Genomic DNA, 128,222 nt, shown 5'->3' with positions numbered 1-128,222 from the left:
TACTGCCCCTTGGAATGTTTACCACCCCTCCCACTTTTTTTTTTTTAAAGCCTCAGCAGACATGCGCATTGCCAGATCATCCGGGAATCTGAGGTGACGCTTCTGCTTCTCCAATCAACACAGGATCGGAGGGGGGGGGGGGAAACGTTATCCCACTATTCAGAATAGGGAAAAAATCTTTTTTTTCAATGTGGAGGATTTCCAGATATCATTGTCACTGCCAATTTCTAGGAAAGTAATTCCTGGCAGTTCCTTGGTTTGAATCGGCAACATTAATTCTGGAAACTTTCCCCCTTCCCCCTGCCTCTGAAGCAATGTTTGATTTCCCAACTCCAAACAGTTGGGCGCATGTTCAATGGACACCCCCCCTCCCAGAAATCACCATCTGATCACGCATGCTCCCAGAAAAGAGTGTGATAGTATTGGATGTCTGAACGCTCAACAACAGAATGAGTAGCATTCTTGGATGCTCGTCTGAACGACCCTGCATCGAATCAATATTCAGTGTTTCAAATCTGAGCGCTACACACCCGCTTTTAATGTGACATGTGACCACACCCCTGGAGGGGCTTTTCTCTCTTTCTCTGTTCAACCACCGCCACCAGCTGACCTTTGTAGGAATTGCCTCCTAGGAGAGTTCAAGACTCCCAGCTTCCCTTCCAATTCTGAGGCTTTGCCTCTGCATCTCCCACTACCCAGTGCCCAGAAATACCTCTGCATGGTGGTTTTGCTCTGCAAGCAGTTACCACAGCAGTCCATACCTCTGGGTTAAGGTGCCTCTATGCAATGCTTTGAACTAGCCTTCTCATTTCACCTTGGTGCAGTGCACATCTCACTTCACTGCAGCACTCCTCTCCTGGAAAGTTATCATTGAGCAGCTACAAGGCACTGTATTATTTGGAGCTAACACCTGCATTTGCCGCATAGGGGAATCTGTCTTTTGTGAGTGAGTGGACTATTTTCCAGCCATCATCTAGCAAAGAGTGGTCATTATTTGTGGAGCTGTCTATACGTGTCTACATTTTGGACCATTATTTAGGTGAAACTTCTTGTACACCATGTCCATTCAATGTAGAAGGGTTTGTTCTTTTTTTTCTTTTTCACAACATATCTCTTTTTTGCTATTCATGCAGAGCTGGAGGTTTGCTGAGGTTCATGCCCTGTCACCATGTACTTGTGTATGCACATGCAAGCAGGGCTTTTTTTGTAGCAGGAACTCTTTTGCATATTAGGCCACACATCCCTGATATATCCAATCCTCCTGGAGCTTACAGTAGGCCCTGTACTAAGAGCCCTGTAAACTCTTGAAAGATTGGCTACATCAGAGGTGCGTGGCCTAACATGCAAAGGAGTTCCTGCTACAAAAAAAAGCCCTGCATGCACACATGAAGTTTGTGAACTCCATACTGGATCCTGTCGATTTAGGGGATCCAAGCCTGGATAACACTTGAATTACAGGAAAACTCTCAGATTGCAGTTAAACAATTTAAAGCCATGATACAAATACACAGCAATCCAGCCAATCACCGATAAAAATTGAGGCACTCATTTTTTGGAGAGGGAAGGACGTTGGCAATGCTCTAGGAATCTTCATGACCTTTATGGCAAAACCGTAAAGAGGAAATGAAGTCCTAGAGTACAGATGATAAAAATTCTGGGTGTTGCCATTGCCCTTTTCATCATCATCATCCCCCTCCCACAAAAACCAGTAGGGGCCATTGAGTGGCTACTGGCAATTGCCCACTTCCCACTTAGGGTTGCCAAGGGATCCCCCAGTTTGGAGGCCCTCCCCTTGCTTCAGGATCATCAAAAGAGGAGGGGGAGGGAAATGTCTGCTGGGGACTCCATTATTCCCTATGAATTCCCATAGAGTATAATGGAGAATTGATCCATGTTTATTTGGGGCTCTGGGGAGGCTGTTTTTTGAGATAGATGCACCAAATTTTCAACATAGCAACCAGTGCCTGTCTCCAAAGTACACTCCAAGTTTTGAAAAGATTGGACAAGCGGGTCCAATTCTATGAGCCCCAAAATAAGGTGCCTCTATCCTTCATTATTTCCTATGGAGTGAAGGCATTTAAAAGGTGTGCGGTCCCTTTAAATGTGATGGCCAGAACTCCCTTCGGAGCTCAGTTATGCTTGTCACACCCTTGCTCCTGGCTACACCCCAATGTCTCCTGGCTCCACCCCCAAAGTCCTCAGATTTTTCTTCAATTGGACTTGGCAACCCTACTCCCACTCCCTTGGATGGAATCACAAGGGTGGGGAGAACCTATGTAGGCTCAGCATGGGAGAGCTGGCCAATTAAGAGGTGGCTGACTTGCCAGATCTGGCAGCTGGGGCTCCAGACATAGTCCTGGTACCCCCTAAGTGGGGGGGGGGTTGCAGCAGGCTCCTTTGCATATTAGGCTATACCGCCCTGATGTAGCCCTCTCCTAGAGTTTACAGTGGGCCCTGTACAAAGAGCCCTGTAAGTTCTTGGAGGATTGGTAACATCAAGGGTGTGTGGCCTAATATGCAAAGGAGTTCATGCTAGAAAAAAAGCCCTGCCCCTTGCAAGATGCATAGTTGAGTAATTTGATTGAGTAATTCAACCCTGAGTTCTATGGACCAACACTGGAGTAAAAAGGAGCAAGTAGGGCCAGTGTGGGGTGGTAGCAAGATTACTGGACTAGTACGTGGGAGTCCAAGGTTTCAATTTCCACTTGTGCCATGGAAGCTCGCTGGGTGACCTTGGGCCAGTCACACTCTCTCGGCATAACCTACTTCACAGGATTGTCATGAGAATAAAATGGAGGAGAGAATGAGGTAAAGCTGCCTTGAACCCCCATTGGGGAGAAGATCGGGGCACAAATGAAATCAATAACTAAATATGCAGCAAAAGCCTGGTTACCACATGCAGTGGAATAAGGCAGCCGTTTCCAAATGTTCAGACGAGGCGTACCACTTGTGCGTGTGTGCAAATTGCCTAGAAGGATCATCCGAGTTAAGTGCTGCACTTCACGCTCCTGCTATTTTCTAAGGAGGGGCGTGAATCAAAAGGAAAAGTGTTTCACTCAAGCATCTCTTTCCCGGATTAATTTTTTATGCTTTTGCAAACACCTTTGGTTCGTTAAACTTTTCTTCATCGTCCCCAGCACTCCAAGGCCCTTCTGCTCAGTACGGAGACTGATTGTGTTCTGACTGTTAGATCAAGGAAGGTCTGCAACAGGAGGGGAGGCGGCATGGCTGGTAATGGCCAATTGAGTCTGTAGCCAACCTAGGATTGCCAATCCCCGGTTGGGGGTAAGGGATTCCCTGGTCTGGAGGCCTTCTCCCCGCTTCAGGGTCATCAGGAAGTGAGGTGGGGGGAGGGAAATGTCTGCTGGGCACTCCATTAGACTCTATGGAGACAGATTCCCATAGGGTACAATGGAAAATTGATCCCTGGGTATCTGGGGGGGGGCTGTTTTTTTTAGGTAGATGTACCAAATTCTCAACATAGCATCCAGTGCCTCTCCTCAAAATACCCCCCAAGTTTCAAAAAGATTGGACTAGGGGGTCCAATTTTATGAGCCCTCAAAAGAAGGTGCCCCTATCCTTCGTTATTTCCAAATGGAGGGAAGGCATATAAAAGGCAATTGGTCCATTTAAATGTGATTGCCAGAGCAGAGTTCAGTCATGCTTGTCACACCCTTGCTCCTGGCTCCACCCCCAAAGTCCCCAGATATTTCTTGAGTCAGACCTGGCAACCCTAATCCAACCCAATGTTTTAAAGAGTTTGATCTAATTTTACCTTTTTTTCTATGCTCAGTATTTCCTTTCAATCCTAGGTGATGAATTTCTTTCTTCTCCTTCCTCATTCTATACAAAATCACATTTTGTACTTCAGTATTAAGTACAGAAGCTTATATAGGCTGGGCTTGGTACAGGTTGTTGCCTGAGACAGACAGTAATGCAGGATTGTTCTTTTCCACACACCCAATCCTCTGCTCTGCTGTCTTCAAAAAAACAGCACAGTGTGCGCCCTTCTCTCTGAAAGGAGGGCAGCATGCTTAATAGGTGCGATGCTACAGAAGGGGGCATGTTACGGTACACAGTGCTTCTCGCAGGCTGGTAATATGCTCTGCGCTGTTGCGCAGCACATATCAAGGTGCTATAAACACATCAAAATGTGACTGCATATATGTATGATTCACAGCAAGGAACACATTTGCTCCAGCTAACCCAAAGTCAACCAGTAAGCAAACAGGCTGTTGAAACAGCTAGTGGCCTGGCTTGCTGGAAGGAAGAAGACAGATGAATACCTCTTCACGGCTGAATACATAAATGGTGTGACGCAGAGTCAGTTCTCCCAGGGAACGGTTGCTTTGGTGGCAGCTCCCAGAAAGATTCTAGTGTCTTCAAATACACACCTCAGATGTACCACTGGTGCTCTTTTGCTCCTGGGTTTTGGAGGGATCTTTTTTTTTTGTGAGAGTCTGATTCTATGTTTCAGGCCCAAACAGGTAGAAGAAGAGCTGGTTTTTATACTTCTCTTTGCTCTAACCCAAGGAGTCTCAAAGCGGCCTACAGTTGCTTTCCCTTCCTCCCCCACAATGGTCATCTTGTGAGGTAGGTGGAGCTGGGAGGGTTCTGAGAGAACCATGACTGGCCTAAAGTCACCCAGCAGGCTTCATGTGGAGAAGTGTGTCCTAACACTGATACTGATTTGGCTCTCAGCAGTGATTCCTTTGCAAACTTTTTTTGCAGATAAAGTCTCAAAGTTCCTCCTGGCTGCTGGATTTGATAACAGTAGTGGGATGGGGGCTCTGCTTGCCCTGTCTAGTTGTTTTTTGGACTCTTTTGGCCTTCTCATCCTCGCAGATGTTGGCGCTGCCTGCTCCCTGGATCCTTATCCCTCGTGGTTGGTAAAATCATGCCAAGAAGTGGTAAATGGCCCCTTGAGACAGATATTAATTTGTCTCTCTCACAGGGCCATTTCCCCAGCTCTCTTAAGGAGATGATTGTTAGACCTTTGCTAAATAAACCCTTCAAGAAGGAGGAGGAGGAGGTGGTGGTGGATTTATACCCCGCCCATTACTCTGAATCTCAGATGCTCAGAGCAGCTTACAATTTCCTATACCTTCCTCCTGCACAACAGACACCCTGTGAGGTAGGTGGGACTGAGAAAGCTCTCATAGAAGCTGCCCTTTCAAGGACAGCTCTGCGAGAGCTATGGCTGACCCAAGACAGCACTGGTTGCTTTGGCTGATGATCTCAATTTACACAAAGGCATGCCAGCCCTGTTGATCCTTCTGGATCTATCTGTGGCCATTTGGTCCTGATCAACCACCTTGCCTTCTTGGGGGCAAGGAGAAGGAGGCAGATTGGGGATGCGGGGATGCTTTTGCTGCCTCTCCAGGAGGTGGAGAGGTGGGGAAAAAAGCAGCAGATTTGCCTCCCTTCCCATTTAAAGATGCTGGCCGGCGAAGTCTTCAAATTCCTCCCTTTTAAAGTGTGCTTGTGCCCTTGGGCAAAGTCTTTAAATGGGAGGGAGGCAGATCAGGGCTCTAGGGCTGCTGGTTTGCTCCTCCCTCGATGAGTGCCCAATTTGGTGCCCCCCCAGGTGGCGCCCTGGGCAAGCAACCCCATCTGCCCCCCACATCTAGCCCTGGAAAAGAGGTCTTCCCAACAAGATCTGAATTGTGGGGTCCCATAGGCTTTGATGCTCTCTTCAATGTATGCACCCCCTTGCTGAGATCGTCGGGAGGTTTGGAGTTGGGTGCCATCAATATGCTGATGACACTCAGCTCTTTCTCCTGGTGAAGAAGAAGATATTGGATTTATATCCCACCCTCCACTTTGAATCTCAGAGTCTCAGAGTGGCTCACAATCTCCTCTACCTTCCTCCCCCACAACAGACACCCTGTGAGTTGAATGGGGCTGAAAGAGCTCTCATAGAAGCTGCCCTTTCAAGGATGAGCTCTGCACGAGCTATGGCTGACTGACCCAAGGCCATTCTAGCAGCTGCAAGTGGAGGAGTAGGGAATCAAACCTGGTTTTCCCAGAGAAGAGTCCATGCTCTTAACCACTACACCAAACTGCAGCCAGCAGTAGGGACCTTGGCATTATCCCAGTATCTAGACACAGTAGCCCAATTAAGGGGGAGATGGCTGAAGTTGAATCCATCCAAGATGGAGCTCATATGGCTAGAAAGACAGAAATGCCAGCTGGACACTCAGTGGTGTCCAGCTGACAGGTGCAGATTTTGCAAAGAGCCTCAAGGTGTGGTCCACTATCGTTGGACAAAGAAGCATCCATGGTAGCACCGTCAGAATTTTTCACCTACACCACACCTTGCCACATTGCTCCATGCAATAGTCACCTCCAGATTGAACTACTGCAATTTCTCTGTGTAAGGCTATCCTTGAAAATGCTTTGGAAACTGTAGGGGATCCAGAATGTAGCTTGCCAGGCTGCTGACTGGAACATCACGGTCTTGATTTACATTAGCACACATGGAGCTGTTGGATACTTTCCAGAGACAGAATAATTGGAGGGAGACACTGTCCTCTTTGTGTGTTGGCTCAGAATTATACAGGCCTGACTTTCAAGTGAAGCCCACCCTCCTATCGAATTATTACAAACCTACCTGGCCTTTATGTGTTACCACCTCTGTCTGACTCTTGCCTTGAAAACTCTACAGAAATCAGCGTGGGTTGACAGCACTTTCCACCACCGTATAATAGTAGTTGACCAGTAACTTATTCTGATTCAGTAGAAGGCAGCTTCATATGTTTCACTTCTCAAATTCCTCCCTTGCCCTTGGGAAGAAAGAGTTGCGATCACACACACACACTAATGCACTTTCAATCCAATTTCAGTGTACTTTCTAACTGGGGGCGTTTTTGGCGGTTTACATTTGCGCCGCAAAAGCCACGGGACTTTGCGGCTCTTCCAGGTGCTCCGCAGCAATTAGTGCGAAAACCGTGCAGACGCTGCGCGGTGAAGAGGGACGTCGCTCCGGCTTAAGGTAAGTGCGAAAATGCCCTGGATTTTACTCAGACCGATTTCCCGCTAGTCTTACACCGCTCTCGCGCTCCTCTTCTCTGTAGGGGTTCCGTCGGATTTCACACTATCTGCCCTGGGGCTGCAACTAGCTTCGCCTTTCTTGCGTGGCAAACAGAAACTGGTTTTTAGAGGTTTCTGTTTGCCATGTGAAAAAGGCGAAGCTAATTGCAGCCCTGGTCAGATAGTGTGAAATCCAACGGAACTCCCACAGAGAAGAGGAGCGTGAGAGTGGTATAAGGCTAGTGAGAAATTGGTTTGTGTGAAGCGACAAAATCCAGTTGGAAAGTGGTCTGAAAGTGGATTGAAAGTGCATTATTTAGTGTGTGTGATCGCAGCTACTGTTTCTTTTTGCGTTCTTTTACTGTTCCAGATTCATTCATTCACCTATTTATTTATCCATTTCATTTCATTTATTGTCTAACTTTCTCCCTAATGGGGATCCAAGATAGCTTACAACCTTTCTCTTAGGACTTTTTCCCTTCTCCACATTCTGATCTCACCCGGAGAATATCTAAGTTAGTCCCAGAACTGGAACAGTACTCTAATTCTGGAAAACTCTTAAAAGCTGGGCCTTACCAAGCTCTACTTTCAATTCAGCTGTGTCACTTGCAAAGGCAATTTGCACCTGTTCCAGAAAACTTGACCCGTACGATGTGATATTTCTCCGACTGTGTGCTGTTTTCATGCTCCCAGAAGGATACATACACTTTAAAGCATTCGGGAGAGAACGAACGTCCTTGTGTTTTCCGTTTCTTAATTGCCCTAGCCTGATGTACATGTTGTGACGGAATCCTGTTGAATAAATATATCACTGTTGGCACTGCGAGTGTGCAAGAAGCAAGACTGTGGTTTGTTGCTATAAATAGAGGTGTTCTGCAACCTTGATAAAAGCATTCGGAAGTCTCTCTCTGGCATTCTCTCCCTCCCCTTTTGGAAGAAATGGGTGAGGGGGTGGCGGGGGGGGGAAGCTGTTCGGCAGTTATGGGGCAGAGGTGTCAGCAGCACCTTGGGGTCAGGCAATCCTGCCAGCAATCCTTCCAGGGGAGTGATGTATAGCCCACAAAGTGACTGCAAAGCAATTTCCAACTGTCCAGTTCTATTGACAGCAATAACTCTCCCAAGGGGGGATGAAATCATATTACCAGCAACAACAGTTCATTTCTTGCAAAGGGTCACATGAGCAAACAGTAACAGGATCCGTGCACATTTCTGTTTTTTTAAACCCCTAATTACACTGTTTTCTGCTCTTCGTTTCATGGTTCTGTTCCTAGGGTTGCCAATCCCCAGTTGGAATGGAAAAACCAGAGATTGCTATTAATCCCCAGTTGGAGGCAGGGGATCTGCCGGTTTGGAGGCCCTCCCCTTGCTTCAGGGTCATTGGAAAGCAGAGGAGAGGTAAATGTCTGCTGGGCACTCCGTTATACCCTATGGAGATCGATTCCTATAGGGTATTATGGAAAATTGATCCATGGGTATCTGGGACTTGGGTGTGTGTGTGTGTTTTTTTAGTTAGAGGCACCACATTTTCAGCATAGCATATGGTGCCTCTCCTCAAAATAGTCCCCAAGTTTCAAAAGGATTGGACCAGGGGGTCCAATTCTATGAGCCCCTAAAGAAGATGCCCCTATCCGCCATTATTTCCAAATGGAGGGAAGGCATTTAAAAGGCGTGCAGTCCCTTTAAATGTGATGGCCAGAACTCCCTTCAGAGTTCAATTGTGTTTGTGATACCCTTGATCCCAGCTCCACCCCCCAAAGTTCCCAGATATTTCTTGAATCAGACCTGGCAATCTTATTTTGTCGTGCATTTCTGGTACTTTGGCCACTCGATTTAGGCTGCGATCACAGACACTGAATAATGCACTTTCAATCCACTTTCAATGCATTTTACAACTGAATTTTACTATGTGACCTGGCAAAATCCAGATTGAAAGTGCACTGAAAGTGGATTGAAGCTGCGTTGTTTAGCATGCGTGATCACAGCAGCCTCTGTTTTGGTGGGCAGAAATGCCATCAAGTTGCAGTCAACTTATGGTGACCTTGTAGGGTTTTCAAGGCAAGAGATGTTCAGAGGTGGTTTGCTGTTGCCACCTTCTGTGTAGCAACTCTGGACTTCCTTGATCGTCTCCCACCCAAGTACAGAGCAGAGCCAAGCCTGATTAGCTTTGGAAAACTGATGAGATCGGGCTAGCCTGGGCCAGCCAGGCACTACCTTCTCCATTCCAATCAAGTTTGCTTGTTAAGGTAACACACCACACATTGTATTTTTAATATCTTTAAGTATCTACAAGCCACCTTGGTAGCCTTATGAGGGCAGAAAGGAGTGGTATACATTTAGAGCCAATAAGCAAATATTTCTTTAAAAAGGGAAGTATGAATGTGACAAATATGTGATTGCAAATAGATATATCAGAACAGGGCTTTTTTTGAGCAGGAATGCACAGTAACATAGTTGCGGCTGGCATCAGGGGTGTGGTCTAATATGCAAATGAGTTCCTGCTGGGCTTTTCCTACAAAAATAGCCCTGCTCCTCAGGAATGGGGATGTTTGAATTCCACTGGTTTGACTCACGTCCAGTTCGCCAACCACACAGAGGGAATCGAATGTTCGTTGGGCTCTGTCCCTAAACTAGAAGAAGAGTTGGAGTTTAGAGCCCACTTTTCTCTACCTTAAGGAGTCTCAAAACTGCTTCCAATCACTTTCCCTTCCCATCCCCCCACAACAGGCACCTGGTGAGTCAGGTGGGGCTGAGAGAGTTCTGAGAGAACTGTGACTGGCCCAAGGACTGGCCCAGCAGGCTGCATGCAGAGAAGTGGGGAATCAAACCTAGTTCTCCGGATTAGAGCCTGCCACTTAACCACTACACCCTGCTAGTTCGTAGCCTATCACTGGGTTGCTCCTCCATGTTCCTTGCTGATACAGTACAGTGCTATTGGCTGTTCACTTATGAGCATTCTTATGCAGCCAGGAGACTTTGGGGGGTGGAGCCAGGAGACTTTGGGGGTGGAGCCAGGAGCAAGAGTGTGACAAGCATTATTGATCTCCAAAAGGAATTCTGGCCATATCATTTAAAGGGACCGCACACCTTTTAAATGCCTTCCCGCCATTGGAAATAATGAAGGATAGGGGCACCTTCTTTTGGGGCTCATAGAATTGGACCCCCTGGTCCAAACCTTTTGAAACTTGGCGGGTGTTTTGAGGATATGCATTGAGAGCTATGCTGCAAATTTGGTGCCTCCATGCCCAACCACAGTCCTCCCAGAGCCCCAGATACCCATGGATCAATTCTCCATTATTCCCTATGAGAATCTGTCTCCATAGGGAATCATTGAGTGTCCAGCAGACATTCCCCCCCTCCCTGCTTTCTGGTAGGCTTCCCAATCCCCAGATCCCAGACAAGGATCTCCCGGGTTTACAGGCTTCCTCCTGCCCCCAGCCAACTGGCTGGCAGGGGGAAGCCCAGCCCCCACAGTCGCCACGTACCTCTAGAGCTCTAGCAGGTTTAGAAACCTGCAAACAGGTCCGTTTTTTAAAATGTGTGCCTTTAAAGTTGAGCAGGAAGCAGGAAACAGGAAGTGCTTCATGGGGAAGGGTCAGCAGCAGTTTCATCAGAGAACAGACCATTTGTTTGCTTTGCTTTCATTTTTACAGCAAGTAAAGTTGTGGAGGAACCAGACACAGTAAGTGTGTGTGTGTGAGAGAGAGATAGGGGGGGAGGGGCAGGGGATTCCCCAGTTTGGAGGCCCTCCCCCCGCTTTAAAAAGCTTTAGAAAGGGGGGGGGAATGTCTACTGGGCACTCTATTATTCCCTATGGAAAATGATTCCCATAGAGAATAATGGGGAATTGATCTGCGGGTATCTGGGGCTCTGGGGGGGGGGGATGTTCTTTGAGGTAGAGGCACCAGATTTGCAGCATAGCATCTGATGCCTTTCCTCAAACCACCCTCCAAGTTTCAAAAGGATTGGACCAGGGGGGGGCAATTCTATGAGCCCCCAAAGAAGGTGCCCCATCCTTCATTATTTCTAATGGAGGGAAGGCATTGAAATGGTGTGCAGTCCCTTTCAATGTGATGGCCAGAACTCTCTTTGGAGTTTAATTGTACTTTTTCCAACCTTGTTTTGTGGGCTTCCAGAGAGAGAGAGAGAGATGCCTGTAAACTGTAAATAATAAATGCACAAGGGGTGATTGACGACCTAGGAGCAATTATGCACTCATGCACATGTCCCTACCTGATCAGAAAAAGGGATGGAACTGACAGGAATGTTCACACTCCCCAACCAGCTTCAGTTTGCCACAGAGAAGTTCAGACATCCAGAAATGTGGGATGAATGTGCTATCATTCATAAGGACTGGACTGACTTTCCCCAGTGCTTAATAATTCTGCTTTGAAGGTGAGTCAAAATGAGGTGCCAACAACTGAGGAATGGGAGTCAGATGTCACTGTCTGATTGTTCACTTTATTTTGTGGTAAAACAATTTTTATTAGTAACATATGGTAATAAATCTATATTTATATCTTACATCTTTAAAAATTTCTTTTATCTACCCCATATATTACTTTCCACCCACCCCTCCCCCATTACTTGACCCCCGCCAGTGTTATTTACTTAAAAAAAAATATATTAAAGGTACCCTTAACTATTAAAACAAAATTTTATATTCTTCTTTTTAAAACTTAATTATTATCAAAAATTGTCCAATGTCCTTTTATTTTCCACTCTTTTTCTATATATGTTCTAAACTTTTCCCACTCCATCTTAAAAACTTCTAAATCATAGTCTCTTAATATTCTTGCTAATTTGTCCATTTCACTCCATGTCATAACTTTTATAATCCGCTGATTGTTCACTTTAAATCTGGAAGAGAACAGCAACAACTTCAGCTCAAAGAGCTTGTTTGATCACAGCCAAGATGCATGTGGAAAGATCCTCACGCTTTAGGACATACATTGTTGCTTCGATCCCACATGCTAAATAATGCAGTTTCCATCCACTTTCAATGCACTTTCTAACTGGATTTTGCCAGTTCACGCAGTAAAATCCAGTTGGAAAGTGCATTGAAAGTGGATTGAAACTGCACTATTTACCATGTGTGATCACAGCCTCTGTATGTGTGTGTGAAGTACAGTCAAGTCACAGTCGGCACATGGGGAATCCAGTAAAGCACTTTCAATGCAAGTGAGAAGCAGAGGAGATTTGCCTTTGCCTTCCTCAGTGAAGTCTTCCTTGGTGGTTTCCTTTCCAAGTACCAACCCTGCCTGGCTTCCAAGATCTGACAAGATACTGTCATACTATACCATACTGTCTTCCCTCCCAGAAGATATGCTAGATACTTAAGAAGACAATAACTGCCTTGCTGGATCAGACCAAGGTATCGCTTTACTCTGCTCTGGTAGGACTTCACCTGGAGTATTGTTTTCAGTTTTGGGCACCACATTTTATGAAGAATATAGACAAGTTAGAACATGTCCAGAAGAGGGCAACGAAAATGGTGAGGGGTCTGGAGACCAAGTCCTATGAAGAAAGAAGTTGAGCATGTTTAGCCTGGAGAGGAGGTGGCTGAGAGGTGATAGGATCACCATCTTCAAGTACTTGAAGGGCTGTCATATAGAGGATGGTGTGGAATTGTTTTCTGTGGCCCGAGAAGGTAGGACCAGAACTAATGCGCTGAAATTAAATCAAAAGAGTTTCTAGCTCAACGTTACAAAGAACTTCCTGACCATTAGAGCAGTTCCTCAGTGGAACAGACTTCCTCGGGAGATGGTGGGCTCTCCTTCCTTGGAGGTCTTTAAACAGAGGCTAGATGGCCACCTGACAGCAATGAAGATCTTGTGAATTTAGGGGGAGGTATTTGTGAGTTTCCTGCATTGTGCAGGGGGTTGGACTAGATGACCCTGGAGGTCCCTTCCAACTCTATATATATAATCAGTCCAGCATTCCCACAGGAGGCTTGGAAACCTTCTAGATGTGGCTCCTCCAGCCATGTGATATGAGCACTGCAGAAGGTCTTGCATACAGAACAGCTGCCACTTGGAAGCTTTTCGTGTGGCTTCCCATTAGCAGCCACCATACGAGAAATGTGATGGTCCTCCAAGAACCAGCAAACCAGAACCCACCATTTGCAATGCAATTAAATTGTATCTCTTGTTAGCTTGCTCAGCTGGTTTCTCCTGCCTCGGATACTTGTCTGATCCAGCAGGGCTCTTCCTGAGATTGTTTTTAATGTCTCCAGGGGAAATAAGTGCAGGGAGAGAAGAAGAAAGGAAATCCCACCAGGCCAGCAGAAACCTGTGTAGTGTCAAGACAAGTGCTTCTGATGAAAAAACCACATAGTGGCTACGATCACACACACTAAATAATGCACTTTCAATGCACTTCCCAATTGGATTTTGCCAGTTCACACAGGAAAATTCAGTTGGAAAGTGCATTAAAAGTGGATTGAAAATGCATTATTTAATGTGTCTGATCACAGCCAGTATTTGCTTTTGTTAGGACCAGCCAGACTGACACATTTGGCACGCAAATGTCCCCAGTTCAATCTCTGGCATCTCTGGATAAAAGCATTAGGTAGCAGGTGATGCAAAAGACCTCTGCATGAGACCCTGTGACGCTGCTGCCAGTCACAGTAGATGACGCTGACCTTTTTAGACCGATGGTCTGACTCAGCTTCATCTCTTCATGTGACAGCAGTGACGCACCCATTTTTGCAAACCGGACCTTTGTAGGCGTGCTGAGGCTTTGATATACCAAGTGATGCTGATGTTTTCAGCTGCATCCCAATAAAAAAACACTGTGACTTGGGGAATGGCTTCCCTAGAAGGAGGAAGCTGAAAGCATCATACTGCAAATTAACTAGCCTAAAGTGAGAATGAGTCTGGCAGTTCACAGAGGGATGGGACTGCTAAATCCAAATCCAAATACCTTTATTGGCATAGAAGTAAAAAGTACAGCATGGCAAAGTTGCACAGAGTTTCAGTTATAAAAGCTAGTCAAGCATCAAGAAGGGGAGCTAGTCTTTTGCTCCCTGATTGTTATGGCAGCCAAAAGGTACTTTGCAACTAGGCTAGTGGTATGGGAACATTGGTCAGATAACAGAAAGAAAACCAACTTTGCCTCAGGTAGTCCATAAAGGTTAGACAGGATAGGTTTGATTATACAGTTCCGCACTTCCTCACAGAAATCACAGTGAAGTAAGACTTGGGTGACCGTTTCAAGGTGCCTTCCATTACATGGGCAGAATCTTTCCTGGTAAGGGATGTTGGCAAACCTCTGACAGAGTAGTAGTAGAAGCGTCCCACTGGGCCACTCTGGTCAGACCAGTCTCAGTTGCAGTTCTAATGAAGACACTCACAAAGACAGCCAGTTCAACAAACTGTATTAGGGTCAGGCGGATATCAAAGTCAAGAAGCAGTCCAATAGTCATACACTTACAATCAATAAAGCCAGGCAGAGGTACAGATACACAGTCCAATAGAATAGTCAATACACAGTCCACAGTCATCAATTCCAATATCCATCCAGCAGTATGCCACGCTATATCCGTCCTTTCCTATCCCACACTGAACAGGTAGCAGGCTACTGCATTTCAAGTCGCCTTAGCCAATCCCATTCCTAATTGGTTAAAGGCTTACACCTGATGACTCTTTAGCACCTGTACTCAAGGATGACACAATCCCTTGGCAGTTCCGATTCATCTTAAAGTAATAGGACACTGACAACCTCCTAGACAGTACTGCTGAGGGTAAAACTTTAAGGGTGTTTTCCCACAGAGCTTACCTCGGAGCGACGTCCCTCTTCACCGCGCGGCGTCTGCGCGGACTTCCCACCAACTGCTCTGCATAACCAGGAAGAGCCGCGGCTTTTGCGTCGCTAACGTAAACTGGTTTTTAGTGGTTTACATCTGCGACGCAAAAGGTCTGGCACTTCCTGGTTATGCAGAGCAGTTGGTGGGAAATCCGCACAGACACTGCGCGGTGAAGAGGGACGTCGCTCCGAGGTAAGCTCTGTGGGAAAACGCCCTAAGTCTTCCTAACATAAAAGATTGGCGTAATTGGGGTGATGTAAGCTGGGAAAGGTAGGCAGCAGGCAGCCAATAATTTGGAAATATACCAAATGCTAAAGGGGAACACAGTTTATGTTCAGAGGAACAAAGGGACTGTTTCTCAATATCTAAAATCCTCTGTTTCAGAATTCTGAATGCCTGCATTTCACTTAGCATACAGAGGTTGTTCAAGGAGACACCTATGGAATGTATTTTCTTCTGGATCCAACTGTACCAATTAGAAACAAAGGAGTCTGCTAGCATCATATGAATATAAATAGCAGGATCTGTCCTAATGTGTAGACGTAGCCAAAACTTTATGGTTAGTAGCCATGCCTTGGTCTCGATCAAATGGGTTCCAGTTTCTAGACACATTGCAGCATAACTAGCACAGTTGGGGACCCCCAAAATATGGTGTAGGAATGCTGTCTGAATTTGCTCAAGTTGGAAATCGATGGCGCAAAACCAAATGTGGATCCCATATAATAACTGAGATACTGTTTTGGTGTTAAAAACATGAATGGCGGTTGGGACAAATTGGTTACCCTTCTTGTAAAAGAAGCTAACCACCACAGACAAGCTACCCTTTGCTGAAATGACTGCTTGCTTACGTTGAACTGTCCAGTTATGATTGTACTGGGAAAAGACCCCCAAGTATTCAAAAGATTTCACCTGTTCAATATTATTTCCCTTGAGGCACCAGTTTTGTGGTTTCCAGGACTTTGAGAATACTATAATTTTGGATTTTGCATAGCTTATAGACAGGAAATTTGTCTCGCAGTAGGAAGTAAAGGCGAGTAGCAAGCACTTAAGGCGAGCATGACAGTACAACTGCATCATCTGCATAATGCAATAAAGGGATAACATCATCTGCATAAAACAATAAAGGGATAACATATGGCCCCTAATCAATAGTATTTAGGGAGGGGACCAGATCATTCAGGAATAAATTGAACAGATAAGGGCTAGAACACAGCCCTGTTTGACTCCCTGTTTAGAAGTGATCTTTGTGGTTAACGCACTTAGGCCGTTATACCGCACTTGACAGCTAATAAGGGAATACATTTTATGGATAAGAAAAAGTAGGTGTTTATCCAGACCCATGATGTCCAGTTTATTTCAGAGAAGGTCCCTGGGAATAGTCAAATGCCTCTTTTAAATCAAGGAAGGCAACAAATAGCCTTCTCTCCCCGTACCACTGTATTTCTCTATCAGATGGTTAAGTGTAATGCAGTGGTCCAGTATAGACTTGCCAGAGCAAAATCCAATCTGTTCTCTACTTGGGAGATTTTGCTCTTGCATCCATGAAGCAAGTTTTCCCAAGAGGTGACTTGTGTATAATTTGCCTGCTATGTCAAGCAGACTAATTGGGCGGTAGTTCTCTGGTGCTTGCGGGTCACCCTTCTTGTAAATTGGGACCACTATGGAATTTGTCCATGATTCAGGCATGGTTCCTGTTTTATCGATGACTGTGACTGGTAATTAAATCTCCCAATCTATTGCATTTGCTCCAAGACTCCCTATTTAACGGGCACCTACCCTCTCTTCTACGACCTGCTCCTGGTGAATCCTAAGCTCTGTTTTGCCTAAGGCTTCTTAGGGGTGACTTCTAATTCCTCCCCCTCCCCCCCCCGACATGTATGTACACACATGGGCTCTAAATTTGTCATTATTGAGGCTTCAGCCAGTTCCCAGGACTTGTAAGAACTGAAGGAACGTCAACAGGAAGAGCACGTTCAACTCCCATGTACCTAAATTCATGTGCCCAGCCATGAATTTGCTAAGCATTGAACAATCTACCATTTCACACCTTAATTTGGAATGAATAAGCATCTTATATAGATCACCAAAGAAAAGGTTTTGTTTTCTTAATATTTGCTGGATAGAAAGAATAAGAAATCCTTTTTACTTTTTTTAAAAAGAAGATATTGGATTTATATCCCGCCCTATACTCTGAATCTCAGAGTCTCAGAGCGGTCACAATCTCCTTTACCTTCCCCGCACATATACACACAACAGACACCCTGTGAGGTAGATGGGACTGAGAGAGCACCTACAGTAGCTGCCCTTTCAAGGACAACTCCTATGAGAGCTATGGCTGACCCAAGATCATTCCAGCAGGTGTATCTGGAGGAGTGGGGAATCAAACCCGGTTCTCTCAGATAAGAGTCCACATGCTTAACCACTACACCAAACTGGCTCTCAAAAGAGAGATTGTGCATGATAAATCTATGTAGTATATAACTAGTGGGAAAGAGCCCATCTTGATATGCAGTACAGAGGGCTTAAGTTGTGACCCTTGGTGGGGGGAAAATAGGGGAATTACAAGGGTGCCCCTTTTGCATCCATGAAATGTTGGCAGATGTAATAGTGGTAGCTTCAACTACTTGGCTTCAGAAGTGGCATCATGGATCCCTCCGTGCCCATAAAAGTAGACAAGGGAATGATATTGCCCATGCTGCAAATAGCAGCTTGAAACTCCCGTAGGACAAAGTTGTCACCATTTTAATGTCTTCCCCAAGCAGCAATGTCAATTTTAAAAAGCAAAATTAAAAATTTCAATTAGGACAGGATTTGAAAAGGTGATTGTTAGCAGGGATAAAAGATGCATTCTACCCAATTATACATCAGATTACTGATGACAGACTGAGAAATTAAACATGTGGGAAATTATGGGCGCAAGGTGTAAGGAAAATAACAATCATTTTGTCAATTGGAGCTCAGAGAAAGCTGTGCTAACCGAAATAACCAGATGGTCTCTCACCCCAAGTAAATTTCAAAAGAGCCCAGTTCTGTCATTCAACCAGAGGCATTGTCTTTGAAGCAGGATCTTGCTCATTCAGAGCCATTCCTGTGAGCAAGCCATAGAAACAATTGTTTGGGACCTCCCATCCAGTAGGAAAACAATTTACTGAACAAAAAGGATGCTGGATTTAAGGCAGCTGGCCTGTTTACTCGTGCCCTGTAAAAAGCTGTGTAACTATATGGCCATCTCCTTTTGATACATCCAATGGTTGGCAGTGCGTAAAAATTATAAATACAAATCCTGTATCATTTATTTGAGTCATTGATACCCCAACTTTCTCTGCAAAGCAGTTTATATTGTTCTTACCATGGACTTTTCTGCATTCTCATTTTCCTCCCTTGTAAGTTCCTGTTTTAGGGGAGGGAGGTGCCTGTTCTTTGTGCTTGTGTCCAACATATCTCCCCGCAGATTTAAGCTGAAGGTTTTTTATGCCAGAGATAAACTGGTGCAATATCTAATCAACCACTAGAGGGAGCAAAATATGTACAGAACAGAAGTCCCACCCCTGAAGAAACAGGAACTTACAATCAAGGAAGAGAGAAGAAGAGAAGAGAAAAAAGAAGAGATTGGATTTATACCCCGCCCTTTACTCAGAGGGCGTTTTCGCACTCACCTTCAAGTGGCGCGACCACCCTCTTCACGCCGGAGGATCTGCAGGGATTTCGCATAAGAAGCGCCGGAGCAGCCAAAAGAGCCGGCGACTTCCGTCGCAAAAGCCGCTCAAACGTTTTCCTGCTTCTTGGCGGTTTCCGTTTGAGCGGCTTTTGCGCTGGGAGCTTCCGGCTTTTCTGGCCGCTCCGCAGCGTTTAGTGCGAAATCCACGCAGATCCTGCGCGGTGAAGAGGGGGGTCGCGCCGGCGGAAGGTGAGTGCGAAAACGACCCCAGTCTCAGAGCAGTTTACAATCTCCTTTCCCTTCCCCTCCCCACAACAGGCACCCTGTGAGGTAGGTGGAGCTGAGAGGACTCTGAGAGAAAACAGCTTTGAGAGAACTTGTGACTGACCCAAGGCCACCCAGCAGCTGCATGTAGAAAAGAGGGGAACTGCACCCGGTTCTCCCGGCTTAGAGTCCCTGCTCTTAATCATTACCCCAAACTATAAAATGAGAACAAAGAAAACCCCTATGATACAAACAAATTGGTATAAAATGTAAGTGATGCATTAACTTCTCCCCCTCCAACCATTTCCAAGAGTAGTAGTGTTAGCTGGTAAATCCTGCTTTCCATCCATTGAGAATTCTGAAGGAGCCACACAGAGTGGGGGATGGGGTCTGGGAGTGACTGGGAGGAAAGGGCTTTCATTGTTACCCTTTTTAATTGATTTATAATGCAGCAACAAGCATCTAAAACAGGAAATGTGATTTTTCCCCATTTTGTGAACAGTTTTTCACAAGGGCGGGGGGAGAGATTGACTCTGCAACTGTAAAGCGGTAAAGAGCAGGGCTTTTTCTCCTGGGGGAACATGCCAGAATGGAATTCCAGAACCTCTTTGTGGAAACAAAATCCTCAAAAAATGTCTAAAAGTTCATAAGAGGCACTGGGAGAGCATGACAGTCTTTGATCCAACAAAGTACTTTAAAACAAGGTTGCTTCAAGGTCATCGTTGAGCATTAGGCACCAAAGGAAAGGAAAGGTCCCCTGTGCAAGCACCAGTTGTTTCTGACTCTGGGGTGACGTTGTTTTCACAGGCCGTTTTCCCACTGAGCTTACTCCGGAGCGACGTCCCTCTTCACCGCGCAGCATCTGCGCTAGGGTGACCATAATGTCTGAAGGCCAGCCAGGGACACCTTGGGGGGGGGAAGGTAGGGGTGCGTGCGCCGCCGAAAACAGGAAGTGACGGCACTTCCGGTGACGTCACTTCCGGTGATGTCATGCCACCGCCGGAAACAGGAAGTGACACCACTTCCTGTGACATCATTTCCCCGCGTCACCTGCCGGAAACGGGAAGTGACATCACTTCCTCTGACATCACTTTCCCCAAATGACATCATTTCCCCCAAATGCCACTGCCGGAAACAGGAAGTGACTTCACAGCACTTCCTGTGACGTCCCCAAAAACCCCCCAAATATCACCGCCGGAAACAATTTTGTTCTCAAATCCTGTATATACTTCATCAGTATATGGGATAAGGCACTTTCTCAACTGTGCTGCATAATGCAGCCTATTTATTTTCTCCTGTTTGCTCTGTTGGCTCTATCTGCGCCACCTTCATCACTTTCGGGGTGTGGATCCCCCAGTGGGGTGGTCTCCTGACTCCCTCCGCCGGCTGTTTCTGATAGCCCTGCGCCCCCTCTTTCATTTGATATGTGTCCCGTGCAGGTGCCACCCTCCCGCCGGGAGATGCCGCAAAATGAGCCCCCTTGAGGCTTATGGCGGCAGGGCTCGGGGGAAGCGAGCTAGACTGCTGTTCTTTTGAGGGGTTATAGAGTGTTTCGAGCTCGTCCCTGTGGCATCGGTCCCATCATTGTGGGACCCAGGGGGCCGGCGCAGCAGCCCGCCGAAGCAGCCTGTCACTAATAACACAGGTCGAGATGCAGGACAGGAACCCGGAAGTGACCGACAGGCTGCTCCGCGGCCTTTCCGCGGCCTCCGCTGGTCGCTGGAGGCCCTCCAGAGTCTCTGGAGGGCCTCCAGCGACCAGCGGAGGCCGCGGAGAGGCCTTCGCTGGTCGGCGCTGGTCCCGGAAGGCCCTCCAGAGTCTCTGGAAGGCCTTCCGGGACCAGTGCCGGCTGCTCCGCGGCCTCTCCGCGGCCTCCGCTGGTCGCTGGAGGCCCTCCAGAGTCTCTGGAGGGCCTCCAGCGACCAGCGGAGGCCGCGGAGAGGCCTTCGCTGGTCGGCGCTGGTCCCGGAAGGCCCTCCAGAGTCTCTGGAAGGCCTTCCGGGACCAGCGCCGGCTGCTCCGCGGCCTCTCCGCGGCCTCTGCTGGTCGCTGGAGGCCCTCCAGAGTCTCTGGAGGGCTTCCAGCGACCAGCGGAGGCCGCGGAGAGGCCTCCGCCACTGCCGCCGGGCCCCGCGCGCGGGCGGGGAAGGCGGCGAGTAAGGGAGGGAGCGTCCCTGCGCGTGTGCAGGGGCCCTGCGCACGCGCAGGGACGCTCCCTCCCTCACTCGCCGCCTTCCCCGCCGGCGCCCGCGGCCCACCGCCTCCGGGGTTGGCTAAACCGGGACCTCTAAATGGTCCCGGTATAGCCAGCCCGGGAGGCGGGAATAGGGGGCCAGAACCGGGACATTCCCGGGCGCCCGGGACGTTCTGGCCACCCTAAATTCTGCGCGGATTCCCCACCAACTGCTGCGCACAACCAGGAAGAGCCGCAGCTTTTGCGTCGCAGATGTAAACTGGTTTTTAGCAGTTTCCATTTGCGACGCAAAAGGTTGGGAACTTCCTGGTTCCTCGGAGCAGCCTCGGAGCAGTTGGTGGGAAATCCACGCAGACGCTGCGCGGTGAAGAGGGACGTCGCTCCGAGGTAAGCTCAGTGGGAAAGCAGCCACAGTGTTTTCACGGCAGACTTTTTACGGGGTGGTTTGCCATTGCCTTCCCCAGTCATCTACACTTCCCCCACAGCAAGCTGAGTACTCATTTTACTGACCTCGGAAGGATGGAAGTCTGAGTCAACCCCAAGCTGGCTACCTAAAAATCCAGCTTCCACCGGGGATCGAACTCAGGTCGTTAGGACTGCAGTACTGCAGCTTTAACACTCTGCGCCACAGGGCTCTTCCTAGGCACCAAAAGCAGGATGCAAAAAAGATTGGAGGAAGTTGGTGACATGTCTAAAATTTGGAAACTGCTTTAAGGTAGAGGTAAGTCCATAGCGCATGAAAATAATATTTAAAAGAATCCTATGCGTTTCTCCTTCATTTCTCTCTTGAGAGTTCCAGCACCTCTTTTTCCAGGAAAAAAAAGCCCTGGAGAGTAAGCCTTCTGCATATGCTGAGAGGCACCTTCCTTCATTCCTGAGGCATACCCACAATGACATGCTTGGCTGGCTCCTTTTTTTGCTGTGCCTCAGTGTTGCTCAGCCAGTCAGGATGAGACTACAGTCATTCTAAACGGTATCTCTGCAATGTAGTGCAGAGCGTTTCTTGTAGGGTCTGTGTCAGGAGTTGGATTTGAAGCAGGGGCTTCCTTGATGATCAGCTGCTGATTCACACATTACAGAGAATGCAGGTTATAATGATGTCACATGGACAGTCACGAAGCTGCCTTCTACTGAATCAGACTCTTGGTCCATCAAGATCGGTATTGTCTACTCAGACTGGCAGCAGCTCTCCAGGGTTTGAGGCAGAGGTCTTTCCCATCACCTCCTACCTGATCCTTTTAACTGGAGAGGCCAGGGATTGAACCTAGGACCTTTTGCATGCCATGCAGATATGAACATATGAACATATGAAGCTGCCTTATACTGAATCAGACCCTTGGTCCATCAAAGTCAGTATTGTCTTCTCAGACTGGCAGCAGCTCTCCAGGGTCTCAAGCTGAGGTTTTTCACACCTATTTGCCTGGACCCTTTTTTGGAGATGCCAGGGATTGAACCTGGGACCTTCTGCTTCCCAAGCAGATGCTCTACCACTGAGCCACTGTCCCTCCCCAATTCTAAACGGTATTTTAGATACTCTGCCACTGAGCTGCAGCTCCACCAGGCTGTGGTTGGGGTTGCCACCTTGTGTCACGTGAAGTAGTACAGGGCCTTTTTTGTAGCAGGAGCTCCTTTGCATATTAGGCCACACCCCCCAGATGTAGCCAATCCTCCAGGAGCGTACAGGGCTCTTGGTACAGGGCCTATTCTAAGCTCCAGGAGGATTGGCTACATCAGGGTGGTGTGACCTAATATGCAAAGGAGTTCCTGCTACAAAAAAAAGCCCTGCAGCCAGATAGGAGAAGGGGGTTCTCCCCCGTACTTGTGCTGCCTGATTTTGATTGTGACAGTATTGTACATGGAGCTGAGGCTTCAGTCCCCACCCCCTCTTCCTTACCTGAAATGGTCCCAGATCCCTGCTTAGCCCATTGGGGCAGCCCCACACTTACATGTTATTAACTGATTTTATTTAGAAAATGTAATTATTACCTTCTAGTTAACGGCAAGCTCAAGGTGGCTTACGATTAATATGCCTTCCAGACCTCCACGACAATGGTTCTACCAGTTGCCAGGCAGGGTTCTTTCACCATTGTCATTTCCAAGTTCTGCCATTGGCCAGGCAGTGCCTGGGAGCCTTTGTCCACATGGATGGTGTTAACTGCACCTCTGGGCAAAGAACCTCCATAACTGTAATGCTGGAAACACCCCATGGTAGCAAAGGAACAAGTGAGACTGGTGGCAACTGAGTTTCCTTGGCTAGGATGAGGCTTGAACTGTTGACCCAGCTGTAGTGAAATGCCTTCTTCCAACTGCAAGACCATGGCTTTTTTGGGAGCAGGAACGCACAGGCATACAGTTCTAGCTGGCTTGGTGTTAGGGGTCTGGCCTAACATGCAAATGAGTTCATCCTGGGCTTTTTCTTTAAAAAAAAAAAGCCCTGTTCAAAACTATCCTTCTACTTCCATGATACTTTCTGCCACATTTTTATTGCATAAGATCTTTCTTTTTTTACCACTGATGTCATTCAGTTCCCTTTCTCCAATACACTAGCTGCTAGTACTAGAGAAAAAGCATGATACATAAGTTAGAAAAGAGTTTTTTGACCTTTTTGAGCTTGTAGGTAGCTTTGAAATTCTGACATAAGATGATGGGTGCAACTATGAAATGACAGCTGCCAGAGGTGGGGCCAAACACAGAAATGGCTGGCACAGGAGGCTATCCACGGCCCCAAGATCTTTTTCTAGCATTTCCCTAAAACTCTATGGCCATCACTGCATTGTTTCCCATCCCATCCCTGCCTCCTCTCTCTCCCACCAGTTGTAAGCTATGATCAGACCAGGAAAGACCCATACCCATCAGTCCTGGTCATCAGGCAGCACATACCATGGCTGTAGGATTGCAGCAAAAGGATGTGGCTCTGTATATGTCAAGGGTGGCCAAACCGTGGCTTGGGAGCCACATGTGGCTCTTTCATACATATTGTGTGGCTCTCGAAGCCCCCATTGGCTGGCTTGGAGAAGGCATTTGTCTCTTTACATTACTTCTCCAAGCCAAGCCAGCTGGCTGTTTGGAGAATACATTTAATGTTAAAAGTTGCTTCCTTTCCACCTCTCTCTCCCCCAATCTATTTTCCTTCCTTCCTTCTTTCCTTGCGGCTCTCAGGCATCTGGCATTTATTCTATGTGGCTCTTGCATTAAGCAAGTTTGGCCACCCCTGGTATATGCCTATGAATGTGTGTAAAAGAGTCCTGAAGCGCTGAAATAGGTGCAGTGATATCCTTCTGCAGCAGCAGCAGCAACAGTATAATCTGCCTTGCAGGTTTGCCTTGCACAGGGTCTCCTAGAGCCATTGGGCCCACTCTAACTCTGCCACCTGGATTTTCGTCTTCCATTATCCACCAAAGTTTCCATAGACCTTGGCATCCCACCCAAGACTTCTCGCCTGTGGCAGCACCTCTGCCTTCCCCACGTGCTGATGTCCTTCAGCCTGGGTTGCAAGAACACGTGGAATTGTTTTGTTGTGGCTTCTCTAATAGTATCCAGTCCCCTCTTCGGAGGGCTGATTTGATCAGACATGAGCTCAAAGCTCATTAATGGGTTGTCAATAGTAGTTAATGATGAACTTGGTGAGAAGGATCACAAGGCAGAGGGCCCATGGCGGGAGGGGAGCGGGGCTCAAATCTCTCCTCTTTCCACTGGAACACTTCAGTATGCACCGCCTTTCCCTGACTCTACCTCCAGCTTCCCGGCATCCTACAAGCAATTTTATGGCGCTCATGGATAGGAGGTAGGTGTCTCTTTGAGCTTCTAAGCAGGGGTCACTAAGGAAACTCTTAGCATAGATGCATGATACATTGAGGACAAATCGGTCTGCTAGGGTTAGAAAGGGTTGAGGTGGTGCTAGGGGCGGGTCAGGTTGCGTGCTCCAGGTTGGAAAACTCGTGAAAATTTGGGGGCAGAGCCTGGCAAGGAGAGGAACCTCAGTGCGGTACAATGTTATAGACTCCAAAGCAGCCATTTTCTCCAAGGGAACGAATCTTTGGTGTCTGGAGATGAGCTGTAATTCTGGGGGAATCCCCACCTGAAGAGTGCTTCTGTGCTGGCCCGTCTTACTTTGGTTAGGCACCTCCACAACAGTGTTCCCTCGAAGCTGAGTTCGTGTGAGCTAGCTCACAGTTTTTTAGCCTCCAGCTCACAGATTGTTGTCTTAGCTCAGGAAGGATGGCCCCAGAGCACACTAATTTATGCAGTAACTCACAACTTTAGTGCCAGTAGCTCACAAAGTAGAATTTTTGCTCACAAGACTCCACAGTTTAGAGGGAGCATTGCTCCACAATGCAGAAAAATCTTGCAGGGCTGATCTGTTAGGTGCTTTGATTTTGCCCTCAGCTTTTTTCAAAATAGATAGCCTATGCAGGGGGGTTTTTTGAGCAGGAGTGCACAGGAATGCAGTTCCGGCTAGCTTGGTGTCAAGGGGTGTGGGCTAATATGCAAACAAGTTCCTGCTGGGCTTTTTCTACAAAAAATCCCTGTGTGGAACAATGGTGATACCAGGGGGTGTGGTCTAATATGCAAATGAGTCCCTGCTGGGCTTTTTCTACAAAAAAACCCCTGAGCCTAGGTATCCCTGCCCCATGGTTGATCTGCAGCTGGGCTTTTGACACAAATTACTACTGCGTTGGAGGGGACTCAGGGCATTTCCTGCTATGCTTGTAACAGCTAAATGAGAAGCAGGAATGCAACAGTAGAAACTTCTCTTCCTTTGACCTGAAGGGATGATTTCTCCTGGGTGTGGAAACCCTTCCAAACAAGCAAAGGAACAAACAAAAGAGCTGGCAGTCCTGATGGGATTGTTTGTGCAATTGCTGTCCCCATAGCCTTTTTTAAAAAAGCACATCTGTTTGCATCGCGCTCTTTCTCAGGGCGGTTTGCATGCATGTCACCCTGTTTTGTCTTCTAAATATATCTCTGCAAGGTAACAGAGGCTTAGAGGCTGCCACTCTCTGTGCTTCTTGTGTGGGGTCAGAACATAGTCCTAGCCTTGTCTGCTTGGGGCTTCCCCAACCCGACTCACCTTTTCCTTAGACCCATGAAAGCTGCAGGGAATTGAGTTCCCACATGCCTTAAGGCAGGGGTGGCCAATGGTAGCTCTCCAGATGTTTTTTGCCTACAACTCCCATCAGCCCCAGCCATTAGCCATGCTGGCTGGGGCTGATGGGAGTTGTAGGGGGGGGAAACATCTGGAGAGCTACCGTTGGCCACCCCTGCCTTAAGGGGTCAATTCAGTTCAGGACCATGATGTGGAGAGGTGGAACTTCCCATGAAATAGCCACTAGAGGGACATTATTTCCCAGGGTGCTGCATATGCAATATTCAGTGCAGGTACAGCTCCTCCCCCACTTATTGGCTAGTTTGTCCCTTGTAGTTAGTTGTTTCTAGGGGCAGCCGCAGATAGGGACACTGAGATGTTCAAGTGGCCCAGAAGTAACCAGAGTTAAGTACCTCTATAGGGTTGCTATGTCCCCCCAGCCACTGGCAGGGGATGGGGGGTAGGGTTGCCAGATTCGGATTGGGAAACTCCTGGAGATTTGGGGATGGAGCCTGGGAAGGACAGGGACCTCCATGGGGTATAATGCCATAGAGTTCATCCTCCAATGAATCCATTATCTCCATCCTTCACCCCCCACCCAACATAGCAAATTAAGCTTACATACAAGTTCCTGCTTTAAAAGATGATGCACAAATCAACTCCACTGTTTCAAGCTGTATAAGTACATGATCATTGTAAAGCTTAAAGGCTGCTATGAATGTAAGGTTGTCAGGTCTGTGTTCGAAAATACCTGGAGGCTTTGGGGGTGGATCTGGGAGAGGGTGGGGTTTGGGGAGGGGAGGGGCCTCAGCATGGTACAATGCCATAGAGTACAGCACACCCTTCCAAGCAGCCATTTTCTCCAGGGGAGCTGATCTCTGCCAGCTGGAGACCAGTTGTAAAAGTGGGAGATCTCCAGGCCCCACCTGGAGGCAGGAAAAATAGGGTTCCCAGCCTCCTGTTGGGGGTGGGTTTTCCCCTAGTTTGGGGGCCTCCAACCTACTGGCACAGAGCTGGCAGGATGGGGATCCCTTCCCTCAGAAAGCTCCACTGACACCTAACCAATACCCCTTCGAAGCTGTGGAGTCTTGTGAGCAAAAATTGTACTTAATAAGCTACTGGCATTAAAGTTGTGAGCTACTGCATGAATTAGTTTGCTCTGGGGCCATTTTTCCTGAGCTAAAGCAAACTGTAAGCTAGCTCACACTAACTCAGCTTAGAGGGAACATTGCACCCGATGTGCCTGGTACGATGACATCACCCGGAAGTGATGCAGGATGCTCTAGCATTTGGGTAAAAACTCTTTGGCATGTGTGAGAGGCCTCCCCCACCCGCAGCCAGGTAAGACCTTGCAACCCTATGTCAATGACAGAGAAGCACATATATGTTTAGATTGTTATCTATTCAAGCGATGGTACATTTGAATTTAATAGGTTGGGCTGTGTCACACATTAGTACACACATTTAGTCTGGAGTCTGGATTGCCAAGCTCCAGGTGGGGCCTGGAGATCTCCTGGAATTCCAGTTACAATTGCTCTTCCAACAGCAGAGTTCAGTTTCCCTGAAGACAGCGGCTGGTTTCAAGGGTAGAGTTTATGGCATGATGTTCCCTCCTCTCCCCAAATCTTGCCCTTCCCAAGGTTCACTTCCAGATCTCCGGGACAGAAACTGGCAGGACAGAAACTGGCAACTGTACCTGGTGTCCCCACTACTGTAACTGTCAGACATGAGTGAAGGAGGCTTCTCAACTCCTATGACCTTAGCAGCAGTTGGCTGAGAATCTTGTGTTTAACCCAGAGGGTAGAAATGCGCATATCTGATGGAATGATACTTCTTTTTGTTGTTGCTCTTCCTTCTCTCAGTGTCCAGCGGATAGGGCTCTCTAAGCTCACATACCTACTCTTTTTTCTATATAAATATTACAGGGACAGATGATAGAGATAGAGGGGGAGTGTAGAAAAAGCCCAGCAGGAACTGATTTGCATATTAGGCCACACACTCCTGATGTAACCATTGTTTCACACAGGACTTTTTAATAGGAAAAACCCAGCAGGAACTCATTGCATATTAGGCCACACCCCCTGACACCAAGCTATCAGAATGGTGTTCCTGCTCAATAAACAGACAGACAGACAGACAGACAGACAGACAGACAGACAGACAGACAGACAGACAGACAGACAGACAGACAGACAGACAGACAGATAGATAGATAGATAGATAGATAGATAGATAGATAGATAGATAGATAGATAGATAGATAGATAGATAGATAGTATAAGCAGAAGGTCCCAGGTTCAACCCCTGGCATCTCCAAAAAAGGGTCCTGGCAAAAAGGTGTGAAAAACCTCAGCTTGAGACCCTGGAAAGCCGTTGCCAGTCTGAGTAGACAATACTGACTTTGATGGACCGAGGGTCTGATTCAGTATAAGGCAGCTTCATATGTTCATAGATAGATAAATAATGATGATGTTGATGACAATGGTATGAAGATAGATAGATAAAGATGATGATGATGATATTAGATTTATACCTGCCCTTCAATTGGAGTCTCAGAGCGGCTTACAATCTCCTCCCCTTCCTCTCTCCACAACAGTCACCCTGTGAGGTAGGTGGGGCTGAGAGAGCTCTTTCAAGAACTGCTCTTGAGAGAACAGCTCTGAGAGAACTTGTGACTGACCCAAATTCACACCAGCAAGTTCATGTGGAGGAGTGGGGAATCAAATCCAGCTCTCCCAGTTTAGCATCTCTGCTCTTAACCACTACACCAAACTGGCTTATTTGATCTTATCGGCTTCCTACTTGTAAATACGTTAATAATTTGTGGATTCATTACTTGGTGCCAGATAGCACATTTTTATAAAAGTCATTAAACCTTTATTATTTTAAAAAAAATTCCCATGTGGTGCCATTCAGATTGGGACTGTGATGTGTATGGAGAAGGCAGTTCAGACTTTCACATGTGCTTTTTTCACAGGAGTTGTTCATAGAATCATAGAGTTGGAAGGGACCTCCAGGGTCATCTAGTCCAACCCCCTGCACGATGCAGGAAATTCACAAATACCTCCCCCTAAATTCACAGGATCATCGTTGCTGTCAGATGGCCATCTAGCCTCTGTTGAAAAACCTCCAAGGAAGGAGAGCCCAGCACCTCCCGAGGAAGCCTGTTACAGCTTGTTCTTTGGCCTGTTTTGGAAACTCACATATTCTGGCTGGGAAAATGATGTAGGGGTAAAGGCTGAAGCCTCGTCTCCACAGTGCTGATCCAAATAGGGTTGCCAGGTCTCCTTTGGCCACCAGTGGGGGATGGTGGGATAGGGTTGCCAGATCCAGGTTGGGAAACTCCTGGAGATTTGAGGTGGAGCCTGTGGAGGACAGAGATGTCAGCAGGGTGCCATACAGCCCACCCTCCAAAGCATCCATTTTCTCCAGGGGAGATGACCTCTGTTGACTGGAGATGTGCTGTAATTCTAGGGAATCCCCAGGTCCCGCTGGAGTCTGGCATCCCTAGCACCAAATGTGTAGGAATTGTATTGGTTTGCTTCCTTCCTTCTTTCATTGATTGCTCCCCTTCCTGGTAGAGACTCAAGGCAGAGCGCAGTATTGTGGTTGCCAGGTCTGAGTTAGGAAATATCTGGGGGGTGATAGGGTTGCCAGATTCTAGGTGGGGCCTGGAGATCTCCTGCTTTTACAACTGATCTCCAGCTGGCAGAGTTCAGCTCCCCTGGAGAAAATGGCTGCTTTGAAAGGTGGACTCTACGGCATTGTACTATGCTGAGGCGCCTCCTCTTCCCGAACCCTGCCCTCTCCCATATCCACCCCCCAAAGTCTTCAAGTATTTTCCAGCACAGACCTGGTAACCCTAGGGCTGGAGCCTGAGGAGGATGGAATTTGGAAAGGGAATTCAGTGAGGTATAATGCCACAGAGTCCAAAGCAGTGAGGTATAATGCCACCTTCCAAAGCAGCCGTTTTCTCCAGGTGAACTATTCTCTGTTGCCTGGAAGTCAGGTGTAGTAGTGAGAGATCTCCAGTTTCCACCTGGAGGTTGGCAATCTTACAGTGTGACGTGGAGTGGAGACCCCGACCCCCAGGCCCAATTTATATACTCTGTAATGTGTAAATCACCACTTCCATGCTCAGAAATTTTTGCGAGCGCACACAGAGTATACATAATAATCTCCCCTCAGCTCCATAGATGATAGAAGAGATCTATTTTAGATGCGTCTTTCAATAGGCCGTGACACTCTTGCCAGAACAGACCTTCTCCTGATGCTTAAATTGCCTGACACTTTAATTAACTTCTATTACCAGATATTCAGCCTGTCCTCCTTGATTTGACGGCAGCATCTAAACTGCCATGGGAAGCTGGGCTTTTAAATCATTCTTCCAGCTCAGAAATGGTGGGAACTTTCAAAACAAAAAAGGAAAGAGAGGCCTATTTCAAGCACAATAGCATCAGAGGCAAAATTCTAGCAAACCTTTGGAGAACGAGTGGATATAGAGATGGCAGGGTAATTAGCTATGCTTGAAGATGAAATAAATGAGGAGAACAAAGGGGTAGCGGAAACTATTTCATTTCAGGTTTTACTCTTAAACAAAGATGGTAATTAGATATTGGGTTTTTTGGTGGGAGGGTGTGATGACACAAAAACAGTATTCCTTGTTAATCACGGTTGCAAAAGAGAATGGCCTCAAGAAATGTTGGTTTATTTGTTTTTTATTTGTTTGCAAGAAAAATCACAGTGTGGCTATTACCTGTCTCCACATTAATTAGAGGGCAAGAGGGCTGCTTGTTGTAGTGGGTGATTTCCCCATATTGCCACACGGAAGAAACAACAATGTGAAAGATTTTAGAACGTTCATTTTCAAAATGTGCATTTCCCCAACAGCTGAATGCCCATATTCGTATATGTAGAAAACCAGTGATCGATATATTTTTTTGGGGAGAGTGTAAAGCCTGGAAATTATGGAATGGCTGGAATGGACCTTTTGGTTTTTTAAAAAACAGCGTTACTGCAGAAAAGAGGGGGAGAACAGTATTTTATTTGGTGTTGTTAGGCCACCCATGGTTCCAACTCTATCCCTTCCACTTACCATAAGGGATCACAAGCACTGGTCTACCTTACAAGGTCAGAATAAAAGCTGGGCCTACTGTCTTTGGCTTGGTTCAGATAGGGATGCCAGCCTCCAGGTGGGACCTGGGGATCCCTGGGAATTACAGCTCATCTCCAGACTACCAAGATTAATTCCCCTGGAGAAAATGGCTGGTTTGGATAGGGTTGCCAGGTCTGTGCTAGAAAATACCTGGAGGCTTTGGGGGTGGATCTGGGAGAGGGCGGGGTTTGGGGAGGAGAGGGACCTCAGCATGGTACAATGCCATTGAGTCCACCCTTCCAAGCAGCCATATTCTCCAGGGGTAATGCAATAGCACAGGTACCTCTGAGACGTGACTTTAAAAAACAGTCTGGGGGAGTGTCATGTGGGTGTTCATTCTATTATTTTGCTGTATGGCCTTATTATAAACTGTGCATTAAATGTTTGTTTACACACATTTTCTGAGTGATAATTCAACCAGTGAGGTTTTGAAGGATATATTTTCTCCAGGGGAGCTGGTCTTTACCAGCTGGAGATCAGTTGTTAAAGCAGGAGATCTCCAGGTCCCACCTGGAGGCTGGCAACCCTAGCTTTGGAGGGCAGACTCTATGGCATTGTACCCCACTGAGGTCCCTGTCTTTTCCCGGCTCCGACCCTGGCCCTGACAACCCTACATAATGCAAATACATGCTTTATTTCAACTAGCTTGTGAGACCAGGATTTGGCTCACAGCTGATCACTTAGATGCTGATTTTCCTCAAGAAAATGCTGCTTTCATTGCTTTGGTTCTGGCCAGGGGTCACAGTAGCTAGAAAATACAGGATGGCTAGGTGGGGGTGGGGGGCTACTCTTAAGGCAAGATTCCTACATTGTCTATCAGGGGAAACAATAGTTATAGACCAGGACTGCTTCCACACTGCGGGTTTTCTTTGCTTCACATAAGAACATAAGAGAAGCCATGTTGGATCAGGCCTATGACCCATCCAGTCCAACACTCTGTGTCACACAGTGCCCCCCCCAAAAATTATGTAGATAGATAGATAGATAGATAGATAGATAGATAGATAGATAGATAGATAGATAGATAGATAGATAGATAGATAGATCGATATAGATATACACACACTGTGGCTAATAGCCACTGATGGACCTCTGCTCCATATTTTTATCTAGCCCCCTCTTGAAGCTGTCTATGCTGGTAGCCGCCACCACCTCCTGTGGCAGTGAATTCCACATGTTAATCACCCTTTGGGTGAAGAAGTACTTCCTTTTATCCGTTTTAACCTGACTGCTCAGCAATTTCATTGAATGCCTACGAGTTCTTGTATTGAGAGAAAGGGAGAAAAGTACGTCTTTCTCTACTTTCTCCATCCCATGCATTATCTTGTAAACCTGTTTCATGTCACCCCACAGTCAACATTTCTCCAAGCTAAAGAGCCCCAAGCGTTTCAACCTTTCTTCATAGGGAAAGTGTTCCAAACCTTTAAATATTCTAGTTGCCCTATTCTGGACTTTCTCCAATGCTATAATATCCTTTTTGAGGTGCGGTGACCAGAATAGCACACAGTATTCCAAATGAGACCGCACCATCGTTTTATGCAGGGGCATTATGATACTGGCTGATTTGTTTTCAATTCTCTTCCTAATAATTCCCAGCATGGCTTTGGCCTTTTTTATTGCAATCGCACACTGTCTTGACATTTTCAGTGAGTTATCTACCATGACCCCAAGATCTCTCACTTGGTCAGTCTCTGCCAGTTCACAAATACAACTTGTATTTGTAGCTGGGATTCTTGGCCCCAATGTGCATTACTTTGCACTTGGCCACATTGAACCTCATCTGCCACGTGGCGCCCACTCACCCAGCCTCAACAGATACCTTTGGAGTGCCTCACAATCCTCTCTGGTTCTCACCACCCTGAACAATTTAGTGTCATCTGCAAACTTGGCCACTTCACTGCTTACTCCCAACTCCAAATCATTAATGAACAAGTTAAAGAGCATGGGACCCAGTACTGAGCCCTGCGGCACCCCACTGCTTACCGTCTTCCACTGCGAAGATTGCCCATTTATACTCACTGTTTCCTATTAATTAGCCAGTTTTTGATCCACAAGAGGACTTGTCCTTTCACTCCACAACTCTCGAGCTTACTAAGAAGTCTTTGATGAGGAACTTTATCAAAAGTTTTTGGGAAGTCAAGGTAAACAACATCTATTGGGTCCCCTTTGTCCACATGTTTGTTCACCCCCTCAAAGAAATGTAACAGGTTAGTGAGGCAAGATCTTCTCTTACAGAACCCATGAGGAGTCCTCCTCAATAACTTGTGTTCATCAATGTGCCTACTCATTCTGTCTTTGATAATGCTTTCTACCAAGTTCCCGGTATTGAGGTCAGACTGACTGGCCTGTAATATCCCGGATCTCCTCTGGAACCCTTTTTAAAGATGGGGTGACATTTGCTGCCTTCCAGTCCTCAGGAACGGAGGCACATTTCAATAAAAGATTGCATATTTTTGTCAGGAGATCCACAAGTTGACCTTTGAGTTCTTTCAGAACTCTTGGATGTATGCCATCTGGACCGGGTGGCTTTTTAGTTTTTAATTCATCTACCAGTTGTAGGACCTCCTCTCTTTTCAACTCAATCTGACTCAGGTCTTTCAATACCCCTTCCAAAATTAGCGGTTCTGGAGCGGGCAAACAATTCTCATCTTCCACAGTGAAGACAGAGGCAAAAAATGCATTCAGCTTCTCAGCCATTTCTCTATCCTCCTTCAGTAATCCTTTGACGCCTTGGTCATCCAAGGGCCCCACTGCCTCCCTGGCTGGTTTCCTGCTTCTAATATATTTGAAGAAATTTTTATTGTTGGTCTTTATGTTTTTTGCAATATGCTCCTCATGGTCCCTTTTTGCCTGCCTGATCACAGTCTTGCATTTGTTTTGCCACAGCCTGTGTTTCCTTTTATTAATCTCACTCAGACTAGCTTTCCACCACTTAAAGGAATCCTTATCTTTTAGAGCTTCCGTAACTTTGTTTGTTAACCATGCAGGCCTTTTCTTATACCTGTTTGTGCCTTTCCTAACTTGTGGTATATATTTTATCTGGGCTTCTATGATTGTAGTTTTAAATAGCCTCCAAGCTTCCCCAAGGGTTTTGACTGCATTTACCTTTCCTTTCAGTTTCCTCTTCACATGCCTTGTCATCTCAGAGAGTTTACCCCTTCTAAAGTTAAAAGTGGTTGCCACGTTGACGCCCACTCACCCAGCCTCAACAGATCCCTTTGGAGTCTCTCACAATCCTCTCTGGTTCTCACCACCCTGGACAATTTAGTGTCATCCGCAAACTTGGCCACTTCACTGCTCACTCCCAACTCTAAATCATTTATGAACACGTTAAAGAGAATGGGACCCAGTACTGAGCCCTGTGGCACCCCACTGCTAACCGTCCTCCACTGAGAAGACTGCCCATTTATACTCACTCTCTGCTTCCTCTTAATTAGCCAGTTTTTGATCTACAAGAGGACCTTTCCTTTTACTCCATGGCTCTCGAGTTTTCTAAGGAGCCTTTGATGAGGAACTTTATCAAAAGCTTTCTGGAAGTCAAGGTAAACAACATCTATCGGGTCTCCTTTGTCCACATGTTTGTTCACCCCCTCAAAGAAATGCAAGAGGTTGGTGAGGCAAGATCTTCCCTTACAGAACTCATGCTGTCTTCCTCAATAACCCGGGTTCATCAATGTGCCTACTCATTCTGTCCTTGATAATGGTTTCTACCAACTTTCCCGGTATTGAAGTCAGACTGACTGGCCTGTAATTTCCCAGATCTCCCCTGGAACCCTTTTTAAAGATGGGAATGACATTTGCTACCTTCCAGTCCTCAGGAACGGAGGCAGATTTCAATGAAAGATTACATATTTTTGTCAGAAGATCCACAAGTTCAACTTTGAGTTCTTTCAGAACTCTTGGATGTATGCCATCCAGACCTGGTGACTTATTAGTTTTTAATTCATCTATCAGTTGTAGGACCTCCTCTCTTGTCACCTCAATCTGACTCAGATCTTTCAACACCCCTTCCAAAATTAGTCGTTCTGGAGCGGGCAAACACTTCTCGTCTTCCACAGTGAAGAAAGAAGCAAAAAATGCATTCAGCTTCTCAGCCATTTCCCTATCCTCCTTCAGTAATCCTTTTACCCCTTGGTCATCCAAGGGCCCCACTGCCTCCCTGGCTGGTTTCCTGCTTCTAATATATTTGAAGAAATTTTTATTGTTGGTCTTTATGTTTTTTGCAATATGATCCTCATAGTCCCTTTTTGCCTGCCCGATCACAGTCTTGCATTTGATTTGCAACAGCCTGTGTTCCCTTTTATTAATCTCACCAACCAAATTGCAGCTGTATTTTTTTTTGGAGGGGAGCATCTACACAACCATGTTGTAGTCATCATTTCCCTGTCCTAAGGATGCTTTTTCAACCTGTTTCTTTCTCAAATATTGTTGGGGAAAGTACAGTTCAAACATTTTATCAGATGGTCTGAACCGGGGAGGTGTGCATTATCCAAGGTGCCACCCACATCAATGTCATTTTTCATTTCTCAGCCCTGCACTGCAGTGATTTCCCATGCCTTTTTTCTTCCTTGCCAGCAAAGTTTTTTTCTGCCGAAAAAGAGTGTAATATCTACAGTGTTACAGTGTTATAAAGTTAAAATAACCAGATAAAACAATACACTGTTTCCTCTGAATGCTGAACTTTCATTTTTTAAAGTAAGTCTTTAGCTCTTTTTGTTGCAGAGATGCATCTTTCCCTTTATATCTCTGTAATGAAAAGGGCTGGGAAAGTACTTTTAAAAAACGAAAGTTGGGAATTCAGAGGAACGGCTACATTGTTACAACAGCTCATTATAATGTTACAATGGGTGGTCTCACACGGCAACTGTTTGCAAGTGGATTTTGCTGTTCTTACATTATTTAGTATGTGTGAATGCACCTGATATTATAACTGAGTGCAGGGTTGCCAGGTCCAATTCAAAAAAATATCTGGGGACTTTGGGAGTGGAGCCAGGAGACTTTGGGGCTGGAGCCGGGAGCAAAGTTATGACAAGCATAATTGAACTCCAAATGGAGTTCTGGCCATCACATTTAAAAAGCCAGTTTGGTGTAGTGGTTAAGTGCAGGGACTCTTATCTGGGAGAACTGGGTTTGATTCCCCACTTCTCCACTTGCACCTGCTGGAATGGCCTTGGGTCAGCAATAGCTATCACAGAGCTTGTCCTTGAAAAGGCAGCTTCTGAGAGAGCTCTCTCAGTCCCACCTACCTCACAGGATGTTTGTTGTGGGGGAGGAAGATAAAGAAGATTGTTAGCTCTCAGACTCTGAGTGGAGGGCGGAATATAAATCCATTTCTTCTTCTTCTTTTTCCCTCCATTGGAAATAATGAAGGATAAGGGCACCTTCTTTTGAGGCTCATAGAATTGGACCCCCTGGTCCAATCTTTTTGAAACCTGGAGGGTATTTTGAGGAGAGGCTTCAGATGCTATGCAGCAAATATGGTGCCTCTACCTAAAAAAAAAAAAAATAGCCCCCTCAGAGCCTCAAATACCTGTTAATCAATTCTCCATTATACCCTATGGGAATCGGTTTCCATAGGGAGCCATGAAGCACACTGCAGACATTCCCCCCCCCGCACTTTCTGATGACCTTGAAGTGGGGGGAGGGATCCAAACCAGGGGATCTCCTGCCCCAACCTGAGGATTGGAAACACTAATTGAGTGATAACTTTTTTAAAGCCCTCTGGTGTGTGTGTGTGGGGGGGGGGGAGGAATGGTTGCCATGGTAGGTTAAGGCAAGCAAAGTTAAAATTGCCTTGTGAGTTCTCCATTGCCATGTCTGTGCATTCACAGCAGCCAATAAGAGCTACATGGAGACCTGTATCTGTATTGAAACAGCAGTAGTTTGCAACTGGATTTTCCTGTTTGAAACCAGAAAATCCAGTTGTAAATGACTGCTATTGCGCATTGAGAGTACATTGTCCAACAGTGTGTGAAAACGGTTGAGATAATAGGAACTTCAGTCTCTTGTTTCAGATCCTGATTTGACAAACCCTAATTAATCACACTAACCACAATTATTTTAATTAAATCATGTTTTGGCGTGATGTCAGCACTGAGTATAATTCCCCCCCCCCCCCACATACCCTTCCAGTAGGAATAATGACTGTTTGCATTCCCCCTGCCAGTATGTTCATCCCAAGGTAGCAAATGTATAACAGCTGCTACAGAGAGGCCACTTTAATGCGCTCCATGTGGCAAAGGCCAGCTCCCATGAAATGAGCTTTGTTTCAGGGAGGTTTCTCAAGAGAACTCTTGGGAGAAATTGTGAAGAAAAGGTGCCCTTTGGATTTCTTCCCTCAGGAATCAAAGTGCCTTGAGGTAAATGCCTTGAGGTTACTTCTGGTATTCTGGATCAGGCTGTCAGGCAAGCTACTCCACCAAGTAACCAAGCAGGATGGCGCTTTTCAGTCATCTTCTAAGGAAGGGTACTCAGTCTGTGAGGAAAATAGATGCAGCTGCCACCCACGTTTAGAGGGCATGTACGGGGTGCTGAGCCTCTGTTTGCAAAAGAAGCAGAATGGGAGTTATCTGATGTGTCACCCCGTCTGAAAATAGAAGGGAAGGATGCTATGGAGTGGCAGCGATAGGGAGAGAAAGCGAGAGACCTGTGACAGGGAAAGCAGCAGAGATGACAACCCAGAGAGAGCAGTGCACCAAACCACAGCCCAACATGAGGGCCCTGCTGTGATTCATCACCTACTGTAACAGCCTCATACACACTCTCCTAGCCGAACTGCCTGCCACAACTGGGCCTTTAGTATAATATTATCATTCCCAGAGCGTCAAGAGACTCCATATGTGCCATGCTGGGGGCTACATGCAGTTCTTAATAAGGACACTAGCTCTCCTGTAATGGAGCCTCTCTAATGGCTTTGGATTTAGGCCCTAAGAGGGTATGTCCTGCTTGGCAGAATATAATGTCCCCTGGGCTCAGCGGCCCGCCTCGCCTCAGCAGGAGCCACTTAAGGTGGATGTGACCCAGTTAGGGAATGAAAGCCCTAGGCACAGTTTGACTAGATGCTGGCTGAGGGAAGCTGATTTGAAAGGAAAGCTTTCGAGACGAGAAACCCAGAGACGTGGAGACCAGGAAGTGCGGTGTCTGAAAAGTTGGCTGGGGCACGGGGAATGGGGGGGGGGGAGGAGGAAGCACGCAGCACGAGGAACTGAAATTTTAGAGAGAATGTGGCCCACAGGCGAGGAGAGAAGTTCAAGAAAGCAGAAACCAACAGGAACATTCTCTTGTTCTAAGTTAAATGATGTGGAACAAATACATCATTTGGTTTCCTCAGACAACATGGAAGGAAATAGGTTCACCTTAAATAAGCATGAAACCCTTAGATATGTATCTATCTATTTATTTAATCATTATATTTTTCTGGTAAAATGGCTGGCCTCTTTATTGATGATGAAAACAGCAAAGCTGGTGAATCCACACCTGCTGGTGGGAAAAACCTCTAAGCTCCAAAGTTTTCTTCAAGCAAGAAAGGACTGCTTCTAAGCATCAGAAAGGAGGAGAGGACACCCCCCCCCCCATGTACATCAGAGCTTGGGCAATAAGCATTGTTTTTTTCTATATCTGGGTTTTGCTTGGTCTCATTTTGGGAAGGTTTCTTCTTGTACTGAAGATTCCACCCCCCCCCCCCAGGAAAAATACTTGCTTTGCTCAAACATTTAATGCTTGAAACTTGTCATGAGGAATAGCTGTACAAAGTGGGCTTTCAGCTTGCAGAGGCGAGAACCATGAAACAAATTATTCCAGTTCCAGCAGAAAGGCAACGTTATCAAGAATTTGAAATGTCCCTTATACAGAGGCAGAAAAAATGACTAGGAAGAATTGTCATGGAAAATCTTCCCAGCCTTTGGGCACAGATTTAATCACTCCCAATATTCTTTTTAACCTCCAGACAGGTAGTGCTGCAATCTGTCTAATTAGAGAGCCAGGGATGCTGTTCACTCAACTAGACAGCTGCTTCCATCCTGACCAGTTTTATGATAGCCAAGTTGCTCCAGGCCTTTATGTCTTGCTTGGAATTATGACCGGCTATTTCTGGGACAATTTCTTTGCTTTGGGGTGGGTGGGTGCAGAGAAACATGCTTTGATCACTTTGATCTTGATATTATTAGGCTTTGGCCAGAGAGTATATAAACCAGGGGTGTCAAACATGCTGCGCGGGGGCCGCATCAGGCCCTCGGAGGTCTTCTATTAGGCCCCCAAGCAACTGGCTGTTATCTGCTTCCTTCTCCCTCTCTCTTGCTTCCTTCTGCATCACATCTTGCTTTGCAAGGCTTGCTCGATTGCGCAGGAGCTACAGAGCAAAACCTCTATTTTCTCCATTGACTGAGGCTCCTCCCTTGGGGAGGAAGTGGGAAGGGAGAGCTTGCTTTTCCAGTCTCTCTCAATTGCACAGCAGAGCTACTGAGGCAAGCCTCGCTTCCTTCTATTGACTAAGGCTCCTCTTCCTCCTGGTCTCTTGGGGAAGGGAGGAAGGAAAGAGACAGAGCTTCTTTTGCCCAAGTCCCTGCATCTCACGGGAGAGATACAAAGAAAGCACCTTTAAGACCAAAGAGTGGTAATGCTTTAAGCAGGTTTTATTTTAAGGGTTTTTTTAAGAAAAAAAATCTTTAATTGTGTTTGTCTGTGACCTTTATAAAGTTTATATCTCTGCTACCTAACCTTAAATAAGTACACACACAGCCTGGCCTGACATGGCTCGGCCCAACAAGGTCTCATTTATGTCAGATCCAGCCCTCAGAACAAATGAGTTCAACATCCCTGATATAAACTTTCTGAAGGGTGACTAAATTGTATCTATGGCTTGCTATTCTACACCTTGGCATGTTCGTAGGGCTGCCAAGACCCTGGGCCAGGTGGGTTTTCCCGCACCCTGGAGGTTCCCAACCCACCGGCCCACAGTGGGCCGGCAGGGGGAACCTCCCCCACGTTGCTGGCATAATGACATCACCCAGAAGTGACATAATCGCGCCGCCATGCACCGGCCACTCTAGGCATTTCTGGGAAAACTCTATGGTTTTCCTGGATGCTCTAGCAATTTGGGAGGGAAAACGATATGGTACAATAGAGGCCATGGGGGACTTGGCAAACCTAGCATGTTGTGAAGTGAGGGCCAAAGGCATAAACAGCTTTAAAAGGGGATTAGACAGTCATGGAGGAAAGTAGTGGCCACTGCCCATGAGGACTAAAGGAAACCTCCACTTTCAAAAGCACTAAACCTCTGACTCTCATAGAGGAAGATTGCCTCAGCCTCTATGCCCTAGGGCTGACCTTCCAGAGGAACTGGTTGCCCACTGTGTGGGACAGGATGCTGGACCAGATGGACTACTGGTCTGATCCAGCAGGGCTCTTCTTAGGTTCTTATATTCTTGGATCCCCCAAACTCTTGATGATGGCCCAGCCTATAGAACTGTTTATCTTCAGTTCCTTCCTGTCTCCAGGCATAACTATGAGGAAAGTAGGGACTAAGGAAAAAGAGGATATATGTAATGGAAAGCATATATTTTGATTAGATCTCCCATCATTGGATCTGTCTATATTTTTCTTAACATGAAAGCAGCGGCCAGGGTGCCCTTTGGTGGGGGTGGGTTGTGTTGGAAAATACCTGGAGACTTTGGGGATGGATCCGGGAGAGTGTGGGGTTTGGGGAGGGGAGGGGCCTCAGAAGGGTACAATGCCATAGAGTCCACCGTTCCAGGCAGCCATTTTCTTCAGGGGAGCTGATCTCTGCCATCTGGAGATCAGTTGTAAAAGCAGGAGATCTCCAGGCCCCACCTGGAGACTGACAGACCTGGGATGGGGTGGGGCGTCAGTGCTGTGCACTTTTTCCTGTTCCATTTCTTTGATAGATATTGTCTCCTAAAGTTGCTATTAGCTGTGGAGGAGGAAAGACATGGACCCATGTTGTACCAGACTTCTTTGTCTTCAAAGAATACAGCAACTTAGGAGGCAGGGATTTTTTCTCTCTGAGGAAATGGCATATGGGAAAAGGTTAAACTACATACATTTTAATGTATTTAAATCCTGATCTTTTCTCCCTTTGGGATTCAGAGTGGCTTAGGATGTCATTGTTCTTCCCTCCTGACAACAACACTCCAGTGACAGAGGTCAGACTGAGAGTTTGTGATGGCCCCAACTCACCCAGTGAACTTCTGAGGTAGAAATGGGGATTCCAACCTATGATCTTAGTGGGACACATGATCCTCTATTCCGTGCTGGATCTCAGCTGCCTTCTACCAACATCGCTGGCCTGATCTAATCCATACACCCTCAGCAGTTTGTTTCATGTTAAAAACATGTCAGGAGATGGGGTCATGGCCAATGTTCCCTCTAAGCTGCAGAGTCTTGTGAGCAAAAATTCTACTTTGTGAGCTACTAGCATTACAGTGGTGAGCTACTGAATAAATTATTGTGCTCTGGGGCCATTTTTCCTGAGCTAAGACAAAAATGTGTGAGCTGGAGGCTAAAAATCTGTGAGGTAGCTCATGCTAACTCAGCTTAGAGAGAACACTGGTCATGGCTCTCCTACAAGAAATGCTCCTTGTAGAGAAGACAGAAGCATATGTGTTACCCTAAATAGGCAGTCTCTTTATTATCAGGAAGAATTAGGTTAGCAAGTGGTGGTTATCTGGGACTCCACCAAGGCATACTAGGATTCTTCCCTTAGAGAACTCTCAAATAAACCAGGCAGATGTTCAACTGGAAAGTCTTTTTATTAAAAAGGAATCAAAATGAGCAAAACATGCACACAAGTTAGTTAAGAGGAGAATAAAGCAAGGAGCATGGGGATATATATATATATATATATATATATATATATATATATATATATATATATATATATATATATATATATATATATATATATGATATTTACTTACCTAGAAGCTCGAGGTTCATGGAGAAGGCTTGTGAAACAGTCAGCATTTCACAAAATGAAGATCGAAGGACCCACAGACAAGTGTGTGCATACACACAGGGCTCTGGATCAATGGGGAGGGACGGTGGCTCAGTGGTAGAGCATCTGCTTGGGAAGCAGAAGGTCCCAGGTTCAATCCCTGGCATCTCCAAAAAAGGGTCCAGGCAAATAGGTGTGAAAAACCTCAGCTTGAGACCCTGGAGAGCCGCTGCCAGTCTGAGAAGACAATACTGACTTTGATGGACCAAGGGTCTGATTCAGTATAAGGCAGCTTCATATGTTCAATGTGCTATATTTATAGGGAAATTGTTTTCTGGGACTGTGCTGAGTAACTACCTCCCCCGTAATCAAAGATTTGGGGGAGATTTTGATGGCTCTTCCTGAGTTGCCCTCTAGCCAGGGCTTTTCTTTGAGCAGGAACGCACAGGAACACAGTTGCAGCTGGTTTGGAGCCAGGGGTGTGGCCCAATATGCAAATGAGTTCCTGCCGGGCCTTTTCAACAATGGATCTCTCCCATTCCTTCTATCTGGAAATGGGAGGTTGTCGTTAAGGTGCCCATGATATCGCCATGTCCCATTTACTGGTGGCAGAGAACAGTCTCCTGGGGACAAAGCAGAGCACAACTCTGGCATGACAGAGCCGCATTCCACAGAATCAATGTCCCTCCCATCAAAATGGTTGGAGAGATCTGGTTTCCAAGGCCTCTGCCTCAACAGTAGCCCAGTATGCAGACCTCCAATGCTGTCCCTGAGGGTTTCTTTTCCTTTGTGTGAGCCTATTCTTGTCTGGCCAAATAGCTCTCTCACCTCTTTAATTTAAACTGTGCTGTTTGAGCAGTCAGAAGCTTTTACAGCCAGCATAAAATCCTCTGTTTTATAAGATTTGTTACATTTTGGGGACTAAATTGGAGTCCTATCCTTATGTTCAGTTAATGAACCACAGAAATAGGGTTGCCAATCCCCAGGTGGGCACCAAAACCTGCTGTGCACTGGTGTTTCCAGGCGCAGGTAGTACCTTGAAGGTTTCAAGGCACTACCTGCACCTGGAAACACCAGTGCACAGCAGGTTTTGGTACCTTCCTTTTCTTTTCTGGAATTTCAAGCATCCGGAGTGGATATCAATTTGTGTTTATGAGCTGTGGATTTTAAAAGTATTGAGAGTGACTGAAAGATTTTGAATTGTATCGATATAAATATGTGGAAGTTATAAATGCACTTAGGACAGCATAATTGCTTATAATGCTTATGTGCAGTGTTTCAGTTGTTGATAGTTATCTACACGCTGTAGTTTCCTGTTTGTATTGAATCCCCAGGTGGGGGCAGAGGATCTCCTGGTTTGGAGGCCCTCCCGCTGCTTCAGGGTTATCAGAAAGCGGGGGGAGGGAAGGAAAATGGCTGCTGGGAACTCTATTCTTCCCTATTGAGACATTTCCATAGGAAATAATGGAGAATTGATCCGTGGGTATCTGGGGCTGTGAGGGGGCTGTTTTTAAAGGTAGAGGCACCATGTTTTCAGTATAGCATCCAGTGCCTCTCCCCAAAATACCCCCCCAGTTTCAAAAAGATTGGACCAGGGGGTCCGATTCTATGAGCCCCAAAATAAGGTGCCCCTATTCTTCATTATTTTCTATGGAAGGAAGGCATTTTAAAAGGTGTGTGGTCCCTTTAAATGTGATGGCCAGAACTCCCTTGGAGTTCAATTATGCTTGTCACACCCTTGCTCCTGGCTCCACTCCCAATGTCTCATGGCTCCACCCCCAAAGTCCCCAGATATTTCTTGAATTGGACTTGGCAATGCTACACAGAAAGTAGTTGGATGAAAAGCTTTGTGTGATCTTATTTGTTAGGATAATGTTAGCTGGATTCAAATAAGTAGCAATATACCCACATAAATACAATTTCCCATCCCATCTCCATGCTCTCCCAAGTCATGAAGGCAGAACTGATTGAAATCAGCTCACCCTTAGCAGCCCGCGCTAAGCTTCCATGTCATGTGGGGATTCAAACCCTGTTCTCCAAGACACTGATCCAGTACTCTTAACCATTACAGCACTAAAGCCCAGGGATGCCTTGCATGGTGCTTCACTCAGAGGACTTTATCTACTGCTTTTTACCCAGGATTTCAATTAAAGGGGTTTATCTTTTAAAATTGTTTTACAGCCTACTTCTAGCCTGGGGACTGTTTTACAAGGATCCTTTTTAGGCTGCTAAATATTTTGTGCTTGTTTTTATACCATTATTTTAATCATTCTAATGGTGAGAACCAGCATAATATAGTGGCTAGAATGTCAGCCTAGGAAGTGGGAGACACAGTTTCAGATCTCTGCTCTGCCACGGAAACCTGCCAGGTGTCCTTGAACCAGTCACACACTCTCAGCCTAACCTGCCTAACAGGGTTGTTGTGAGGTTAAAATGAGAGAAGAGAACACTGTAAGCTGGGGAGAAAAGTGGGGGCAAAAACAAATTAATTGTTAACAAGTGGGGGCAGAAACAAATTGTTAAACAATTGTTAAACAAGTTGTTAATTTTAATTATATGTCTATTCTTTTAAAATAATTTTCTCATCTTTTCTATTGTATGCTGCCTTGAGTATATGCATTAACTAAATAAATAATAAAGAAGAAGGGGATTGGGTGCCTTTCCTGGAGGACATTAGGGGGTGCTGACTGGGCGAGACACAGTAGCTGTTCCCAAAGCACTTTTAAGCACATGGCTGTTGAGTAGACATCAGCTCCTGGCTCACCTACAGGTGATGATGTCACTTAATCACACCAGATTCTGCTACACACTCAATTGCTATGTAATTCATATTGTAATAGCAATTCTGGGTCGTTCTCTATCGATGACAGTGTGTACGTCTCCCTCTACTCCTGTTGCCTGATAAAGACAACAACCCCTCTTCAGCAACGTTCAATGGCAATTGCTACACATGAACTTCCACTGGTAGGTCCCACTCTTCCCTTTCCTATCATGGTAGAGAGTATTTCTGCTGCTTCTGTAGGATACAAATGAGTTCTGGATTCTCCCACAGGTGACTGCAGATGTAGCCATTTTCACACACTGTAAGCATGTTCAACAATGGCATGTGTTGGGGAAGAATGCATGATAGCACAATCTCATTGGTTGCACACAAAATTACCTAATACTGAATCAGACCATTGACCCCATCAAGGTCAATATTGTTTATTCCAACTGGCAGTGGCTTTCTCTCCAAGAATCCAGGGTGAAGCCTTTCACATTACCTACTGATTGGTCCTTTAAACTGCAGATGGCAGAGATTGATCTTGGGACCTTCTGCACACCAAGCTGAGACTCTTCCATTGAGCCACAGCCCCTCCTCATTCTGTGCTTGTTCTGTGTCATTGTGAACCTTTTTTCCCCTAGGATTACCATATGCCCAGAGACAATTGTACACATGTATACTTACAGGTGCAGAATGGTAAAGCTGCAGTACTGCAGTCCAAACTTTCTGCTCACGACTGGAGTTCGATCCCGGCAGAAGCTGGGTTCAGGTAGCTGGCTCAAGGTTGACGCAACCTTCCATCCTTCCGAGGTCGATATAATGAGTACCCAGTTTGCTGGGGGGAAAGTGCAGATGACTGGGGAAGGCAATGGCAAACCACCCCATAAAAAGTATGCCGTGAAAATGTTGAAATGCGATGTCACCCCAGAGTTGGAAATGACTGGTGCTTGCACAGTCATTATCTTTTTATACTTACAGGTTCTATGCACACCTTCCAATGAATGTCAACTGGGATGGAGTTTGACTCCATGATCTCACCCCTCCCACCACATGCATTCATCATAGAAGCCAAGGATGGATGAAAATGAGCTTTTGTGCTCATTTATGAGGTAGTGATTGGGAAAGCAATTACTGCATTCCAAATAGGTGACAAGGAAAAGGAAAGGTCCCCTGTGCAAGCACCAGTCATTTCTGACTCTGGGGTGATGTTGCTTTCACAACGTTTTCACGGCAGACTTTTTATGGGGTGGTTTGCCATTGCCTTCCCCAGTCTTTTACACTTCCCCCCCCAGCAAGCTGGGTACTCATTTTACCGACGTTGGAAGGATGGAAGGCTGAGTCAACCTTGGGCCAGCTACCTGAATCCAGCTTCTGACGGAATTGAACTCAGGTCGTGAGCAGAGAGTTCAGACCACAGTACTGCTGCTTTACCATTCTGTGCCACGGGGCAGGTGACAAGAGGAAGTCACTATCTCTTGAACGATTCCTGCAAAAGTACTCAGGAACTCATTTGCATGTTAGGCCACACCCCGAAGCCAAACCAGCCAGAACTGCGTTCCTGTGTGTTCCTGCTAAACAAGCAAAAAGCCTTCAGTGTCACCAATCTAACACTTTAACCAATATCCCACCCCAAAGTCATTTAGCCATGATTTAAATTACATCTAGCTCCTTTAAGCAGACTAAACTAGTCCCTGTCATAGTGTGAGTATGGCAGTTGTTAAGGTGAGATGCTCCAAGTGGCAGGCGTCTAATATTCTAAATAAACAAACAAAGCCCAGTCCAAACAATAGTTAAGAAGTTAACTAACTTAAGCAGGAGGCGCTACTGGATAAGACTAGTTGTCCATCTAGCATCCTTTGCCCACCCAGACGGAATAAAGAGACAGACACAGCATTTTGGGGGTAAAACAGGGCCGCTTTATTAAACATAATTGGACCGCCTAGGTTGCCAAGGGCAGACAGCAGAACTTGACGAGCAGAACTCCCCGACTCCTCCTTGTCCTGTACCGGGCGAGCAACCCTGCCCCCTGCACAAGCCAATACATTATGGCTGATGCCAGGCCGGCCAGGTCTGACTGGACCCACCACTGGGCAGCATCAATCTGTCAAGAGAGATCCGCCCATGGAAAGGCTCCGTTGTGGTCTGCCCTCACAGCATTGAGCCGTGAAGCCCATCTGCTGCTTGTGCAGATCACATGCACTCCAACTGGTGCAGCGCCTGGGGTGCTCACCGAATGAATTCTACAGCCCATTCCTCCTCCTGCCTAGCGACCAAATAAATAACCAGACCTAACTTAAACAACCCCTCTAACTATCAATCAGTACAAGGTGGCCGAAAACCACACCCATTACATGCCAATTCAATGAGAGTGAAAAAATTCCTACCTGGCCCCTAGTAAGGCGACTGGTATAACCTGTACTGCTGCAGCACTCCACCCACGAGCAGTTCCTGGATGCCTGGGCTCTTGCCTCTGCCTCCTGGTCCAGCCAGGTAGGCAAAGCATGGCCCCCGGTCTATAGCCGCTGCTGCGGCTCAGCCGTAAGGGACTGAATTGCCCACCCAGACGGAATAAAGAGACGGACACAGCATTTTTGGGATGAAACAGGGCCACTTTAGTAAACATAATTGGACCAACTAGGATGGCAAGGGCAGAGAGCAGAACAGGACAAGCCCTGGGGTCACTCCCCGACTTCTCCTTGTCCTGTACCGGGAGATCAACCCTGCCCCCAGCACAGGCCAATATGTTATGGTTAGTTCCAGGCCGGCCTGGGCTGACTGGACCCACCACTGGGTGGCATCAATCTGTCGAGAGAGATCGGCCCACAGAAAGGCTCCATTGTGGTCTGCCCTCACAGCATTCAGCTGTGAAGCCCATCTGCCGCTTGTGCAGACCACACACACTCCAACTGGTGCAGTGCCTGTACCATGATACAACCCATTCCTCCTCCTAACACCACCACTGCCAAGCCTCTGATTAGGCAGTAGCGCCCACCCGTCAGCCCAGAGCCGACCGCAACCCTAGCCGGAGGTCCTCCAAAAAGGCCCTGTTCCCCATCTCAGATAAGTGGACTCTGTTCGTCCTATACAGGTCCGCATTACCAGCCCGTATATCTGGATGGGGGAGAAAGATGTCCAGGCCCCCATTCATGGCTAGCCGCAAGGCCCGGTTGGCTTTTTTCCTGGCATGCTCTATCATAGCAGGGTACAATGCGAACCGCCGGACTCTGCGCGAGAGAATTGCAGACCACACCAGGAGGACACCAGGCCACCTGCGCATTACCACCCAGGTGAATGACCAATATGTGCAGTGGGGGCGCCCGCCTCCTGTGAAACAGGAGCGGCATAAGCCCAGGCCAACGCAGCCGTGGCGACCAAGCCGCTCCACCTCAGCCCACTTGCTGAGACCCAGTTGGGTACCAACTGGTGACCTCCTGGCCTGGTGGGCTGCCCAGAACATCATGCTGTGCCCGCAGATGAGGATCCGACGCCTCTCTTGATGAGCGACAGCACCTGGAAAGCAATAAACAGTTAGAACCAAAAACTGGAACTCGCCAACAAGGCAACTTGAACCCAGAAAAGCATTCTTCACTGCTCAGGGAAGTCCCAAAGGGCAAACATATGCCTTATAGGCCACGGAACGCCACCAGCCAACCCGTTGTATTACTGGAGGGGCATAGCCCATTGTCGCAACCATGGAGGCGGCCCTGATCCTAAACGAGTGAGTGCCGAACTTAACGTCCCCCAACCCCAGCTTGGACAATGCTCTTGTGGTTACAGTCCAAAACTGGTATTTCGTGAGGGGGGAACCATCAGAGTGACAGAATAAGGGGCCGTCCTCCTCCCCCCTCACTGCCAGATACTGGCGTAAGGCCTCAACAGGGCACAGATCCGAAAGGCTGCACGGACCAAGAGTGACGACCGTCCCCCTCTGCTTCTGGTCCGTCTTGGAGTGCCGAAAAGTCAGTCTGACCTGATCGGCCACAAATATGATGTTGCTGGAGCGCAGCGCATGGTCTGAATGGTCCTTGTGCAACTGCACTACCAGCTCGCTGATTCTAAATGCCCCCAAAAAGGCTGTCAGAGAGACCGCATGAAAAAGTGTGCTTTCATAGGTTGACAAACACACTTTGGGCCACACCTGGTGTAACCCATTGAGCACGGATGGGGACATGGGTTGTCTATCGTCAGTCCGAGGACCACATTCATGTGACCAACCCTCCAGCATCTTCTTTATCCTAAAGTCCCCAGTGGCCTCTCCTATACCTTGGGCTTTACTGATGAAGGCCAGTGCAGCTAACTGACCTCTGATGGACTTGACCCCTAACCCCCTGCCCTTCTGGTGTACGCAAAATTGCATCAAGTGGGCAACTGGAACAGGCCAAACAACCGCTAATCCCACTGCGCCCTGGAAATCCCGGAATTTAAGGGCCGCCCCATCATATACCTTTCTGGTGCTCGGGGTTAATGCTAAACAGATTGCCCTACCGGCTCCAGCCCTCCAAGCAGCCACAGGTCCTGGGGCATTCAAACAGGCGAGGGATTGGCTTCCGATGTAAGCTGGCGGAAACGCTCAATCTGTTGGCAAGACAGCATCTGACACCCCATTACACACTCCAGGTACATGCTTTGCCAAAAATAGCAAATTCAGACGGAGGCAGCGGAGTGTAAAAGATCAAACCAAGTTCATTACCAAGGGAGATTTTGATGACAGGGAGTTAATAACATGTACCACAGCCATGTTATCACACCAAAAATGTACAACATGGTTTGCAAGCAGGTCCCCCCACAGCCACACCACTACTACAATGGGAAAAAATTCCAAAAAAGTGAGGTCAAGGCAGAGACCGCTCGCCAGCCATTCCCTGGGCCATTGCTCCACGCACCAGTGTCCACGGAAATATACCCTGAAACCCGTAGACCCTGCCACATCTGAAGAGATTTGGTCTGCCTCAATTTTTAGGTCTTCCCTCCAAAAGGAAACGCCATTAAATGATTCCAGGAATTCCTCCAAGACTTCCAGGTCCCTATGCATGCTCATGGAAATCCGTATCCTATGGTGAGGGAGATGAAGGGGGTGGCATAGCATCACATAAATGTCACAAAAAGGCCCTCCCCGGGGCCACCACCTTGCAAGCAAAGTTGAGATGACCCACCAGCTGTTGCAGCTCGAGCAAGGATATCTTGCGTCACCCCTTAAGGGAGGCCAGCCTAGCTCAAAGGCCAGCAACCTTATCCACAGCCAGCCATGAAGCTTGCTGCATCGTGTCCAGCTCAATGCCCAAAAAAGTTAATACTGCTGTGGGACCTTTTGTCTTTTCGTGCGCCAACGGAACACCGAGCTCGTCGGCCAGACCCACAAATGCCCGAAGCAACCTGGCACATTGCCCAGAGCCCACTGGGTCCACAAAAAGAAAGTCATCAAGGTAATGAACCGTGTTCATTAACCCCGCCCTAACTTGTAGAGCACATTCCAAAAAGGAACTAAACCGCTCAAAGTCTGCGCATGAAATTGAGCACCCCATCGGTAAAGCTCTATCCATATAGAATTTCCCATCGAAGGTGAAACCAAGGAGCTCAAAATCCTTGGGATGCACCGGCAGAAGGCGAAATGCCGACTTAATGTCGCATTTTGCCATCTCGGCCCCCCAACCACAGCTCCGCACAACCTTCACTGCTTGGTCAAATGACGTATACTTGACCGAACACAGGTGGTCAGGAATGGCATCATTCACTGATCCACCCCTAGGGTAGGAGAGATGATGAATTAACCGATATTCCCCAGGTGCCTTTTTTGGCATCACTCCCAAAGGGGATACCCGGAGATTGGGCACCGGGGGGGGGGGAATTGAATGGGCTGAGGACGCATCCCTCCATGCACTCTTTGGCTATTTTCGCCCTCACAATATGCTCCATTCCTATAACTGAATGAAGATTGGATGCCATACAGGGTACCCTAGGTCCCCGACATGGGATACAGAAACCCGATGTGAACCCCACTAATAAGTAAACCCTGTCCGCCTGGCTGGCTTGCTCTATCACCGGTGCATCCTCATGGGCCTCTGGCTCCTCCTCTGTCCCCACACCTTCAACACCAGCCACCTCCTGCTGAGGATCCTGAGCAGGACCCACTTGCATCACACCACCCTGCAAAGCAGAAAGGCAGGCCAGTACTTCCTTTTCAAAGGTTAATTTAGAGGACCACCCCGTTGCCTTGGGCCACCCCTCCCAGGTGGATGGGGCCCCAGCAGCCCCCCTTAACTGCTCTAAGGCCTCCAACTGGTGAATGATGGCCTGCCGTAAATGGGCGTCATCATCCCGCTCCACTGGAGGACTGGCCGGCTGCCCTCTCTTCCTGGGAGGCTTAGCTGGTTGCTTCCCCTTGGGGGAGCCTTGGCCTTTCTTTGGTCCCATTACCATACCTGGCAACTGCCTATACAGATGCCCTACCCCCCAAAGCCCCAACAGGCGCCTCACTACACTGTCAGGCAAAAGGGGTGAAAAGGTGGAAAAAGAAAAGAAAAAAGGGCGGGCGGGGGGAGGGTCAACGATGTTAAGCCACAGGCAATCCTTATCTGCACCCCCAGCCAAATTGCGAGGGAAAAAAAGAGGAACCCTATACCTCCCCCACCCCCGGGGACACCCTCTACATGTGCCCTGGCCAGGGGCAAACAAAGTGCCCAAGGGCCGCCACAAAGGCCGTTAAGGCTGTCCACCCGGGCCACCCGCTAGCGTCCCTAAGATGGCCGCTGCACCCGCCGAGCCTTTGCTGCCGCAGTCCCGCGCCTCCTCTAGCCCACTGCAGATGCTCCGCCACCTCACTGTGCTCCCTCGCAGCTCAGGTCACTCCAGCTCGGCAACGTCACCCGGCTCCGAGCTGCGCTTCGCAGCGCAAACAAGCTCTCGGCCTAGGGAGGAAAGAGCCGCCAACGTGTGCCTTCCTCACCAAGAGCTCAGGATGAACTGCTAATATAACCCCGGCGCTCCGCCCATGAGCAGTTCCCGGATGCCTGAGCTCTTGCCTTTGCCTCCCGATCCGGCCGGGTAGGCAAAGCACGGCCCCCGGCCTATAGCTGCTGCCGTGGCTTGGCCGTAAGGGGCCGAATTCTCACATAGTGGTCAACTACTTCCTCTGGAGGGCCAACAACAGGGCAGAGAGGCTGAGGCCTTCCCCTTATGTTGCCTCCTGGCACTGGGATTCAGAGGCCTCTGAATGTGGAGGTTCCCTTCAGTCACCATGGCTAGAAGCCACAGACATACCTCTCCTCCATCAATCTATCTAATCCCCTTTCAAAGCTATCTGTTCCCGTGGTCATCACTACTTCCTCTGGATGTTCTCATGCTTTAAATGGAAACAGCCACAGTACAAACAAAAACCTTTAAAAAATCCTAAGTGGAGTAAGACCGTATTCTGTGTGTGTGTTGGGGGAGAGGGGGAGAGCAGAGGATTGTACCTCCTAGCTACAGACCTGCAAACACCGCACCAGTTTGCTTGTGTGGACTGCCGCATCCTGGAGTCAATAAGAATATTTTATTTGGACACTGAAATTGGTCGCATAGATCTGTGTAAACGGAGAGACCCTGGCAACTGCGGGCTCTGCACTCTCAGCAAAGCTGGCAGCCCTGTGCTTGACCATTCATCAGAATGTCTTCATTTAACCCCAATAAATGGAAATCTTATTTCAGCCTGGCCAGCCAAAGAAGAAACTTAGTGGCAGATTTACTGAGCCATTACCTTAGGCATAGATTTAGATGAAATTTACTGGCTTGCTGAATGGTTCCAGGGCTGCAGGCCTAGAGTTCCTGCTCTATATCATATGTGCCAGTTTCTTGGAGGAGATGCTTTAATCGGGATTTTCCTCATGTTGTATTGTGGTGTGTTAGCTGGTTTAATCTCATTTGGTGCTTATCAAGACTTCTTAGAGTGAACCTCCACAAGCCAAAAGGTCCAGACCTAGGTATTTCCCCAAATATGATTATGTTTCCCCAAGTATGATAATATTTTAACCTAATTAGGGTTTGGAGAATCTTTCGGGCTCAAGTGCCGTGTTCTACTGGAGAAAGTTTTTCTTCCAGACGTTTCGTTCTTGGCTGCTTCTGGAAGAAAACGTCTGGAAGAAAAACTTTTTCCAGTAGAACACGGCACTTGAGCCCGAAAGATTCTACAAACCATAATGATGTTACCAGCCGTGAAAACCTGAAATCTTTGATTTTAACCTAACCTTGGTTCCAACCGTGAAGAAATCTTTGACAGTCAAGTTATACCTCAGTCCCCATGGATGGGCCATTCTGGACTCTATGCCATTCCTTGTACTTGATTAATTAAAGACTAACCTATGTTATTTCTTTTTTAGAACAGTGTATCACAATATTTGGGTGTTTTTTTTTTTTTTTGTATTGACATACTCAAATGGGAGATATTGGCTGCTTGTCTTATTGCATATACCAACCCATCTTATGGCAAACTATATGGATGTTATAATTTCTTGAGTAAACATGCCCTCTATTTAAACTAACAAAGCCAGAATGTCACCTAGATTTATGGCACCCCTACAACAGCAGCCTGCTTTTTATCACCTAGTGTTTTTTCAGCCGTTTTGTCCTACACTAACAAACACAGATCCTATTTGTAATTCTTTTAATCTGCTAAAAACATTCCCATGATTCCACACTGCATACTTATATTAAGAACTGCTGCATCCATTCCCATATGTCTGATGAAGTCTGCTTAAGAGCATACGAAAGCTTACATTCTGAATAAAACTTAGTTGGTCTTAAAGGTTAACTTGTCTACTGCTTTGTTCTATTACTTTAAATCTTTCACTTAAAGTTTTCACTTTTTGCAAATTTAAATTTTATTTCTTCTTCTCCTTGGTGAATAGGGCAAGCCATCAATTCTACCTCATTCCTGACATCCAAGTTTAAAATATTTGACAGCTGTCAACATGTATCTCCCTCAGAAGACAGACAATACCTCTGTCAGATCACACATGACTGTGTGTAACAGAGGCTGGCTCTGGAATCTCTCCCAAATTCATCCTCAAATCTGGCTACCACTAAAAAAAAAAATGCTGGCCGCATATTCCCGCACATGGGAATAATGTCTGAATTTGTCTCCCTTGTATGCTAGTCTAGTTGTGCCTAGTTTTGGCATGCCAACATGGAGATGAAGACTAAATAATGTTGTACCTGTTGAACATCTGCTTGTCAGGCAGCTGTTAATAGCAGAATTCCTGACAAGGAGAAATAATGCCACTAGTCTAACCAAGTATTTTTAAATATATATATATGAATTAATTTCCTAAATAAAATTGATGGGGGGAAAACATTTCCACACACAGTCCTATACACACATTTTCCCTCCTGCATAAAAACATCAGCACTGGTGTGTGTATAACAGGAAACAGTTTAGGAGGGAAAAGTTACACACACCCTTCCTCAGGACCTCTGCCTGTTCAAATGAAACACCCCCATGAAGCTGTCTTAAAGATGGCCACTTTGGGTCTGAGGAGACAAGGCGAGGCATAAGCATTTTAAATAAATAAATAAAGCCCTCATTTTCTTATCCTGTCCTTCCTCTGAGAAGCTCATGGTGCCTTATACAGTTCTCCCTTTCACACCTTCCCTGTAAGGGGCACTAGACTGTGCTCCTTTTATATGCCATCTTTTGTAAGGATTGCCTTCATGTTTTAACAATTTAAATTTAAAATACATAAAATATTGTTTATGTACATGATGTTGCCTGCTCTGTTGTACCAAGGAGGGCAAGTTAAAAATCCAATAACTAAATAATTAAAGTTGGGAGCAGGGCTTTTTTTATAGTAGAAACTCCATTGCATATTAGGCTACATCCCCCTGATGTAGCCAATTAGGGTTGCCAGGTCCAACTCAAGAAATATCTGGGGACTTTGGAGGTGGAGCCAGGAGCAAGGTACTTGTGACAAGCACAATTGAACTCCAAAGGGAGTTTTGGCCATCACAAGGGAATCGCACATCTTTTAAATGGCTTCCCTCTATTGGAAATAATTAAGGAAATGAATCCTCAGAGAAGTAGTAATAGGAGACCGGTTTCGGCCACGCCTTCCTCAGTCACAAGTTGCACCGCACATCACTGCTCATCTCTCCTCCAGTTCTATAAATGATCATTCATTAGTGGGGACCCGGTCTTACTCAATTTACGGACAACGCCTCGCACTAAACTTCATTGCCGGTTACGGGCGTTGCCCGTAAATTGAGTAAGACCAGGTCTCCTATTACTCCTTCTCTGAGGATTCATTTCCAAGTTATAGAAGAGTAGTGGATTTTGGACTGTATGAGAGAGTTTTGTGCACTGGGGCTTTTTGTATTCCTTTATGTACTTGTGGTGTACTGTGTCTTTAAATGACAATTCCTTAAAAGAATCAATTGTGTGCTACTCAGATACATTGTATTTTTTGCCATATATTCACCGGGTATCCTCTGTGTTTACCCACCTGGGGATTGGCAAGCCTATAGCCAATCCTCCAAGAGCTTACAGTAGGCCCTGTAAGAAGAGCCCTGTAAGCTCTTAGAGGATTGGCTACATCAGGGGGTGGGGCCTAATATGCAAAGGAGTTCCTGCTACAGAAAAGCCCTGGTTGGGAGGTTAGGTTGTGAGAAGAGAGAGACTGGCTCAGAGTCACCTAGTGAACTTCATGACTGAAAGGGATTCAAACCTGGCCCTCCCAGAGCCTAGTTCAACACTCTCAGGTCTAACCACAACCCCATCTTGACTTTCTATTCTGGAACATGTCTCCTGCTACCTAGCCTCACCCACAGTCCCTCATAACAACCCAATTAAAATAACAATTTGTTTGATATTGAGCCTAGCTTGAGCAGTCTAGCTGTCCTGTTCGCTGGTGTCCAACTTCTCCTTCTCCTGTCACCTTTCAGGTACTAGCAAGGAAGTTGTTCAGCCTCATCCACCCTGCTCTTCAGGCGGTGCCCTTTTCTCCTCCTCAATGAGGTAACTGTAAACAAGCAAGTGGAAACGATGGACGGTACAACCATGGAGCAGAATGTGCCTACCACGGTGAAGGAACTGACCCTCAACGAGGCAGAGCCCATTTCTCCAGAAGGAGAGGGTGTTAAAAAGAAGACAAAGGAGCTTCCTGACAGAGGCACTTGGAAAGGCAAATTTGACTTCCTGCTCTCTTGCGTGGGGTATGCCATTGGCTTGGGTAATGTCTGGCGCTTCCCATATCTCTGTGGCAAGAATGGAGGAGGTAAGGTTGATAATGGACTTGCTGTTCCTTCACACTACAGTTCACACAGGAGTTGAACTCTGCTTTTAGGGTGCATATTCTCTTGGCAGACTCTTGTTGGGATATGCACCAGAAAAGCAAATAGGTATTTTTGGGATGCAGATTTCGTGGGAGGCATAATTATCAGTATTCCCAATTACTCAGGTCTCCAGTGCCGATGCAGTATTTGGAGATTCTGAAATGATTCAGGTCCATTTTTCTCTGCAGGAAATATTTCTAGGGGGCTGGAGAGACAGTTTCCCCCCCCCAGAAAATAACACCAAGATTGCAGTGGCCCTGGTGCTGCCTGTCCACTAAAGAGCCTTTCAGGTTTCAAGTGAATTGAACCCAAAGGTCCAGTTCTATGGACTCCTGAACAATTTGCCCCCGGCCATCCTCCCTCATTTCCTTTGGTGGGAGGGAATCCCATGCTTTCTTCAAAGAATAGTGCAAAGCATGCAAGAGCAAGTAACCACTGGCCCAAAGCCTCCCAATGGAAACATAACCAGCGAGCCCAACAGAACCAATGGCAAACCATAGAACCCTAGCAGAACCACTGACCAGTGTGGCAGACCTAACACATGCAGTGTCAAACCAGAGAACCTAAGCCAAGCCAACTGAAGCAAGAGGATGGAGTCCAGCCCAATGGAATCAATGTCAAACGGCAGAATATGGCAGCTCAAGCCCAAGAGAACCAACGGAAAACCAGAGAATCCTATTTGCATGTGAAAGCTGTCTCCCTCCCCCTCCCTCCTGTTGCCAGGGAAACATACAATACCCAAACAAACCCCTACAACAGCAACAACAAATACGCACATTCACCAAGCCTGATACTTTAAAATGCTGGGTCCTGATATTCCCAGGTATTCCTGAATATTTTTTGAGAATATTTTCAGACCAGATACATCCAAGTGCGCATCCTTAGCCTTGTGACCACAGTGCTTAGTAAACCTGTGGGGTTTTTTTAGCTGTGCAATTTTTAAAAGTACAATATTAACCATGATAATGGTTATTGTCACATTATTGTCACATTTGTCAATACATATGCTATTCTCAAAGCAACTTACACATTTTCAAAAATAGGCAAAAGCAGCCAAATGTTTAAAAACCAATGATCTGAAACCATAAGGCCATTAGAACAATGAAAGCCAATTAAAAGCAGCATAACAAAATGGAGACTCAGATCAGTCAATGGTCATGATGCTTGTAGGAAGAAATCAGTTTTCAGCAGCTTGGCAAATGATGCCAGAAATGACTGCAGTGTGATAACACTGATGTACTTTATGGGGCTCTTGAAAGGATAATGCCTTTGATTTTGAATATTCTGAAGAGTTAAATGCTTAAGATTCATTATTCCTTCGTTCTGACTGATTTCCCCTGGCAGGGAACTGCCGAAGGTGAATGCCACCATAGAAGGTGAATGCCACCATACCCACCCTGAGTCTCACAGTGCAGGAGAAAGTGGGCTAAAAGTCTAATCAAATAAGTAAATAAATAATAGGGAAAAAACCCACTGGGTGCCCTCATGGATCTCATCCCAGTAAATAGGGAGCCAGGTTGTATGACCAGACCTTAAAGTATGGAAAGGAGCACACAGAGCAGGGGTTTCTGTCTGATTTTCCTGCCCTAGACAAAATGGTGCCATGACTTGAATGGCCCGGCGGGGGGGGGGGGGGTAGTCTGATCTTGTCAAATCCCAGAAGCTAAGCAGGGTCAGCCCTGGTCCATTCTACACAGGATAGAGTAGAGATAGGTTTCTAATCTAGTCTAACTTGCTAGGATGGATAGAGATGCAGGAAGCATGTCCTGCTGCCATGGTGCCAAGGTGGAGAAGGCTAGCATAGTATGGAGAGAAGGTGTGAGACAGGAAGGAAGGAAGGATCACTAAGGCTGGGTTCAGACAAGCAGTTTAAGCCAACACAAGGATAGCTTGCAGATGGATTAAAAAATCAAGTCCAAACATGCACATCTGCTGTCCATCTGGCTCCCATACTCACTCTGGCGTTTCTGAGGCGGCTGAAAGAGCTACCACTTCCCAAATTCTTCTGCCACACGCCATCTGCCTTTCCAGGCGTCTAAACATGGGAACGCACAAGCCAGGCGGATTGGTGGTTTGAACCTGTCAATCTGCTCTAGGTGCTCACGGGTATTATTTTTTAAAGAACTGCCCAGAGCTCATGAGCGCATAAGCACTAAAATGTATGCGGGAAAAGAAACCGAAACCACGCCAAGGGGATGGTGTGCAACAACCATCTGACCGTGCCAAAGTGCCTCCTGTGCAGGAAATGGGCAACTAGTGCAGGAGCGGCTGATCAGAATTCGGCTGCTCTGTTTTGAACTGTTTGGATTTGAGACACCTCCCCGTGCGCCCAAAGCTGCTGGTCTGGGCCCAGCCTAAGAGTAGCATTCTACATATCAAACGGATAGCATCAGAGCAGTAGAAAGGAAGGGCAGATCAGGGTCTGGCCAGAGTTGCCTCTAAGCTGAGTTAGTGTGAGCTGGCTCACAGTTTTTTTAGCCTCCGGCTCACACATTTTTGTTTTAGCTCAGAAAATATGGCTCCAGAGCAAACTAATTTATGCAGTAGCTCACAGCTTTAATGCCAGTGGCTCACAGTGAAGAATTTTTGCTCACAAGATTCCACAGCTTAGAGAGAGCACTGGTCCTGGCCTATCTATCGCTCTGACTCTCTATAGCCCCCTTCTGAAGTCTGAGGCTAAGAGACACTGCAAAGTCCTTCACTTCCAACACATTATGCCACACTGGGCTAGCTTTTAATAGGCTTTCCCTCTGACAATCAAAACCAAGGCTTTTTTTTTAGCAGGAACGCACAGGAATGCAGTTAGAATCGTAGAATCATAGAGTTGGAAGGGACCTCTAATCCACTCCCCTGCCCAATGCAGGAAACTCACAAACACTTCCCCCTAGTTCCGGCTGGCTTGGTGTCAGGGAGTGTGGCCTAATATGCAAATTAGTTCCTGCTGGGCTTTTTCTACAAAAAAAAAAAAGCCCTGATCAAAACTATTGCGATCTTTTACACTTTTCAAGATGTAGTTTCCTCTTTTATTGAGACTATGAGATGACTCTGTGGGAACAGAGAGACAGTTTTATAACTTTTCAAGTCTGGGAGCCTGTTTTACATTCTGTTCGATAAGTAAGCAGCCGTCACCACTTTAATTAATAATCGTTATTGGAGTTAGCATTTGCATTAGTGGTTGCTGATTTAATTTTTTACATCAGTGCATTCACAGACCGGTTCTGTATTAGAGCCTTTGTTATGTTAAGCACTGTCAGCCCTCTGTCGGTGCTCAAAGAGCGGAGAGCACAGAACCAATTGGAAGGAATTCCAGGGTCGTAAAGCCAGACCTCCTCCACTGCGATTGGAATTATAAAATAAACAAAAAATAATTGTGTCAGACATTCCGCCACTTTCATCTAAAAGTCCCAGAGAAGGGTTCCTGACCTCAGGGCGTCCTGGCTTTTCATTCTTTCACTCTTAGAGCCATGGCAGAACTGCCACAGGGTATCTACATGAAGCCTTTGCTGTTCTCTTTTGTAGCAGATCTCCTTTAATGGTATGCTGGCAGGCAGAAATGTAACAGGTACAGATTTTCCTTTGTATAGAGATGTGTGAGGGAAAATGCATCTGTTGAACATCTGTCTGATCATATATCTGATTGGTTGGCTATCTCCATCACAGGCAATAGCACAAAAAAGGAGCTTGGTGGAAGAATGTCCTTCACAGGGCTTTTTTTTTTTAGCAGGAACTCCTTTGCATATTAGGCCACACACCCCTAATGTAGCCAATCCTCCTGGAGCTTACTGTAGGCCCTGTACTGAGAGCCCTCTAAGCTCTTGGAAGATTAGCTGCATCAGGGGTGTGTGGCCTAATATGCTAAGAAGTTCCTGCTACAAAAAAGCCCTGGCCTTGAGGAGAGAAGTTTTAATGGCTTACATTAACATGTACATTGTGTGTTTGTGTGTGAGAACAAAAAACAGGCACCTTTTTCTTTATTTGTTTATTTAAGACATTCCTATTCCTCCCCACCTTTCAGTTTGTAAATTGAATTTTCAAGGCAACTTTCCATAAAAATAATAAAATGCAACAAAATTTTAATACATTAACAACTACCAGGGGTGGCCAAACTTGCTTAATGTAAGAGCCACATAGAGTAAATGTCAGATATTTGAGAGACACAAGACATGAATGTCAGATGTTTGAGAGCAGGCAGGCAGGAAAGCAAATAGATGGGTGAGGGAGAGGTAGAACAAAAGCAACATTAACTTTAAATGCATTCTCCAAGCCACCGGCTGGCTTGGCTTGGAGAAGTGATTTAAAGAGACAAAGCCTTCTCCAGGCTGGCCGATAGGGTAGTGCGGGCTATGAGAGTTGCACAATACATGTGAAAGAACGACATGTGGCTCCCGAACCACAGTTTGGCTACCCCTGGCATACACTAATTCCACTAAAAGAGCAAAGCAAAATGTAGGTGAGTCCTTCAGTCAAAAACTCAGGCGAATAAAATGGACTGGTACCTAAATATCAATAAAGGAGGCAATAGTTAACATCTCTGGGAAGAACATTCCACAACCAAGGTGCTGCCACAGAAAAGGTCTTGTCTCTGGCAGTTATCCTAATTTCTGATGGCTGAGGCACTGTGAGAAAACCTTTGTTTTGCATACTGAAGGTCCCAAGTTCAACCCCTGGCATCTCCAGTTAAAGGATCAGGTAGAACACAATGTGACTGAGACCCAAGAGTGCTGCTACCAGTGTGAGGAGACGATATTGTTCATGATGGACTGATGGTCTGATTCAATGTAAGGCAGCTACATCATGTTCATGTGTGTGACCTCTGAAAATGATCTTAAAGATCAGGCAGGTTCATAAGGACAGGCCTCATTTTGGGCAGGAGCTCCCAGGAGCAGAGCTCCGGAACCTCAAAAGTTTATCGTTCTCTTTCTTTCTTAACTCCCCCCCCCCCCAAAAAAAAAATACTGACTTCTGGGCTCCATGGTTCAAACCCCTGTGAGAATTTTGCTGAACTCTAAGATTTGACAAACTTTCTAATATTTTTCCCCACAAAAAAATGGGGAAATAACCCAAACATATAATGCAGACCGATGAAAATCTTCCTTATGCCACTGTGGCCACATAGGAGAAAGTAATTTAAAAAGTATGATGGGAGTAAGGTTTTATTATGACAATTCTAATTCAAGAAGCATTTTAAGGTAAATTGTGAGCTGATCTAATTGAGTACACCTTCCGGTGATGTCAGGGGTGTGTGGCATATGCAAATGTGTTATACAAATGAGTTGTGCTAATGAGCTCTGGCACCTCTTTTTTCTCCAAAATGACCCCTGCATAAGGGAGCAAACGCGCCTTCTGTATGGAGGATGGATTCATGCATGACATGGAGACAATAATACAGATTACATAGACAATAATACAGATTACATAATTCATCCCTCCCATGGCTCCAGAACGCCACGTGAGGGGGAAATGACTTACCTCCCCAGCAGGGTAACTAGCAAACTGTTCTCTCCCCCTGGTAAGCTGTGTGACTTCCCCCCATCAACTGTACAAAAGGGGGAAGAAGAATTGCAGCTCTTTTGCTTCACTGGTGCATCTGAACTACATGAAACGCTTTTGAAAGAGACCGAAACGATGAGTCTGAGGAGACAGGCTCCAGGCTGCCGTTAATAACGGCACATTTGTCTTGCAGAAAGATTTTATTACATTTGCGGCTCTATGAAATACTCCCTAGAAATGAATTGACTCCATCGATAATTATCTAGTGAGCACGGCGTACCATTCCTATTAATACCAAAGACAGAAAACGGATCCAATTTTAAAAAGTTAACCCATGCTATGCTTGAAGGCCCAGATGATAAATAAAGAACCAAATCACTTTAATTTCTTTTTTTGTAAAAATCAGTCACTAGAATAACTCCTTGATCATCTCTGGCCATCCAATTTTTAATCAAATAAAAAGATAAGCTTCTTGGGAAGATGGGAAGGAGACCACTATTCATTCAGCCATCACAGCCAACTGAGATTAAAAGGAGTTTGGGCTTAAACAAAGTATATTTGTTGTAATCATACACTTCCCTTGTTCATCTCTCCTTCCTTGCCCATGGTGCTTGGTGCCAAACTTTCTGGTTTGATCTCACTCAGATTCACCATGAAGTCTGTGTTGGGTCTGGTTTAGGATGGCTGGACTGGTCAGGCAGCTGCCCTCACCTTCGCTTAGCAGAGTGCGCCTTCTGAGCTTCAGTGCAGCAGCCTGGCCTAGTCTAATGGTTGCCGCACTATCTCACAAACTGCAGAGAGCCTTGCTTTAATTTAAGAAACCAATGATGTTGGATTTATTGAAAGAAAAACATAACCAGGCCTTGAATTCAGCAGGAGCTCACAGGAGTGCAGCTCCTGAACTTTTCTGATGGTCCCCCCCTCCTCCTCCCCATCTACCTTGTCCATTAAGTAGTAGGTGAAGCTGCATAACAATCCCTGGATCAGGAGAACCGGCAGCTAGCCACCGGGGACTTTGCCACACCCCCAGCAGCCCTCATTAACCCCAGGAGAAACCCACACCACCCTTTCTCTACTTCTTAGGTGATTTTGGGTGGCTGGTTGTTTGCTGGCCTTTTGAGGGGGGGGGGGCGCGGCTAAGGAGAGCCACCGGTGAGTGAGGTCTTCTTGGGCTGGCTAGATCTCTAGCCAGCCCAAGCAGGCCTCACTTGCCTGAGGCTCTCTTTTCTTGCTTCAGGTTGCTTTTCACTAGTGGGGAGCGGCATATGCTAATGAGTTATGCTAATAAGCTCCACCACCTACTTTTTTACAAAATGACCCCTGCATATAACCATAGTGGAGAGAAAGAGTGTCTAAAACTATTCAAACTAACTGGGTGGTTTGGGATTATAGCAGGCCATCTGCTTAGTTCAGTTCAGGAGGAGAAACATGCTGTTCCTCCTGATGCTTGCAGGGAAGAAAGAAAAAGGAAGAGGAGGAGAACAAACAGGAAGGGAGTTCCCTGGGATTCCATTCTACTGGTTAGAGAGAGTAAGTGAAAGCGGAACCAGACAGGAAGGAGATTGATACTGTCCTAGCTCTCTCGCTTGCTCTATGGTGTTTGTAGTCGTGAAGGACTGAGCAAGAGACATCGGCAGTCTGTTCTTCTAATAGTCTGAACTACAGGAACTTTGATGAAATGCACTTTATCTACTGCTTACAAATACTGGAATTAAAACTGGAGTTTAACTGGAGTTAAAACTGGGATTCTAAAACTATTTAGAATCTCAGTTTGGGGGAGGGGGGAATCAACAATCTCCAGTTTGCTGGCTTTGAGAAGTATCTGCTTAGAGAAATCACAGCAAATTGATCAAGACAGCAAGGGTTAAATCAATCAGCATATGTCAGGAGGGCAGTGTGCAAACATGGCAACTATCTGTGCTCATGCCCAATGCTGGTTTAAATTTGGTTTGTCTGAGTGCTGCTATAGATTTCAGCAGAACAGAAAAAGGACAAGATTTGAGAGGAGGGAAATATAGGATATTTGGCCTGATATATTTTATGATTGGAACAATGTGTTAAATGATACATTAATGGTTTTAGAAGTTGGGCAAGCAGTGGATGCAAAGGCAGCGGGCAGGGCTTTGACCTACATTCCTCCCTCCTTCCGCACAGGTGCCTTCTTGATTCCCTATTTTCTTACACTGGTGTTTGCTGGGATTCCCCTTTTCTTGCTGGAGACTGCGCTTGGACAGTACACCTCTGTGGGTGGACTCGGTGTCTGGAAACTTGCACCTATGTTTAAAGGTAAAGTGAATTTGCTAAAAACACAGCCGTGGTAGGATTACCAGGTCTGACTCAGGAAATATCTGTGGACTTAGGTGATGGGGCCAGGGGCAAGGTTGTGACAAGCACAATTGAAGGTAGTTCTGGCCATCATATTTAAAAGGAGCTCCATCTCTCATGCTCCTTTTAAATCCCTTAACTGGAAATAATGGAGGATGGGGCACCATATCTTGGGGCTCAGAACTGGACCCCCTGGTCCAATCTTTTTGAAACTTGGGGGGAGGTTTGAAGGGAAGCACCAGATGCTATGGTAAAAATTTGGTGCCTCTATTTAAAAAAACAGCCCCCCCACAGAGTCCCACAGTCTCTATTATACCCTATAGGGACCAGTCTCTATAGGGTATAATGGAGTGTCCAGTGATAATTCCAAAATAGAGGGTGGGCCGCTAAACTACGGCATCCCTGCCTTCAAATGGGAATTGGCAACCCTAAAGTGGGCAGGTAGGTGGGCAGCAGCAGTTCATGTCCTTGTATTAGGGTTGCCAATTCCAGGTTGAGAAACACCTGGAGATTTTGGGGGTGGAGCCTGAAGAGCATGGGGTTTAGAAAGGGGAGGGTCTTCAATGGGCATAACACCATAGGCCCCACCTTCCAATGAGGCCATTTTCTCCAGGCAAACTGATCTCTGTCACCTGGAGATCAGTTGTAATCCCAGGAGATCCCTAGCTACCGCCTGGGAGTTGGCAACCCTTTCTGGGATGGGTTGCTGCTACTGCTAGACCCAGCATGGCTCTCAGCCACCTTCAGCTGCTGAAGGTAATGTTTTTAATCTTTTAAGTTTGGGGAGAATTTAAACCCCTTCATGCTTTTTAAAAAACATTTCAGATTTTTCTGCACACCTGAGGTGTCCCCCAAGTGTGCAGAGAGATCTGTTTAGCCTTTGTGTGGCCCCAATCTGCAAATTTAGATATCCACAGATTAACCGGTGGCTAATGGTATATAGCTGGGTTTAGAAGGGTGTAACTGTGTTTAGAATTGTTAGAAAAGGTATTAGGAAAGGGTTTTAGGAAGAGGGTGGGGCTAAGCACCTCATGTAGGAAATGGCTCCTTACTGTTCCTCTTTTCCAGTTTGGATAACTTTTATTAGATGTACATGGTGTGGGCAATAAATTGTACTCTAATTAAAGGCTAAATGTTTGTAAAATGGCATTTGAGAGGTCTGGGTCTAAAAAGGGGGTCTGGAAGCGGGGGGGTGGGTCTGGAAGCAGTCTAGAATTATAATGCAATACTCTCGAGCATACAGTTCAGTTTTACAAATTGACTTCATTTTAAGAACTCTAGTCTGTAATTTCAAATTTTTAGGGAGAAAATTTTTTTTCTAAATTTTACAACTAAAATATTAAGCCTCTTCTACAGAATATTAACTTGCCAGATGCACAGTTCAATTCCTTGCTTCTCTAAATCTATAGCATTTATAATTGGGAGTGCTGTATCGAGTTCAAATGAGGTGAACAGAAATGGAGGCTTTGGCAAACATTTGTGTTGGAATTTGTCAGTTCACTTCATCTGCAGAGCTGACCTTTTTCACCGCTTGTTGTCGGGTTTCAGTTCTGCAGGATTTCACAAGGGACCCACACATGGGTACCTGCTCCCTGTAACTCTTTTGGTGGCTGGACTTTGACTTGACTCTTCCCAACCAATGCAATGCCAGCCTTCCGGGTCTTTTCACCTGCTTCTGTGATACTGCCAGCAAGCCTGGAGAAAAATGGCATGTCCCTTTAAGAAAGGTGTCATGTGTCAAAGTGGGCAACTGAAGATTCTTGTGGCCTGATGGTAAATAACATGACCTGGAAAACAACAACCTCTGTTAAGCCTCTGTTAAAAGGACAGGGCAGTTCTCTCTCTCCTTGGGATAATTCTCCCTGTTTCTCTCTCCCTTGACATTTTGGTTCGGCACAGGTTTCTGTGATTCGGCCTGAACATCTTGTGTTTCTTGTCTTATAGGAGTGGGCCTGGCTGCCGCAGTTCTCGCCTTCTGGTTGAATATCTATTACATTGTCATTATCGCCTGGGCCTTGTATTATCTCTTCTACTCTTTCACAGTGGTGAGTGAAAGAAAATCACATCACTGAGATCCATTTACTGTAGCATGCTCATGCCACTTCAGTGAAATGAATGTTCTAATATTTGTGCTGATAACAGAGATAACAGAGCTAATGGAGATATAGTGTGGTCTAGCAGTTAGACCATCAACTGGGATCTAGGAGACCCAGCTTTGAATCCTCCCACTCAGCTATGGACGTTGGATTACTTTAGGATTGCCAGATCCCATTGTTGCTCCAGGAGGAGAATTCAGGGGCCATTCTGGGGGTAGGTGGGAACGTCATGCAACGTGCTGTTGTCACCAGGAAGTTATGTCATTGCATTGGTGACACTGGGGATGACACTCTGATTTTGGACAAAACGCTATGGTAAATTTGCCTCAAAACTGGAATATTCCCAAGCAAGATCCCCCAACAACCCTACTCACGAAGTTGCTGTTGAGGATAAAATGGAGAGAGGAGAATATTGTAATAATCCACGATTACAGTGCAGAATATGTAGTATAATGTGGAGTTTCAGATGGATTAATTAGAAGCATGCAGCTCTGTTTAGGAGGACACTATCAGTGAACTTCATGGATGATTGGGATTTGATTCCAGAACTCTCCAGTTCTGGTCCTATGAACATTGTATGAGTCTATATCACAGAGCTGGACAAAGTACAGAACAGGGCAACCAAGAAGAAGAAGAAGAAGATATTGGAATTATACCTAAGGCTCTTTTTCTAGCAGGAGCTCCTCTGCATATTAGGCCATGCCCCCCCGATGTAGCCAATTCTTCAAGAGCTTACAAGGCTCTTAGTACAGGGCCTACTGTAAGCTCTTGAAGATTGGCTATATCAGGGGGTCGTGGGTTAATACGCAAAGGAGCTCCTGCTAGAAAAAGAGCCCTGACCCCTCACATCACTCTGAATCTCAGAGTTTCAGAGCAGCCTACAATCTCCTTTATTTTCCTCCCCCACAACAGACACTCTGTGAGGTAGGTGGGGCTAAGAGAGCTCTCACAGAAGCTGCCCTTTCAATGACAGCTCTACAAGAGCTATGGCTGACCCAAGGTCACATCAGCAGGCACGTATGGAGGAGTGGGGAATCAAACCTGGTTCTCCCAGATAAGTGGCCGAGCGTTTAACCACTACACCAAACTGGCTCTCAAGATGAATAGGGAGTTGGAGCACCTTCCCTATAAGGAAAGGCTAAAGAGTGTGGGACTTTTCAGTTTAGAAAAGAGAAGAAGATCGTAGATTTATACCCTGCCCTTCTCTCTGAATCAGAGTCTCAGAGTGAATTACAATCTCTCTTCCCCCCAACAGACACCCTATGAGGTGGGTGGGACTGAGAGAGCTCTCACAGAAGCTGGCGTTTCAAGGACAACTCCCAGATAAGAGTCCGCACACCTAACCACTACACTTAACCATGACTAAGGGGGGCATGATAGAGTTTTATAAAATTTTGCACAAGAAAATTGACCAAGAGAACTTTTTATCCTTTTCTCAAAATACTAGAACTCAAGGGCATTGAATGATGCTGTCGGGTGGTAGATTCAGAACAGACAAAAGGAAATACCTTACACAGCGAATAAACAGAACAATGGCCACAGGCTTAAACAGTTTTAAAAGTAGGGTTGCCAAATCCCCAGCTTCCCGCAGCAGGGGACTCTCTCGCGTAGAGCGCGCGCAATGCGATGATGTCACCTGGAAGTGACATCATCAAAATGGCAGCGCCCATGCAGGGCCACTCTAGGCGTTTCTGGGAAAACTCTATGGTTTTATGATCCAGCCATTTGGGAGGTAAAACTATAGTACCCCATCATAGAGTTTTTACCTCCCAAATAGCTAGAGTGTCCAGGAAAACCATAGAGTTTTCCTGGAAATGCCTAGAGCAGCCCCGTATGGGCGCCACCATTTTTATGTCAGCCCCATATGGGCGCCACCATTTTTATGTCAGCGACGTTGGGAACCTTCCAGGTGGGAGAACCCCCACCCAGACCTGGGGCTTGGCAGGGTATTTAAAAGGGTATTAGATTCTTGGAGGATCATTGGCTACTAGCCATGGTGAGTAAAGGGAACCTCCACAATCCAGGGTCGTAAACCTCTGAATCCCAGTGCCAAGAGGCAATATCAGTGGGAGGCCTTGGCCTCTATGCCTTGTTGTTGGCCCTCCAGAGGCTACTGTTTAGCCACTGTGTGAGACAGGATGCTAGACCAAATAGACAGGTCTGATCTAGCAGGAATCTTTTTTATGTTCATATACTTTCCACATGTCTTAATTTGACCAAAGGTGCAACAAGTCAGAGTTACAGAACAGTGCTTTGGAATATAGATGCATTATTATCTATTTATCCCCAGACCACATTTATATATACTACATCCCAAGTAGTTTACAAAATTTAAAATAACTAACTACAAGAAAAACAAGCAACCAAGTGCAGCAATTGATACAAAATCACCATGAGGCACACACAACTTGCTGTGCTTTGTTTAAAGACCAGGTGTGGAATTCTAGCAGGAGCTCCTTTGCATATTAGACCACACCCCCTGGTGTAGCCAATCCTTCAAGAGCTTACCAAAAAGAGACTTCTAAGCTCTTGGAGGATTGAGTATATCAGGGGTGTGTGGCCTAATTTGCAAAGCAGCTCCTGCGAATTCTACCCCTGTTAAAGACACTTGAGGGATCAAAGGTGGAAAGAACTTTAGATGCCCTGGAATGGGGGTGGAGAAGGAGGAGGTGGCGATAGAGGCTTCCAAAATCTATTGTCTGAGCCCAGAACCAGCTTTGCACATTTCTTTCTTCCAGTAACCTAATGCACATCTATAATGAGATTTTGGGAATACGTGCAACTCAGTATTATTTATTCGATAATAAATTAACTAAATGACAGATGATGAATGAGTTGAAACCATGTAAGTAGTAGAGAAAGCAGCCCTGTGTTGCAGAGTGGTAAAACTGCAGTACTGCAGTCCTAAAGTCTCAGAATCATAGAATCATAGAGTTGGAAGGGACCTCCAGGGTCATCTAGTCCAACCCCTTGCACAATGCAGGAAACTCACAGACACCTCCCCCTAAATTCACAGGATCTTCATTGCTGTCAGATGACCATCTAGCCTCTGTTTAAAAACTTCCAAGGAAGGAGAACCCACCACCTCCCGAGGAAGCCTGTTCCAATGAGGAATCGCTGTAACAGTCAGGAAGTTCTTCCTAATGTTGAGCCGGAAACTCTTTTGATTTAATTTCAACCCATTGATTCTGGTCCTGCCTTCTGGGGCCACAGAAAATAATTACACACCATCCTCTATATGACAGCCCTTCAAGTACTTGAAGATGGTGATCATATCATCTCTCAGCCACCTTCTCTCCAGGCTAAACATCCCCAGCTCCTTCAACCTTTCCTCATAGGACTTGGTCTCCAGACCTCTCACCATCTTTGTCGCCCTCCTCTGAAAAAGATGAAGATATTGAATTTATATCCCGCCCTCCACTCTGAAGAATCTCAGAGCGGCTCACAATCTCCTTTACCTTCCTCTCCCACAACAGACACGCTGTGAGGTGGGTGGGGCTGGAGACCAAACACCAAACTGGCTCTCTCTGGACCCGTTCCAGCTTGTCTATATCCTTCTTAAAATGTGGTGCCCAAAACTGAACACAATACTCCAGGTGAAGTCTTACCAGAGCAGAGTAAAGTGATAACACCACATCACGTGATCTGGACATTCTACTTCTGTTGATACAGCTCAAAATTGCATTTGCCTTTTTAGCCACCGCATCACACTGTTGACTCATGTTCAGCGTATGATCCACTAAGATCCCTAGATCCTTTTCACACATACTACTGATAAAGATGTTGAACAAAACAGGTCCCAGAACAGATCCTTGAGGCACTCCACTTGTCACTCATCTCCAAGAGGATGAGGAACCATTCACAAGCACTCTTTGAGTGCAATCTGTCAACCAGTTACAGATCCACTTAATGGTAACAGGATCAAACCAGATTTTACGAACTTGTCAACAAGGATAGTATGTGGAACTTTTATCAAAAACCTTACTGAAATCAAGATAAACGATGTCTACAGCATTCCCCTGTTCCAGCGAGGTAGTCACTTTCTCAAAAAAAGAGATCAGGTTAGTCTGACATGACTTGTTCTTGAGAAACCCACACTGGCTCTTAGTAATCACATCCATTCTTTCTAAATGTTCCAACTGTTTGATGATTTGTTCTAAAACTTTTCCAGGTATAGACGTCAAGCTGATGGGTCGGTAGTTACCCGGATCCTCTTTTTTCCTTTCTTGAAGATGGGGACAACATTTACCCGCCTCTGGCACCTCTTCTGTTCTCCAAGAATTCTCAAAAATAATAGCCAGAGGCTCAGAAATTACATCTACAAGCTCTTTTAGAACCCTTGGATGCAATTCATCTGGCCCTGAGGACTTAGTTTCATTTAAAGAAACTAGATGTTTATGTACTACCCCTATGCTGATCCTAGGTTGGAACTTCATACCCTCTTTATATGTTCTGTTTTTGCCATGTTGAGCACTGTTTCCCTCAGAAGAAAAGACTGAGGAAAAGTAGGAATTGAGCAGTTCCTCCCTCTCTTCATTACCTGTTACAATTTCATTTTCTTGCCCTCGCAGTGGGCCTATCATGTCCTTGCTCTTTTTCTTACTCTGAACATGAAAAGAACCCTTTTTTGTTGTTTTTAGCATCTTTGGCCAGCCTAAGCTCATGCTGAACTTTAGCTTTCCTAACTTTTTCTCTACAAGCACTGGTGATTTGTTTATATTCATCCTTGGTTATAAGGCCCTCCTTCCAATTCCTAAAGGAGTCTTTTTTTTCTTTCTCAAGTCTTTAGAGAGCTGTTTATGGAGCCACTTTGGCTTCTTTAGGCTTTTTCCATTTTTTATTCTCATAGGAATCGTCTGTGATTGCGCTTTCAGTATTTCACTTTTAAGAAAGTCCCACCCCTCCTGAACCCCCTTCCTCCTAAGTATCTCTGACCATGGGGTTTTACCCAGCATAGTTCTAAGTTTATCAAAGTTTGCCTTTCTGAAGTTCAGCCTATAAGTCTGACTGTGCATAGCTTTTCCCTTCCCTAAGACTGTAAATTCCAAAATCACATGGTCACTACTGCCCAGGGTGCCCACTATTTCTACTTCTTCAATCCATTCTTCCTTGTTGGTGAGAATCAAATCCAAGATAGCAGATCCCCTTGTTTCCTTCTTCACTTTCTGGAAAAGGAAGTTGTCAGCAACATAAGTCAGGAATCTATTTGACTTTTCATTTTTAGCAGAGTTGGACTTCTAACAGATGTCTGGGTAATTGAAATCTTCCATGATCACTGTATCCCTTCTTTTGGAGAACTTTGCAATCTGCTGTAGAAGTATCTCATCCAAGTTCTCTGACTGACTTGGTGGTCTATAGCAGACCCCCACAATAATATCACTGTTATTTCTTACTCCTTTTATTTTTACCCAGAGACTCTCAACTGAGCTGCCATGCTCCAATTCACATATTTCCTCACAAGTATATACCTCCTTCACATATACTGCTACACCTCCACCCTTTCTCATTTGCCTGTCACTTTTAAATAAGTTGTACCCCTGAATCCTAATATTCCAGTTGTGAGTGTCATCCCACCAAGTTTCAGTAAAGCCTATTATGTCATAGTCTCCTTCCTTTATTAGGACTTCCAGTTCCTCCTGTTTGTTTCCCATACTCTGTGCATTAGTGTAGAGACATCGGAATCCACGTTTTATGCATCCTGAGGGTTTGGTTTCCGTGCAAGCCTGCAAGTTAACATTACCTAGCGTATGCACCACTCTTTGCAAATCTTTAATGTTCTTATCCCTAGTTTCTGGCATCATACGAGGCTTTAAATTATTGTCTTGCTCCCCCATACAATTTAGTTTAAACCCCTCCTTATTAGGTTAGCAAGGCTGTTACCAAACACCCTTTTCCCTATCGCTATAATGTGCAAACCATCTCCCAATAGAAGACCACCATCTCGAAAGCATAAACCATGGTCCAGAAATTCGAATCTTTCCTGATGACACCATCGACATAGCCAGTCATTTATTTGACGTATTCTGCTCACGACCTGAGCTGGGTTCAAGTCGCCGACTCAAGGTCGACTCAGCCTTCCATCCTTCCGAGGCTGGTAAAATGAGTATCCAGCTTACTGCGGGGGGAAGTGTAGATGACTGGGGAAGGCAATGACAAACCACTCTGTAAAAAAGTCTGCCATGAAAACGTCGTGATGCAACATCACCCCAGAGTCAGAAATGATTTGTGCTTGCACAGGGGACTATCTTTACCTTTTACATTCTTAAGTAGTAGAGAGTTCTAGTGATGTTTCTCTTCAATAATGATGACTAGAAGCATGTATCTTTTTTTAAAAATCCAGAATCTATAGAGTCTTGGGGTATTAGCAAGCTAGGGAAACTGTTGGCAAGGGTTAAGCTCATTGCCTTTACATACCTTTCTCCTTAAAAGGGTTTTTCCAAGCAGGGCTAGTCTGCCCATAATACATTTCATCACAGCCAAGCCATTCTTATCAGTATAAAGGCTCTTTTAATGTACCTGTCTCAGCAATCAATAGACATAAAGGGCCTCTGTTTCTATTGTTCCCGTGGGAATCATTTAATTTGATTTAGATGCAGCTGCTCAGGGGTGGTCTATGTGCCCTGCTTATGTCCATGGTGAATTATTGTTTGAGTGTATTCCCAAGCACCGGTAAAACCTCTTGCTCGTATGTCCTCATTGTGTAAGCAACTTTCTGAAATAGCTGCCTATAAACCTCCCAAGTAACACCTGCATCTTCTGTTGTCCTTTCTTAAAAATAAAATCAGTTGCTTGTGTAGGTTTTATTTGGGGGACTCCAGTTCCTCCAACAGAACTTCCAAGCAGGGCTTCTGCCATCTGTTGGGCTCAGAATGCATGGGTACCAGGAGTTTTACAATAAAGTGACACCTCAACCCTCCATTTTCCATGCCTCTGTCGGTCTGCCCACCTGGTGCCTGCTCCAGAATTGGTTTGCTGACCCAAGTGGGAGAAAGTAGTATTTGCAAGCTGAGAGGCTGGGGAAAGTAACAGAACTGTAGTTGGGAAAACTTTTCTCAGGAAAAGAGCACCATTAAACCTTTTTCCCTGCCATGCACAACATTTCTGCTGTGTAAGTGAGACTACCAGTGTTGCTGTGACACCGGAAGCCATCACAAAAAAAAAAAGTATCTTTTAAGGTGTAATTTGCATTATTGTATACTAAAACTGGGTGTGATATGTGGTTGGGCACATCTGTCTCAGCCATGTTTCTTGTCTACAACAGAAGCTGTCTTGGGAGGCCATAATCTTGGGGCTCCGAATTACTTCCAATGGCTACTCCCATAAGGAAAAATCCCCCTTTTTTCTCTCTGTGGGGGAAAAGAGCAACATGGGGTCATTGGGAAAATGACCAGAAGGGAAAGGATTAAGTAGCACCTCCCTTAGGGATGCCAGCCTCCAGTTGGGCAGGGAAAACAAAAGTAAAAGCTACCATGACTAACCAGCCTCGCAACGAAAACGAAACGATTTATACCAAATACTCCAACTATATATATAAGTTGTTCAACAGACAATTCCATAAGTCTTTTTATGCGAAATAAGAAACGAATTCACCGGAAACCAGTCCTATTTTCCCAACAAATTAATGTCAGCTTGTATCAGGAAAATCCAGGTGAACTTGAAATAAATGTCCAATCATCCCAGGTTTCTTGATATATGCAGCCAGTTGTTCATATAGTGCATGAAAAGACTTATGGAATTGTATGTTGGTCAACTTATATATATAATTCTTTGAGCATTTGGTATAAATCATTTCATTTTTGTTGAGAGGCTGGTTAGTCACGGTAGCTTTTGCTTTAGTTTTCCCTGCCTGTTAATTGCCGTGATTCTGTTTTGTTGCTCAGCCTCCAGGTGGGGCCTTGGGATTCTCTGGAATTACAGCTGATCTCCATACTACAGAGATCAGTTCCCTGGAGAAAATGGATGCTTTGATGGGTGGACTCTATGGCACTGTTCCCCACTGAGGTCCCATCCTCCTCAGGCTCCTTCATCAAATCTTCAGGAGTTTTCCAACTTGGATCTGGCAATCCTACCCCCCCACCCCCTGCTGGTGGGGGGGGGGCGGGAACCTGGCAACCCTACACCTTTCAGTCCTTCACTTAATCTCAGAGCCTGCCTTTTAATTTAAAACATTCTTAGGGGGAAGATGCACTCTGCTATACTAGGCATAAGGTGGAATTTCAGCCTAACACATCTTGCATCCATGTAGGCAAGGTTGGGAAATACTTGGAGAATTGGGGGTGAAGCATGAGGAGGACAGGGTTTGGGTAGGTGGGGGGGACCCTCAGCAGGGTATAATATTATACAGCTCCAAATGAGCCATTTTCTCTAGGAGAACAGATCACTGACATTCAGAGATCCATTGTAATTTTGGATGTTCTCAGGGCTACCAAGTTCCTGCCAGGGGTGGGGGATCTCCCACTTTGGCGGGCCCCAACCTGCTAGCAGGAAGGATACCACCGGGGAATCTGCACCCCAAAAGAGTCCCAACGCCACGTGATGTGTGCCCGGAAGTGACGTATTGCACCGGACATGTTGCACGGGGACTCTCTAGAAATTTTCAGGAAGCTCTGTGGTTTCACATGGGGCACTCTAGGAATTTGGGGGGAAACTCTTATTCCCCCAAATTGGTAGAGCATCCCGGTGCAAAACCATAGAGTTTCCTGCAAATGCCTAGAGCGTCTGCCCGGCACTATATGTCATTTCTGGGTGATGTCATCGTGCCCCATGCACACAGCACATGTGAAAAAAGTCCCTTGCCAGCAGCCACAGAGGACTTGGGAAAATTACCAACATTCTGAGAGCTGCAAGGGTCCTGCAATTTTAACACTCACCTGCCTTCTGAAGAACCGAGCTCTAGTCCAGGAAAGCATATGCTGGAATAAAATTTTAAGTCTTTCAGTTGCCTCAAAACTCTTCTTTCTTTTTTCTGCAACAGAGAAATGCAGCTACCTCTACTGAATTTTAATAGCTGTGTCAGCTGCATCAACAAAGAATTGACTGTAATGTGGACACACATATTTTACAGCCGGGGTGGGTGTGAATTGTGCAGTGGAAAATAGGTTTTTGTGCATGTAGGCACATGGGCTTTAGGTTATTCCTTAAAGATGAGCAGATGAGGAAAAGAACTTCAAAAGAAATGAAGATGAATACTGTGTTTGTGTTGTATTGTCTTCCTTCCTTCCTTCTCTGACATTTCAGATCCCCTCCTTTTCTCTTTCCTATTCTGTCATTCCTCCCTTCCTTTTGGTTAGAAAAAGTTCTGCTGGGATGTAGGTTGAGAGGGGAATGAAGCAGGCAATGGGGGAGGGGCGGGACTTGGAATAAACAATTTTAAGTTTAGGCAGTGAAGCTGACCTTGACCCTCCATACCTTTGTCTCCTTTCTCTAGGACCTGCCATGGCAGAGCTGTGACAATAAATGGAACACTGAGAAATGCTTTTCCAACTTCTCCCTGACCGACACCAGCAACCTGACCAGCGCTGTGACCGAGTTCTGGGAGTACGTCCCCCGCCTCAGTCAGGTTTCACCATCCTTGGGATCATCTCAAGAGAGCAGGGGCTAATGGGAGGGGGGGGAGATGGTGTGATAGGGTTGCCAACTCTGACTTGAAGAATTCCTGGCGATCTAGGGGCAGAGCTTGGGGAAAGCAGAAACTTTGGGTGGGGAGAGCCCCCCAAAAGATATGATGCCATTCAAATGTTGTGTTCTCTAGCTAATAGATTTTGCTCTCCTGTGTGTCTCACAAGACTATGGTACTACAGTCACCTATTTATCCAGTCTAGACTCCCCTCATGATCACAGAGCCTTTATGCTTACCCAATTTAATACCCTTCCTTCAGCTATTTTATTTGGTAGATATTCAGGAACCCCTTCTAGTGAAAAGTATTGCCCTTGTAGGGCTGGCATTCCCAAACAGTTATCTCATGTATTTAAAGTAATTTTTATTTGGAGCGGAGGAATGTAATTATTAGACCTCTCCTGTATAATCTTCAGGGTCTTCCAGAAGAGCAGCTAATAGTGTACTTCTTGTCAGATAGAAATCCTTATCTCACCTTGCAAGTGGCTAAATATTTGCTAGCTGCAACAAGGATCAGTGAACAGTCAGATCTTATGTGAATATAGTTTGTACGTGCATATGCTCTGCTCAGAGCTTCAGATCCATGTGTTGAGGTCTGGAGCTGAACTCCTGTCCTCCCCATCTAGAAGAAGAAAAAGAAGAAGAAGACTGCAGATTTATACCCCATCCTTCTCTCTGAATCAGAGACTCAGAGCGGCTTACAATCTCCTATATCTTCTCCCCCCACAATAGACACCCTGTGAGATAGGTGGGGCTGAGAGGGCTCTCACAGTAGCTGCCCTTTCAAGGACAACTCCTACGTTAGCTATGGCTAGCCCAAGGCCATTCCAGCAGCTTTAAGTGGAGGAGTGGGGAATCATACCTGATTATCCCAGATAAGAGTCCGCACACTTAACCACTACACCAAACTGGCTCTCTACGTTCATGTCCTCTCATGTGTCATGGAGACAAGGTCGCAGAGATATGTCTTCTGCCATCAGTTGTTGGCCATTTCCCTACCTTAGCTTTCAGTGGGCAAGCAGAGAAAGATCTTGTCATCAGAAACTTTAGTCTGAACCTTCAGAATCTTGCATTGTGTTAACCTTGTCCCATAGGGAGCCTTGGGGTGGTACAGCAGGCACCGCTACTCACATTGGGGGCCATGTCTGAATGGACATGTCTGTTAGAGGAGTTTTCAAAACTCTAGTATAACCAGGGCTTTTTTTTTTAAAGCAGGAACACAGTTCTGGCTGGGTTGGCATCAGGGGGTGTGGCCTAATATGCAAATGAGTTCCTGCAGGGCTTTTTCTACAACAAGCCTTGTGTGCAACGATGGTGATGTCAGGGGTGTGTGGCCTAATATGCAAATGAGTTCCTGCTGAGCTTTTTCCACAATAAAGCCCTGAGTTTAACCCCCCTTTCTCCCAAGTTCTATCACTCAAGGCTTTTCGCCAACAAAACAGACTGTTTTATTAAGAATGATCATTCTGAAGGCAGCTCATCAGAGTGCACAAGCCTCACTAACAAACTGGCATCAAGAACAGATACAAAGTTCTTCTGTAATAGGATAAGACAAAACAAAGAGGTCAGGGGTCTGGTATCCGAAGAAGAGTTCAACAATTCCATTCTCAAACATAACTCATTCTCATCTCTGTTGAGAGTATCTGAAAGATAAAGATGGCACAGATCTTGATTGGGATAAGTTTGCTTAGAGATCAGGAGGTCAAAGAGATCAGGAGGTCACCCTGGGGTCAGGGTGAGAGGAAAGGCAGGAATATTCCTAAAATGTAGTATATCACTGAGAGATAACAGACCAACCTTAGACTCAATAATCAAAGCTATTGCAAAGATCTTCCATCTTCACTCAGTTTTTAATGGTGAATTAAAATACGTTAACCCTGATCACCTGCCACCTGTCATTCATCATTCTTTTGAACAGCTGCTGATCCAGGTCCTTTTCTTCCAATTGCCTTGGCTACCATTTTAAGCCTTGCAGGGCTGCCTCCTCAAGCACAGCACATTTCCTGCTCGCAACCAGAGCCACGATTTCTGCCCTAGCGTCACGCAGCTGATGGCTGCCAATACACCTAAGCCCTCTTCAGATGCTACAATCCAGCAGCCTGCCAGCCAGGCATATTGGGATTGTGTGCAACCACCAGTCCCCTTAAATGTGGGGCTGCCATATGATCTGAAAGAGGAAACAAGTGGATTTCACATACTTTTACAGCCTCTGTATACATTATACGAAATCTTGATGTTTAGGGTTCTGGTTTATTTATTTAAAACATTTATATGTTTTATATATATATGAGAGCCAGTTTGGTGTAGTGGTTAAGTGTGCAGACTCTTATCTGGGAGAACCGGGTTTGATTCCCCACTCATAAGAACATAAGAGAAGCCATGTTGGATCAGGCAAATGGCCCATCCAGTCCAACACTCTGTGTCACACAGTGGCCAATATATGTGTGTGTGTGTATATATACATATACATACATACATATACACACACATACACACATATACACACAAACACATATATATATACTGTGACTAATAGCCACTGATGGACCTCTGCTCCATGTTTTTATCCAATCCCCTCTTAAAGCTGGCTATGCTTGTAGCCGCCACCACCTCCTGTGGCAGTGAATTCCACATGTTAATCATTCTTTGGGTGAAGAAGTACTTCCTTTTATCTGTTTTAACCTGACTGCTCAGCAGTTTCATCGAATGCCCATGAGTTCTTGTATTGTGAGAAAGGGAGAAAAGGACTTCTTTCTCTACTTTTTCCATCCCATGCATAATCTTGTAAACCTCTATCATGTCACCCCGCAGTCGACGTTTCTCCAAGCTTAAGAGCCCCAAGTGTATTAACATTTCTTCATAGGGAAAGTCCACTTGCAACTACTGGAATGGCCTTGGGTCAGCCATAGCTATCGCAGGAGTTGTCCTTGAAAGGGCAGCTTCTGGGAGAACTCTCTCAGCCCCACTCACCTCACAGGGTGTCTGTTGTGGGGGAGGATGCTAAAGGAGATTGTGAGCCGCTCTGAGATTCGGAGTGGAGGACAGGATATAAATCCAATATCATCATCATATGCCACGTTTCTACTGAAATACGACCTCTGAGATAGCATGTGAATGGTTTTCATGTGTTGAAGCTGAATGTCCACAAACTGTGCCTTTCGGATATCACAGTAATTGTGCTTATTTGAAGGATCCACACTCAATTGCTGGCCCGCCCATATGCATAATCATGATCTCTATAAAGGACCTTGTAGCATTGACCTTTGTTGTCCACACCATCATCCCCCATCTGATGCATCTTTCAGTACGCTTCAACCCCTTTCCCTTGATCAAACAACAAGTTCAATCCTTAAGTATTCAGTGTTGGGTCTGGTTTAGGATGGCTGGACTGGTCAGGCAGTCATCCTTACCTTCATTTAGCAGAGTGTTCCTTCTGAGCTTCAGTGGAGCAGCCTGTCCTAATCTAATGGTTACCACATATCTCACAAACTGCAAAGAGAGCCTTTGTTTTAAGTTAAAAAACCAATACTTTATAGTGGATTTATTAAATAGACATAACATGTAACTAGTGGAGAAAAATAGTGACTAAACTGTTGTAACTAACTGGATGGCTTTGGATTGTAGTAGACATCTGCTTAGTTCAGTTCAGGAGGAGAGACGCCATGCTGTTCCTCCTGATGCATGCAGAGAAGAAGAGGAGGCGGACAGGAAGAAGGAAGTTCCCTGAGTTTACATTGCGTTGGTTAGAGAGGGTGAGTGATAGCAGAACAAACAAGATGGAGACTGACTGATATGAACCTAGCTAGCTATCTAGCTTACTCTATGGTGTTTGTAGTCTTGGAGGACTGAGCAAGGACTCTATGAGGCCCAACACAATCTAAGGTTGCCTTGAAGTTTGGCTCATCTCTGACCGATTTCCCAGTAGCCTTTTGCCGCTCTCACGCTCCTTTTCTCAGCGGGGCTTCTGTCAGATTTCGTACTACCTGCCCTGGGGCTGCGACTAGCTTCGCCTTTTTCGCGCTGCAAACAGAAACTGGTTTTTAAAGGATCTTGTTTGCTGTGCGAAAGAGGTGGAATGAGTTGCAGCCCCGGGGCAGATAGTGTGAAATCTGATGGAAGCCTTGCAGAGAAGAAGAGAGTGAGAGCGGCATAAGGCTACTGGGAAATCAGTCTTTGTCTAGCTTTCCTCTCTTCTCTGCATCTCTTATTGTGGTGGAAAGCACCATCAAGTTGCAGCATAATTATGGTGACCCTATAAAGTTTTTAAGCTAGTAAATGAACAGAGGTGGTTTGCCATTACCTGCCTCTATGAACCAACCCTGGACTTCCTTGGTGATCTCCCATCCAAGTATTAAGCAGGACCAACGCTGCCTAGCTTCCATTATCTGACATGATCAGGCCAGCCTGGGCCATCCATGGCATTTTAAAGCATTTAGCCTCAGTGGACCTCATTTGTTCTGATTTCTTTTTCTTTGTTCCCCCTTTCAGGAGAAATATGCATCAGCTCTCTGGAGGTTTGGGAGAGCCGGGTAGTATTCGCTGGCCTTTGGCAGGCACGCTTGCGTTATCATGGGTTCTGGTATATTTTTCCATCTGGAAAGGTGTTGAGTGGACTGGAAAGGTACTTTGTGTGAGCTGCATTCTTCAATAATATCTTTGAGTGCTGTAATCATTCTGCAGTATTTTGCCTGAGTGCCTATAATTAGGGTTTCTGCATTTCAAGGCAGAACTATGATACATGGCATACAATTTTCGATAGGTGTGTATTTTTTTAGCTTTCACAATAGCAAAAGTCGTCACATTTTCCTTTGCCAGGGAAGTTTTCTTTCCTGAACAGAGCAAGGTGATTTAAACCAAATTAATCCTTATTGGGCTTTTTAAGGCTTTAATGTACAGTTATTTTTTTTTTTAAAAAAAAATGATTTAGGGGTTTTTGCACAAGATATTTTTAAGGCACGACACATTTGCAATTTGACTTAAAGTCTGCTCTTGCTCTTGACTGAAACAATCTGGCGCACTGCTCAGATTTCAAGTATTCTATTTTGACAGTGAAATGTGGGCTTCTGTGCGTTTCAAAAGTGAAATTTGCCACTGGAATTTGGGGGTTCCCTACTTTGATTAATATTAATAATGAATAGTGTTGATGAAATCTCACAGTATGAATTATATTAATGTAGAATATGTTACATAGGGCGTTTTCATATGGCAACTGTTTGCAAGTGGATTTTGCTACTCTTACACAGTAAAAATCCAGTTGCAAACCACATTACTTAGTGTGCATTAACGCACCCTTGGAGTGTTATCCTATACAGAGTTACTCCAGTCTAAGCCCATGGAAAACAGTGGATTTAGACTGGAATAACTCTGTAGATTGCGCTATTAGCATTTTAGACCGCATGACTGCTTTCAGAGATCATTAAGTAATGACTGTTCTGTCAGCTGCTTTATCAGATGCAAATACTGAACATAGAGAAAATTCACCATCAGAATTCCTTGCAGGTACACATTTGTTTCAGGTCTACATTTTTACTAGTAACTTTCCTCCCCTTTCTCATGTAGGTGGTGTACTTCTCAGCTACCTACCCTTACCTCATGTTATTCATCCTGTTCTTTCGTGGGGTCACCTTGCCAGGAGCCAAGGAAGGAATCCTCTTTTACATTACTCCTGATTTCAGCAAACTCTCTCAATCTGAGGTTTGTATTCCCTTCTGTTTCTCAGCCACAGGGGCACTAATTAAGGAGGCAGACAGCCTCTTGTTCTAGCAAGTTCTAAATGTCAAGACAAAAATCATAATTCAAGTAATTAAACCATCACGTCCAAAAGGCTCTGACATAATGGCCTTGGTGTGCCATTAAAGGCTGTTTTAAAAATAACATTTATATCTGAGCACATGAATCTGCCTTGAACAGAATCAGACCCCTGGTCATTCGAGGTCAGTGCTGTCTACTCAGACTGGCAACAACTCTGCAGCTTTTCCAACAGAGGTCTTTCATATCATCTGCTATGTGATCTTTTAAACTGGACATGCCAGGGATTGAACCTGGGACCTTCTGCATGGCAAGCAGATGCTCTACCACTGAGCCACTGCTCCTCCCCTAACTGCTGTGTCGAAGTTGCTGGGAGTGCTTCTGTGCGGCTGTGGCTTTTCATCGGCAAAACAAGAACAGCAATAAGAACATAAGAGAAGCCATGTTGGATCAGGCCAATGGTCCATCCAGTCCAACACTCTGTCACACAGTGGCCAAAAACAAACAAACCCAAACTCAAGTGCCATCAAGAGGTCCACCAGTGGGGCTAGAAGCCCTTCCACTGTGCTGCCCCCAAGCACAAGAATACAGAGCATCCCTGCCCCAGATAGAGAATTCCAACGATAAGCTGTGGCTAATAGCCACTTATGGACCCCTGCTCCATATGCTTATCCATTCCCCTCTTGAAGCTGTCTATGCTTGTAGCCGCCACCACCCCCTGTGGCAGTGAATTCCACATGTTAATCACCCTTGGGGTGAAGAAGTACTTCCTTTTATGTGTTCTAACCCGACTGCTCAGCGATTTCATTGAATGCCCATGAGTTCTTGTATTGTGGGAAAGGGAGAAAATTACTTCTTTCTCTACTTTCTCTATCCCATGCATAATCCTGTAAACCTCTGTCATGTCACCCTGCAGTCGATGTGTCTCCAAGCTAAAGAGCTCCAAGTGTTTTAACCTTTCTTCATAGGGAAAGTGTTCCAACCCTTTAATCATTCTAGTTGCCCTTTTCTGCACTTTTCCCAATGCAATGGATATCAAGAGTTATCCAGCTGACCACTGTCTGAAACAGTGAATTAGAACTTAACTGGTTTTTTCCCCCTCTTTGATCCTGGGCCCAATATTCCTCTGTGCTGTAGCCCTCATACCAAGTGACTTTTGTCTGAACAAGTCTGACACTCCCTAACCTAGCTTTTCCTGGAATTCAAAGACCCCTTTCAACAGTGGAAATGTAGAATCCACTGCCATATTATGGATCAAATAACTGTTTGGCTCAATCCCGTGCAGCTTTTATGAATATATGAAACTGCCTTATAATAAATTAGAGCCTTGGTCCATCAAAGTCAGTGTTGTCTCCTCCAATTGGCAGTGGCTTTCCAGAGGTCTTTAAGATCACCTACTGCCAGGGGTCATTTTGTAAAATAGGTGGTGGAGCTCATCCAGGTATTGTTATACAGCTGCACCTACTATTCAGTGGACAAGGTAGCTAGGTGGAGAGGAGGGGTGTATGTGAGAAAGTTGAATTCAAGGCCTGAACATAGCTCATGTTCAGCAACCTGATAGCCAAAAGCAACCTGATGCAAGAAAGGAGAGCCCCAGGAGAGTGAGGCTTCCAAGTGGGCCTCACTCACCAGGGGCTCTCCTTGACTGCCCCCCCACAGTCAAAAGACCAGCAAGCCACCCGCCACCCCAAACCACATAAGAAGTGGGGATATGGTTGCCAAGTCCAATTCAAGAAATATCTGGGGACTTTGGGGGTGGAGGCAGGAGACTTTGGGGGTGGAGCCAGGAGACATTGGGGCGGAGCCAGGAACAAGGGTGTGACAAGCATAATTGAACTCCAAGGGAGTTCTGGCCATCACATTTAAAGGGACAGCACACCTTTTTAAATATCTTCCTTCCATAGGAAATAATGAAGGATAGGGGCACCTTTTGGGGCTCATAGAATTGGACCCCCTGGTCCAATCGTTTTGAAACTTGGGGGGTACTTTGGGGAGAGGCACTAGATACTAAACTGAAAATTTGGTGCTTCTACCTAAAAAAAAAGCTCCCCCAGAGCCCCCAAAACCTCTAGATCAATTCCTCATTATACCCTATGAGAATCGATCTCCACATAGGGAATAATGAAGTGCTCAGCAGACGTTTCCCTCCCCGCCCACCCCATTTCTGGTGACTCTGAAGCAACAGATTGACGTCTCTACTCACGAGTTGCTGCCAACTTCTTCAAAGTAACACAGACACACCATCCCAAGAGGAAGCCTTTCAATCGGAGACTGAAGCCTCCAAAGGCACATGGTCCTCTGGGGGCGGGGCTTACCCCCTCCGGCCAGCTGACTGGGGGTGGGAAGGCATCTGGGAAAGTGGAAGAACCCCCGCTGGGACCTGGGGATTGGCAAGCCTAAGTGGGGAAAGGGTGACGAGCTTCTCCAGGGGTTAATGAGGGCTGCTGGGGGTGTGGCAAAGCTTCTGGTGGCTGGCTGGCTGCCCACTCTCCTAATCCTGGGATTGTTATTCAGCTGCACCTACTATTCAATGGACAAGGCAGGTAGGTGGGAAGGAGGAGGGGGAACCCTCAGAAAGGTTCAGGAGCTGTGCTCCTGTGAGCTCCTGCTGAATTCAAGGCCTGCCTACTGTCAGGTCTTTTAACTGGAGATGCCAGGATTGAACATTTGAAAAATCTCTGACTTTAGTAGGCTATGTTAAATTTGCATTTGTTTCCCCTAACAGGTCTGGATGGATGCAGCCACGCAGATCTTCTTCTCCTATGGTCTAGGATTGGGGTCTCTGATTGCCTTGGGAAGCTATAACACTTTTCACAACAATGTCTACAGGTTTGTAGCGTCTCCCTTAATGTTCTCTAGTCATGCTAGGAGCTATATAGTGATTTAGAGAATTTGAAGTACTTCACACGAAAGCAAAACTGGAACCCCTTGTTTCCCAGTACCTGGACTTTGGGTTGATCTGCAAATTAAAAAGTCCTCATGTTGGTGGATGACACGAGGACTTTGCATCAGTGTTTGCCGCCCACAGTTTTGTGCCTCGCAGACCCATTCATGTCCTCTTCTCCTTACAACTGGAGCACATGGCAGTAACCACCTTCCCCTCCATGGTGTTTTCTCCTTTTTAAAATTCCCCACAGAGAGCTGTTATTGGTTCACTGTGTAACTTACACACACCTGCCTAAGTAACATGATTTTGCAAATAGATCAATGCTCCCCCGCAAGCCGTCCCCATTCCGTCCATGGGGTGACATGGACATGTTCAGGTGGCCGTTGCACACCTTTTCTGTCCCCATGCACTTTCAGTAGTAACACACATGCGCGTGCATAAGTGCACATGCGTGCATATGTGAACATGTGCACGCATGCACACTGAACAGTTTTAATTTTTTAAAAAACGGATGCAACTTGGGGCGGCTTGACAGTTTCACACTGCCAAGACACCTCGCTTGCGAACCCTTCTGCTTGCGCTCTTCCGCTTCCAGACACCAAGGAGGTGACTGGCGTGCGGTTCAAAAATTTCCTACCGCTTTGCAAGTGGCAGCTTTTTCAGTCGCACTGCAGAGGCTGGAGGACGGGGTGAGGGCAGGACAAGGACAGGTGACAGATGTTTGCATGCAGAGGGATTTTTGGGGTTGATTACAGAGGTATCTCTGAGTCGGCCCAAAGTGCCGGTGTTAGCAGCCGAAAAGTCTGCAATACGGAGACTTTCCCTTTGCCACTGCACTGCATCAACTAACTGTAATCTGGGATATTCTGGAACTAACCAGGGTTTTTACCAGGTCCTGCTATCACATCTAGTTTGAGCCCTATATCGCTTGGAATTCAAGACACAGGAGATAATAGTAGGCTTCTAAAAAGCTTTGTGCACTAATTTTAAAAGCAAGAGTCAAGAAGCAAACATGCCTTTAGCCTCCACCAACCCTAAGCACGAGACATCTGTTGGAAAACCAAGGGGAGAGGAACAAAGAGATATGAAACTCTATCCAACAGCAAAAGAAGCTCTCTTAGCAAATCAGCAAAGTTTCCTGTATTATTTATTTATTTATTTTTAGCAGGAACACACAGAAACGCAGTTCCGGCTGGCTTGGCATCAGGGGGTGTGGCTTAATATGCAAATAAGCTCCTGTTGGGCCTTTTCTATTAAAAAGCCCTGTGCGAAAGAATGGTGATGTCAAGGGGCATGGCCTAATATGCAAATGAGTTCCTGATGGGCTTTTTCTACCACAAAAGCCCTGGCAGTCAGCGTGCCACAAACAATGCCCAATGCGTGCAGAAGACTGCCTTATGAGAAGCTGCCCACAGCGGTCAGAACTTTGAAATCTGCTCTCATTATTACGTGGTATTGGCAGCCATGTTGGGTTTGTTGCTTCCCCAGCAGTTTTTAATCTAGCCTTCTTTCCTATCGGTTGAACATTCCGAACTTTTCCAGAGTTTTCTCTCTGTAATCTTTTTTTAATGAATAGCGTCTTCCTTAGGGGGTTCGCTGAGCATGTGATGTTCCTTTGGAAATGCTTTTTGCTACCTTCTGCTTTTTTTCATGAACATGGTGTATCTCCAGAGAGAGCGGAAGAGGCTTTAAACATTCACAAGGAAAACCTCTTAAACCCCTTCCTGTTCTTAATCCATTAACAAGTAACTTGGGCCTTGCTTGTGAACCTCAAGCTTCATTTAAGACTCGTCCAATGCAGTCCTAAGCAGAGTTAATGCCCTTCTAAGTCCTTTGGAGCAAGTGGGACTAGAAAGGGGGTTAACTCTGTTCAGGATCGCTTTGTTAACCCAACCACAGGGAAGCAATTGCTGGTGACAACTGGTCTTCCGCATGAGCATTTGAATCAAACCTATATTTTTGCTCCCTTTTCCCCTGCTCTTCCTCCTGAAAGGTCACGACACTCTTCTTCTATCCCTTTTATTCTGACCTCAGGATAACAAAACATTTTTCAAGATATGAAGAGGTTTTTTTTTAAGGGAGAAAAATTCTCTTATACCAAGTCACACTATTGGCTCATCAGTATTGCTTGTTCTAGTTGGCAGTTGCTCACTGGTGTCTCTTGCAAAGAAAAGCCTTTCCTACAACTTGTGTTTGCCGAAGAGACCCTCCCTCTCTTAGAATGTCAGAAACCAGGGTTGCCCGCTGAAATTTATGTGCAATGGACTCAGGCCGGACAAACAGAAGATCTTCAGACTTCTAGGAAAGGGGCCACCCTGGGTGGCCAAACGTGCTTAATGTAAGAGCCACATAGAATAAACGTCAGATGCTTGAGAGCCACAAGCCGTAAACATCAGATGTTTGAGGGAGGGAGGGAGGGAGGGAGGGAGGGAGGGAGGGAAGGAAGGAAGGAAGGAAGGAAGGAAGGAAGGAAGGAAGGAAGGAAGGAAGGAAGGAAGGAAGGAAGGAAGGAAGGAAGGAAGGAAGGGGAGGTGGAAAGAAAGCAACTTCAAATGCATTCTCCAAGCCTGCCAGCAGTGTGATGGGGGCTTTAAGAGCCACACAATATGTGTGAAGAAGCCACATGTGGCTCCCAAGCCACAGTTTGGCCACCCCTGTTACAGATCATACTGCAAAGCCCAATGAGGTTTTTTTTTTTTTGCTCCATTAGAGCCTATGAGGACCATTATAGTCAATGGGCCTCTTAGGCAATAATGGAGGATCAATTCAGGAAGTATCTTAGCCTCTGGGGGGCTGTTTTTGAAGTAAAGGCACCAAATTGGCAGCACATTTCAAAGAGATTGGATCAGTGGGGTCCAATTCTATGGGACCCAGAAGGAGATGCCCCCATCCTCCATCGTTTCCAATGGAGGGTAAAATGCCTTAACTCATGGGCTGAGGCAAAAATTCCTGAGCTGCCTGTTAAAATTTTGTGCACCCATGCTTCCTAGTGCAGCTTACAGGGAACTTTGGCTGCAATGGCTTCTGATCCTTTGATCCTAGGCCAGTTACAACTTTGCTGTTCCTAAGCAGGGAACTCAGCAACAAGATGGGAATCCAGTACAAACCACATTAGCACAGTGATCCTCTGTGTTTGTGAATCATTTCCCAGGGTCACCAGCATAATGCAATAATGCAACATGTGTGGAGCATGGTACAGCAACCATATGACTGGCTGCAGTATTTACAAGTTGACATATTTGACTGAAAAAAAACAACACAATGAGCAAGAAGTTGGACTCCTTTTCTCCAAGGAAGGGCTTTTTTGCTTTAGAAAAAGTTGAGCATGATGAAGACATAGAAGATCATGCATGGTGTGGAGAAAGGGAATTTTGATTGATGTTTCCCCTCTTTCTGAGTTCTGTTGCAATGAGGATCTCTGATTTACGGTAGATTCGGGACAAGTTCTGCCTACAACGCATAATAATTTAAATGGCTTTACAGGAGAGGAGACAAATTCATGTCCATCAACAGCTATTAGCCACAGAAGTCAGGTTACTAGATGCCATCTACAGGGGGAGGCTTAATTCTATTTGCGCTTTTGGGATTTCCAAAGTTATTCATGGTTGTAAAGATGCTAGACTTAATAGCTCTTGGGTTCGATCCAGTAAGGTTCCTTTTATGCCAAAAAATAATAGCAGAAAAACATGCATAAATGTTGCACGTGACACTTGTATATTCACCTACCCTAATTACTACTGGTAGTCTACCAGTAACTGCCTTAGCATTTCTGGAATAGATTATTTATTATTTATTTTATTTTGTAAATTTATAGCCCACCCTTTCCCATGAAGGGCTCAGGGCAGATTCATCTCTGGCATATGGACTGTTCTGAATGTTTGGTGGGATGGGAAGGGTGTGAGGTCTTCCCCCTTTGCTATTGTCTGCTTCTCTTTTCCAGGGACTCCATCATTGTTTGTGCCATAAATTCCACCACAAGCATATTTGCAGGCTTTGTTATTTTTTCTATTGTGGGATTCATGGCTCACATCACCAAGAAGTCAATACCAGAGCTCGCATCCTCAGGTAAGCAGATGTTGCCTATGAAATGTCTGGCTGTAGGGCAAATGTGGCCAAGGATTTCTTTTTAAAAAATCCTTAGAGTTCAGTGGCCCTTTAAGACCAATGAAAGCTCAAATCTTGAATAAAACTTTGCTGGGTCTTAAAGGTGTCACTGGACTCTAACTTTGTTCTGTTGTTTCAGAGTTCAGATCAACACAGGAGTTGGGTTACAACAGATAAAAGGAAATACTTCTTCACCCAAAGGGTGATTAACACACGGAATTCACTGCCACAGGATGTGGTGGCAGCTACATACATAGATGGCTTCAAGAGAGGATTGGATAAACATTTGGAGCAGAGTGGCTATTAGCAACAGGGTGTAGATGGAACTCTCTGTCTGTGGCAGTGATGCTCTGTATTCTTGGTGCTTGGGGGGTGCAACAGTGGGAGGGCTTCAAGTGTCCTGGCCCCACTGGTGGACCTCCTGATGGCACCTGGTTTTTTTGGCCACTGTGTGACACAGAGTGTTGGACTAGATGGGCCTTTGGCCTGATCCAACATGGCTTCTCTTGTGTTCTTAGTTGCCCACCTTGTTCTGTCTTTTAAGAATCCTAACATTCTGTGCCAAAAAATAGCTGGATTCTGTGACTAGTATGACTTCCACAGAAAGTCCTCACAGTGGCCACGAGGACTTTGAGTCAGAAGTGTGATGAGAGAGTTCTGTGCCTCCCGGATGCCCAGTTTTGATCATGACCGCAGCACATGGATAGAAGTGGCTTCGTCCTTCCCACTGTACCATTTTTACTTCTTGAAATTCCTCCTGGGAGCAGCTATTTACTCTGGTAGGGAAAATTATGCATTGCCATTATCTGCGTAAGTTCCCTACCGGAGGACATAGTGGCTCCCTGGGGCCATTTCAAGAAGTAAAAATGTTGGTGGTGAATAGGCTGACGCTGCTTCTGTCCACATGCTGCAGCTGTGATCAGAACTGAGCATCTGGGAGGCACTGAACTCCTATCACATATACGTTACAAAATCCTCAGGGTAGTCCCTCCCAAGCAGGGCTTTTTTTGTAGCAGGAACTCCTTTGCATATTAGTCCACACCCTCCTAACGTAGCCAATCCTCCAAGAGCTTACAGGGCTTTTCTTACAGGGCGGTGGACTAATATGCAAAGGAGTTCCTGCTACAAAAAAAGCCCTAGTCCCAAGGATTGTGTACCATGTATATCATCTTCAAGTCCTTGAAGGGCTGTCATATAGAGAAGATGGCGTGGAGTTGTTTTCTGTGGAGTTGTCCTGGCCCCACTGGTGGACCTCCTGGCCTCTGTTTTCTGTTGCCTCAGGAGGTCAGACCAGAACCAAAGGGTTGAAATTAAATGTGTTGCCCACTGTCATTCCAAGTGGCAGGGGGAGAAGAGTAATAAAGTATAAAAATGGTGCCAGCCTCTATGCCATTACATCACTTCTGGGCACAAACCAAAACTGGCAATGAGTAGTTCTAGGAACTGCTGGAAACTCTGATTGCTCCTTTTCCCAGTGGCTCTTCTGCTGCAGAACTGCGACTTGCCCCACCTCTTTCCCAAGTTCCCTCTGCCGCTTCAGGATCCTGGTTTTCAGAGAATCCTGAAGCTGCTGAGGGAACTCGGGAAAGAGGCAGGGCAAGTTGCACCCCATGGCAGCCTGAGCAAAATCGTGCAGAAGAACCGCAGGAAAAAGGACCACGGGACCAGGATAAAGGCTAGTGAGGAATCTGTATCTGTGTTTTTACCCACTGTCATTTCTGGGCACAACTTTTAGTCACATGCTGAAATCACAGCCCACCCATGTGTCTGCTCCCCACCCCTCCCTTTGGTTGCTGAGCGCAGCCTGTCAGCCCTACATACTAGAAGAAGAAGAGTTAGTTTTTATACCCCACTTTTCTCTACCATAATGAGTTTCAAAGTGACTTACAACTGCCTTCCTTTCCTCTCCCCGTGACAGGCGCTTTTTGAGGCAGCTGGGGTGGAGAGAATTCTGAGTGTCCCAAGTCACTACCCAGCAGGCTTCATGTGGAGGTGGAGGGGGGGATCAAACATGATCTCTAGATTAGAGGCCAACAGGAGCTCATTTTGGGCAGGAGCTTACAGGAGCAGAGCTCCAGAACCTCTAAATTTTATTGTGCTCTTTCTTCTTACCCCCAATCCTCTCAAAATACTTGCTTCTGGGCTCCATTGTTCTAGGGTTGTCAAGTCCCCCGCAGCATCCGGTACAATAGGTACAATAGAGTTTTCCTTCCCAAATTGCTAGAGCGTCCGGGAAAACCATAGAGTTTTCCCAGAAGCTCCTAGAGTGGCCGGCGTGATGACGTCACTGCAAGTGATGTCATCTCACCGGCAACGTTGGGAACTTCTGGGGCAGGGGAATCCCCACCCGGCCCGAGACCTTGACAGCCCTACATTGTTCAACTTCCCCCCTCGTGAGAATTTTGCTAAACTCTAAAAAAAGTCTGCCATGAAAACATCATGAAAGTGACGTCACCCCAGAGTCGGAAACAACTGGTGCTTGCACAGGGGACTACCTTTACCTTTTTAAGATTTGACAAACTAAATTTTATTATGACAGTTACAATTCAAGAAGCATTTTAAGGTAGATGCTGAGCTGGTATAATCTAGTACATCTCCCGGTGATGTCAGGGGTGTGTGGCATGTGCACATGAGTTATGCAAATGCGTTGTGCTAATGAGCTCCAGCGCCTCTTTTTCTATGAAATGGCCTCTAGAATCTGCCACTCTTAACCACTACACCATGCTAGCTTCTATCTTATCATTTGACCTAGAGCAGGGGTCCCCAACCCCTGGACCCCGTGGACCAGGACCGGTCCAGGGCCTGTTAGCAACCAAGCCATGAGTTGTATAATTATTTCATTATATATTACAATGTAGTATTAATAATAATAATACATTGGATTTATATCCTACCCTCCACCTGAATTTCAGAGTCTCAGAGCAGCTCACAATCTCCTTTACCTTCCTCCCCCACAACAAACACCCTGTGAGGTGGGTGGGGCTGAGAAAGCTCTCCCAGAAGCTGCCCTTTCAAGGACAACTCCTGCGATAGCTATGGCTAACCCAAGGCCATTCCAGCAGCTGCAAGTGGAGGAGTAGGGAATCAAACCCGGTTCTCCCAGATAAGAGCCCACGCACCTAACCACCACACAAACTAATAGAATAAAGTGCACAATTGTATCATCCTGAAACCATCGGCCCCACCCCCGTCCCTGGAAAAATTGTCTTCCACAAAACCAGTCCCTGGTACCAAAAAGGTTGGGGACCACTGACCTAGAGAGTCTAGGGACTAAACCTGAGACTTTTTGAACGCCAAGGCGATACTCTACCACTGAGCCACAACAATTTGAAATGAAGACAATGGTGCAGGGGAAAGAATTATCCCTCCCCAGCCCTTTCGGTACCCTGATCTGACTTCTCCCCAGCACTTATGTTAGCAATAAAAACCATGCTGGAGATCTGATCATGGACCTTTCTGCAGCCTGGACATCCCAGGGCTGGTTTAGTGAGTGGGTGGAGGATTGTGGGCCTCTATGGAAATATTTCTGTATTTGGTTTCCTGTCTCTGGGGCTCAGGCAAGCAATATTTGAACATCAATAAATAAAACCCAGCTGCAAATACTTGCTTTCAGATCAGGAGGAGATAGTAAACATATAAAAAGAAATCTTGTCTGACAACCCAAAGAGTCTTATGAAATTTAAAGCATTCTTGCAGGGAAAAAAAAAATGTTATGAAAGAGATTTTTGTAAAATTGCATTATAAACAATACTAAAATGTCCTTATTCATTCTTTATTGAAAACTCCTGTTGTTATGCCAATAAAAACCCATTGGAAAAGGTACTGAAAGCTTCCAGTGAGGGGGAAAAAAAATCTATTTTGCATGTTGCTTCCCTTCATCTTATCACAAAAGGGCACACATTTCCTTCAGGCTTTATTGTGTATGAAAGGACACAGAAGCAGTCTTCCCTTCCCCCAAGGTCCCTTTCTAGTTACATACTTTTCATACCTTTCTTAGGTTCCTCTTCAATGCAGGGGCATTCAATGGCAAAAGCTGCAACAGTTGGCTACAAAGGCAGAATTCAGGAATACTGAGAGGGGGCGGGGAGGAGGCCTAGTCACTTGGGGAGGGTCCAAGAATCTGGCCTGGCCGTGTCACTCACTTTCATATGATGGTTGGGGAGGGGGGGGGGTGTGAGAGGAAGGGCTGTCAACTCTGGGTTGGGAAAGTCATATGGACATATGAAGCTGCCTTATACTGAATCAGACCCTCGGTCCATCAAAGTCAGTATTGTCTTCTCAGACTGGCAGCGGCTCTCCAGGGTCTCAAGCTGAGGCTTTTCACACCTACTTGCCTGGACCCTTTTTAGTAGGAGATGCCGGGGATTGAACCTGGGACCTTCTGCTTACCAAGCAGATGCTCTACCCACTGAGCCACCGTCCCTCCCCAAACAAAACGTCCTTGGGGTTTGGGGGGTGGGGCCTAGAGAGGGCAGTTTGTGGAGGGGAGGGACTTTAGAGTCCACTTTTCAAAACGGCATCTTGTCCAGGGGAACTGATCTCTGTCATCTAGAGATGAGTTGTAATTCCAGGAGATCTCCAAGCCCTGCTCCAGGGAGAGGCAGAGGGAAATTTTGATGGTGCACTGTTTTGACTGCTGTGCTGGCATGAGGTATATATGTGCTAGGAATGTGTTGGGTCTGGTTTAGGACGACTGGAGTGGTCAGGCTGCCATCCTTACCTTCACTTAGTAGACTGCTCTTTCTGAGCTTCAGAGCAGTAGCGTGGCCTGGTCTAATCGTTACCACGCTATCTCACAAATTGCACAGAGAGCCTTGCTTTAAGTTAAGAAACCAATACTGGTGAATTTATTGAAAGAAACATAACAAAGAAATGAGGTGAAGATAAAACTATTCTAAACTATTCTAGCTAACTGGATGGCTTTGGATTATAGTAGGCCATCTGCTTGCTTCGGAACAAGGAGGAAGGAAGTTCCTTGAGATTACATTCTATTGGTTAGAGAGGGTGAGTGAAACTAGAATCAGACAGGAAGGAGACTTATATGAACCTATCTATCTGACTTGCTCTATGGTGTTTGTAGTCTTGGAAGAGTGAGCAAGAGCCATCACCAGTCTGTTCTTCCAACAGAAGGTAGGGATGCCAGCCTCCAGGTGGGACCTGGGGAGCCCCTGGAATTTTAGTTCATTTCCAGACTACAGAGATCAGTTTCCCTGGAGAAAATGGATGCTTTGGAGGGTGGACTCTGGCTCTGTACCCCACTGAAGTCCCTGTCCTCCCCAGTCTCTACCCCCAAATCTCCAGAAGTTTCACAACCTGGATCTGGCAATCCTATCCTCATCCCCTGCTGGTGGCCAAGGGATGCCAAACCCTCTGGTATGGGCAGAGGCCCCCAATTTCATTCCTCTCTGTTCCCCCCAAACAAGCAAGAAGCCAGAAACAAACACAGACCCAGAAGTGATATGGACATGTTGGTGACATCAGGGTGTTGATGCTCTGGTTTTGGGGCAAAACTCTATGGTAGAAGCTAATTCTGGGTTACTTAGGCACATCATGTTTATTTCCAGCATTCCTCCCTGCTTCCCGGTAAGTTCACACACACCCCACCCTTCACCACCAGGTCCAAGGGACTTGGCAACCCCAATACCAGCCTAAGAAGTAGTTTCAAAAATTGGACTGTATTCTCATAAGGTGTTAAGGAAAGTGGGACCATGCTTAATTTTTTTTTAAAGACAGGTCATTCCAGGGAGTCAGGCATATTTAGAAGGCCTTGCAGAAGCAAGCCTTATGCTGTGATTCCACAAACTTGGGTGGTCTTTCTCTGCATTATTTAATGTTTGCATTTGGTAAAGGTTTTATATGAGTTATCACTCTTGCTGTTTCATTACTTTTTTCATTACTCCTCTGTCGGTTGTATAGGTTGTTCGTGTTATTAACTACTGCTGCTTTAATGTTTTTTAAAGTCTTCCTTGAAATTGCCTTGGAAAAGATACTCAGGGAAGCCAAGGTAGAGATAGTAAATGGATGCCGTGAAAAGAGAGGGTGGAACTTCCCAAGGAAGCACAACTTGAAAGAGAACTTGATTTCTGCTTGCTTGTCGAAAGGCACAGGGAAAGATGTTTGTGTAATCCATTTAACAATTCTCCCTGTCCCTTGCTCAATACTTTTGTTTGCAAATGAGACCTAACCCAGTTATGTCAGCAAATCCAAAGCCACATGCCGAGTAAAACCGTAACCGTTCCATGTATTTTGAATGACTGCAGGTCCCGGATTGGCCTTCCTCGCCTACCCACAGGTTGTCAGCCAGCTGCCCATGTCTCCTCTCTGGTCTATTCTCTTCTTCTCCATGTTAGTGATGCTGGGACTCGACAGCCAGGTAAGATGTTTGCAAAGCAACTTCTGAGAGAGTGGCCAGAGGCAAGAACCAAAGACGTGGTTCCTTGTTTTTAGTTCTCCTCAAGATGGGGGTTCTGTCAATAGAGTGCATTAAGTGCTTCACTGATAATAATCCTTCCACACAGACAATAATCCTTTCACACTGCTCGCACAGAACAGTAGACATCTGGCATCCCTGGAGCTCATCCTGGCCTACAGTGGTTTCCTGACTGGCTGATTATATGAATATATGAAGCTGCCTTATACTGAATCAGACCCTCGGTCCATCAAAGTCAGGATTGTCTACTCAGACTGGCAACGGCTCTCCAGGGTCTCAAGCTGAGGTTTTCCACGCCTACTTGCCTGGACCCTGTTAAGTTGGAGATGCCAGGGATTGAACCTGGGACCTTCTGCTTACCAAGCAGATGCTCTACCACTGAGCCACTATCCCTCCCCAACTGAGAGTGGGAGCCAGTGGGACGTAGGGGCTAAGAGCGGTGGATTCTAGTCCAGAGAACTGGGTTTGATTCCCCAGTTTTCCTCCATAGGAAGCCTGCTGGGTGGCCTCAGATCAGTCACAGCTCTCTCAGCCTTACCTATCTTGCAAGGTATGAGTTGTGGGCAGAGAAAGAGAAGACGATTGTGAGCCACTCTGAGATTCCTTAGGATAGAGAAAGGAAAGGAAAGGTCCCCTGTGCAAGCACAAGTCAATTCCAACTCTGGGGTGACGTTGCTCTCACAACATTTTTACGGCATTTTTACGGTTTTATGGGGTGGTTTGCCATTGCCTTCCCCAGTCATCTACACTTTCCTCCCAGCAAGCTGGGTATTCATTTTACCGACCTCGGAAGGATGGAAGGTTGAGTCAACCTCGAGCTGGCTACCTGAAAACCTAGCTTCCACCGGGGATCGAATTCAGGTCGTGAGCAGAGCTTGAACTGCAGTGCTGCAGCTTTAACATTCTGTGCCATGGAGCTCTCCAGGATAGAGAAAAGCAGGGTATAAAAACCTAGTCCTCTTCCTCTTCTTTTTCCTCAGCATTATTCTGATCCCGCAGACCTTTATTATGAAGCTTTGCTGCTTTCTGCCTTCTTACCCGTATTATGAAGAGCTACTGAGCTTTTTCTAGAGCCCTTTCTTTCATATGCACATCAGCCGTTCACTTCCATTTGACTGCATTTTTGCTGGAATACAAAAGGAGAGGACCGCAGAAGAGTCTCTCATTTTTGTTTGTTGGTTGGATTTTAAGTGGCTCTCAACCTTCATAAAATGCTGCAAATCCCTTTTGAAAAATAAAAATACCTTCATTTTTTTTCTTAAAAAAGAAAATAAATTAAAATAATAAAACAAATGGACCCAAGAGAAGAGACGTGGGTGGATGGAGAAAAGAATAGATTAAAAAAACCAACCAGAATTTTTTTTAAAATGCTGAACTTGGAAACTAAAGCAAAGCACTTAGCAATGAAATCTAAACAAATTCTCCTGGGTATGGAAGAAAATGTTTAAGTCTGGAAAAACAGTGGTGGGGGAAAGTCAGGCTGTAGGGAAGATGGAGCATTGTGTCACACATCTATGCATGTATGTGCAGGGCTTTTTTTTAGCAGGGATGCTCAGGAACATAGTTCCAACCAACTTGGCACCAGGGGTGGGGCCTAATATGCAAATGAGTTCCTGCTGGCTTTTTCTACAAAGAAGCCCTGTGTGAGACAATGGTAATGTTGGGGTGTGTGGCCTAATATGCAAATGAGTTCCTGCTTGGGCTTTTTTAACAAAAAAAAAGCCCTGTGTGAGACAATGGTGATGTCAGGGAGCATGGCCTAATATACAAATGAGTTCCTGCTGGGCTTTTTCCTGCAAAAAACCCTGTGTATGTGCCATCAAGTTGCAACCAATTTATGGCAATCCCAGCAAGGAACTTTAAATGCAAGTGAGAGGCAGAAGTGGTTTGCCATTGCCTTCCTTTGCAGAATCCTCCTTTGGTGGTCTTCCATTCAAATACAGATCCTGCTTAGCTTCTGAGATCTGATTAAATTGGGCTATACTATTCTACATCCTGACATCTGGTTATGTGTGTAAAGTCCCATTAAGATGTGGCTGACTTATGGTGATGTGACCCCATTGGGTTTTCAAGGCAAGTGACTAATCAGAGATGATTTGCCATTGCCTGCCTCTGCAAGGTCTTCCTGGGTAGTCTTCTGCCCATGTACAACCCTTTTTAGCTTATGAGATCCGATGAGATTAGCCTATACCATACTGTTTCACATCCCAGGATTGGTAATTTGTAACCCCCCCCCCCTTTTCTAGCCCTTCAGTCTAGGGGACCCTGCTAAATTTGCATTAAAAAGGTAAAGGTAGAGGTAGTCCCCTGTGCAAGCACCAGTCATTTTTGTCAGACTCAGAGACACGGATAAGACAAGTATCGTTCAAGATCTTTAATCCAGCATCATGGGCATACACACGCGTTGTCGAAACTGGCCTTCTTGCCAGTTCCTAGTGCTTATAAACCTTTGCCCTGACCGTTATAATTCAAGCCAAAGCTCACCAAGCTAAAGCGGGGGTTTGCGCAGGGTTTCTAAGAAGCTCTCATCACCCCAGGTGGTGTTATCAGTTCTTGGGTTGTGTCTCCTCCAGTTCTCGACCTTGGTTACATAGTAACTAGCCAATTCCCAGGCATGCCATCCTCCCTCCCGATAAGCCGCAAGCAACGGGATGCTTTAAAGGCAGCATAGCAAAGCACAAGCATAGCATTGTATGTTAGATAAATATGGCAAGAGGAACAAACTGGAATAAACAAAATGGAGTGACTCTTGACAGTTTTCGACTCTGGGTTGAGGTTGCTTTCACATTTTCACAGCAGACTTTTTACGGGGTGGTTTGCCATTACCTTCCCCAGTCATCTACACTTTCCCCCCAGCAAGCTGGATACTCATTTTACCGACCTCGGAAAGATGGAAGGCTGAGTCAACCTCTAGCCGGCTACCTGAACCAGCTTTCGCTGGGATTGAACTCAGGTCGTGAGCAGAGGGCTCTGACTGCAGTACTGCAGCTTTACCACTCTGTGCCACGGGGCTCTTGCTAAATTTGCATATTACCTATCAAATTTAGAAGTGCTGGTGCTGAATGTCAGCGATGCATCTCCTGAACTCAAATTTAATACTGCATGAGAAGACTGACCCTGAATGTTTCAAAAGGATCTGGGGAAGTGAAGGAGAAGGATACCATGTGTAGCATAGCTCCAGCATGTGTAGTCTGGGAGCCTGGAAGGGGAAAGATCCCTCCACATGTGGACTGCATCTGGGTTGAGGCATCTGCAAAGGACTCTTTACTACTACGAAGAAGAAGGAGGAGGAGGAAGAGGAGGAGGAGAAGAATGTGTCATCAAGTCACACCCAATTTATGGTGACTTCTCATGGGAGTTTGCCATTGCCTTCCTCTGCATAGCAACCTAGTCTTAGTGGTCTCCCATCCAAGTAACCAGAGCTGACCCTGCTGGGCTTCCAAGCTCTGACCAGCTCAAGCTATTCAGGCTGCTATGGCTGTTAGTGGTGTTGCAAAGTGCCGTTGAGTCTCAGCTGACTTAGGGTGACCCTTATTTCAAAGCAAGAGATGTTCAGAGGTGGATTGCTCTTGCCTGCCTCTGCATCATGACCCTCTACTTTCCTAGAGATCTCCTATCCAAGTACTGGCCATGGCTAGCCCTGCTTAGCTTCTGAGATCCGATGAGATAGGGCTAGCCTAGGCTATCCAGGTCAGGCAGGGTTGCTTTTTTTGTAGCAGGAACTCCTTTGCATATTAGGCCACACCCTTCTGATGTAGCCAATCCTCCAAGAGCTTACAGTAGACCCTGTAAAAAGAGCCCTGTAAGCTCTTGGAGGATTGGATACAACAGGGGTATGTGGCCTAATATGCAAAGAAGAAGATATTGGATTTATATCCCGCCCTCCACTCCGAAGAGTCTCAGAGCGGCTCACAATCTCCTTTACCTTCCTCCCCCACAACAGACACCCTGTGAGGTGGGTGGGGCTGAGAGGACTCTCACAGAAGCTGCCCTTTCAAGGACAACCTTTGCCAGAGCTATGGCTGACCCAAGGCCATTCCAGCAGGTGCAGGTGGAGAAGGGGGGTATCAAACCCGGTTCTCCCAGATAAGAGTCCACACACTTAACCACTACACCAAACTGGCAAAGGAGCTCCTTCTACAAAAAAAGCCCTGAGGTCAGGGCAAGCTGTTAGTAAGTAATGTGGAATAATGAACGTCTTGGACAGTGATGTACTTGAACTGAAAAGTTTAAAGGATGTTCTTCTCCTTCCTCCAGACAAGGCTCTTAAAAAAAAAAAAAGTGACACAAAGATGGATATTTACAGGTCAGATTCAGAGGCACACAAATGCCATTCCCTCTGCAATTGCTGTTCGACATGGTAGAGTACATGTTGACATGCAGGGTGTTCCCAGCAGACTCAGCCCTTAGCATCCCCCGCAAAATGGATGTCTGTTGGTAGCCAATGCTGCAGAACATTTTTCTTTGCCTGAAACCCTGGAGAGCGGCTGTCAATCAGGACAGACAATACAGAGGCAGATGGATGAATGATGGGTATAAAGCAAGAAAACAAAGTTTCAATCCAGCGGCACTTGCTGTCATGCACGCAAAAGCTTAAACCTCTTATTAAACTTTGTTAACATCTCAGAGCTGCAGTAGAACCATGTGATTCAGCTGTTCCTGTATGGGCAGGTATCTTTTTATTGCTCTTCTTGAGCAGAGAGAAACCCCTTGCGTATGCAGCTATTAGCAGATCGGGCCAGCCTAAAACCCGTCTACCAAATCTATTACTTTTCTATATGCAGAGGACATTTTTTCTATAGATTTCAAAAATGCAATCTATTGCCCAAAATTTGACTGTATAATCCAGGAAAAAAACTGCACGGTGAACTTTTGCTGCACGTGTAGAACAGCTTATCCGAATCAATGAAAAAATTCCTTTCACTATCAACATATTGCAACCAAGCTCTTAAAACAGAGGAGTCCATTTCCCCGCCCCCCCTTTCTAAGATAATTCATTCATTGCAGTATCTTGGATACTGATAATTGATTGTTCAGAGGAGATGCAGCTGTGGTGGAATTTTACCTTGTTCTTAGTTCAAAGAACTTTTTTAAAAATGGCACAAATGCTAATAAAAATGGCACAAATGCTAATAATGATTCATTATTACTTTTAGGCAGGGCTTTTGTTGGTAGGAAAAAGCCCAGCAGGAACTCATTTGCATTTTAGGCCACACCCCCTGACATCACCATTGTTCTACACAGGGCTTTTTTGTAGAAAAAGTCCAACAGGAATTTATTTGTGTCTTAGAAGATATTGGATTTACATCCAGCCCTATACTCTGAATCTCAGAGCGGTCACAATCTCCTTTACCTCCCCCCCCCCACAACAGACACCCTGTAAGATAGGTGGGGCTGAGAGAGCTCTTACAACAGCTGCGCTTTCAAAGACAACTCCTACGAGAGCTGTGGCTGACCCAAGGCCATTCCAACAGGTGCAAGTGGAGGAGTGGGGAATCAAACCCTGTTCTCCCAGATAAGAGTCCTCACATTTAACCACTATACCAAACTGGCTCTAGATATCTCTTGCCTTGAAAAATCTTATGGGGTTGCAGTAAATCAGCTACAGCTTGGCAGCATTTTCCACCACCATAATTTTCAGAAGATCTAGGTTTATATTCCTAATCTGCAGTTCAAATAGCAACTCTGCCATTGATTAGTAAGGCAGGAGAAAAAAGCCACGTGGGCATTCACGTTAAATCAACCTCAAATCCTTAGAAATTCAATTATTTATATAAAATTGTTCATAGAAATTACAATGTGACACAAAGTGCAAAAGAGAAACTACTCATGAAACAATAAGTTCAATATTAATGTCCGGCAGTTTGTTCCTAGAAATTGAAGTCGGGAAGTAGTGTGTAATGCTGTGAAGACAGAGTCCAATGCTCCAACTCTTCTCTGTTAGCCAATGTATAGATGGAATGCAGCAAGGCAGTAGGATGCAACAGGGATGTGCTAATTGCCCTGTTTCACACGAGGCTTCAACGAGCTGCATGAGTAAAGAGTTAAAAATCACTAATACATAAACATTACAGTATCAAACAATACAATATATAATTCTTATAAATACCTTCGATCATGACTAAAATCATTCATATTGGAGACCAATGCTCCTACATTCAAGAGACAATGACGGCAATAGAAAATGGACTATTTTCTATTGCTGTCATTGTCTCTTGAATGTAGGAGCGTTATATTGAACGGACATTAATATTGAACTTATTGTTTCGGGAGTAGTTTCTCTTTTGCATTTTTTGTCACATTGTAATTTCTATGAACAATTGTATATTAATAAGGATTTGAGGTTGATTTTGAATGCCCATGTGGCTTTTTTTCTCCTGTTCTGTCTTTTTACGTTACTCTGTTTGGTTGCTATTGATTAGTAAGGCAGCAATGCTTATATTTCAGGTAAATGCTAAGCATCAATGAGAAGAAGAAGAAGAACACTGCAGATTTATACCTGCCCTTTTCTCTGAATCAGAGACTCAGAGCGGCTTACAATCTCCTATATCTTTCTCCTCACAATGGACACCTTGTGAGGTGGGTGGCGCTGAGACAGCTCTCACAACAGCTGCCCTTTCAAAGACAACTCCTACAAGTGCTATGGCTGACCCAAGGCCATTCCAGCAGCTGGAAGTGGAGGAGTGGGGAATCAAACCTGATTCTCCCAGATAAGAGTCTGTGCACTTAACCACTACATCAAACAGGCCACACCCCCTGATGCCAAGCCAGTTGGAACTGCGTTTCTGTGCATTCCTGCTATTAAAAAAAAGCCCTGCTTTTAGGTCTTCTAAACAGCTTTTTAAAAAGCAGTTCATTTCCCTCTGTTTACCAACACCGCTTTTTCTCAAGGTAGCTGCAAGATAATTCCAAAGTGACGGCTCGCCCTACTCTATCAGACACTCCTGAAATTAATTACTTTTAGTGTTGCTTCTTAATAAACTTGCACACAGAAGTGCCCCAGAGGGACCGTGGTGTTCAAGCAAGCTTTGAAGAGCAACATCCGAGAGCTGCCTGTAGCCTCTTCATCAAGCATCCGGTATTACATATGTCACAAAGCCTTACAAAGGAAGACTGTTTGGGTTCAGAACTTGGTGTCATTCTCCTGACAAATGGCTCACAAATCAAAGTGTGGCTTGCAAGGTGGGGGATGACAACGGCAAGATGCAGTGCAAAGAACATTTGTTAAATGAACAAATAGTTAAAATAAATTTGCTGTGGATCATATGGGCAGACTGGCTCTTAAACTCATTTCATGGTGGGCCACTCCATCTTCGGAGGTCTTTAAGCAGAGGATAAGGGCCATCTGCCAAGAGCCCCATGGTGCAGAGTGGTAAATCCAGTTTGGTGTAGTGGTTATCTGGGAGAATTGGGTTTGATTCCCCACTCCTCCACCTGCATTTGCTGGAATGGCCTTGGGTCAGCCATAGCTCTTGCAGGAATTGTCCTTGGAAGGGCAGCTGCTGTAAGAGCTCTCTCAGCCCCACCCACCTCACAAGGTGTCTGTTGTGGGGGAAGAAGATAAGGAGATTGCAAGCTGCTCTGAGACTCATTCAGAGAGAAGAGTGGAGTATAAATCTGCAGTCTTCTTCTTCTTCTAAAGCTGTAATACTGCAGTCTAAGCTCTGTTCATGACCTGAGTTTGATCCCGGCAGAAGCTGGGTTCAGATAGCCAGCTCAAGGTTGACTCAGTCTTCCACCCTTCTGAGGTCGGTAAAATGAGTACCCAACATGCTAGGGGTAAAGTGTAGATGACTGAAGAAGGCAATGACAAACTACCCCGTAAAAATCATGAATATGTCATGATGCGACGTCACTCCAGAGTCGGAAACGACTGGTGCTTGCACAGGGGGACTACCTTTACCTTTTTAAGGGCCATCTGACAGCAATGCAGATTCCATGAGTTTCAGCAGACGGTGAGAGGGAGGGCAGGAAGGGATGAGCCAATGCTCAGCTCATTTGACTCTTCCTTATATGCCCAGGGTGATACTGATCACCACTTGGGGGTCAAGGAGAAATTTCCCCCCAGGCCAGATTGGTCTAGGGAATCTGGAGGGTTTTTTTGTTTGCTTTCCTCTAGCCATACAGCAGGGGTCATTGGGGAGTGGGTTGGAGGGGAGGTAGCTGTGAATGTCCTGCATTGTGCAAGGGGTTGGAGTCAGATGACCCTTGAGGTCCATTCCAGCTCTATTTCCTATGTTCTGTGCTCCAGAGGGTTCCTGAAGGCCACGTGCAATCAGATGCAGACATTAGCAACTCTGCCAGCACCTGAGGTCCCCAGGGCCAGTCCTAGACTGTCTGGCACCCTAGGCGAGGCTAATTTCTGGCACCCTCCCCTGCACTGATAACGTCACCGGCGCACTAAGCAGTTGCCTAGTTTGCTAGTGGCAGGGCCAGCCCTGGGTCCCCCTGGCTCAGTCAGTTCAGCAGCAACGGTCATCAGGGTCAGCTTGTCAACTGCCCCCTCCCACGATGCCACCAGTTTGTGGGAGCAAGCAGTTGGGTTAGTTAATGCCCATGGGAGGGCACTGCTGGACTGAGAGCCAAACGAGATGCAACACCATCCCCATGTCCATCATAGGGACATCTCCACCATTTGTAAGAAGGAATTCTGTCTGTTTGCAAATGCTGGGGACGGGGGGCAATCTTGATGGGGAAAGCAGTGCGGGGGAGCCAGTTCCCTCCACTGGTGTGCTCTTTTCAAGAATCCCTAATGCCAGAGGTTTGGACCCTTGAAAATGCTGTGTGGAAGGGGGAGGAACAGGAGCCCCCCCCCCCATGCCTTGATCCCTATCAGGATTGGCCCTCATTGGTATTGGAACATAAGGAATTTCATTCTCAAAAAGGCAGAGGTGTCTCCAAGATGGACTTGGGTATGCTGTTTGATTCCCCACTCCTCCACCTGCACGTGCTGATGTGACCTTGAGTCAGCCACAAGTTCTCACAGAGGTGTTCCTCTCAAGAGCAGTTTCTGTCAGAGCTCTCTCAGCTCCACCTACTTCACAGGGTGTCTGCTGTGGGGAGGGGAAGGGAAAGGAGACTGTAAGCCACTCTGAGACTCGTTCAGTTAGTGAAGGGCGGGGTATAAATCCAATCTCCTCCTCCTCCTTCTCCTTCTGGTTCAAACCACAACAACTCCAGTTTAAAAAGGCTCAGGTTGTAGGGGAAGTGAAAGACCTCTGCAATATCCTTGTTAGCTGGATTCGTATTACACTGCTGCTTGACTATGGAGGAACCTTGAAACTTGTTTTTGCCTTGTTGTTAATTGGTTCAGCAGAATCCATGTCTAGTTCGTGGCATTTCTCCCACCATGTCCCTGAAAGGAAGGGAACCTGGGGAATGAAATTAAGCACTGATGAGCGAATGAATGATTTTTACACTTTGGTGTCATGATGACAGATGTCCCTTAGGCAAACCAGGTCTATATTGGAAAAAAATAGTGGATGCCAAGGGCGAGATGAAAATTTTCCAGGGGGTGGGTAAAAAGGAACAGCAGTGCAAATAGGAAAGCTGATGATGCTCTCTCTCCTCCTGCAGTTTTGCACTGTGGAAGGCTTCATCACAGCCCTGATGGATGAGTTTCCACATTTGCTCCGAGCGAGGAAGAAAATCTTCATTGCTGTGGTCTGTTTTATCTCCTACCTCATTGGATTGTCCAACATCACCCAGGTAAACCCAACCTATGTGTTTCCTTGTCTCCACCAGGTTGTTGCAGCAATATGTGAAGCCCATTATTATTATTAGATACAGATCAGATGGCTTACAGTCAGAAGCAGGCAAAAGGAGAAAAAACAGAGAAGGACAAGGGTATAAAGGAATGTCTGTAGGCAATGGCAGTTGCCTGTCCTTGTAATTTGGTTATGGTTGGAAAGGAGAATTAAAGGTTTAAGCTAAAGGCCTGGAGGGAAAGATGGGTAAAAAGCTTTTTATTGGTATCTTTCTGTCCATCTCAGCATATATAATTACAGCACAGAAAGCCCGGAGATTCCCATAAGAGACATCAAATTTCTTAAGAGCTCTGCTGCTTGCTATTGCCTAGCAATGAATTTAGTCTTCAAAGGTTGTTAAATCACCGTAAACTCTTCTCTGTTTTCTGAATCCCAATATTCCAAGTTATCCAAATTCTGTGTGCATTTTCGACTAGTCTTCTGTTATCATGGACTGGAGAAAGACGTAGGGTTGCCAGACTCCAGGTGGGGCCTGGAGATCTCCTGCTTTTACAACTGATCTCCAGATGGCAGAGATCAGATCCCCTGTATAAAATGGCTGCTTTGAAGGGTGGACTCTGTGGCATTGTACCATGCTGAGACCCCTCCCCTCCCCAAACCCCACCCTCTCCCTAAAGTCTCCAGGTATTTTCCAATACAGACCTGGCAACCCTAGATGTCATCCAGTTGAAACTTACCCAAAAGAGCCTCAAGGGCCATGTCATGTGCTTTTTATTGATTCAGCAGAATCCATGTCTGGTTTGTGGCCCATGCCATTGGGGCACCTGGTTCGCTTCACCTGGTGACTGTGAGCCATTTCACTCACAATGGTTCCCTGAGTGTTTGTGCACTGTCATGTAAGGCATGCGCAGACATCTATTTTTGTCATATGAAAATATGTTAGGATTCCATAGCCAATGATGGCTTCCCATCATGTGTGCACGTGGCAAACAAACAAACAAATGAACATGTGCACTAGGATGCAGTTTGGGGACCATAAGAAAATGAAATGTATGTATTTAAAGATTTATACCCTTCTTTTCCTTGTGGTTCAAGGTGGGTTAGAGTAATAGTTTTAAAAATTTCCAGAATAAAATATCAGACCCCAGATCTCTCACTCCTTCAACAGATGCCTACCATTTGAGTCCTCTCCAAAGCCCTGGCAAACAAGCAGGCCTCTTGGGGCTTCTCGAAGATCTCCAACCTCTTCAGGAGAGGGTTGCCAGCAGGGCCTTTTTTGTAGATAAGGCCCAGCAGAAACTCATTTGCATATTAGGCCACACCCTTAACATCACCCACACAGCGGGAACTCATTTGCATATTAGGCCACGCTCCTGACATCACCATTGTTCCACATAGGGCTTTTGTGCAGAAAAAGCCCAGTAGGAACTCATTTTCCTATTAGGCCACACCCCCTGACACCAAGCCAGCCAGAACTGTGTTCCTGTGCGGTCTTGCTCACTGGCAAGGGAGAAGGGGCCTCTAAACTGGGAAACTCCTGGAGATTTGGAGGTGGAGGCTGGGGACACAGACCTCAGTGGGGTGCAAAGCCATAAAGTCTACCACCCTTCAAAGCTTCTGTTTTCTCCAGGGGAACTGGAGATGAACTGCAATTCCAGTGGATCCCAAGGTCCCACTGGAGACTGACATCCCTAGGGAGACCATTCCACAGAACAGGCTCTGGCTGATGCCAGCTGGGCCAGCCTAAGCTATGGGACAGCCAACAGATGCCTGGCTTCTTGTATTTGTTGGAATATCACCAATCAGTCAAGGACTCAATCCATCAAAACTATTACTGGCATGGAATCACCAGTGCTTTGCACAAATATACCATCCTTGAATTGTATTAAATCACATTTTTTGAAGTAAGGGTGCATCTCTTCTTTCCCAGGGGTGTTTAATAAATAAGAGACGGTTCCTTAAAATAGGAAATGGAAGTCAAATGGGGTGGGAGTTTTTAGCAGATTTTTCTCTGTGTTACACTGGCTGTGTATTTTTATTTGATTTTAAGGAGGCTTATGTTTTGTGTCCTTGCAACTTCATGTACTGTTGGCTGTCTCAAGTCTCAGGAAATAAGACGAGTTATAAATATGGGGGATAAATACATAAACATTGCATGTACTCTTCATATTTGAAAGCGTATTTAAAATGGGTTGGGGGCCAGGCTAAATTTTTCCTGCCTCCCTCCTCTGTTTGACTACCATGACTGATCTAACTGTGCAGCCCACTGACCTAAAAACAGGGCTTTTTTTTGAGCAGGAATGCAGTTCCGGCTGGCTTTGCATCAGTTGGTGCGGCCTAATATATGAATGAGTTCCTGCTGGTCTTTTTCTACCAAAAAAGCCCTGCCTAAAAATGAGGGAGAGGTCTGCAGCAGGAAGGGGAAATTGGTGAAGATGGCCAGTTGAGCCTGGATCTAACCCAATGCATATAGAGTTTTTCCTGAATGTAAAAATGTCCCCTGGAAAAGAACATCTAACGCTGTTTGGGATGTGGTTGAAACTCAGACTTCTGCTAATTAGAGTGAGGATGTATGTGAAGACCAGGAAATTCTTTTTAGGCTGCGAGTGATAACCAAATGCAGCAAGCATCAGTTCCTACCACAAGCTATAGAAGAAAGTCCCATGCTGACGACAATGGAGGGAAGGAAAACTGAAGCCTGCCTCTAGTACCCCTTGTGCTTGTGTTGCTTAAATTTTGAACTGAACTACCAACCCAATCTGACCTCTTCAAACTCCTTTTTTCCAGCTCCCCGCCCCCCGCCAGTTGTCTATTATGAATTTGCAGTTAGATCAGTCATGGCAGTCAAACAGAAACCTTATCAGCGAGAGGTCTCTTTCAGAATTCTCCCCTCCCTCCCCAAACTGCAGTTCCAAGGTCCTTGGTGGGAAGCCGGAGCAATTAAACCAGCATAAAATGGATATAATTTCATAGCGCAGATATGCCTGCTGTCAACCTGCTTATGAGACGATATTTCAGAGCTCTCCTCTGCTCTGTGCTGAGCTCCCTTTTAATGGGATTTTCTATCTTCATTTGCCTTGATGCTCTCTAACTGTATTAAGGCCTTGCATTCTGTCCCCTCAGGGTGGCATCTATGTTTTCAAGCTGTTCGATTATTACTCTGCCAGCGGCATGTGTCTCCTCTTCCTGGTCTTTTTTGAGACTATCTCCATTTCCTGGTGTTATGGTAAGTACAAATGATCTGTGGTCCATTTTTGTAGACGTTCAGCCTTGGCTGGATTGGATTCCCATGGGCGTTTAGAGGTAGTCCATCATAGCTCCCTCTCAAGTGAATCAAGCCCCAAAGAAGTCAAGATTCCTTTCCTGAATTCTACAGAATTATGGTTGCCAGCTCCAGGTTGGGAAATGCTTGGAGATTTTTAGGGGTGGAGTCTGGTAGGGGGAGGTTTGAGGAGGGGAGGGGCTTCAGTGGGCTTTAATGCCATAGAGTCCACATTCCAAAGCGGCCATTTTCTCCATTAGTTAGTTATAATCCCAGGAGATCACCAGCCACCACCTGGAGATTGGCTCCAACATAAAAAATTTGAGAATGGCTCTCAGGTGTCCAGTCCAACCCAGAATTTTCTTGATCGACCATACTAGTGAATCAGTAGCCTTTTGTACAATGGTTTTCTCCATACCTTCTCTTGAAAGCCAGTTTGATGTGGTGGTTAAGAGGTTTTTTTTGTTGTTGTTCAGTCGCACAGTTGAGTCTGACTCTTGGTGACCCCATGGACCAAATCACACCAGGCCCTTCTGTCTTCCACCATACTCCGAAGTCCACTCAAATTCATATTAGTTACATCAGTAACGCTGTCCAGCCATCTCATCTTTTGCCGTCCCCTTCTTTTGCCTTCTGTCTTCCCCAGCATCAGGGTCTTCTCCAGGGAGTGCTCCCTTCTCATTTGGTGGCCAAAGTCAGATGCTGAGCTTCAGCTTCGGCATCTGACCTTCCAGGAAACAGTCAGGGTTGATTTCCCTTTGGCGGACTCTAATTGGGAGAACTGGGTTTGATTCCCTCCCCCTCCATAGGAAGACAGCTGAGTAACCTTGGTCACCTTTCTCGCAGAATGCTCTCAGCCACACCTACCTCACAAAGCGTTTGTTGTGGGGAGAGTAAGATCATAAGCTGCTCTGAGACTCCTTTGGGTAGTGAAGAGTGGGGTATAAAACCTTCTTTCCATTCATATCTCAAGGCCTTTGTAACCATTTCAGGCCCATGCTGGGTCTGAGGAAGAAAGAACAGGTAGCAGTTCAAAACAACAACAACAAAGGTTTCCAAACTGTTTAACAAATACTTATCCTTCCAGGTGTGAACAAATTTTATAGCAACATTGAAGAGATGGTTGGTTATAAACCCTGCCGTTGGTGGAAGATCTGCTGGGTCTTCTTCACTCCTCTTGTTTGCCTGGTAAGCAGTTAAGGATGAAGTAACTAATAGAGTTGCATTGAAGAGGCAAACAAAAGATCTAGCAATGTATTTCCAAGACATACTGGCGAGTGGAGCATGACAGAGACAGAGACAGCCAATCACTTTTTGTCTTCTCAGCATTGTTTAGATGGAGTGATACTGCCTCCAAATATGGAAGTTCCATTCAGATCCACCAACGTGGGGGGACAGGTCTGGGGTCCAGATATTCCTGATTACCCAAGGAGTTGGGCAGAGTGCTATTGGGGAACAGTAGCACTATGACTGTTTTACTTAAGGATCTTGTTTGTGCTCCTTCTGAATGCAGTACTGGTGGGAATCTTTGTCTTGGGTTCCAATGCATGCAGCCTTCTTGGCAGTCCAGATTTCACATCTGGGTATTGTATCTAGTAGCCTCTGAATTTTATAAACTTGTGTAATGAACTGAACAAGCTGTGATTGAGGAAAGTAGGTGTTTAGAGTGGGGAAGTGTGGGGAAGTGTGGGTAGCTGGGCTAAGGGCAGTCGAGAGCCATATTGGGGTCTGACTAGATGACCAGAACCAATGGGGTGAAATTAAATCAGAAGAGTTTCCAGCTCAACATTAGGAAGAACTTCCTGACAGTTAGAGCAGTTCCTTAGTCAGTGGAACAGGCTTCCTCGAGAGGTGGTGGGCACTCAATCCTTGGGAGGTTTTTAAATAAAGACTAGATGGCCATCTGATAGAGATGCTAATCCTGTGAATTTAGGGGGGAGGTATCTGTGAATTTCCTGCATTGTGCAGGGGGTTGGACTAGATGACCTAGGAGTCCCTTCCAACTCTATTATTCTAAAGGCAAGTGTCTCTGAATAAATCTGCTTTTTGGACATGCATATTGTGGGTTGCAGTTATGCCTTTTCCTCTCTGTTTCTCTAGGGGGTTTTCCTCTTCAGTGTAGTTCAAATGACTCCTCTGAGAATGGGGAAATATGTCTATCCGGCATGGGGTCAAGGCATTGGCTGGCTCATGGCCCTCTCCTCCATGGTCTTGATTCCAGGATATATGTTGTACTTTTTTTTTACTGCAAAAGGAACAATCAAACAGGTAAGAGCATCTCAACAACTCCTTTCCGTCATAACCCAGGTGTAAAAAAACAATCAAATCACCCAGGCGGTGACTAAAATGCCAAGAGTAGAAACACACGATCAGCAGATGGAGGAGAAGTATCTGTTGCTAGATTGGATCATTTCAAAAGTCACTCTTGGGAGTTTTGAAATGTCTGAAAACTCATCGTTCAAGATAATGCTATGCACTCCCCATTTATCCAAGTGGTCTCATTCCCTTACTTCCCCTCCCCACCAGTAGTCTTTTGTGAGAACAAGGAAGTTGATTTCTGGGGTCAAGAGTGCCACACAGACCAATAGCCATTTAAGCTGGAGAATTGCTCTGTCCCTCTTCCATCAGAAGAGCTGTGCTTGCAGAAGGCAGGAAAACATTATTCAAGCCTTGAATTCAGCAGGAGCTCACCGAGCTCAGCTTCTGAACCTTTCTGATGCCCCTCCTCCTCCTCCCCACCAACCTTGTCCATTGAATAGTAGGTGCAGCTGCATAACAGTCCTTGGATTAGGAAAGCAAGCAGTCAGCCAGCCACCTGGAGCTTTGCCATGCCCCCAGCAGCCTTCATTATAATAATAATGGAGAAGCCCTATGCCACCCTTTCTCCACTTCTTATGTGATTTTGGGCAGCGGGTGGCTTGCTAGACTTTCAACTGTGGGATGGGGGGAGCCAAGAAGAGCCCCAGGTGAGTGAGGCCTGGTTGGGCTGGCTGGATCTCTAGCCAGCCCAAGCAGGCCTCGCTTGCCCGGGGCTCTCCTTTCTTGCATTGGGTTGCTTTTGGCTGGTGGGGTGGTGGCATAAGCTAATGAGTTATTGAGCTCCACCACCTATTTTTCTACAAAATGACCCCTGGTGTTATTTCACCTCTTTCTTCTGCCTCAGTCATCCCACCCAACCCATATTATCCTTCATGACCCCAGGAGTCAATTTTCATTCTCTTGGAAGGGAAAGGTGGGGAATGTTGCAAAGATCTGGTCTGCTTGTGTTGACAAACTGTTGGGTCAAACCCAATGTGTATTTTATCTCCATTGATCCTTCTCATGGTCTCTGAACTATTCTTGAGGTTCTTTTCTGACTTTGGTGTTTGGTGTAGTGATTAGGAGTGCAGACTCTAATCTGGGAGAGCTGGGTTTCATTCCCCACTCCTCCTCCACATGCAGCCAGCTTGGGTGACCTTGGGTCACTCACAGTTCTCTCAGCCCCACCTACCTCACAGGGTGTCTGCTGTGGAGAGAGGAAGGGAAAGAGATTGAAAGCTGCTCTGAGACTCTGAGTGAAGGGCAGGGTATAAATCCAATCTCTTCTTCTTCTTTGACAAGGCCTTTGCATTTTCCAATCAAAGGTCTTTCCTACTTTGTAGATTTAATAGCTCAGGGGAACTTTTAGAGTATGAATGTCTGGCCTGTGGTAGATGAGTCATAGAGGTCTATAACTCAGTGGGCAGCAATATCAGTTCACTAGCATTTCCCAAGTTTGACCATTTGAGTGCCCTTATGTACAGAATACCAAATGGTAGCACAAAATCCAAAGGAAACTTTAACTGAAGGACATTGGCAAGGTATGTTCAGGCTATGCATTCTGTACTTTTAAGTCTGTAATACACAACTGTGCCATTTAATATACTGAATGCAATTTTCCTCATTCTGAGATCCACCTTTTGTGCTTTTTATTGTCTTTGAAAGCCAAGTGTCTAGTCCTTGAGATTTTGAAATCCAAGCAGTCAGTGTTGGGCTATAAGAAGAAGAAGATATTGGATTTATATCCTGCCCTATACTCCGAATCTCAGAGTCTCAGAGCGGTCACAGTCTCCTTTATCTCCCATCCCCCACACAACACACACCCTGTGAGGTAGGTGGGGCTGAGAGAGTTCTTATGGCAGCTGCCCTTTCAAGAACAACTCCTGTGAGAGCTATGGCTGACCCAAGGCCATTCCAGCAGCTGCAAGTGGAGGAGTGGGGAATCCAACCTGGTTCTCCCAGATAAGAATCCACGCAGTTAACTACTACACCAAAGTAGCTGTCTGCGAGTGGTCAGAGGACTGCAGTGTTCCGTGTAGCTTTTTCCTTCTCCCTTTTGAGAATGAATCAGACAAAAACTAGTTAATATGTGTGTGCACTTGCTTAATTTGCGTTGAACATGCCATCAAGTCACACCTGACTCAATGGTAACGTTGCCCTCAAACCATAGAGTTTTGCCCTCAAACTAAAGTGTCCCTGCATGATGTCCCCAGAATAATGTCATCATTTCCACATGATGTCATCACATCGGGGACATCACATGGGGATGTCGCAGTTTGAAGGTGGGGTTTCCCCAGCTGGCCAGCTGTCTGGCAGCAGGGAAAAGCCCCCCAAAGTGGGGGATTCCACCCTCTGGGACCTGGAAGCTAGCAATCTTAAAGCTGACCCTGATCAGCTTTCCAGATATGACTAGCCTGAGCTAAGCATGGCTAATCAGGCTGCTAATCTGCATTACCTTTCAGCTAATAGCATTTGGCTTTCTTGGCACAGAATCTGGGTTTTGCAAGCCACGTGTATATATGTTGGAGCATATTCTCTGGGCCTGACCTGGATAGCCCAGGCTACCTGAGATCTCATCAGATCTTGGGATCAAAGCAGGGTAGGCCCTAGTTAGTATTTTGATGGAAGAGCCTTAAGAAATATCAGGATCGCTATGCAAATATATATACTCTATGGCTTTACAGAAAGCCAATCCGCTGCCTTTGCTGTACCCTGGTAGGCTGCCACAAATGGGAATGCAACAGAGGCCACCTTCTCCTTCTACCACAAAGAGCTGTTTTCTGTAATGGAGGTGTGGAGCAACTGTCTGCACATGATTTTAGCTCCTTATCCTCAACTTAGGGTTGCCAGCCTCAAAGGGATGGTTGGAGATCTACAAGGATTACAGTTGATCTCCAAGCAACAGGGATCAATTCACCTGGAGAGGAGAGTTGCTTTGGCAGGTGGATTCTATGGCATTTAAAGCCCATTGAAGTCCCTCCCCTCCTCAAATCCCACCCTCTCAGGTTCTAACCCCCCCCCCAAAAAAAAAACACCCTTCCAGGTATTTCTCAACCAGGAGCCACAGCAACTCTGCCTGTACTGGTCCAGCCAGTCCATAACAAGGATTTTCCCTTCCCTAGTCCTCAGGTCTGTAAAAGACTGAGCACATATTACCCAAACATACAGGGCTTTTTGAGTAGAAAAGTCCCAGCAGAAACTCATTTGCATATTAGGCCACACACCCCTGGTGTCACCATTGTTCTGCGGAGGGGGTTTTGATAGAGAAAGCCAAGCAGGAACTCATTTGCATATTAGGCCACACACCCCTTATGCCAAGCCAGCCGGAACTGTGTTCCTGTGTGTTCCTGCTCAAAAAAAGCCCTGCAAATGTATGTTTTGTGCAGAAGCCCCCTGAGAAGTGGGGCTTTGTTCTCAGAAGTTAAAAAGAGAGAGATAATACCTGAACCCCCTTCTGTTTTCCATCATAACTGCAGGGTGCATCTATTCATAATTAAATTGAATGATTCATAATTAAACAGAATAATTCCGATGCTAATTTGACTTTAAGATCTCAGGTGACCTTTTAGTGTTTGGATACAGCCCGGCACAGTGCCTGGAATGCAAAGGTTTTGTTTGCTTCCTTATTTCTTGTTTTGAAGCCCACAAAAGACAGTGCCCCACCCCTCCCCGCAGCAGTTTGGAAACAGGCTTCTTGCCTCCCGTGCAGACCTTGCCAATAATTATTGCTAAAATCTAATTTCCAGCGTTCGTCGACACTCTTCAGAAATTTTTGACCCCCGTCACATCATCCTCTGCCTCCTGCGGAGATACAAATTAATATGGCACAGCTTAACTATGATCTACTTACCTCCAGCTGGGGGGAGAGACAAATTCAAAACGTCAAAATGTGCATTCCCCCACAGGCTCCATCTTCAGTCCCTACGTGGGTTGGGGGGAGGAGGTGATGAAGAATGTCGTTCCGTGCTTTTTGGCTGGGGTACTTTTGGAACGTCTGCTCCTCCTGTGCTCATCACCCCAAGAAGATTCTCTCTCTGTCTGCTGGTTTGCCCAGAACTGGTGAACTTTCCCCTTTATGGACTTGAATGACAAGTTTTGGGTGTTCCAGAGGGATAGTTGTAGGGTCGCCAATTTCTAGGTACCACGTAGGGATCTCCCACTATTACAACTAGGGTTACCAATCTCCATATGGTGTACTAAAACAAGATAGCACTGCGGCCCAATTAAACAAATCACTCAATGTAATAAACAATGAACGCAACACCCTTGTCTCAGCCTGCTTCATTTCCTGTCTTCATTGGATCACTTATGATTTATGAGGAACAACTGCTCACTTCAAATAAACATGCAAGGCTTGGTTGTCTTATCAGTACTGTCAAAGATGGGAATTGAGACATGCTGATTCAGCCTCGGACTTGTGTTATCACCTTTCACCCAGGGCTGGATTAAGAATTAGCCCAAGTAGCACTGGCCTATGGGCCCCCACACCTTTAGTGGCCCCAGGCTGGCTCCCCCTCCCCAGTTTCCCCCTTCTTGCAGCCCTCCCAGCCTGCACGTGCAGCCAGCAATTGCGCTGCTCTTTGCCAGACTTGCCTGGTGCGGCTGCTGCTGGTGTCATTGCTAAGTTTGCCTCTCTCTGCCTCTCCCCCACAGCTTAGTAAAAGGGGCTTTTAAGAAGGTGCAGGCTGCAGTGGGGGCCATGGGCGGCAGGGCAAGCACTCAGACTCTGAGATAAATTCTGAGATTTTGACTGCCTAGGGGCCTCCGCAGGGTTTAATCTGGCACTGCTTTATCTGACACTGTGGTAGGGTAGTTAATGACCGGATTGTTCTAAACAAATGATCTGGGTGTGAGTTCGCAGATGCGATCGTGGCCGCAAGATAAGCTCTCTTAGCAGCCTTGGCTGCCATCTCATAGGTTCTCATAAACGGCCTATAGGATGTTCTTGTCACTTCATCGCAGGCATCTGCTACTGCCTCTCCAGCCGGCTCAGCCCCTGTTTCATCAGCTGTAGCTCTGGGGTATACCACGGGGCCAGCTTTAAATGGGAGCGGAGAGGGCGCCTGGGAGCGCTGTCATCAATGGCTGTGGAGAGCTTGTTATGCCAGGTCTCCACGAGCTCATCTAGAGAATCGCCAGGGGGCCAAGGATCTCACAGAGCCATCTGAAACCGCATGGGTTTGGCTCTGTGGGCGAGCTAAATGCACTTGCCACCCAAACAGAGCATTCATGCGAGTCTTCATGGCGTAGTGGTCCGACCATGGCACCACATCAGCAGTAATATGATCCACTGTCACTTCCACCACAAAGACCAAATCCAGCATGTGTCCAGCCTGGTGAGTGGGAGTGGTTACACATTGAGAGAGTCCCAGTGCCGCCATGGATGACACCAGGTCCATTGCCTGAGTGGAGCATGCATCATCGGCATGAATGTTGAAGTCACCCAAGCCTTGGGTGCTCCAACGCCCAGCCTGCTACAGTCTCCACAAGGGACGGTATGGCACTGGCTGGTGTGTTGGGTGGCCGGTATACCAGCCAGATAGCCAAACTCCCTCCCACATCACACACCATGCCGACACATTAAATGCTGATGATCTTTGGAGGTGGAAGTGCCTGGAAGGAGTTCTGGACCACTATGACAGTGATCCACACCATGGCACCTCGAGGTTGGATTACTGCAATGCCCTCTACATGGGGCTACCCTTGCCTCAAACCCAGAAGCTCCAACTAGTGCAGAATGCTACAGCCAGGTTGTTAATGGGTCTCCCCCTATGGGAGCACATTCAGTGTGTGCTGAAAGCGCTGCACTGGTGGCCCATTGCATACCGGATTCATTTTGAGGTGCTGGTTCTTACCTTCAAAGCCCTATATCGCCAGGGACCTGCATACGTTAGGGACTGCCTTTCCCCACATGTTCCTCAGAGAGCACTTCGGTCTGGGTCAAAAAACCTGCTTTCAATCCCCAGCCCTAAAGAGGCCAGGCTTATGACAACTAGAGCTAGGGCCTTTTCTGTAGCAGCCCCACACTGGTGGAATGAGCTCCCAGAGGAGGTCAGGGCCCTGCGAGAGCTTGTACAGTTTGCCTCTCTTCCACCAAGCATTTGTAAGTTAGACCATTGGCTACTACAGTCTCTGAAAAAATATCTGGACCACTTCTAGCAATCTGCTCCATATAGAACATCTGGACCACTAAGATATGCTTCACAGAGAACACCTAGCTGGAATAGCAACAACACATTTAAGATCATAGCACCTGAAATATCTTTTTCTATGTTTTAAATTGTTTTTACTGTTTTACTGTTTTATTGTATGTTTATATCCATCCATATGCATGACCATGTGAGCCACCCTGAGCCTGCTTCGGCGGGGAGGACGGGATATAAATTGAATTAAATAAATAAATAAATTGCCCCTTCAGTAGAAGCCAGACAGCTATTAGTTGCAATCAGCTGTCTGAGTGGCATCGTAGTGTGGAGTCAGACTTCAGCTTCATGTGGACTTTTTGAGACTTTTGAATTTGATTATTAGGACTCTTATAATTGCTAATGAATGATCCTTGGATTGGATATTGAGAATTCATGTATAAATTTAAGAGACAACTGGTCAGAAGGCAAGGCTTCTGAGTATAGAAGCAATTATCTGACCTAGATGACCCAATATCATCAGATCTTGGAAGCTAAGCAGGGTCAGCCCTGGTCAGTGTTTAGTTGGGAGACCACCAAGGAAGTCTAGGGTTGCTATGCGGAGGCAGGCAATGGCAAGCCCCCCCCCCCCCCCGAACATCTCTTGCCTTGAAAACTCCACCATGAGTTGATGGCAAAAACAAATTAATAAATAGAAGCAAAACTGAGGGGAATGAAAAAGGCGATTCTAATTCAACAGAGTGATTTTATTGACCGCAGAGGATAAGTGAAGTGAAATGGTAGAGAGAGTGGAAGACGTTGCAACTGAAATTCAGGACAATAAATATATTTTCAGTACGATCAGCAAAATTACCTGTTTAAGACCAGCCCAAATGAATACTTTGCAATTACTCAGGAAATCTGTTCAGCCTATAAGTGTCACAATGTGGGAAAAACAGGTGAGCTTTAATGAAAAAAAGGAGAAAAGTGGAAGCAGCACTGCTGGGATCTTTAGTGAGGGGAGATTTTAGTGTGGAATGGGGAGGGGAATGTAAATGTGTCTTTGTACAGCCAAAGCCAGGGCTTTTTTTTGTCGCAGGACCTCCTTTGCATATTAGCCCATGCCCCCTTGATGTAGCCTATCCTCCTGGAGCTTACAGTAGGCCCTGTACGAAGAGCCCTGTAAGCTCTTGGAGGATTGGCTACATCAGGGGTGTGTGGCCTAATATGCAAAGGAGTTCCTGCTACAAAAAAAGCCCTGGCCAAAGCTGAGAACAGAAGTCTTGAGGGGGGGGAGTAACCCTTGAAAGAAGGGAAGTACTGAGGGATCTATCTGATGGCTCAGTTTTATTCTGGAAACATGTTAGCTATGGTTGCATCCATACCCTGTGTGTGTGTGCGCTGGGACAAAAAATCCCAACTTCAGGTGTAGGCTTCAGGTGTAGGCTTCATATGAACATATGAAACTGCCTTATACTGAATCAGACCCTTGGTCCATCAAAGTCGTCTACTCAGATTGGCAGTGGCTCTCCAGTGTCTCAAGCTGAGGTTTTTCACACCTGTTTGCCTGAACCCTTTTTAGTTGGAGATGCCAGGGACTGAACTTGGAACCTTCTGCTTACCAAGCAGATGATCTACCACTGAGCCACCATCCTTCCCCTATGGGGATCAAGCTTGCTGAGACTGATGAGAGGAAGAAAGATCTCAGTGTTGCAGAGGATAGTTCAATGTCAGTATCAGCCCAGCATGCTGCAGTGGTGAAATAGGCGAACTTGATGTTGGGGATTATTAGAAAAGGAATTGAACACGAGATAGCCAATATTGTACTGCCCCTGTATAGATCTATGTTGCAGCCTCATTTAAATACTGTGTACAGTTCTGATCAGTGTATCTCCAAACAGATATTGCAGGGCTGGAAAAAGTACAGAGGAGGGCAACCAAGATGATTAGGGGGTTGGAGCATCTTCCCCATGAGGAAAGGCTGAAGAGTCTGGGATTTTTGGCTTAGAAAAGAGACGACAAAGGGGGAACATGATAGAGGCTTCTACAGATAGATCCAGGTGGGCAGCCGTGTTGGTCTGAAGCAGTTGAACAAAGCAGGAGTCAAGTTGCACCTTTAAGACCAACCAAGTTTTATTCAGAACGTAAGCTTTCATGTGCTCTCTAAGCACACTTCATCAGACAAGGGGATCAGGTAGAACTACATGCAGTTTGTTGATTAAGAGGGCAAACTGAGTGTGATCGCATGGTAAAACAGTGTGGCTTGGCCATTTGGTGTGGATAGCCATAAAAGGTAATACTTTATTACCTTTTATGGCTATCTAGGCCAAATGGCCAAGCCACACTGTTTTACCATGTGAACACACTCAGTTTGCCCTCTTAATCAACAAACTGCATGTAGTTCAGCCCACTCTACCTGATCCCCTCGTCTGATGAAGTGTGCTTAAAGAGCACAAGAAAGCTTACGTTCGGAATAAAACTTGGTTGGTCTTAAAGGTGCAACTTGACTCCTGCTTTGTTCAAGAGGCTTATACAGTTATTCCTGGGGTGGAGAAAGTTGACACAAAGAAATTTTTCTCCCTCTTCCCAAACACTAGAACTGGAGGGCATCCAGTGAAGTTGATGGGTAGTAGATTCAGGATGGCCATAGGAAAAAAGAGCTTTAAAAGAGGATTAGATAGATTCATGGAGGAGAGGTCTATCAGTGGCTACCAGTCATGGTGACTGAAGAGAACCTCCATCTTCAGAAGCAGTCAACCCCTGAATCTCAATGTCATCTGTCTACTTGTGCCCTAAAGTCAGTGAACTCTCTCTTTTTCAAAACAGTTCTGTCTTCTTTGCATAATTTGGTCCACATCAGAGTAAAGATTTATTTTATTTTATTTTTGACTGCAGGGCTGAGGCCAGTTGTTGAGGTCAGCCTCCCTCTGCGATGGGTTTGAATAAGATCTTATGTGAGGACAATAAATAAGTCTGTCTGGAAGAAAGATAGGGACAGGACCGGGGTTAATCAGCCTTGTGGCCTTTCCAGCAGACTGCCTGGATAATGAAATAAATCTGCTTGATCCTAACAAAGATAGGCTTGAATACAAATCCCCTAGAGAGACGGCAGAATTTTTGCAAGCTTGCTACCTCAATTCAAAATCCATGTGTTCATAAAGAAGAAAACCAGCGAACTGCAAGCAATTGGGTAATTTAAAAAAAAAACAAACACATTAATTTTGCTTTTAGGTTCAAGACAAAATAAAACAGAATGACACCCCCTTGCTCTTCAAGAGCTGGAAATGCAATTATTTCTAGGGTTTATTCATTCATAGCTTACTTTCATCATTCTTTCCCCCACCCTAGATTATACCAGGGCTGGGTTTTAGAATCATGCTTGGTTCCAGGGGTGGAATTCTAGCAGGAGTTCCTTTGCGTATTAGACCACACACCCTGATGTAGCTAATCCTCCAAGAGCTTACAAAAAAGAGCCTTGTAAGCTCTTGGAGGATTGGCTACATCAGGGGAGTGTGGCCTAATATGCAAAGGAGCTCCTTCTAGAATTCCACCCCTGCTTGGTTCCTATCTGGGTAGGGTTGCCAGCCCAGTACTGGCAACCAGTGGGAGTTTGGAGGGGGGGCGGGGACATGTAAATTGGTATAGCTCTGATGCCATCATTTCTGGCATGGACCCAGAAGTGATGTCATTGTGTCAGGGCAGTATTCTGAGACACCACTGAAATACTGGTTTGGGGAGAGTCCTAGAGCATTGCTCCAGCTCGGTGGTGTTGCTTCCAGTTTTGCACCTGAAGTTATGTCATGGCCCTGAAGCAGTGCTGATTCCCTCTCCCCCCACACTTTTCCTCTGTCAGCCTTCCAACTAGTGGCAGGCAACAGAGGCAGTTGGGCAATAGCAGTCCTACATCTGGGGTCTGTTTCCCAAGGTCAGGAAAACCAGAAAACACACTCATTATCATCCACCTGCAAGGAGGCTACATGAGCATGGGGCCTACTGCTGATTTCACTCACATCCAGTTTTGAGTTCCTTGTACGCAGAAAAACCTAGAGAGAATTCAGGTTTTTCACTCCCCTGCAAGGCTAGTAGAATTGTTAGAGAGTGAAGCTGAAATTAGTCCCTTGTAAAAGTGTTGGTGATGAAAAACAGGTGAGCAGTAAACAGAGTGAGGCTAGCTACCATTATACTGTCATTAGTAGTGAAGGGCAAAGGGCTGGTAGAAGCAATGCCAGTCATCAAATCTGTTCAGTTCAGGACCAAACAACCTGAATGTCTGCTGAACCAGTTTCCACTTGGTCAGGGCTTTTCCTGTAGCAGGAAATCCTTGCATTTTAGGCCACCCCCCCCCCCCCTGACATCGCCAATCCTCCTGGAGCTTACAGTAGGCCCTGTACTGAGAGCCCTGTAAGCTCTTGGAGGATTGGCTACATCAGGGATGTGTGGCCTAAAATGCAAAGGACTTCCTGCTACAAAAAACCCCTCTGCATTTGGTTGTGTAAAACATCGTTGATGCAAACAGATTGGCAGTCATTGATGTTGCTAGAGACTACTTCAATGAACACCAAATAGCTGCATTAAAATAAAAGAACAACCAGAATGTTTATTTATGTGTGATTTATGTAGTTTGTGACTAACTTCTACTTAAACTGTCCATTAAAACAATTTCCATATATTCCCCTGTGCAAGCACCAGTCTTTTCCGACTCTGGGGTGACATTGCTTTCACGTTTTCACGGCAGACTTTTTACAGGGTGGTTTGCCATTGCCTTCCCCAGTCATCTACATTTCCCCCCCAGCAAGCTGGGTACTCATTTTCCTGATCTCGGAAGGATGTAATGGTACATGCTTTATACTGAAATAGACCCTTGGTCTATCAAAGTAAGTACTGTCTACTCAGACCGGCAGCTGCTCTTGAGGGCCCCAGGCAGAGGTCTTTTCACATCACCTACTGACAGATCCTTAAACTGAAGATGCTGGGGATTGAACCTGGGACCTTCTGCATGCCAAGCAGATGCTCTGCCACTGAGCTGTGATCCCTTAGTGGGCTGGTAGAGGCTCAGGATCTCAGACAGAAGTCTTTCTCATCACCTCTTACCTGTTCCTTTAAATTGAAGATGCTGGGTACTGAATTTAAGACCCTGTGCAATCCCATTCTGCTTCTGATGACACTGTCTTCAAGTTAAATCCAGGTGGGCAGCCAAGTTGGTCTGAAGCAGTAGAACAAAGTTAGAGTTCAGTGGCACCTTTAAAACCAACAGAGGGGTTTTTTTTTCAAAGTATGAGCTTTTGTGTGTACTCACACTTCCTCAGAACTGTCTTTAAGTTACACTTAGCTTTTCTGAGCAATAAAACAATTAAACTCCATTGATTAGAAGATAATCTAGTTTAGACAGTAATTAGAGACAACTGTTGGGATTTGTTAATGCCTGTGAAGCTTAATTCCTGAGGGATTTTCTCTTTTTAAACTTTTTAAAAATTTCTCATAGCATCCAAGCAATCAAAGGGGTCTAGTGAACTTGAAAGCTTGCACATTGGTATGTGTCAATTGGTTGGTCCTAATAAAAGGTACTAGAAAAAAATGGAACCACTAGGAAAGTGCCCAGGCTAAGAAAACAAAGCAAAAAATCCCTGTAAATAAATATATACAATGCTGTTGAATATGCTTTTTGTCTTTTTATATAAATATTTGCTGCCTTTTCATTTTATTTATTTATTGAATTTTTATCCCGCCCTCCCTGCCAAAGCAGGCTCAGGGCAGCTCACAACAATAAAAACATTTACAATTCTAAGCTTTAACAATTAAAACATTGAACAAATTAAACAATAAACAATTAAAACCGATTAAAACAATTTTGGTGCTAGTGTCATTAATTTCCAATGTCTTCAGCCCTCTTGGGTATCCTCATATACTACCATAAGTTCAGTTGAAGGTGAGTCGAAACAGAGTTGTCTTACAGGCCTTGCGAAACTGGGCAAGGTCCCGCAAGGCTTACTTCTTCCGGGAGTTGGCTCCACCAATAGGGGGCTGCGATTGAGAAGGTTTTCTCTCTGGTGGTCTTCAATCTTACCTCCCTCGGCCTGGGGATTAATAATAGATTCTGTGTCCCAGTTTTAAGTACCCTCTGGGGAACATGTGGGGAGAGACGGTCCCTAAGGTAGACAGGTCCTAGGCCTTATAGGGCTTTAAAGGTAATAACCAGCACCTTGTAGCGAATCTGGTACACTATCGGCAGCCAGTGCAGCTCCTGCAGCCCCGGCTGTATGTGCTCCTGCATGGAGAGCCCCAGTAGCAGCCTAGCTGCTGCATTCTGTACCAGCTGTAGTCTCTCATGTGTATTTATTATATCATACAACATCCCCAAAATACAATACAAAAACTCACAAAGGCAGAAAATTTATAACAATACCGTTCCACTGGATCCTGGGAAAAAATGCAATTTTTGCAAATTGACAGTAATGTTCAAGGGTGAAAGTGTAGAAGAGTTCTTGGCAGTAGATTTAAAGAGCCAATCGTGGCAAAAAGCCTATCAAAGCAAGCCAGCATGCTTCTTATAGCCAGCATGACTGAAGAGACCTTGAAAGCTGGGGCGCTGACTGAAATTAACCCTTGAAAAAGAACTTAAAGTTTGAAATGGACTATATGTAGTTAATTATATCCAGTGGGTTTATCATGTATGATATTCAGTGTCCAGTAGAACGGTATTGGCTCTTGTTATAAATTTTCTGCCTTTGTGAGTTTATTTTTGTATTTTACTTTTGGGATGTTATATGATCTAATAGAATAATATAAAAATATAATATTTTGATACACACAAAAAGGCAGCAAATATTTATATTAAAAAGACAAAAGGCATATTCAGTGGCACTGTATATATTTATTGTCACACAGGGATTTTTTGCTTTGTTTTCTTAGCCTAATAAAAGATATAGCAGCCTGATAGCCCAGCCGAATTCAGGCCAGCCCAGCCTCAGTCCCAGCTCTTTCACAGCCCCACCTACTGCACAGGATTGTGGGGAGACGAAGGGAAGGTGATTGTAAGCCACTCTGAGACTCCTTTGGGTAGTGAAGGACAGTTATAAAACCATGTCATCGTCGTCGTCATCGTCTTCTTTCTTCTTCATGACTGGTCTAAATTGAAACTGAAAGTGTATTCTGTGACAAAAACTGAGTGCGTAGTTGTCTGGGATTAAACCCTGTCCCCTCCCAAAACTTACTTCACTGTTGGTTCCTCAGTATTCTCCAGTCAGGCATTCAAGAAGTACTTATAGCTACCTGGGGACAAAAGTGTGAAACTGCTTGAAAAGTTATGAGAGAAATACCTTCTTTCTGTACCCGGCAGCCTCATAGGAATTCCTGGGTCCCCACCAGTTAGAAACATCTGCCCTACGTGATGCCCGAATGTTTGTCCATGTTTCTTCTAAGCCTTTCTTGCAGGGTTGTCAGCAGGCCTGGAGAAACGTGTCCTGTCCCTTTTACAGAGGCCTTATGTACAGAAAGGGCCATTGAAGCTGTTCATGACATGGAGGTCAATAGCAGGAAACAGCAAAAGGGGGGGGGCGATCTGAGAGTCAAGTCAGGATCCTAGAGCAGTGGTCCCCAACCTTTTTGGCACCAGGTTTTTTGGAAGATAATTTTTCCATGGACTTGGGGGGTGGTGGTTTGGGGATGATACAGTTGTGCACTTTATTTCTATTAGTTTGGTGTGGTGGTTAAGTGTGCAGACTCTTATATGGGAGAACTGGATTTGATTCCCCACTCCTCCACTTGCTGGAATGGCCTTGGGTCAGCCATAGTTCTCACAGAGCTGTCCTTGAAAGAGCAGCTTCTGGAGAGAGCTCTCTCAGCCCCACCCACCTCACAGGGTGTCTGTTGTGGGGGAGGAAGGTAAAGGAGATTGTGAGCTCCTCTAAGACTCTGAAATCTGGAGTGGAGGGCAGAATATAAATCCAATGTTGTCATCTTCTTCTTCTGACTACATTGTAATATATAACGAAATAATTCTACAACTCATGGCCTGGTTGCTAACAGGCCACGGACCAGTACCGGTCCATGGCCCGGGGGTTGGGGACCCCTGTCCTAGAAGGTTGAGCAGCCAAACTGTAGAACAACATGGATCTCTTTGTTGCCAAGCGCACAATAACTACAAATTTAATACAACATTCATAGATTCTAGATAAAAACAAAGAGATAGCGGGTGTCACATCACATCTATTAAGACATCGCATACAGCAACAAATATAAGTTACACATAAAATAACCACTAGACCAAATGCATTTCAGCCCTGGGGGCCTTCTTCAGTAATATAAATAATAACAACACACACTGAAAGTTTGAAATATCTGTTCCATGCAAAGCAGGCAGGATATGAATCAGTGGAACACTGAACCTCCAGATTTTAAAGTTTTACTGTCAATCAGGCCCACATATATTGAGGAGCCCACACCTCTATTCTAGGGTTGCCAAGTCCCTCTGTAGCTGCAGGAGGGGAACTCCTATGGTACCATAGAGCAGGGGTGGCCAATGGTAGCTCTCCAGATGTTTTTTGCCTACAACTCCCATCAGCCCCAGCCAGCATGGCCAATGGCTGGGGCTAATGGGAGTTGTAGGCAAAAAATATCTGGAGAGCTACTGTTGGCCATCCCTGCCATAGAGTTTTACTGCAAATCCTAGAGCGTATCTGGTGCAATGTGCCTAGCACAATGATGTCACTTCCAGGTGACATCATAACGCAGGGCATGTCGCGTGACGAAGGGACTCTTGGGAGACAGGGAGTCTGGCAGTCTGCTCAGTGTTGGTGGGTTGGGGCCCCCCAAACCAGGGAATCCTCCGCCCCCAGCAGCTCTACTCTATTCATAGTGTGTGTCCATGTGTCAACCTTACATTTGTTATCTCTTTGATACATTTTGTTTGACGTTTAGCTGCTCAGTCATGCTTGGGAAGCGGAGGGTCCCGGGTTCAATCCCTGGCATCTCCAGGAGGGGGTCCAAGCAAGTAGGCATGGGGGGCCTCGGCTTGGGACCCTGGAGAGCCGCTGCCGGTCTGGGAGGACAGTGCTGACTTTGATGGACCGAGGGTCTGGTTCAGTATAAGGCAGCTTCATATGTTCATATGTGTTACCTGATTAATACCATTTCATTAGGTCTGTTTTGAAGGGAAAGGTTTCCTCACGCCGTGCCACCCCACCCCCCTTGTAGGCTTATTGGCAGTACTAGCAGATCAACAGAATTCATATTTGGCTCTTTGCTCAAGAAACTAATCTCTGCCTTGTGGTTACTATTGCTAGAGAAAAGTATTATTAATAGGAATATTAATCAATTGGTTTATTTCCACAGTTGGTTAATTTCCACAGTGCCATAGTCTAAAATTTGACACGGATGAACCAATAAAGAGAAGGGAAAGTGTTGAAGAGGGTTGCCAACTCCATTTTGGGAAATTGCTGGAGATCTGAGGATGGAGTCTGAGGAGAGCAGGGTTTGGGGAAGGGACAGACTTCTGTGGGATATAGCAAAGGCAGGCTCCACCCTCCAAGGAAGCCATTTTTTTCAGGGAACTGATCTCTGTCACCTGGAGATCAGTTATAATTCCATGAGATAGCCAAGATTGGCAACTGTAGTGAAAAACAGGACAGATTACGCATTAATTCCAGAAAAGCACTGTAGTTTAGTTCCACTAGAGACATGAGTGAGAGTTAACATCAGCTTCAATGGCCTCTCTTGATCACCCTTCATTCTGTAGCCACTTAACCCCATGAGCCTTTTCCATCAAGAAGTAGCCTGTTGTTTTTATTTGAAAGTACCCTGTTGTTTTATTTGTTTCTTTATTTCATTTATTTCTTATTTGTTGTTTTATTTGCAATCCACACACCCTGTTTCTTGTCTCTGTGAATTTATAGCCCTGGCAGCCAACAGCAGGGGGCAGCAAGGAGAAGGCGTGTGAAGCTCTGGCGTCATCTTGTGCATGAGTGTCCTGAATTAGTTTGCAACCAAGCTGAGGCTTGGAAGGAAATTAGATTTTGATGCAGGATAAAGTGGTTTTGACAGGCAGGGGAGATTAGAGGCCATTTCAGGCCTATTGAGCATAAATGGAAAGAGGGAAAATACATTGATGACAGAAAAGTTGGTCTAACTGCTTTCTAGGCTCCCCCATGAAAACGATTTTTGGCTGCTTCAGATCTGAGAGGCCCCTTTCTGCGGAAGGCATCTGGGGCCCATGCCAAATGGAATTCTTTACCAATACCAGGACTTTTCTCTTGATTTAGTTATTTTTCTGTATTCTGATACTCAGAACACTCTAAAGGAGAATTTTTGATCATGATTGCCATAGATAGGGCCAACCCTAGACTATCTGGCACCCTAGGCAAGGCTAACTTCTGGCACACACACCTTCTACACACACACTGATAACCATATGAGGAGGATGCCCAATTCGGTGCCCCAGAAGGCTGGCACCCTAGGCAATCACCTAGTTTGCCTAGTGGCAGGACCAGCCCTGGCCATAGATTCATGGACAGCAAACCTGGAGCTGGTGAAGAAAGAGAAGAAGACGACGGCAGATTTATACCCCGCCCTTCTCTCTGAATCAGAGACTCAGAGCGGTTTACAATCTCCTATATCTTCTCCCCCCCCCCCACAACAGACACCCTGTGAGATGGGTGGGGCTGAGAGGGCTCTCACAGCAGCTGCCCTTTCAAGGACAACTCCTGCGAGAGCTACGGCTGTCCCAAAGCTGTTCCAGCAGTTGCAAGTGGAGGAGTGGGGAGTGGCAGCACAGCTCAAGGTCAGCAAAGGAATTCTCTAGTGGAGAGACAGTGTAGTGTGGTGGCTAGAGTGTTACACTTAGGAACTGGGAGACCCAGGTTCAAATCTCCATTCTGCTGTGGAAGCTCACTGGGTGTCCTAGAATAAGTCTGCTCTATCTCACAAGGTTGTTGTAAGAATAAAAGGAGAAGGGGTATCCTTCAAATCCCCATTCTACATTACCTTGAGGAGTGGCAGGATGAAAATGATACACAGTGGGACATTTAATGCATACTGTCATGATGTCAGGGCAAGGGCCACGGCCCAGTGACAGAGCATCTGCTTGGCCTATAGAAGGTCCCAGGCTCAACCCCCGGCATCTCCTGTTAAAAGGATCAGGCAGAAGGTGATGGGAAAGACCTCTGCCAGTCTGACAGTACTGACCTTGATGGACTAAGGGTCTGACGCACTATAAGGCAGTTTCCTGTGTTTGTTCACACCGAGGCTGTTCATGTCTTTCTGATTGCCTTTGCTTCTTCCTTCGCCAGCGCTTTCAGCTCATGATCCAGCCGACACAAGATACGAAAGTTCAGCGGAATGGACTGCAAGCGAAGGCTTCGCTAAATGGAAGCTTCTCTGAGGCTGCTGTCTAGGCAAAGAAAAGACAGAAAACCTCATTGTCTGGGCTGCAGCAGACTCGTGCAGGGGAGTTTGTTTAATTTCTTTCACTTCCGTTATTAATTCCAAAAGGGACTGTTTCACTGTTGAGAGTTTGTTTTTTTATGATGTTATTGCTGTTTTGTTTTCATAATTCTCTTTCGTTATTGTTGGTTTCAATGTAGGATTGCCAGCCCCCTCGGTCCCCCACTGCCAGCCCCCATCCCCCACCGCCAGTCAACTGGCAAAAGAGGAAGGACTAGGCAACGTTACCACATAGCATAGGAAGTGACGTCAATGAATCAACTATGCCCTAGTGGTATCTAGGCAAAAATGCTGTGGTAGAAGCTGTTTTTAACCATAGAGTTTTTGCCCAAATACCAGAGTGTTACAGCAATGTTTCAATATGATGACATCACTTCCTGTGTGATGCCGGTGATGTGGCCTAAGCCTTCCTCTTTCTTCTGGTAAGTCCTTCCCCCATTTCCTGCCAGTTGTCAGGATGGACCTAGCAACCCCTTCAGCCCACCCTCTTCTTGA

At 45.9% G+C, this 128,222-nt stretch overlaps 1 protein-coding gene and 1 non-coding gene across 2 annotated transcripts; one reads left to right on the top strand and one right to left on the bottom strand.

Annotated features, from left to right (window-relative positions):
- Nucleotides 1-55,907: 55,907 nt before the first annotated feature.
- LOC132575752 (sodium- and chloride-dependent GABA transporter 1-like) lies at nucleotides 55,908-127,678 on the top strand. Its single transcript, XM_060244442.1, has 14 exons — nucleotides 55,908-56,148; nucleotides 63,851-63,982; nucleotides 65,966-66,066; nucleotides 75,545-75,654; nucleotides 80,222-80,354; nucleotides 81,293-81,427; nucleotides 84,207-84,310; nucleotides 88,309-88,433; nucleotides 94,733-94,845; nucleotides 104,479-104,610; nucleotides 107,733-107,835; nucleotides 108,959-109,059; nucleotides 109,972-110,139; nucleotides 127,574-127,678. Exons 1-14 carry the CDS (start codon nucleotides 55,917-55,919, stop codon nucleotides 127,676-127,678), a joined length of 1,794 nt encoding a protein of 597 aa, XP_060100425.1. The 5' UTR covers nucleotides 55,908-55,916.
- TRNAG-GCC (transfer RNA glycine (anticodon GCC)) lies at nucleotides 81,754-81,822 on the bottom strand. The gene has a single exon. It is a non-coding gene; the product is annotated as a tRNA-Gly (tRNA).
- Nucleotides 127,679-128,222: the final 544 nt, after the last annotated feature.

The sequence above is a fragment of the Heteronotia binoei genome, chromosome 8 (assembly GCF_032191835.1).
Source record: "Heteronotia binoei isolate CCM8104 ecotype False Entrance Well chromosome 8, APGP_CSIRO_Hbin_v1, whole genome shotgun sequence".
Classification (NCBI taxonomy): Eukaryota; Metazoa; Chordata; class Lepidosauria; order Squamata; family Gekkonidae; genus Heteronotia; species Heteronotia binoei.
The sequence above is the reverse complement of the archived record's forward strand: the minus strand, read 5'-3'. Positions and strand labels throughout refer to the sequence as shown.

Bases quoted from the DNA above. Each gene is read 5' to 3' on its own strand.
- LOC132575752 (XM_060244442.1), top strand. From the start codon at position 55,917: ATGGACGGTACAACCATGGAGCAGAATGTGCCTACCACGGTGAAGGAA. The intron at 81,428-84,206 runs GTTTGTATTCCC...TTCCCCTAACAG, and splicing joins GCAAACTCTCTCAATCTGAG to GTCTGGATGGATGCAGCCAC. The intron at 104,611-107,732 runs GTAAACCCAACC...CTGTCCCCTCAG, and splicing joins GATTGTCCAACATCACCCAG to GGTGGCATCTATGTTTTCAA.